Here is a 144,179-nt window from a genome sequence, read left to right as displayed (position 1 = left end):
CATGGCTGGGGAGACCTCAGGAGCTTTCAATCATGGCAGAAGGGGAAGGGGAAGGGGAAGCAAGCATATATTCACATGGCCAGCAGGAGAGAGAGAGAGAGAAGGGAGAAGGGCTATACACTTTCAACCAACCAGATCTCATGAGAATTCACTCACTGTCATTGGAACAGCAAAGGGGAAATCCGCCCCTATGATCCAGTCACCTCCCTTGAGGCCCCACCTCCAACACTCAGGATCACAATTCAGGTGAGACACAGAGCCAAACCATATCAGGGATAATGATGGTGTGAAGTCACTGAGAACAGGGATGAAATGAGATTCAAAGCACTTTTGGGGGGTATAGCTAGCCATAAAGTAGTATGACAGATCTTTCTCTGAGATTAGAGGAAAGAAAAAATGGAAAAAAAAATTGTAAGTATAAATACAATTATATTGGTCATCTGGAAAGGAAGTGAAGAAAATTTCTGCCTATTTCATTCTCTCTTTTTTCTATGAGGTCATACTAAAAAGTGTGAGTCAGGAGAAGAATGGTGAAAATTTGAGAATTCTCCTATGGAGAATAAAGAGAATTATTAATAGAAAAGGCATTGCTAGTTGAATAGGTGAATAACGCCAGGCTCATTTCAAGGTGCAAAACATGAATTGGTAGTGGTTTAGTGATATTCTCCAACAGTGCTCAGCAATCTATACAAAAGAAGAAAGGTATAAATATATGATTTTATAGGTATTAAACAGCAAGAGGTAAACTCTTGCAGGAATCTCACCTTATTATGAAAAGAGCAGAAACCCTAAGTCACATAACTCTGCTGCTGCTGCTAATAACTTTAAATATCACTTATAGTACTGAGAAACATTTCCACAGCTGAGATATGAAAGTTCCTGCCAACCTCAGTACCCAAAGTTGTTTCAAAAATGCATGATATGTATCTTTTTTATTCCCATTGCAGGCTTTTTCCACCACCACAACAGCATGTGGTCTGACAGAAGTGGCTTCATAGAGGAACCTAATTCCCACCTTTTTCAGGAAACTGCACTGTCCTCAACATCCAGCCTCTACTCCTTGGTCCTCCAAATCCCTGAGCTCAGCAGGAGGAAGGCAGCATCGTACATGGGAAAGAAGACCAGACTCAGAGATTTGGAATCCACATCCCAATGCTGCCACAAACTGCATGCACAGAGGAAGACCTTAGGCACATCATTTCATTTCTTTGTACACTGGTTTCTCTACTATGTGTATATTAAAATATATAATATAGACATTAGTAAACTGAACAAAGCCTTAGTTTTCTCTCAAGTTTTACATTGCCATGAGCAGTTAGGGGACTTTAGGATCAAGTTTAGGGGACAAGTTTGTTTCTAATACTTTCAAAGGGCCCAAGCTAAGAGAGGGAGGACATCTCACTTTCTGGCTTTAAAAGCATGGTGCATCCCACAGCATGATTCCCTCTGTGCCTCTGTTCATCCCATGTTCCTAACTAAATTCCAGAAAATCTTCCACAACAACAGAGACCTATCTTTCTTCTTGAGGCCTCTTTTGAAGAGACCAGCATGGAAGCTCCCCCTTAAATCCAGTTTATTTCTCTTCCCAAAACTTAGTATCTTTATAGAAAAAGAGATAAGAAGGATTCAGAGTCTCTCTTCCTAGCCAGTCATTGGGGGTTGGGGGGAATGCTATTTCTGCTGGCAGAAAACAGTACAAATAATTTTTTTAAATCACGGTATGTTTTTGAAGTTAATTAACAGCTGTAGTTTGCTTTGGAAGTTAATTGTTTTGTCAATAAACAGGGCTTGAGCACATACAGCGCTCTCTTAGGCAGTATGTGGTTTCAGAGCATCTTGGACACATTTCTCCCCTGAAAAAATGTTGGTATTAATAGAATGGGAGAGGTAAGATACATGCATTTCCAGAAGTATGTTATTTGGCTGCCAAATAAAGTATGAGAAAAAAAAAAAAAAAGACAAGAAGAGAGGGATTTGAGGGCATTTGAGGGAAACCATAATCAAAAGTTTAAAGAAAAAAATTATACCAGACATGATAAACAGGAGTTGATTTTTGTTCTGATGCTATTGCCAGTGTTGGGGGAGAGGGTGCAAACTAAGTCTGACGTCTAGTGAGGCAGAGACAAAGGGCTGAGGAGTTTGTAAGAGCTAGGGTGGAAAGAATTTTAAACCATCTGTGTTTACTAATTGGCCTTACCAAAAGAAAAAAATGAACTTTCTCCTATTTTATGATAAAAGATCGTTTTACAATTTGGACCCCTACCCCCACCCCCAACCCCCCAACCCCAAGTTTCCTACCTTTGCCACCCATGGAAACCAGGAGACAGGAGGCACTATCTTCCTCAATGTTTACATTTCAAAGAGATGGTTCTCAGGTCCTAGAGAAAGATATTCCTGAGTTGTAAAACTGGAAAGAAGCTGGCAGAAGATTTACATCTCAAGAAACAGAGAAAGAACCTACAATAAATTTTCTAAAGCAAATATTCTTAAGGGAGGTCAAGAGCATAGAGCCAGGGAGGAACCTATTTGTTCAAGCTGAGGGGAAAGTTAGGCTATCTTGGTCACGAGAGAACAGAAAGATCTGAGAGTATTTCATTTAAAGAACTGTATTAGTCTGTTCTCACACTGCTATAAATAAATACCTGAGCCGGGCGCGGTGGCTCACGCCTGTAATCCCAGCACTTTGGGAGGCCGAGGCGGGTGGATCACGAGGTCAAGAGATCGAGACCATCCTGGTCAACATGGTGAAACCCCGTCTCTACTAAAACTGCAAAAAATTAGCTGGGCGTGGTGGCGCGTGCCTGTAATCCCAGCTACTCAGGAGGCTGAGGCAGGAGAATTGCCTGAACCCAGGAGGCGGAGGTTGCGGTGAGCCGAGATCGCGCCATTGCACTCCAGCCTGGGTAACAAGAGCGAAACTCCGTCTCAAAAAATAAATAAATAAATACCTGAGACTAGGTAATTTATACAGAAAAGAGGTTTAACTGGCTCACAGTTCTGCAGGCTGTACCAGAAGCATAGCAACATCAGCTTCTGGGGAGGCCTCAGGGAGCTTTAACTCATGGCGGAAGGCAACGTGAGAGCAGGCATCTTACATAGTGTGAGCAGGAGGAACAGAGAAAGGGGTAGGTGCTAACACTTTTAAACTACCAGATCTTGTGAGAACTCACCACTACATAGTGCCAAGGGCAGAGGATGCTAAACCATCAATGAAAACTACCCCGTAATCCAATCACCACCCACCAGGCCCGACCTCCAACAATGGGGGTTACAATTTGTCATGAGATTTGGGTGGAGACATGGATCCAAACCATGTTAAGAACCTAAGAGACTAATGGCATCCTTTAGCCCATCTCCATGAGGAAATGGGTTGAGGCTCAGAATGAGGCAATCCCCAAATTCAGTTTTGCCAGACACTATTCCTCAATATAGGAATGGATAACTGAAAGGAATCTAGGGAGTGTGTCTACCAGAGATCTCATTTTGGAAGTAGTGGCGTGTGATCAAGATAATCTCCTCTGTTCGCTAGAGGCTTCCTCAGTCTCTAGTCTCAGGCCACACAGCCAAGGAGTGACTGACGGATCTACACAGGAAATACAAGGGAGGGAGAGAGAAACAATGCATTCGTCCCTGCTGCCCTACCCTCTCCAACCCCTTCCCCTCACCAGGAAGATTCTGAAGAATTCAGATGGTGAGTCAGAATCTTTTGCAGAAAGTTCTATTATTAGCCTTGAGAACAAAAGCTTCCCTTGCTCCCATGCTGCCTTAGCTCTCTCTAGAATCTGCCTGGGCTCCACCTTCTCCCGTTGGCTACCAGGGAGGATGAGGCTCCTCTGCCAGCCTCCCCAGCCACAAACTGCCCTGAAGTGAAGGGCAGATGGAGAGATGGGACGAGGGAGTCCAAGCTCCAAGGGAACTGGCTGGTTGCGGCTGGACAACTGCTAATTATTTCTAGGCTGCTCTGTAGTTCCCTCCTCTCTCCCATATGAGTGACAAGCTGGGTGGATGGCAGAGCTGCTACATCGTTTAGGAAAAATGGGTGAGACACATGACAATTCAGTGGCTTCTTAAGTGGAGGGCAGCACTGCAGTCTTAAGGTTGTAGGCTTGTTTACAAGCTGTAAACCAAATTGTTACACTGTGAACTTAGCAGGGCAGGGGCTAATATTTCCATTCCCAATGGGGTAAACTGAGGCTGGAAGTTACAGACTATCACAATTCAAAAGGACTGGCCCAGTTGTCTGGTTGTAAAGCTACAAAAAAAGGCCCAGAGAGAGCAAAGGAATGTAACTAAGATCGCAGGCTGGCATCCACCGCTAGAGCTCTGGTCTTACGGCCGTGAGCAGAGTGATTTTTTTTTTTTCTATTATATGCATTCTCAGTGTTGTCCAAGCCTTTCCTCCAATTCTCCACTGTCTCCTTTAAGCGATGATTTATCTCTGCCGTGACTTCTCCCCTACACACACTCCCATTTCTATCCTGCATTATCTGAAAGCCCTTTAGAAGGAAGAGATGCCAATCTGGGAGATAGGCTGCCCTCAGAAAACAGGCTGGAGCTCATAAGTGCGGCCCAAAAAACAAAACGTGACAAGCGCATGTATACAAACTGGAGTTCTAAGTGAGCTCTAACAGGAGGCCAGGGAAAGCCAAGGTCATTACAGGGAACTGGTTCCAAGGAAAGTGACATGGGTGGAGCAGGCTTTTGGAGACGGCTTTCCTGAGCTACAGAAAGGTCTGTGAAGCTACTGGGTGGGGACTGCTGGGATGGAAAATGAGGGAGTGGAGGCATTCATCTGGCTTGGAGAGGGTATAGACTGTTAAATTTTAAAAGTAGAAGGCTGTTAGCCTGAGGCTGTGTCTGTACTTTGAGTTGCTTTCTAACAAACTGCAACCTAATTAAAAAGCACAGGACTATCTCATCTGAATATTCAGATATTGCATATTCAGTTCCAGACCACTGCAATAAAGCAAATATCGAAGTAAAGTGAGTCATATAAATTTTTTGTTTCCCAGTGGATATAAAAGTTATGTTTACACTATGCTGCCACCTAGAAAGTGTGCGATGGCATTATGTCTTAAAAAAAAGTATACATCCTAATATTGAAATAGTATATTACTAAAAAATGCCAATGATCATTTGAACCTTCAGCGAGTTGTAACCTTCTTGCTGGTAGAGGGTCTTGCCTCCATGCTGATGGCTGATGACTGATCAGGGTGCTGCTTGCTAACGGTTGGTGTGGCTGTCGCAATTTCTTAAAATAAAACAATAAAGTTTATGCATTGATGACTCTTTCATGAAAAGATTTCTCTGTAGCTTGCAATGCTGTTTGATAGTATTTTACCCACAGCAGAACTTCTTTCAAAATTTGAGTTAATTCTCTCAACCCCCACTCCACTTTATCAACCAAGTTTATGTAATAGTCTAAATCTCTTGTTGTCATTTCAACAGTTTATGTCTTCACCAGGAGTACATTCCATCTCAGGAAACCAGTTTCTTTGCTCATCCATAAAAAATAACTCATTTGTTAGGCTTTTTGGTTTTGTCTTGTGTTTTGTTTCTTTTTGTTTTGAGAGGGGATTTCGTTCTTGTTACCCAGATTGGAGTGCAATGGCACAATCTGGGCTCACTGCAAGCTCCGCCTCCTGGGTTCAACCAATTCTCCTGCCTAAGCCTCCCAAATAGCTGGGATTATAGGCGTGTGCCACCACGCCCTGCTAATTTATTTTATTTCTAGCAAAAGCGGGGTTTCACCATGTTGGCCAGGCTGGTCTTAAACACCTGACCTCAGATGATTTACCCACATCAGCTTCCCAAAGTGCTGGGATTATAGGCATGATCCAGCATGTCCGGACTCATTTGTTAGTTTTATCACAGGCAGCAATTCCACGACATCTTCGGCCTCCACTTCTAATTCTAGTTCTCTTGCTATTTCCACCACATCTGCAGTTATTTCCTCCACTGACGTCTTAAACCCTTCAAAGTCATCCATGAGGATTGGATTCAACACATTCCAAACTCCTGTTAATGTTGATATTTTGACTTCACCCATGGATCACAAATGTTCTTACTGGCATCTAGAATGGTGAATTATTTCCAGAAGGTTTTTTATCTACTTTGCCCAGATCCATTCATGTTGTAAAGCCTCTGAAATGTATTTCTTAAACAATAAAACTTAAAAGTTTAAGTTGCTCCTTAATCCATGAGCTGCAGAATAAATGCTTTGTTAACAGAAATGAAAAAAAAATTTTTTTAATTGTCTTGTACATCTCCATCAGAGCTCTTGGTGGACAGGTGCATTGTCAATGAACAGTAATATTTTGAAAAATAATAGTTTTTTTCTGAGCAGTAAATTTCAGCATTAGGCTTAACATATTCAGTAAACCATGCTATAAAAAGATGCGCTGTTATCCATCCAGGCTTTGTTCCATGTATATAGCACAAGCAGAATAGTTTTAGTATAATTCTCAAGAGTGCTAGGGTTTTTGGAATGGTCAGTGAAAACTGGCTTCAACTTAAACCGGCCAACTGCATTAGACCCTAACAAGAGTCAGGCTGTCCTTCGAAGCTTTGAAGCCAAGTCTCATCTTAAGACATCATCATACTGATGTCTCATCTCTAGCTATGAAAGTTCTCGATGGGATCTTCTTTCAATAGAAGGTTGTTTCACTTGCACTGAAAATCTGTTGTTTAGTGTAGCTACCTCCATCAATTGCCCTAGCTAGATTTTCTCGATAACTGGCTGGAGCTTTACATTAGCACTTTGCTGTCTCACCTTGTACTTTTATGTTATGGATATAACATATTTCCTTAAACCTCATGAACCAATCTCTGCTAGTTTCAAACTTTTTTCCTGCAGTTTCCTCACCTCTCTCGTAGAACTAAGAGTTTTATGAAAGTTTATAGAAGAGAGTTAGAACCTTTGTCTGGATTAGGCTTTGGCTTAAGGGAATGTTGTGTCTTATGTGATCTGTCCAGATCACTGAAACTTTCTTCATATCAGCAATAAGGCTGTTTCGATTTCTTATCATTTGTGTGTGTGTTCACTAGAGTAGCAATTTTAATTTGTTTTAAGAACTATTCTTTTGCATTCACCACTTGGCTGTTCAGTGCAAGAGGTCTAGCTTTTGGACCATCTCAGTTTTTGATATGGCTTCTTCACTAAGCCTAATCGTTTTTAGCTTTTGATTTAAAATGAGAGATATGCGACACCTTCTATATACCCCTTTCCTGCCATAATTTTTCTTCATAGAATTTACCCTATTTCACATTTTATGTTTACTTATTTGATGTGTTTATTGTCTCTTTCTCCTTAGTAGAATGTAAGCTCATGAGGGAAGGTATTTTTGTCTTTTTTGTTCACTAGTGTATCCTCAAGGGCTAGAATAGTGCCTTATGCATGAGTCACTCTGTAACTACATTCATCAATGAATGAAGAGTAAAGATATTCAACTAGATGACATCAGATTTACCAATATTAATTGTTTGAATCTTTGATTTAGTCATGAAGTATTTTTCCATGCGGTTTGTTTCTACCTTGAGTTATCCTCCCCCAAATGAATTGTAATAAATACTTCCACATTAAATGAGCTTAAAAACAGCTAGAATGACTCAGGTTAGACCTAAATGCTTTCTCATACACTGAAATGAATTCTATGTTAGTTCCTACAACAGAAATATATCTCAATTTTTCCGTTTGAATAAAATTTGTTTCTCAATGCATATCACTACTAGAATGCGGGCACTGGGACCTTCTATTCATATGTATGCCCAAAGAAACAAGGAAAGCCATTTGAAAGTAGAGCCTTAGTAGCTACCCAGTGGACCAGTATGAGGGAAGCCTGGGTTCATTCTCTGTCCTCGAGGAGTCTAGTTCTTCAGAAAGAAGTGATCCTACCTAGCTGCAAAGAGATGGTTGAGATTTTTTTTTCTAAGTTTATCATTACCAAAAAATGCCTTAAAATGGATTGGACTGTGCTATAGATTTGAATTTGTCCCCTCTGAAACTCATGTTGGAATTTTATCCCCAGTGTGGTAGTGTTGGGAGGTGGGGCCTAGTGGGAGGTGTTTGGGTCATAAGGAAAGATACCTCATGAATAGATTAATGTTCTCTTGTGGGGGTAAGTTCTTGTTCTCATGGGAATAGATTAGTTCGTGGGAGAGTGGTTTGTTAAAAGGAGACTGGGTTCCTTAGTTTCTCTCTCTTGCTTCCTGTCTCACCATGTGAAACGTTTGCATGACCTGCCTTTCTACATTCCACCATGATTGGAAGCAGCATGAGACCCTCACCAGATACAGCTACCCAATCGCAAACTTTGTAGCCATCGGAATAGTGAGGTAATAAACTTCTGTTCTTTATAAATTACTCAGACTCAGGTATTCTCTTATAGCAATGCAAAAAACACCAAGAGACTATTTTAGTTTGTCCAGTGGGTGTCAGGATGACTCAGCTGAAGAAGGAGCAGACTGAGTAGGAACTGAGTCATTGCTTACATGCCTAAGCCACGTTGTTACCTGCAAAGAACAGGGAACGGATGTTCTTCTCTGCCAAAGAATGGAAGAAGAGAAAGAGCTAAGATTTCAGTATAACAAAGTTAAGACTGGACCCAAGAAAGAACTGTCAGTAGAAATAAGGAAGCAGGTGAAGATTACTGAGCAAGATGCTAAAAACTTCTGCTTTGGAAATCCTTGCAAACAAAAATTCTACACAGAATTCAAAGGGCTGTGAGTTCAGAAAACCTTTGAGAATTCATGGCAATTAAGAAATGTGGGCCAGGCATGGTGGTTCACACCTGTAGTCCCAGCACTTTGAGAGGCCGAGGAGGGTAGATCACCTGAGGTCAGGAGTTCGAGACCAGCCTGACCAACACGGCGAAACCCCGTCTCTACTAAAAATACAATAAATTAGCCGGGTGTGGCGGCAGGCGCCTGTAATCCCAGCTACTTGGGAAGCTGAGAAAGGAGAATCGTCTGATCCCAGGAGGTGGAGGTTGCAGTGAACCGAGATAGCACCGTTGCACTCCAGCCTGGGCAACAAGAGTGAAACTCCATCTCAAAAAAAAAAAAAATGTGATTAAAAATCAAATATGCATATAGAAAGGGACAAGTTTTGGGGGTGGAAAGGGGTGATTAATCCCTGATGATCAATTTTTCAGGTCCTACCCAAGACTCCACTACTTTCTTCTTAGAAGGAAAATAGTTGAAACCCCTTCATCCTCAATGTGTCTATACCCCTGTGAAAGGAAAATAAAATCTCAGGACCCTAATTCACTATGCCAAAGGGAAAAGTAAAGCTTTCAAACTGAGTCATATACAATTCTGACTTTCCTTTTGTTCCTAAACAGTTTACAGAGAGAAGGACACATATGTATCCAGGTGGCCTCCCTCACCCTGACAATGTAAATTAACTGCTTATCTTCACAGGCACAGAACAAAAGGAAAACAAAAATTGTCCCCCTGTCCACCCTGAGATGAATGCACATTTGATTTCTTCTGCTCTATGTTTACTTTACCTTAAGCAAAGTACAGATTTACTAAGTGCAAGACAAATATATAATCAGCTATTCCCCTACATTTTCCTTTTCACGCATAACACGTAAATTCAATGAGGGCTAACCCAAGCCTACTAAGAAAGTGACCATACTCTCCCATTTTTTTTTTTTCTTTCCTCCTTTCCCCTCCTGCCCACTTTTTCCACTTTAAATATTGAAGCCCTGAAAATCCTCTTTGAAAAAACTGTGGGCAACAGATCCTTCTGTGGCTTGTGTCTCTTCTTCCTAGGCACAACCTCAACCTTGACAAAAGGAACCTTTGAATTAATTGAGGCACTGGTTTTGGTTTACACATTGGCAACCGTGATGGAATTTTGAGTGAAGGTGGCCCTTGACCTGTGTGGCAAATCTCCTATCAGTGCCTGGTACCAGCTTAGGCTACTTTATTGCTCAAACTAATAGGACAACTTGCTGAGGTCTGGGAGCTTCATGCTCTCCAGTGAATCCCTGATTTCCCAAAATTGGGGTGAGATCTAAGGCTTATTTTGCTGTTACAATTCCATTCTGAAGTTCTGCTTGCTGAACTTCATCTGATTCTGTGTTGTATCAGCCAGAATTCTCCAGAGGGACATTACTAATAGGATACATGTATATATGAAAAAGAGTTTATTAGGGAGAACAGCCTCACACGATCACAAGGCAAAGTTTATTCTGAACAATGGTAGAGGGCAGTCTTTAACTTGAGCCTCCTTCCTGGATAATAGCTAAGTTGAGATTTTGTCTTAAAAATTCTTTTTAATGACTAAGTGTCAGAGGTATTCAAACCAGAGTGACTCTATCTTGAATAGAGGATGGGTAAAATTCAGCTGAGACCTTCTAGGCTACATTCTTAGTCACAGGATGAGATAGGACGTTGGCACAAGATAAAGGTCATAAAGACCCCAGTGATAAAACAGGATGCAGTAAAGAAACCAGCCCAAACCCAACAAATCCAAGATAGCAGTGAAAGTAACCTCTAGTCATCCTCACTGCTCATTATACACTAATTATAATGCATTAGCATGCTAAAAGACACTCCTAACAGCACCATGACAATTTAAAAATGCCATGGCAATGCCAGGAAGTTGCCATGTATGGTCTAAAAGTGGGAGGAACCATCCTACCCCTTTCTTGGAAAACTCATAAATAATCCACCCCTTGGTTAGCATATAATCAAGAAATAGCAATTAAAAATAGCCAAACAGCAGCCCTTAGGACTGCTCTGTCTATGGAAAACCACACTTTGATTTTTTTACTTTCTTAATTATTTGCTTTCACTCTACTCTGTGTACTCACCCCTAATTTTTCTTGCACAAGATCCAAGAACCCTCTCTTGGGGTCTAGATCAGGACCTCTTTCCAGTAACATAAGGATTGACAACCAGCTATTCTTAACTTCTCCTTACAATTAGAGCACTGAGTAATCATATAAATTGTGTGAGCCCTTTCACAGTTAAGTCATAACCTTATTAATGCTTATTGGCTTCACTGGGGAGGTTACCTTTTGTAAAGACACTCAAAAGCCAGAAATATCAGCTGTTTGCCTCACCTAAAATCTAGTAATCATGAGACAGCCAGGTGGGAAAGGATCCCTGGCAAAACTCCAGCTGGCCAGCGCACAGGGAGGAGTACACACTGGGGTGGAGCCACAGAAGTTCATGCCATTTGCAGAGCGGGGAGGAGCCTGGCCTGTCCTCTTCCTGGGTGGAACCTGGGTTTCAATCTGCAAGGCAGAAAGTACATTCTTCACTTCACCAAGAGTCTCTGTTTTTCCTTTTTTCCCCCTTTTCCCCCAATAAAACCCTGCCTTGCTCACCCTTCAAATTGTCTGTGAGCCTAAATCTGAGCAATTATCCTTCAAATCCTGCCAGGTGATGGGAATAAATAGGATGCCCATCACTCAGAGGTTTCCTTTTGGGAAATAAGACCAAGGGAGCTAAACAAAGCCGAGCACCATGCACCCAGATCATAGCAAGCATAACTATAGCTACCAGTTACCCGGGTGTGTCACAAGACTTCCTTTTCTCTCTCTTGTTGGAGGAGAACTTAGTTCCACAGTTTTACCTTAGCTTTTGGCTTATGATAAGGAGTCCATGCAAGCCCCCCTGAAAAATACTTTTGTCCCAAACTCAATTCCAAGCTTTGGGTCAAAGCCCTAGGAAGGAAAACTGGATCTGAGGGATGCAGAGGCAGATGATAACAGAAGTTAAAAGGCACAGCACAGGTGAGCGTGGCTGATTCCCGCTGATTAAGCCGAGCTTCCCATTTCATGGATAAAAGTCACGTTAGTATCTATGACATAAATGAAGTCTAGGGAATTCAAGGCTACTGACAGTAGGTGGGAAAGAGACATAAAGTCCTATTCTCTAGGCCATTTCTGCTTCATGGGTGCAAGCTACTTTTTTTTAACGAGATTCTTAAATCTAAAACTTCTCTTTATTGTCATAAGTCATACCTCCATTGCACCATTTCTTTTTTTATTTCCTTGGTTTGAGCAAATAATGATCTTTTAGGCCTAACTTCCTGCTCGGTATTTTGAGATGTAAATTATCTGATTTTACTTAAGAGTTGTTGCTTTAGAATGCAAATTTAGAGCTGTCTAGCAGACAATTGCTTAGGGCAATGAGACAGGCTGTCAAAAATTGAAAGTCTACAGCGGGGCAGAGAAATTTTGAAAACTGACAAAATAATAATTTTATAAATCTATAAGATCCATTTCTGTCTGCCTTTGTATGTCTACGTATTTTTATGTGTCAAGTGTATATAATGTTTTACTACCAAAATAAATATAAGAGCTCTAATTGGCTTAAAGAAAAACATACTTAAATCAAATATTTTATCAGAAAAATTAAAACTTTAACTCAAGTACATTTTAGTTCACATGACTTTAGCAACCTTTGGTAAAGGTAGCTTTTAAAATATTTGGTAAAATAAAATAGAAAGATCTTTAAATTAATTTAGCAGGTCAGATACTATCTCTGCTAGATGTTTTAAGATATAAATGCTTCTTTTGCCAGGTGTGGTGGCTCACGCCTGTAATCTCAGCACTTTGGGAGGCCAGGATGAGTGAATCACATGAGGTCGGGAGTTTGAGACCAACCTGGCCAACAGAGTGAAACCCCATCTCTACTAAAAATACACAAATTAGCTGGATGTGGTGGCACGCACCTGTAATCCCAGCTACTAAGGAGGCTGAGTCAGGAGAATCGCTTGAACCTGGGAGGCAGAGGTTGCAGTGAGCCAAGATCATGCCAGTGCACTCCAGCCTAAGCGACAGAACAAGATTTTGTCTCAAAAAAAAAAAAAAAAAAAGATTCTTCAGTATTTTAATACTGGCTTAACTTCTCTATAAATTTAAATGTCTTTAGATTTACGCCTTTGACCTATCTCCAGGCATTGTCTTTATCCTGGGCTATGTATCTGGTATGTAATTAAAATTGCTTACCTCCTAGATTTTTCACTAAAAATAAGTGAAGAGTTATTAAGAGTTAACATAATTAATGTCTCTAATTAAAACTACTAGATACTTACAAAGTATATAAGAAAGTAAGATGTGTTTTTGGTAAAAAGTAATAAAAAGGCTTAGGGATGGAGTTTTTATTAAAGGGAAAGTAATTTTGTCTAGAGATTTTTAAGGATTGCTTTAATGTTTTAAAAAATGATAGGACAAAAATCAAGGATTTAAGCAAGTTGTAAAAAGTTTGTGAAAGATGAAGCTTGTAAAGGAAATCCTGTACGTGAGTAAATTGGCTGCTGGAAGTGTATTATTTAGTTTTTCTGTAAATTAAACATTAAAATAAAGAGCGCACTGATACAGGGCCAAAATCTGGGCCCATGTCAAAATAGCAGGACTTTCTTGGAGCATTGACCTACTCTTTAATTGAAAATTATAAAAGGCTTAAGGAAATCTTACCTTATGGCTAAACTAATTAAAATTTTATAGGTTTGTTTGTAAGATTTCATTAAAATTAGCTTTAGCATTAATCACTAATGCAAAGGTAAAATTTGGTTTCTCTTCTGAACATGATTTTCCTGCACTATTAAAAGATAACAGAAGATTTTCATTTGCCCTTTGAGTAAGCTAGAAAGAGAAACAGATTCAGTTGGCATCATGCTGTCTTTACAGGTCTTACTGTTTGGGAATGTGAGTTCTCTCTGCCAAAGAGTAAAGGCAGTTTTCTTGTTTGAAATCTTTGAATTATCATTTCAGCTAAATGAATGACTTATTTCATGAATGAATGACTTACTATCACAGTGACCTGTGATTTTATTTTGTGTTTAAAACCTTTGATATTTGACAGTCCAAAATCAAATTCTAAATTCAGTCTTTTATATCAAATTAACTTTTTAGAAGTCTAAGAGAGATATATTCAGTGTATTTAATAGGTTAAAATCAGATGGGAAACATTGTTAAATATAAAATGTCATCTACCTTTCTTTGGGCTATATTGATATAAATGTGCTATTTAGTGTATATTCAAAAATTATATGATATTCCTATGATTCTGATATGTCTTAGTACATTTTATCAGTAATAATTATTACATTAAATTGTTGTATGCCACAGAAATAACCAAATTTCCTTGGTCAATTTTGTCTTTGATCATGGCTACCCTAAGACTTTTGTCATCCATAATTGTTGCTTTACTTTATTCTTCTCAAAGGGCAGTTGATAATTAGCCATAGGACTCTGATAGATGCTCTTGAATGCAGGTTTCTAATAACTTTGGAGAGTGTACCTTTGAAATAGAAAGAAAAACTTCTAGGGCTTTTACGGAGTCCTCTGTTTTAATTAGGGCTGCTGACCCCATCAAGTAGAATAGTTCATTGCACAGACTGAGCTAATAGAAGGCAAAAGTATTTGTCTGTGTGTTAACCGTTTATCTGAAACATTGCTGATTATTTTTATTTTGTTTTTCAGAGTCAAGAAAACATTTTTCCTTTTCAGCTTTTAATAACTGAGAAAAGTATACTCTTATGAGCAAAATTTGAGGTATGTTTCCTTCTCTACATAATTTCTCCAGAATTTAGAAACTATTTGTGAGTATTCATAGTTTAGGACAATATAGGCATTTGAGTACATTCAATAAAAATTTGTGTGTGTGTGTGTGTGTGTGTGTGTATGTGTGTGAGTGTGTAACAGGGCACAAATGGAGACATTGGTTATTTTACCAAGGCTTTAACTACAATGGCATATTTTCAGTTATGAGCAGATTATTTTGAGGAATTAAGGTTGATTTACAGAACCAATAACAGCTCTTTGAAAAAACTGACCGCATACTTTATGCAGTTCCGTTACGGTGTTCCTGATCTGTAGTAAGTAAAGAATGTCACTTTCTGACAGGTCCAGGAACCCTAGGTTATCTTGGTACCTGAAAAAGAGAGAAATTCACCCAATCCACACAAGTATCTGCAGGCATAGATAAATTTTTTGTTGGACTTGAGGCTTTTGAAAATTCTAATCTGAGATTTCTTATACAAAAAAGGTTTCAGCAAAGCCAATTAAAAAGAAAAAAGCCTATATGTAAAATAATTACTCTTGCTGTACTTTACACAAATAGGCCAAGCATAATAAGAATAAAGGTTTTTCAAATAAATTAGTCCTACTATGATTTGTTTTTGGTAGAAATGGAGGACTGGAGAGAGATAAATTATGTTTCAAATAAACTAGAACATACGTTATTGGAACCTAGACGGGTCTATTGGTTTTCAATTCTATTGTCTGCAATGTATTGTACTGAATCCTGAATTCTTAACCAGCTACAAGTCTCTAAACTAATGTTCATTATTTTTTCTTTTTCTTTAGTTTTCTTCCATTTCATTTTTCTGACTTGGAATCATTGGACATTAAAACCATGCTTTTCTTACAGCCCTGTGAACTGCAGCTAGACAACTTAAAACTTCAAGCAAAATAACAGCAACTTATTTATATAAATAAACCACTTTCATGCCTATCTACAGATATGTGGACTTCAAGGTAACATAGCCTAAATCAGTTTTCCAGGATTGCTTCCCACTTTGTTGTTACACTTCCCATTTTTCCATTAGATTTCTGTCGTCCTCCCCTATTTTTCTCCATGAAACATGAGACTTCACAACCTGGTAAGAATGAGCCTCCTAACAACATGAGACCTAACTGTCTAGAAATAAACCATTCTAGCAACAAGGGATCAGCCAATCCCAAAACCAGAGACTCATTTTATTCTTCAATGAAAGGTTTTGAAGAAGCGAGCGGAATGTAAATGGAAATACAATTCCAGGACCTCAAACTCACTATGCCTAAGGAAAAAGTTAAGCTTGGAAACTGAGTCACATAAAATACTGCCTTATAGGAAACAGCTTTTCTTTACTGCCAAAGAATGAGAGGAGAGAAAGAGCTAGGATTTCACTATAACAGAGTTAAGACCAGACCTAAGGGAGAACTAATTGTCAGTAATAATCAGAAAACATCATGACAATGATCACAGGGCAAGATACTAAAAATTTCTGCTTTCGAAATTCTTGCAAATAAAAACAGATTTGTCCATAGAAGTCAAAGAGCTGCGAGTTTAGAAAACCTTTAAGAAGACTGTGGTGTCCTCAACTTTGGCAAAATAAGCCTCTAAATTTAGATACTTTTTAAAATTTACATCCCCATTAGAGTGCCTATAAAGGAGCTGGAATGTTGGAGAGGGTTTTAACTGATGAATGAGAAAAGCATGCATTGTCTAAATGTTAAACGGGCAAGTTCAAGGGCCATGGGTCTTCTGTTGAGACATGAACTGTATATTAGTAAGTGCTGGTGAATGCTATGGTTTGAATATATCCCCAAAAAGCATGTGTTGAAAACCAAATTCCCAGTGTAATACAGTTAAGTGGTGGGGCCTAATGGGAAATGTTTAAGTCATGAAGGCTCCACCCTAATTGTAAAAGGGCATGAGGCCGTGAGTTTAATCTCTTGCTCTCTTTGCCTTTATGCCTTGAGATGACACATCAAGAAGGCCCTCACCAGATATGGACCCCCTTGACCGTGGACTTCCCAGCCTCCAGAACTGTAAAAAATAAGTCTCTGTTCTTTATAAATTACCCTGTCTCAGGAATTCTGTTATAGCGGCACAAAACAGACTAAGACAGTGATTAAAGGGGAAGATAATTGCAGTTTGGAAAGAGAAAGCTCACCTGGGTTCTCTCTGAACCCATGTTCAGGCCCCTATAGTCAGGCCTACATTTGTCCCAAACCTGAAAACATGAATGATTATTCTATTTACTGCTAATTTTACTGTTGTTACATATAAAAATAATTATGATTACTAATACAATACTCACTATGATTACTAATACAAAAACATGTTTAAGACAAATGCACCTATCATGTTCCAGTTACTATTCTATATACTGGATAGCAGTTTTCTAAATGCCTCGTGTTTCCTCAGCATTGTACTAGTAGGAATGCATTTAACTGTACATGCAGGAAAAAAATCTCAGACTCTTCAAAATAATAATGAAGATTTGTTGTCTCATGTGCTTGGAAAGGCCAGAGGTAGATCCATTTTCAGGTGAGGTTTCAGCTTATAGCTCAAATGATTGGGTCAAATCAACTTTTTCTTGCTATTACTTGCACCTGCTCCTTTGATGATAATTCTATTTTCAGTGGGTTTTCCCTTTCACAGTCTGAAAATGTCTGCCATTTAATTCTGGGCTATGTACCTCCTCAATGACACATAACATGAAGAGTGAATCTCTTCAATCTATCCCCATACAAAATTGTTTTAAGCTAGGCCATTTGCCTCTAGTCCACCCCTCCATCCCTGAACATTCCTGAACTGTGGTATGAGATACACCAGTCTGTTTAGGTTTCATCTGCATGCTCCTCCCCTGAAGGCCTAAGGAAATTCTGCTTCCCTAGAAGCACAAGGAGATATTTGAGGAATAGCTCTTGAGATTATACATAATCTTCAACTAAAGGCAGTAATAAGGTAATAATTATGCCTAACATAATACAGCTCTCCTTCATACAACCAGAAGCACACTAATCCTTAACCTAAATGCTATTATATAAAGTTAACAATACTTAAATGTTGATATGAAGTCAATAAATCTGTCACATGATAAAGGAAGTAAAATAAATATACTTTTTTAGTACAAGTGTGAACATGCACAAGCATGTTCTTAACAAAATAAGGAGGAAATATAATTACAGTCCTCATTTCTGCAACTGGTCACATGATTAGAACTGGTATTGATGACTGCCTTCTTTACTATCCATTCTGTCTTCCCTTTACCTTCAGTAAGCACCTCAGCAGGCCATGGTATTTTACCTGGTAGAGTGAACCAAACCTTTGTTCCTGAAGTGTCTGGGCCATTTGCAGTCCTGCCTGGATTGGGTTGTTGTAGTTTCCTAATGACCTTAATCACGGGACATAGCAATACTAAGAGATGTTTAATGGATCTCCTGTATTCCATGCATACTATTCCTTATCTTCATTGTGGAGTAGTAGACTGATTTTATCTTGTTAATCTGGGTCAATCACCCCAGCCAACACTGTAACTCCCTTCTTGGCCTGTTGACTTAGAGGTAGGAGGAGCCCAAAGTGGCTAGTTGGCAATCTCAACTTCCAGTTTAATGGAATCACTGTTGTGTCTCCTGGTGGCAGCGTTACTCTCTCTGGAACTAAGACATCTATGCCAGTAGAATGTAATGTTGTGGGAACAGGAAGCGAAAATGTTGCTAGTGGATCACTAGGGGTGATGGTGAGTGGTTCCACTTTCACTTCCACCTCTTGATTCCTGGACCCATGAATCCTGGCTATGGGAGAAACAGTACCATATTCTGGATGCTGATTCAGAGCACACACAGCCTTCTGGAGATCTTTGCCCCAGCCCTGCGAAGTATTGCCGCCTAGTTGGTTTTGTGATTGTGACTTTAAAAGGCCATTCCACCATTCTATCAAATCCAGATGCTTCAGGATGGCAGTAACAGTGAATTCCATGAGCATGAGCCCACTGCTGCACTTCTTTAGCTGTAAAGTGAGTTCCTTGGTCAGAGGCAATGCTGTGTGGAATACCATGATGGTGGATAAGGCATTCCATGAATTCATTGGTGGTAGTCTTGGCAGAAGCATTATGTGCAGGATAGGCAAACCCATATCTGGAGCATCTATTTCAGTGAGGAGGTAGAAGGTCTCTGAATTTTAGTTGGATTTATTTTCTATCCTCTGGCATGCAAATCTCACCAATAAGTTTGCTACTTCTTGCTCACTGGATCCAATCAGCATAATATCATCAATGTAATGGACAAGTGTGGTATCTTACAGAAGTGAAAAGCAGTCACGTTCTCTCTAAATAAGATTATGACACAAAGCCAGAGAGTTGATATAGCCCTGAGGTAGGACACTGAAGGTGTATTGCTAGCCTTGTCAGCTGAAAGCAAGTTGATTTTGGTGGGCTTTATGGACAGGAATGGCAAAAAAGGCATTTGCCAAGTCAATGGCTGCATACCAGATAAGAGGAGATGTGTTATTTTTCTCAATGAAACCATAGCTCATACAGCAGCTACAATGGAGTCATCACTTGGTTAAACTTATGATAATCCACTGTCATTCTCCAAGATTCATCTCTCTTCTGCACAGACCAAACAGGAGAGTTGAATGGGAATGTGGTGGAAATTACCACCCCTGCATCTTTCAGTTCTTTGCTGGTGACACTAATCTTTGCAGTTCCTCCAGGGAATTGCAGTTACTAATCCACTCTTGCATCCCAGTCTCCCTAAGCCTTTGGGTCCCTTCTTCTACATTCAACCAAGGGAGATCAGACATTTCCAGCCCAGTAACAATGGGCAATCTTGTGCTCCATATTTCAGCTCCCAAGCAAATAAATTATTAGAACCCTTTTTAACTCCCTGAGCTGCACCATTAAAGGCAGCATCCCTGTTTTGTGGGCCCAAATCAATAAAGTCAGCCTGATCCAACTTTATGTTCTTTCCACCATTATCCCACACCCTTAATATCCATTCCCATGCCTGTGTTCCAGATTTCTGCTTATATACATTTAAAAGAAAAACAAACTCAAGTGGGGGGTGGGGAGTTGGGGAGAGATAGCATGGGGAGAAATGCCAAATATGGGTGATAGGGAGGAAGGCAGCAAATCACGCTGCCACGTGTGTACCTATGCAACAATCTTGCATGTCCTTCACATGTACCCCAAAACCTAAAATGCAATAAAATAAATTAAAAAAAAAAACTCAAGCAGTTCTTTTGGGGTATAATGCACTTCCTCATGGGTCACACTCTGAACCTCACCTCGAGGAGTCTGCCAGGACTTGAGTCCAATTACTGGTCTAGAAGCAAACAGGGGTGCTGACAGTGAGTTCTGAGAAGATTCAGCATCATATTTCCCGGCAGCTGCCTTAAGGGAGACCGTCAGTGTTGCTGCAGGCAGTGCCTGGTTAATCTCCTCAGAAAAAGGTGGAAAAGCAGATGGAAGTATGAGTGGAGGGGGGGATGTTGCCACCACCAGGGGTGGAAAGGTTGTTTCCTCTGGCAAAAAAAAAAAAAAAAGGATTCTCAAAATTTACAAACTCAATGTCTCCAGCTTCATCAGGGTCCTCCCACCCATCTCCATTCCAAGTTGCAGGGTCCCATTCTTTTCCAATCAATGCCCTCACTTTAACAGTAGATACCTGGCGATACTGAGTGTGCACCTTTCATTGCAGTTCAGTCTTTTGTCTACAAGACATAAGACTCTCATTCGGGATAATCTTGGAAGGCTTAAAGCTCAGTAAGAACTTCTGAAGCTGGGAGTTAGAATTTCTGAGCTAACCCTTTTCTTTCATCACTTTGCTCAGAGATCTTCCACCATTATTTATGCCCTTAATATTCATTCATTATTTTGCTTGATTCTCCACATATGGTTAGAGATATTATCAATAGAGTCACTAAACTCCTTGCTTCTCACCAGCGTTGAATCAGGAGTATCAAATACACTTATTTTGCATAACTCTCTAAACAGCTCATGCCAAGGAGTATCAGTGTTCTCCATACTATTAGAAGTAGAGTCCTTAGCATTTTGGGGTCTAATCATATTAAGCAGCCAATTCCAGAAACTCCAAAACCAACTAAAGAAATCCCTCTTTAAAATTCTGTTCCTCTAGACCACTTCTGTTATCAAAACCAGAATTAGTCTGTTTTCATACTGCTAATAAAGACATACCTGAGACTGGGTAATTTATAAAGGAAAGAGGTTTAATTGACTCACAATTCAGCAGGGGTGGGAAGGCCTCAGGAAACTTACAACCATGGTGAAAGGGGCAGCAAACACATCCTTCTTCATGTGGAGGCAGCAAGAAATGCATGAGTAAAAGGGGGAAAAGCCCATTATAAAACCATCAGATCTCATAAAAATTCAGTCACTATCACAAGAACAGCCTGAGAGTAACTTCCCCCATGATTTAATCACCTCCCAAGGGTACCCCCCACACACAACATGTGGGGATTGTGGGAACTACAATTCAAGATGAGATTTGGGTGGGGACATAGCCAAACAATATCAGATGTACACACATCTTAGTTGAGTATATATCTTGTATTAGAATTTCTGAGTCATAGAGTTTGTGTGTTTTCCACTTTAAGTAGATATTACACAATTGTGTCCTCATTTCAAAGTGTTTGTGCCCATTAACAGTTGAATGAGCAGTATATGAAAGTTTTAGTTGCTACACATTCTTGTCAACTATTTTGTTTTCAGTTTTTTCCATTTTAGCCACTTTGGTTAGTATAAAGCTGTATGTAATTATAACCATAATTTGTATTTTCCAGTGTGTTGGTGGAGCTAAGACACTTAATATATTTACATTAATATATTTATCTTAAGGGTTTCTATTGAAATATATGTATGTTCCATATTGCTTTGTAGAACTGATGTGAACACATATGCAAACACACAGAGGCAAGCTGCATCCGAGCCCTTCATCAATTATATGTTGCAAATATTTTCCTCCCTTGTGTAGTTACCTTTTAATTTTCTTAATGGTGTCTAATAATAAATAGTTTGTATTAGTCTGTTCTCACACTGTTATGAGAAATTTCCAAGACTAGATAATTTATAAAGAAAAGAAGTTTAATTGACTCACAGTTCCACATGGCTGGGGAGGCTTCAGAAAACTAGCAGTCATGGAGGAAAGCACCTCTTCACAGGGCAGGCAGAGAGAGTGAGTACAGCAGGGTAAATGCCATTTGCTTATAATCAGATCTTGTGAAATTTACTATCATGAGAACAGCATGGGGAAAGCCGCTCCCATTATCTGATCTGTCCTGCCCTTGACATGTGGAGTTTATGGTGATTATAATTCAAGATGAGATTTTGGGTGAGGACACATGCAAATCATATCATGGTTCTTTCATTTTAATGCACTCTACATTGCTGATCTTTTCCTTTATAGTTAACCTTTTGATGTCATTTGAAAATCTTTTTATACTCCAAGATTACGAAGCGTTTCTTTTCTTCTTTGAAGGTTTATTGTCTACAAGAGGTTTTATTTTCCAGTTTTCACATTTACATTCCACCCAAAATTGATTGATGGTAATAGCATGAGGTAGGAGATTCTTTCCTTTTGTCTATATGCATATCCAATTAATGCACTGTTATTTACTGAAAAGGCCATCCTTTTGTCACTGCTTTTCATTTCCACCTTTGTCATAAATCAATGACTTTTAAATGTGGATCTCCTCAATGATTTTCTATTCTGTTCCAAACCAATGACTCTTTTTAATTAAATGTAGATATCACATAGAATAAGTCTTCCCATTTCTTTCTTCTCCAAGAATAATTTTTTTATTTCACTCACACATACAAATCTACACACACACACCTCCCTCCCAGGGATTAATTAAGATTTCATGCAATAATTACGTCAATTTTGAAACATGTTTGAACAATACAAACTTTTCCAATGCCTTAAAATGCTATAATTTTTTGTGACATTTACTTTATAGAATCTATCAATCTGGTAAACTTATTTAACTCTTACAGTTTCTTAAATATTATTTTGAATTTTCTACATCAATCCCCTAATCTGAAACTAACTAACAAGTTTATTTCTTCTTTTCTGTTCAATATAGTTTTACTTCTTTTTCTTGCTTTATTGTGTTAAAGAATTTCTAGTATGATGTAACCTAAGAGTGATAACAGGAGTTTTTATATTGGTTGATGTTCGCTTCATAATGTTAGATATATTGTATCAGATTTATGTATATTTCCTTCTATTTGTAGTGCACAGAGTTTTATTTATCATTAAACCAAGTATTTCAAATGCTTTTCAACCTGAATCGAGATAATCATGGTTTTTTTACCTTGTTAATGTGAATAAAGTGAGTTACAATGATTAATTTATGAACATTAAACCAAACTTGTGTAGTTACATTTAGCTTGATCTGTATTACCATTTTTATAAATTGCTGAATTGTAATTTCTATTATCTCATATTTTTATGTATAATAATTAATTCATGTTTATGAGTAAATTTGTAATTTTTCTTCATTGTAATGCCATATTACATTAAAATGATATATGCTGAATTTAAAAGTGGATTAAGAAATGTTTCCCTTTTATCTAAAAGAGTTTGTGTAAGACTGTTGATATTTTTAGAATTTTTGATTAGAGATAAAGTCATCTGAGCCTGCATTTTCTTTGTAGGAAGGATTTTAATAATTTATTCAGTTTTATTAATTTTCTTAGAAAAACTTAAGTTTTCCAATTTCTTCTTCTATTAGTTTTAGTAAATTGTGTTTTTCTGAAATCTTTCCATTTCTTCTAATTGTTAAATACGTTGGCCTAAAATTGTTCTTAATAGCCTATCATTATCTTTTAACTAATTGTATAAACTGCAGTGTGCCCCTTTTCATCCCTAAATTAATGGTTTATCTAACTTTTTAAAAACCAATTCAATAAAATTTTATTCTTAGTCATTTTAAAAACTAACCTTTTTAGTTATTGATTATCTCTATTTACTATTTTATACATTTCTGTTTCTGGGTGTATGACATACATTCTTTGGGTTTATTTTTAAATGGGTTACCTTTCTACTTTCTTGATATTAGGTGCCCATTTGCTTAATGGTCGGGACTTTTTTCTGTTCTAGGATGTGCACCTAAGGGTAAAATAATCACTCCAACTGCCTTCCTCTGCTGCTCCAGCTAACAGCACCTGCTTTCTTCTGTGTCAACCTGGCAGCACAGGTGCCCTGCCCCACCTGAGCACTTGGCTGTGGCCGGATATTCTGAGAGCCAAGTCCCCAGCGGCCACTGATATGCCCTTTGGCTCCTCCTGCAGCAGTCACTGCTGCTACACACCGCACTCCTCACACAGCCTGTCTCCATTGCTCCCTGCTAAAAGGATTAGCCTTCTTTGGCATCACAGCAAACCAAAATGTACAGCTGTGTATACATAAAATTTTACTGTTTTTAATAACTGTGTATGTGTGCCTAGAAAGTAGATACTTTTTTTTTTTTTTTAACGACCTAGGTTATTTCTTTGAATATCTCTGGTCTTCAATAGGGGACTTTTTCTTTTTTGGGCCTATGGTAGTATGTATATTTGCCAATGAGGCAACTCAAATTCAATGTGGGTGTCCTGGACACCCTAGAGTTATTTGCAAGTCTTTTGGGCAAAGTCCAAAAAAATAATTCATGCATAAATATGTATTATTTGCATTAAATTCATGTTTTGGGAAGAGATATATTTCCAGGTGTCACAGCATTCAAGTGTTTTTTGCATACATATTTTAGCTTGAGAAAAACAAACACTTTATATCAGTCAAATATTTTTCCTTTAGTGAGGCTATTGTTACAGAAGTTATTTGATTTCCTTATAAAATTCAATAACTTGAGAACCTTGCAAAACTTCCTGAACCCCTAGGCATTTATCATACATTTAAGTATAAATATAACCAGCTGGATTAAGGTTAGAGGAATATTATCAACACCAAAAAAAAGTCATTAGCCAAGTACAGAAAATTGATTATTTCACAGGACAAACAATTCAATATATCTGAAAAAAAACAATGGTCTAGAAATTGGAGGGAAAGTTTGCTATAGAGTCAGAAAACTTTAAGTGTCAAAACGAACAAAGGTAATATGTGGATTGATAATGATAGTTTCAAACAAACTGTGGATATTTGATTCTATTAATACTATGTATCAGGTAATCTGAGGAATTGTTTAATTTTGTAATATGACAAAGGCATGGAATAAGGCATGGTATATATTTATATATTAATCATTTATATATACAATTATATATAAATCATTTATATAAAAATATATTTATATATAATTACTGTCATCATAACATAAATATATAATTTATATATACAATATATAAATTACATATGTATATTATATATACATAATATATAATTTATATATACAATATATAAATTACATATGTATATTATATATACATAATATATTATATAATGTGCATTTTATATAATATATAACACATTTATATATTATTATATACCTCATAATATATAATATGAAATCATATATAAATATATATTTATATGATCAAATCATATATTGATCATATAAATATATGACCATATATATTTGCATATGATCCCATATTATATATTATCAGATATATTATATATATGGGTTATATTTATATCCCATAACTTTATATATACAAAATAACCTTACCACTTCAACATGCAGACTGAAGAATTTATTACTGGATTGATAGGTTTAAAATAATAAAATTTAAGGCCAAATGCGGTGCCTCACACCTATAATCATAATACTTTGGGAGGCTGAAGTAGAAAGATCACTTGAGCACAAGAGTTGGAGATTAGCCTGGGCAAAGTGGCAAAACCAGCGTCTCTACAAAAAATACAGACATTAGCCAGGCTTGGTGGTCTGGTGCACTTGTAGTCCCAGCTACCTGGGGAGCTAAGGTGGGGGGATCACTTGAGCCTGGGAGGATCGCTCGAGCCCAGGAAGTTGAGGCTGCAGTGAGCAGCGTTCAAGCCACTACACTCCAGCCTAGACAACAGAGTGAGACCCTGTCTCAAAAAAAAAAAAAAAAAATTAAATACATCAATTTAAATCAATTAACTAACTTCCAAAAAGACAAATTTTTTTTCAAGACAATTTTTTTGTTCAAGATAACTTTTTTTTTGCTCTGTCTCGTAGGCTGGAGTGCAGTGACATAAAAATGGTGACTGCAGCATTGACCTCAGGCTCAAGGGATCCTCCCACCTCAGCTGGGACTACAGATGTGCACCACCTCATCTGGCTAATTTTCTTTATTTTTTATTTTTGTAGAGACAGAGCGTCACCATGTTACCAAGGCCGGTCTTGAACTCCTGGGCTCAAGCAATCCTCTTGCCTCAGCCTCCTAAAGTGCTGGAATTACAGCATAAGCTATCGTACCTGTCAACCTGTCCAATAATTTTTAAAATATTAGTAAGTTTTAAAATGTGTTGAAGGTGTATAATATATGTATGTAGATTTACTAAACTATGCTAAATTCTTTTATACATGCTTTGATATTTCCTTAACAAAAAATTTTAATGGGAACTGCAGGTTTCCAGTTCAGCCTGAAAGGAGACATTAATGAACTGGATATAATTGACATTGATTACTTCATGCAAAAACAGCAGAATACACATTCTTTTTAAGCTCACATGGAACAGTCACCAAGACAAACTACATTCTGAGCAATGGAACATACCCAAACAAATTGAAAATAATAGAAATCATGCAACATCTGTTCTTATTCTATAATATAATTGAACTAAAAACAAGTCACACTGTTACAGATGCCTACTCTTGAGTTAGGTTTTCAATCTTGTCTACCTATTAAATTAAGTTGCAGTTTATCCACAAGGACTCAAATATAAATGTATAGAGTCCTTCTCAGGCCATATTTAGTTTGTTTTAACAATATTCATCTACTAAATAGTCTCCTGTTGTCATGAAGACTAGTTTAAGATTTACACACACATGTGCGTGCACACACATACACACACAATCACCTCTTCCTGATGAGCGATTAGGCCACTTAACCAGAGAAATTTAGCTATGCAAGATAGCAATAGTTGCATTTTGTATTTCCTTTTCCCAGGGCACAGTTTTCATAACTGAAGTAAAGTAAATCATCCAAGATAGGCCCGTAGTTATGCCTTATATTTTCTTTTTAATGATTTTTCAATTTTTTACTATACAGTTGTTCCTCAGTATCCATCAGGGATTGGTTCCAGGACCCCCATGGATACCAAAATCTATGGATGCTCAAGACTTACAGTAGCCCTGTGGCACCTGTGAATACAAAAAGTCAGCCCTATGTATTTATGGGTTTCACATCCCATAAGTACTGTATTTTCCATCCATGCTTGGTTGAATCTATGAATATGGTACCTGTAAATCAGGATGGCTGACTATATTTGCATATAACCTATGCACAACCTCCCATATACTTTAACTCTTCTCTAGATTGTTTATATACCTAATACAATGTAAATTCTATGTAAATTGTTGTTAACTTCATGATCTCAAAAAAGTTTCGACATGTTCAGTACAAATCATCCATTTTTTATCCCTCAAATATTCTTAATCCATGTTGGTTGAATACGCAGATGCAGAACCCATGAATATGGAGGGCTGACAGTATTATAAATAATTCTGTACCATAACAATAAGACTTCAACTTCAATGAGGGGATTTCTGGTTAACATTAGTAGGAACATCTAAACCAATGGGCTTGGAATTATGGACATAAACAATGTAGGCAATTTGTAGCAGAATTTGAAAAAGTGACATACACACATGGACGCATTAATTATACATATAGTAGTGGTGTTTCTTCCAATGACTGGTAGTGATGTGTGAGAGTTAGATGGGCATGAGATTGTATTATCTTCAGTTCAGTGACTTAGGAGTGTCTCAAATTCAGCTTTCCCCAAATTATACTTTTTATATTCCCTCCAATATATTGTGAACCCAAAATATCTGAGACATGTCTCAGTCAATTTAGAAAGCTTATTTTGACAAGGTTAGGGCACGCCTGTGACACAGCCTCAGGAGGTTCTGATGACATGTGTCTAAGGTGGTTGGGGACAGCTTGCTTTTATACATTTAGGGAGGCATGAGACATCTATCAATATGTATAAGATGTACATTGGCTCAGTCTGGTAAGGTGGGACAACTTGAAGTGAGGGCTTCCAGTTTAGAAGCAGATAAGAGACAAAAGGTTGCGTTCTTTTGAATCCTTGATCAGCCTTCCACTGAGTACATAATTTATCCTGGCTCAGTGAATCTGCATTTTTACATAAACTATAGGGCAGAGGAAGCAATCAGATATGCATTTGTCTCAGGCGAGCCTCAGAGGGATGACTTTGAGTTTTTTTCTGTCCTTTGTCCATAAGGAATTACCTTCCTGGCAAATTGTGAGGTAGGTATGTAGCTTTTTATCTTTGTAGCTATCTTATTTAGGAATAAAATGGGAGGTAGGTTTGTCTGACATAGTTACCAGCTTGACTTTTCCCTTGGCTTAGTGATTTGAGGGTCCTAAGATTTATTTCCCTTTCAAAATATATTGCTCTTTCTTTATTCTGTAATCTTAATTTAGGTACTGATATGGTTTGGCTGATGATCTCTTTTGTTCTGTTTATCGTAATGATTAACAAAAGAAGGATTTACAATTAATTACATAATTACATAATGTGTTAAAAGGCAGGAATAACAGGAACTATAGATTTTAAGAAAGAGTAATGAAAGGGGATAATTTAGAAGATATTGAAGAGAAGGGAATCTGGAGGATAAGATAAGATAACTTCATCTTGGAAAAGAGGAACATTCTAACTTATATGGAACAGGCTGTAAGAAGCTAAAAGTTTGAATTCAAATAATTTTTGATAGAAAATCTCAGAAAAATATCTGAAGGTTAGCTAAGAAATGAGAGTCTGCTTTAGATAATTCTTTGGTTTAGACATCTTGGCTTCACATTCCATTTAAATGCCTAAGGTGCTGTGAGGTCAATGTCTTTGCCATTAGGCCTCAGGCTATGTTGTTTGTTTTAGTTTTATTGTCCTTGTTTCAAATCATTATACCTTAATATGAAAAGCAGGTCCTATTAGATCATGCCTGATATAAAAGAATATCTTATTTAGTGTATTACCTACTTGAGTCTTCCATATTTCACAAATTTGCTTTTCTGTTTACCTTCCTGGTTCTTCTTGTGATGATGGGTGTGTCCAGCCTCATAGTTTCCAGTGGTAAGTCTATGGGAATAGAGATTGAGGAACTCTTTAGAAGCTAGTTAAGAGCAGCTTCACCCTCGATCTAAAGATACTTCATTCACTGCGGATGATAGAAGTGAAAATACAAGTTTTGATACTGAGAAATCTTATTCTTTCTTATCAACCACTATATGCCCAGGGAAAGAAGACTGCCACATCAGTAAAAATTTATTTTTTAGTAGAATTGAAGTTTTATCTTAAAAACAATTATTATTATTATTATTATTATTATGCTTTTTAGGAATACTTTTACATTACTCTTGTTCCTTTTATCTATCATTAGCTTATGTAATTTGAATCTAACTGAGTTTGTAAGGAATTAGCTGGTTAACCATCTAGTAGGGGTATCAGTAATTTCTTGATTTACCTTATTTGTTTTCCAGAGGACATGACCATCATTTCTTCTGAGGACACAACTATAATTAGTAAGTTTCCGAGCTTATGCTTTGTAACCGCACTTTCACAGGAGGTTTCGTTGTAGTAATATTCTTTACATAGTGTCAGTATATTCCTGAGGCCTATGAGTTGCCATGGAGACACTGGGGAGTTGAAAGAGGCTGACAGGGATATATGATAAGAATACTTTTAAATTACTACACATTCATTCTATTTCAATACTGTTATCTCAATGGTAGAGTATTTTAAAAAAGCAAATATAGGTTACTTAAATTATGCATTTTATTTAGACATCTGGAAGGACATTGCAAAATTAATGCTTCCTTGGTTATTCGGCTATAAAGAACAAAGTTGCTATTTTTACCTTAGATATCAGATCAAGGAAAATATCAGCAGATAAAGCTGAAAATGTCTGTATCATAGTTTTGACACAAATAAACCAACAAACTGGAGTACGACATATCATGCCCAGGGCAAGAAAAAGAGTTGCATTTGTACTAAAAATAAATTTTGTATTGCCTTCAATAAACTTGATGATTTCCTCCCTAATTCTTAGGTGAAGAGAGTACTCACTGGAGAATGCCAGAAGACGTCATAACCATTCACTTCTTTCAGGGTCTTAGTTATAAATGAGAAGAAAAGGATATATAAGAGCCTAATGACAAAAGTTATTTTGGATGTGTAGGAGATTGATGCATGGCTATTGGGGACTGCTGTCTGTTTTGGGATTATGGAAGAAGTCACGCTCCATTTGCCACGGAGAAAATATAAACCATGAATTAGTTATCATGTTTTCCAGTGTCAAAATAACAGTGATAACCAATTTTTCTTCATTCTGGCTTTTATTCTTTGTCTCAAAAAGGAGAAAAATTTTACTTCATTGCCTAGGAGAAAAGAGAACTGAGATTGTTTACCATATTATGCAGATAGGTGAGGTAAGAATAAGAAACCAAGCCAGGCTGTTTACTCCTATAATGTCCCTTGTTTGAATCCATTTCTCCACGATGAGGGTGCTAGGAAAGAATATATACTCATTTTTCATGCTTCATATAGCCTTTCATTTTATTTTGTTACATTCATATATGTTGTTATTTATTCAATGGCTCTGATTCCAAATGAATACTGTTCAGCATTTGGAAGAGAAAGAATGTATCGTCTTATTCATTACCAACACAGTCCTGTCACATAGAAAGAATGTACTAAATACTTAAAGAAACAACATAAATACATAGCCAGAATAACCAGGACTTAGTATTGGAACTTTTCAGAATCTCTCTTTCCACTAGGATGCTTGCAGTTTGGGGATCATAGGGATATATTAGGTTGGTGCAAGTTATTGCAGGTTTTGCCATTAAAAATAATGCCAACTTTTACAGCAACCTAATAGATGAAGCATGGCATTTCAGTTCTCAACCAAGATTTAAGATTGCAGGTGTCTCATCTCAACACCTTTCTCTTTCCTTTTAGCCACAGGACAGCAACCCACTGCTGTCACTTCACCAGGTTGGTGAACATCAATACAAAACATTCAAGTGGAAAGAAGCCAAGCAGTATCTTCCTACGATCAAAGGGAGGCTGGACAGCTTAGGTGAATCACATAGAGATAAATCTTCAATGCTACTCACGTTCAGTGACAACGTGATGGGCTGTCACTTCACCCAGAGCCCCTCACATTGTATTTCTTAATACATAAAAATTAATACACCATTATTGTGTGGGAGTCTAAGTCTCTTTGTAAGTCATTAATAACTTGCCTTATGTATCTGGGTGCTCCTGTATTGGGTGCGTACATATTTAGGATCGTTAGCCCTTCTTGTTGCATTGATCCTTTTACCATTATGTAATGTCCTTCTTTGTCTCTTTTGATCTTTGTTGCTTTAAAGTCTATTTTATCAGAGACNCCTCTTTTGATCTTTGTTGCTTTAAAGTTTATTTTATCAGAGATGAGAATTGCAACTCCTGCTTTTTTTTGCTCTCCATTTGCTTGGTAAATCTTCCTCCATCCCTTTATTTTGAGCCGTTGTGTATCCTTGCATGTGAGATGGGTTTCCTGGATACAGCACACTGATGGGTTTTGGCTTTTTATCCAATTTGCCAGTCTATGTCTTTTGATTGGGGCATTTAGTCCATTTACATTTAGGAATAATATTGTTATGTGTGAATTCGATACTGCCATTTTGATGCTAGCTGGCTCTTTTGTTCGTTAGTTGATGCAGATTCTTGATTGTGTTGATGCTCTTTACCATTTGGTATGTTTTTGGAGTAGCTGGTACTGGTTGTTCCTTTATAAGTGTAGAGTCTCTTTCAGGAGCTCTTGTAAAGCAGGTCTGGTGGTGATGAAATCTCTGAGTATTTGCTTGTTCGTAAAGGATTTTATTTTTCCTTCACTTATGAAGCTTAGTTTGGCTGGATAGGAGATTCTGGGTTGAAAGTTCTTTTCTTTAAGGATGTTTAATATTGGCCCCCACTCTCTTCTGGCTTGTAGGGTTTCTGCTGAGAGATCTGCTGTGAGTCTGATGGGCTTCCCTTTGTGGGTAACCCGACCTTTCTCTCTGGCTGCATTTAGGATTTTCTCCTTCATTTCAACCCTGGTGAATCTGATGATTATGTGCCTTGGGGCTGCTCTTCTTGAGGAATATCTTTGTGGTGTTCTCTGTATTTCCTGGACTTGAATATTGGCCTGTCTTGCTAGGTTGGGGAAGTTTTCCTGGATAATATCCTGAAGAGTATTTTCCAGCTTGGATTCATTCTCTTTGTCACATTCAGGTACACCTATCAAACACTCATAGGCGGGTGTTGAACAATTAGAACACATGGACACAGGGAGGGGAGCACTACAAATTGGGGTCTGTTGGAGGGAAATAGGGGAGGGACAGCATGGGGTGGGGAGTTGAGGGGGGATGGCATGGGGAGAAATGCCAGATATAGGTGAGGAGGGGGAAGGCAGCAAATCACACTGCCACGTGTGTACCTATGCAACAATCTTGCATGTTCTTCACATGTACCCCAAAACCTAAAATGCAATAAGAAATAAAAATAAAAGAAAAAGAAAAAAAAAAAGATTCAGGCTACACTTTGGAGCTAAAACATTGAAAGACATGATGGGTAAGGAGAAGTCAGAGATGACTGAATAATTATTTCTTCATATTTACCATTACTATAAGTATAATATTTTCATTTGATTATAAATTGCTGATTTTATTCTCCTGATTACTGCAGAGATTAAACATGTTTTTATGTTTATTGGTCATACACTTACATGTTACTTGCCTATTTTTCTATTTTGTTTGTGTGTGTGTTTTTCCTGTAGAATGGTAGGAATTGTTTATACATTCTGGATACTAAACCTTTGTTGGTTATATGCATGACAAAAAAATAATTAATACACCAAATCTTAATACACACACATATATACATATGTGTATATATGTATATATGTGTGTGTATTAAGATTTGGTGTATTAATTTATATATATATATATAATTGGACTTTAGGTTCTGGGGTACATGTGCAGAACATGCAGGATTGTTTCATGGTTACCTATGTGGCAATGTGGTTTGCTGCCTCCATCCCTCTGTCACCTATATCTGGCATTTCTCCCCATGTTATCCCTTCCCAACCTCCCTACTCCCCACTGCCCCTCCCCTATTCCCCACCAACAGACCCCAGTGTGAGATGCTCCCCTCCCTGTGTCCATGTGTTCTCATTGTTCAATACCTGCCTATGAGTGAGAACATGCAGTGTTTGATTTTCTGTTCTTGTGTCAGTTTGCTCAGAATGATGGTTTCCAGATTCATCCATGCCCCTGCGAAAGACACAAATTCATCATTTTTTGTGACTGCATAGTATTCCATGAATACACCATAGATTTCTTAAGATGCAAAGAAGTGCCAACAATAAAGAAAAAAAGACTAAATCGAACTAAAGTAAAATCAAGAACTTCTCCTCATGAAAAAATACCAGTGTTAGTGAAAATACAAGTGACAAATATAGAAGATATTTATGCTCCATACTGTATGTCTGACAAAGAACTAACATTCAGACCATATAAGTAACTTCTACAGCTCCACAAACAATGGAGACAACCCAGTAGAAAAGTTGGCAGAATATATGAGCAAGCACATCACGAAATAGGATATGCAAAGGGACAGTAAACATATGAAAGGGCATTCAACTTCAACCGTCACAAAGAACATGCAGATTAAAACTACAATGTGAATACCATTACATACTCTGTGGCTAAAAGGATAAAGACACAAATACCATGTGTCAGCAAGAATGTGGAAAAAGAACTTACTATACCTCTGTTGAGAGTGTAAATCAGTAAAAAATATTTGATGTTATCCAAATATTTATTGATGTCATCTAAAACTGGACTTATGTATATGTGATGACCTAGCAGTGTAACTTCTAGGTTATGCATAGTGGCAAAAGAGGGATAATGTGTTTTCTGCCCATCATAAGCATTACAGCTGACACCCCTACAACAAAGGACAGATTAACAAGAGAAAAACAACAAATTTATTTGATCATAGCTCCACATGAGACAGAAGCCTTCAGAATGAAGACCCAAACATACAGGGAAAACTAATGAATTTTGTGCTTAAGTTCAATGAAGAATAGACAGCAAAAAGGGTACGATCTAATAGGAATCGACTGAGTAAGGAAACCCAGCAAGGCCTGTTGTTTAGATTCTTCTTGGCCTCTCTGTGCAGCACTCCTTCCTCCCAGGTATGGCGCAGGACCTTTTCTGGAATGAGGGTCTTATGACCTACAATCAAACAAGACAGGTCAGAGAATTTCTTTATGGCTAGTTCTTATATAGAAAGGTAGGGGGAAATTACATAATATTGTCAGGTGCTATGGCTGGCTTTGGGGAAAAGGTGTTCTGGTTTCTATGACCCACCTCAGGGAAGAGGGATTCTAGGTTCCACAGCTAGCCTTGGGGAAGAATGAGGGATGAGAGACAGGAGAGAGGAAAAAGGTCAGAGAGAAACTTTGCATCTGAGGCTGCTTCTGAGGCCTTCCTTTCTGGGTATTATTTTCTGAGCTTCAACATATACACAATAAAATATATACAAATGTTTATCCAAGTGTAATAAAATGCATACTTATGTTAACCAGAAAACATTTTCAAGAGTGTTCACAGCAACTATTTGAAAGAGCTAAAAAACCGTAAACAACCAAAATACCCAACAGCAATACCCAGCAGCAGGAGAATGATAAATAGTGGTATATTTATTCAGGATAATACTATTCAGTTGGGAAATTGTAAACATTACAACTGTACACCAACACCACAGATGAATGACAGAAACATTATCTTGAATGAAAGAAAATAAACACAAAACAACACTTACTGAATGATCTCATTTCTGTAAAGTCGATTTGATTGCTGGTTTCAAAGTTGTATTTAATTTGTGTTTATGCATCAAGCTGCATGCATATAATCTGTGAACATTTTCCTATGATATCATACCTCATTCAACTTTTACATTAAAAATATGTAAACCCAAGGATTATTGATTTCAAAATTTTAAAATAAATTAAAGAATCCACTGATATCTCCTAATTAACTGAAAAAGAGATATAAAACTTTTCAACCTTGAAAGGAATTCAGAATATATTTTAAACGAAATTGCTTCTGGGAAAATACAGGATTAAGAAATTTAACAAATACTTCAGTTGTCAAAGTGTAGCTGATTTTTTTAAAGACTTTATTTTTTAGAGCAGTTTTGGTTTCACAGCAAAATTGAGTAAAAGGCACAGAGACTTTCCATATGACCCTGTCACCACACATGCACAGCCTCCCCCATTATCAATGTTTCCCACTAGAGTGGTATGTTTGTTACAGTTGATGAACCTACATTGGAAGATTATTATCACCTGAAGTCTTTATTTACTTTACATTTGGGTTCTCTGTTGGTGTATATTCTATGGGCTTAGAATAAATAATAAAATGCCATGTATTCACCATTACAATATCATGCAGATACAATTACTGCCCTAAAATTCTCTGTGCTCTACCTATTCATTCCTCCTCTCTTCAGGCCTGGCAGCCACTGATCTTTTTACTGTCTCTATAGTTTTGCCTCTTCCAGAATGTCATATAGTTGAAATCATACAATATGTAGCCTTTTCAGATAGACTTCTTTAGCTTAATAATATGAATTTAAGTGTTTCCATGTCTTTTCATGGTTTGATAACCCATTTATTTTTAGCAATGAATAATATTCCATTGCCTGAATGTACCACAGTTTATTTTTCCATTCACCTGTTGAAGAACATCTTGGTTGCTTCAAGTTTTGACAATTTTGAATAAAGCTGCTATAAACATGTCTTTGCAGGTTTTTATGTGGATATAAGCTTTCAATTCATTTGGGTAAATATCAAAGAGCATAACTGCAAGAACATATGGTATGAGTATGATCAGTTTTATAAGAAATGGCCAAAGTGTCTTTCGAAGTGGCTATACCATTTTGCATTCCCACCAGCAATGACTGAGCATTTCTGTTACTCCACACCATCACCAGCATTAGGTGCTGTCAGGGTTCTGAATTTTGTCCATTCTAATAGGTGTGTAGTGGTATCTCATTGCTGTTTTAACTTACATTTCCCTGATCGCATATAATGTAGAGTATCTTTTCTTATGCTTATTTGCATCTGTACATCTTCTTTGGTGAGGTGTTTGTTAAGGTCTTTAGCTTAAGTTTAGCAAATTGCCTTGATGAAAAATGTCCTATAATATGAACTCCTGAAAATCACATCTTGTTTTTTGATGCTATGAAAAACCAAGAATAGCATAAAAAATAAAATGACACACACAAACCAATTTATAATCTAGCTGCATGAAAGTGAAATAACGGAAAATGAATGTGAGCTCTGTATTAAAATAATGCTGCATAAAATCACAACATGATCTATGAGGGCAAGGATAGTTCAACATCAATAATACAATCAAAATAATCCATAAATTCAATTAGATAAATGTAATTATCTTTGCTGATACAGAAAAACACTTTAAAGAAACATTTTAGAATACTCGAAAACAGGCTTGAAAGTATAAAAACATTTATGCATATTCATATGTATGCATGTTTCTTCACTTATTTAAGAGACAACGGCCTAGAGAAATAGATGAACGGTGAAAGACAAATGGTAAAGCCTATTCACATTTCCCCAATTATTTTCTGTTTGGGTGCAGAAGAAAGAACTGACTTATCTATAACAGCATAGCAAAGTGTGTGTAGGCCTATGTGTCTATGTGTGTGTGGGTACACACACATTGGAGGTGGAGTATATTTGTTTTTGCTTATTTTCATTTGTTAAATTCATCTGTTTTTAAATAAGGATTTAGGATTTTTTTCTGAGCTCATTAGGATCACTTGGATATGTGAATTTGCTGGTTAGTTGATCCATATTTAGATATCAGGCCCAGACAACCCAAAGTTATTTTGGAGGCTTTTGAATGTTGTTCAGGAGAGAGCATAAATGGATAATCAATGAACTATTAACATGCAGTTTAAAGAGGTTTGAACAGACTGTCACAACCTAAGTTAATAAATGGCCAGAGTAACCAAGAATTAGAATTAGGAACTTGCCTGAGATGGAGGAGCCATGTATCTGAAGCAATTCTGTATTCATGAGGCTGCCCTCAGCCTTTGGGTTCATGTGAATATATAAAAAAAAAAAATCTACTTTTCTATTACTGAAGGAGAACCAGAATTTTATATGTTCCTTCCAATGTCTCTCTTTCATCTTAGCTACAGAACAGGAGCCCACTCTTGACCCAGAAGCCAATGCTTCTGACAGTCACTACATATAAGTTGCACCAACATTTATTTATTTTGATTCTAGTTCTCCTGAATTGTCCAGCTTCCTCCTGAGTATACAGAAACATCTCTGGTCCTCTCTTTTCTGTGTAGTGTTAGTGATATAAATTAGGAGGCATATAAGGGGTTTTAGTGGGAAGGAAATAGACAATGTGTCTGATGGGAATGGGGCATACTTTACTTATTGCTCTTAGCTCTGGATCTAAGTAGAGCCTCTGGAACATTTCTTCCCAGAAGGAAAAAAAAAGCCACGTGGGTATGTTCAAAACACAAGTGGATCCCTAAGTATTTTAGAAAGACAGGAAATTGTAGAGGGATTGCATACTCAATTATGGGGGAACATGGTAATTTGTAGATTTGGCCAATAACTAAGATCAGGGTTTCACACAACTGCAATTGTTCTACTGCCTCGAAAGGATATAAAGCCTTGGCATAGACCTAGTCAGAAAAGTGGATAACGTGTAAAATTACTAGTACCCTGTATGAAGAAAGTTTCTGCCATGTTTGCACCTGCCCTGGTCTAGCAAATTTCAGAGAAAATGAATTGTTATTCCTATTCAGAAAAGGAAACTTGGGACAAAGAAGGATTTAACTACAGCTTGTGAGATTGGGATTACAGTACTCCCCGTTATGTGCCGGGAATCCCTTCCAAAACCTCCTGTGGATTCCCGAAACTACAGGTAGTACCGAACCCTATAGATATGACATTATTTCCTATACATACCTATGATAAAGTTTAATTTATGAATTAGGCACAAGAAGAGATTAACAAGAATAGTAAAATAGAACAATAATAACAATATACTGTAACGTTATGTGAATGATGTATAATATTTCTCTCCCTCCCAAAATGTATTATTGCGCTGTAGATCTTAGCAACTTCAACATATAATTTATTTTCTTTTCTTATTAAGTCACCAACTTCTACCTTAAAAGAAGCACTTTATTGCTCTTTTTCACATATCTGAATTTCCAGTATCACTAGTCTTACGGTTTGGGGCTATTACTAGCAAAATAAGGTTTACATGAATACAAGCACTGCAATACAGTGACAGTCAATCAAATTATCCAGATGGCTATGAAGTGACGAACAGATAGGTAGTGTATACAGCATGGCTATGCTAGACAAAGGAATGACTCATATCTAGGGCTGGATGGAGAAGGATGGTGCAAAATGTAATCACACTACTCAGAATAGTGCACAATTTAAATTGTATATTTCTGGAATTTCCTATATAATATTTTTGGACTGAGGCTGACTACAGGTAACTGAAACCTTGGAAAGCAAAACCATGGATAAAAGGGAAATGCTGTATGTATTAACAAGAACATCCTAATGACCATGCATGAGGCCCAGTGACATACATAATGTTACTGTTATGGAACATCATTTAAAGAAGAAAAGAGACTTATTACTTCATTTTATTACAATATATAATATACACATAGGATTAAGATGTTAAGATGCTTCCATATTACTTGAAGGATATGGCAATTTTACATCCCTGTGATTTTCAGACAGGAAAATCATAGCTACCCCACAGGGTTGTAAAATTGTACAGGTGAGATAAATTTGTTTTCAAATCATCAGCTTCATACCTGCCTATGATAATGTGATTGGTATGCTCTTGTATGTAGGGCATGAGTATGTCTTTCTTAGCGAAGCTGAGGTTTCCTTTTAAAGAGTGGTTTAAAAGGAATCCTTTTAGAGATAGAATCATGGCTAAGTTGATTTTGAGTGTGTGTGTACGTGTGTGTGCGTGCATGTATGTGTGTGTAGAAAGCAGGTTAGGTAGTTATCTCCACTCCAGTCTCCAACTTTTCCAAAAATTCCAATTCTCCTTCACAGGATATTTGGCTGCTGCTCAATGCCTCTCCCCTCCGGAATCAGAACTCAGTTCCTTCATCCACTTGTTTAAGTCCACTGACGCCTGCTCTCACACCTGCCCTAATCCTTAATTTTATCCATTAACTCTGTACCCACTGTTGTGCAGTTGACAACTTCCATTATATCTTGTAGCTGCCTACTTCATCTTTAAAAGAGCAAATTAGGAACACTTCACATGAACTGATAATCTTCAAAGTTCCTCTGTCTTCTTTAACTCACAGTTCCTAGACAGTGCAAACTTCACCTATAAATTTATACTTCAAAGACTTCAGAAAAATAGCACCAGCAGTTACATTTCAGATTACATTTGTGTTTGTGTGTGTGTGTGTCTTCTTTTTGTGCCTTAAAAAACCCAGAAGCATGTGCATGATTCACTACTTCACACTACATCTTCTCATTTAATAATTCACATTACAAAGCAAATCCCACAGTCTTTATTTCAAATTAAATATTTTTTAAAGACTGCAATTGATTGACTCAAGATCTTTCTAATGCATTACCATTTTTTTTTTGCTTATTATCCTTATTAATTTTCTGGCAAATTCTTCATACAATCCTTCATATTTTGTTCCTCTTGCCCTTAAGTATTAAATGTGTTTGGAAGGGATATTATTTTTTCATTTCTCTTTTCACTCCTTATTTTCTCCCAGTCTGTCTGTCTTTCTTCCCTTCTGTCTGTCTTTCCTTTCTTCTTTTCCTCCTTCATTTTGTTTCTAGCTTTCATTCTGTTCAGACTGTTTATTTCATTTGTTTCAACAAATATTGATGACATCTGTATACTAAGAAGTCATACAGGTACAAGAGATTTTTTAAAGTAGCCAAAGGACAACAGAAATAAAATGTCTCTCCTACTTTATGAAGCTAATGAGCGAGGTAGGTTCCAGAACCCAAAGTCTTACAAAGATAAAGACAAAATTTACAGATGCATCAGAAAATATTTGTTCTCTGTAAGGAAGACAAGAATGCAGACTTTTAGGGACAGTGTAGGGTGTTTCATGCCCTCACAACTACCTGGGCACAAAATTTTCTAAGACCAAGGAGAACTTGAGAATTATGCACACATACACCCTGAGAACTCACATTGCCATTTCTTAACTTTTATGGAACTTTGAAGATAGCTGAATGTGATGGTATAGGTCCAAAAAGAGTACAAGACGTCTGAATCTGATTTTTGTTTCCATGACAACTTGTGTCTTTCTCTCTGATTCTTTCAAGTTTCATAAATAATCAAAAGATTTCCCAAATATATTTAAATCTAAAGTAAAAATAATATAACAGGATAAGTAGTTGGATGACAAACAAGTTTTGATTTCTAATACCTGTTGTGATCTTGCCAAGACGTAACTTTATTTAGAGTCATAGTGCTCTTTCTATAAAATAAAATGATAATACTTGTAAACCATACAGTCTTTGAGAAAAACAATGAGATAACCTATGAAAAGGATTTAGCATATGTCTATGATGTTATAAAATGTTACGATTGTTAACATTATTAACAATTTAAGAATTGCCCTCAATATCTCCTCTTTTATGTTTAAATCCCTTTAAATAATGTAATGATTTGTTTGTCCCACTCTATTCACTTTCAATGTCATTGGCACACTTTTAACAAACAGCATATGAGAAAGCAGAGTGAAGGGACACACATTTACAGATGGCCAGAACTCATACAATTTGAAATCTAATGAGGGCCAAGGTGTGTATTTCCAAGTAAATAATTATACATTTATATTAACATTCCAAATGTAACACATGGTTTCTGCATAATAAAATCAAATTATTTACTTACAGTCATACAACAAAAGCTAAAATACAGGCTTTTCCATTTATTTTGTAAAATTTATTTAAAGATTAAACTCCTAGTTCCTCAGTTGTTAAATGGGAATATTAATACAATATCAAATTTTAAATAATCTATTTAAGTTAGGGTCAATCCTCATTATTCATGGATTGCATATTTGCAAATTTATCTACTTGCTAAAGTTTATTTCTAAGCCCAAAATCAATACTCTGTATACTTTCATGGTCATTTATGGACATGCAGAGCTGGTGAAAAAATTGTCACTGATGTGCTTGTGTCTAGCTGAACAAGGTAATCCTCTGCCTTGTTTCAGTTTTCATACTGTAAAGTTTTGCTGTGTGTGATCTACTCTGTGTCTTGTTTTCACATTTTTGTCACTTTTCTTGGTGATTTCACTGTTTAAAATGTATTGCAAACATAGTACTGAAGTGCTGTCCAGTGTTTCAAAGTACAAAAACACTGTGATGGGCCATAGGGAAAAATAGGTGTGTCAGATAAGCGTCATTGAGACTTGAGTTATAACGCTGTTGAACATGAGTTTAATGTTAATAAATCAGAATATATATTAAATAGACTATCTTTAAAACAGAAACACACATTATTGTAATAACATTTGGCATTGATCAGTTGACAAAAATGTTGGGCCAGAGGCTTGCAGGAATATAAACCTTTACTATGCTAAGAACAATGGTTCATTATGCACTAAGAGTTTGTGGTTCCTTTATAAAACATAACTCCTGCAAATATTTCTAATTGACTACATATATAAAAATAACCTAAAAGTTTTCTGGATCTCAATAACTAACTACTAGATGTCATCATCTTCTTAACCATCATTAATGTCACTAAATAAATTTGAGAGTTTGGCCTAAGGTTAGAAAGACTGACTTAGAGATAAATGGAACATATACTAAACTAGCACATAGTCAAGTTTTCCTTTCCTAAAAAGGAAAACTATTTAGCTTGAGTCTAAGGGAATCATCAAAGGATGAGTCACAGGACAATTGGGCCACCACCTGTTTTTATAAAGAAAGCTTCATTGGAACATAGTCACACCCATTTGTTTACCTATTGTCTACAGCTGCACTACAATAGCATTGTTGAGTAGTTGTGACAATATATTCCCCCATAAAGCCTGTCTGCCATTTAAAGTTTGCTGACTCCTGGTGTATAGGGAAAAAAAATTCTTTCTATACAAGGCAGAGCTTCAGAATTTAAAAAATCCTCAGCACTCCTTTAGATGCCAAACTGTAGACAGAATATCTGCTGTTTTCCTCCCGTACTGGGATAAAAAGTCCAGAAACCAAGCACATCTATCTCAGGATGTGTGTATATATGTTTGTATGTGTATGTATCTTTCCCACAGACTATCATGTCCATAACAGAGATGGGAGAAAGGGAATAAAGGAAATAGCATACTTTGAAAATGTAGGATACATACAGTATAACTTGATTATTTTCTATTGTCCTTCATACGCAAATGACTGGTTACTTTTTGGCTCATAATGGAAATTAAGACACTGTTTAATTTCCTGAGCATCCTGATGTTAAGTGGCATACTGGATCAAACTTCATATGAGCACTCTTCTGTTCAAAGATCTATCCTGCTGCTTTCAGAAGTTTCTGTATCAGTGTTGCAGTATTCACCAAACTGTGAGACACAAATCCTCTGATTCAAATCAACTCCATTAGGTTATTGGGACAGAAATTGTAAGGAATATGAACTGACATTCACTCTCACTTTACCCATCAGATAATAAAACTTCCAAGACTTCTTCAATCCTCTTTATAATTGTTGACTGAATATTGTCAAGTTAGCACATCCACATTCCTTCACTGCTGAGAAAGGTTTATTATAACCATAAAAAGAATAAATGATTTGGTAGATAGAGAAGGCGAAATTTACAGACAGTAATTATTTTAAGAATGGAAAGATATGAGAATACTTATATGAGTGAAAGGTGCAAGCTTTTTAAAGGGGTTAAAGGGCTTAATTAGTATATCAAGCTTACTAAAGACATGAGGAGAAAGAACTCAATGGAAAAAATATTGGGAGATTAATCTCATGTAATTTCTCCACTAGAAGTCATATCCTCATAAAAAGATTTAATATGACTGCGGTCACACAAATATTTTAGTTGAAGGAGACACAGCTTGGTAGTGACTAGCCAACAGAGTTGAAAACTGCCCAGCAGGTGGCAAAATGTAGGGCTCACTACAATCCAAACACCGGTGTTCTAGCCTTCCGCTCTCAGGTCAAGTTGTTCAAATAGTTGTTTCTCTGAAAACAATTCTTTTTGGGCTGAACCATCCTATTACACAAGAGAGCTGAAGTTTCTTCCTACTACCTGTATTTCTCTGCTGTTAACAAATCTGTGAGCTGGGCCTGAAACCCAGTTTCTATCCTCTTCCTCAGCAGTGGAGCTGTCCTGCCACACACAATCATGAAGCTCTTGCCATTTCTGATATCAATGGGCATGACAAATCTCCTAGTAAATAGTCATAAATCCAAATAATACCCCAAAAATAGAATTTTAATTTTCTAAATCAAACATATTTGAAGGAGAGCTAATTAATTGAAGGAGGGTGGATTGATGTTAATTATGTTTTCCAGTTACAGGTCTCATTATTCTCTCTAACCACATACTTCGGGTTGTGCTCACCCTCAAGTTAAAGATAGCTTTACAATTTAGATCCACGTTTAGCCTTTTATATTGAATCTAAATGGAGAAAGATTGTTAGCCATCCAAATAATGTTCCTCTGTGAGAACTGAATTTAACTGGTTATTTGAATTCTTCCTGATGGTACAGGAAGGAAAGTGTAGGTCAGACACTTGTCTACACAGCTAGAGCAGATTAGATTGAGATAAATAAAGTCTATACATCAGTCAGTGTCTGATGTTAAGTCCTTTCTTTATCCATATGACTGTGTGCACTGGGTAGCACAGATTCCATTGTACTCAATCTCAACATACCTTGTAAGCAAGAGAAGTAGTCATTATTTACTTGATGTAAGTAAAACATCTGTAATATTAAACATTTTAGGAACCAAAGTTTGGTTTCAGGTAAACCTGCTCTTGCTCCACAACTATTGATGCAAGTTATTTTTCAGTGAGGAACTATTCACTGGGTAACAGGCTATACACTCCTAATTTTTCCCTCACTGTTTCCCAGATATGCTACACTGTAAAACTATAAATTTATTCTTTTCTTCTTTAGAGGACCATCCTATTATCACCTCCAAGAAAGACACAAATGTGTTAAGTCTTTGAATCTTTCCAACTTGAAAGATTTTAGAAATTCCTAGCCAGAACAATCAGCAAATGAAAGAAATATAAGGCATCTACATAGGAAGAGAGGCAGTCAAACTATCTCTCTTTGCAGATGGTATGATTCTATACGTGGAAAATCCAAGAGTCTCTTCCCAAAGGTTCCTACACCTGATCAACAACTCTAGCAAGATTTCAGGATGCAAAATCAATTTTTAAAAACCAGTAACATTTCTATGCACTAACAACATTCAAGCTGAGAACCAAATCAAGAACACAATTCCATTCATCATAGCCACAAAAAGGAATGTTGAACAAAAATACCCAGGAACACAGGTAGCCAGGGAAGTAAAGATCTCCACAATGAGAATTACAAAACAATGCTGAAAGAAAACAGAGATAACACAAACAAATAGAAAAACATTTAGTACTCATCAATAGAAAGAATCAACATTGGCAAAATGGCCATACTACCCAAATCAATTTACAGATTCAATGCTATTTCTATTGAACTAATGACATTTTTCATAGAATTAGAAAAAAAACTTTTCTAAAATTAATATGAAAACCAAAAAAGAGCCCAATCAGCCAAAGCAATTATAAGCAAAAAGAACAAAGCTGGATGCATCATGGTACCTGACTTCAAACTACACTACAAGGCTACAGTAACTAAATCCCATTGTGCTAATACAAAAAGAGACACATAGACTTATGGAACAGGGCAGAGAACCCAGAAATAATGCCACAGACCTCCAACCAGCTGTTCTTTGATGAAGCCAACAAAACAAGCAATGGAGATTTCCTATTCAATAAATTGTGCTGAGATAACAGGCTAGCCATATGCAGAAAATTGAAACTGGACCCTTTCTTTCACTGTATACAAAAATCAACTCAGGATGAATTAAAAACTTAAATGTAAAACCTAAAACTATAAAAACCCCAGAAGAAAACCTCTGGACATCAGCCCTGGCAAAGATTTCATATTGAAGTTTCAAAAAGCAATTACAACAAAAACAAAAAATTGACAAGTGAGACCTAATTAAACAAAAGAGCATCTTCACAGCAAAAGAAACTATCAACTGAGTAAACAGACAACCTACAGAATGGGAGAAGATATTTGCAAACTATGCATCTGATAGAGGTCTGACAGCCAAAATCTCTAAGGAACTTGAACAAATCAACAAGCAGAAATCAAACAACCCCATTAAAAAAAAAAGACAAAGAACATGAATGGACATTTCTTAGGATACATATGCACAGTCAACAAGCATGTGAAAACATGCTCAGTATCACTAATTATTAGAGAAATGCAAATTAAAACCACACCAGTCAAAATGGCTATTACTAAAAAGTCAAAAAATAACAGATACTGGTAAGGTTGCAGAGAAAAGAGAACACTTCTACATTGTTGGCAGGAGTGTAAATTAATTCAGCCACTGTGCAAAGCAGTTTGGCAATTTCTCAAAGAACTTAAAACAGAACTGCCATTCAACCCAGCCATCTCATTACTGTGTATATACCCAAATGAATGTAAACTGTTCTGCCATAAAGACAAATGTATGTTTACGTTCATCTCAGCACTATTAACAATAGCAAAGAATGGAATCAACCATTTCCTCAACTTACCACTAAAATTATAGACAGTTTGAAATGGGGACTTAGGCTATAGTCAATCCCTTACTTTTTAGGAAGGTCTCCTTGACTTCTTGTATGATCTCAAAAACCTTAATAGGAGTATTATGCCTGGATCAAACCTGGAGACAGAACTAAAGGGCCTAGTAAGTTTTTGTTGTTGTTGTTCTTTCTGCTTTTCTCTACCATAAAAGCTCCACTATACAATACCTCAGTGGAATATTTTTGACCTGACAAATGCCTAACTAAGTCTTTCTACACCTATGGAAAGGTATTCCATGGCTTGAGCTTCATCCACCAACTTTAATACACCATACGGAATTCTCCAGATTCCTTTAGCTCTGAGAGACACTAGCACAATGAGTTCAGTGTTCCCACATACCACATCCACTGTGTTGCCTACACCTCAAAAATGGCCAAAAGATATGTTTTTTAAATGCTTGACATCACTACTCATTAAGGAATTGTAAATCAAAATCACATGATACTATCTCACTCCAACTACAGCGGCTAGTATCAAGAAAACAAGTGTTGGCAAAGATGTGAAGAAAAGGGAACACTGGAACACTGTTGGTGAGATTGTAAATTAGTACAGCCACTGTGGAAAACAGTGTGAAGTTGCCTCAAAAAGTTAAAAAAAGAACTATCATATAATCTAGCAATCTCACTGCCAAATATATAGCCAAAAGAAATGAAGTCACTATGTCAGAGAAATACCTGCACTTCCATATTTATTGTAGCAGTATTCACAATAGCCAAGATAGGGAATCAACTTAAGTGTCCAACAACAGACAAATGGATTTTAAAATTTGTGGTATATATACACAATGGAATACTATTTATCCATGAAAAAGAATGAAATCCTATCATCTGCAACCACATGGATGAACATGGATAGCATTACGTTAAGTGAAATAAGCCAGACAAAAAAAGACAAATATCACACAAGCTCAGTCATCTGTGGAGCCTAATTTTGTTTAAGTTGATATCATAGAAGAAGTTACTAGAACAGTGTTACCAGACACTGAGGAGAGGAGGGAAAAGTTGAGGAGAGGTAAAAGGTTGGTAAATGACGACAAAGTTGCAGTTAGATAAGAACAAGTCTGGTGTTCTATTGCTCAGAAGCGTAACTATGGTTAACAGTTAGGTATTGTATATTGCAAAATAGCAGGAAGAAAGGCTTTTAAATTTTATCACCTGGGAGAAAAAACAAAGGCATGAGGTGATGAATGCACTAATTGCCCTGATTTGATAATTACACAACATGTATGTATTAAAACATCAAATCATGCTCCATAAAGATATATTACAATGCATCAAGAAATAAAACAGCAATTTCTTCAGGTCCAACCTAATATAATCCTTGTGGAGTGTAATTTGACAACACATATGATAGTTTAAAATCTATCTATACTTTACCAATTCTATTCCTAGAAATTTATCCTACATTCCTTTCTATATATATATATATATACACACACACATATATATACCTTTATTTATTTATATACATTAAATATATCCTATATTTGCTCATGTGTAAAATCACTCTTGTAGAGGAATATTCATCACATCATTGTTTATAATGGGAAATATTGGAAACTATTTACATATATACACAGAAAAACTTTAAATTGTAATATATTTCAAGTCTAAAAAAGAAATTATTGATGAATATGTATTACCTAACTTAGCCTAGCTCTTAGGTTGCGAGTTACTTACGTTTTGAAACTCTTTTTAGGCAGACATTCCGTAATGCCAAATAAAACTAGCCATCATTCACAAATTAGTACCTGTTAAATTATTTTTACAACACATACATGTTAGGCACACATTACAAAAGCAAAAACCTAAAAAGCTTAGTACATGGGATTTTTTTCTTACTACTGTGCTTGATATATTAAGTAATAGGTATCAAGTACCGTTGGCCCTGGAACAACACAGGTTTGAACTGTGCAGGTCCACTTACACACAGAATTTTTCAACCAAAGTCAGATGGAAAATACAGTATTCATAGGCAGTGAGTGGATGGGAGGTGTCTTGGAGCCAATCCCTTGCACACACCAAGAGATAATCGTAATTCATTTTTACTGCATCTTTGCTTGTACATTTGTCCTTAGGTTGAATTTGTGTTATAACCTTAGACATCCAGTATATATATTAGTTTGACTAGTAAGCTCAAGAAGAATAGAAATGTGTGCTCATATACTTAATGCTTATCAATCAGAAAATGTAGCTGTTTTTATTTAACCAACAATATTAATCTAATCTTATTTACCAAAATGCACCTAAGTCACATGAACTTGAAAGACATTTGGGTTAGTTCTTATATATCTGAGAGTTTGGGGAACATTTAATATATATAAGCCCTGACTAATCTCTAAGCCAATTTGAATATGAGTTAAGAGCATTTGTAAATTAATTTGCTAATCTAATAATAGAAAAATATCACATATACATAACATACATACATAAATATGTACAAACATGCATGCTCACTGATGCAAACAGATATTTTATAGCTTTCATTTTAAAGATTAGCTGTGAGTGAATAATATAAAACACTGCTTTGTATACAACAGTTGAATCTCATCTTTATACCACTTTACATGTTTATCCTAATTGTGTTTCTAGCAAAAAATGGGACATGGTAAATTATCCCGTTCAATATGAGGGCTAAAGTTCTTACCACTATTTGTTGAAAACACCTTTAAGATCTTCGTTGCGCTGATGGATAACTTAATGGAGGCTGGGACTGCATTCTAGTCCAGCGACTAAGGAGACATCAAGCACCTGTTTGGATAGCTTCAAAACCCATCTAAATGGATAATAAAGTATCCAGTATATTTCCAACTAGTCTTTTATCTATTAAGCCTCAGGTAGTTGCTATTGGGAGAAGGTGAGTCCCTTAAGAGCTTCCAGTGAGAGCAGAAGGCTTAGAGTTCAAGTGATTATGAGGAGCTAAGGAGTTGAAGTGTAAAGGAAAAGTCCAGCAGGGGCAAACAGAGGAGAAATGGTAGAGTTTTTAAGGGAGACATATCAAAGGATTCAAAGGTGCTGAAGGGAAGATTCAAGGTGGTAAGAAGAAGGAAGAGAGGAACTGATGGAAAAGGGGAAGCCTTTGGGGAGATTGTAAGTTTCCTAAAGAGGTCAATGAAGTTCCAAATTATCCTCAGCAAAATCATGCCAACTGAAGGAGGTAGACAGATTTGGGGAAGCATAAAGTCTGCAGGAGTTCCATTAGGGGATTTTAGACAACTAAAAAATTTCCATGAGAAAGACAGAATCAAATAGGGAAAACAAAGAGACCTTACAAAGGACCAGGGGGAAAAAATGTTCAGCCCAGGAGTCATGGAGTACATTCTCACTGAAAACAAATGAGCTAAGAATTTTCCAGCCTATGGCCAGGGCCAGAGCCAGGAGTCAGGAAAAGAATCATCTTTACTCCAAACAAAGAAGCAGTAAGAAAAACCTCCAGCACCACAGGTGTTTGAAACAATGAAACCTGAGCCTCTAACACAACTTCTGCTTTCCTGGGACTCTAGCTTTTTACAAACAGAAAACATAGAATCCTAATGCAGTCTCCATCTGCGACTCTAACCCAGTTTCTAGAATACACACAGAATCTCAATAACAATCTGTCCTTACTGATCATCAACATCATCCAGAGTAATGCTTCAAGAATCTGATCCACCAATGGATCCCTAATCAATCAGTCAGGAGTGAAGACAAAGCCTTCAAAGTATACAATTAGACTCCTAAGTGAGAGGTCCAGGGTTCCAGTGATGAACCTGATCATAACCAAGTCAGTAAAAAAATATATGTATATACCATGTCTTATTCTATATTATACTCCTCCCAATTATGCGTTCAGGTGTCAAAGTTTTCTAGCCAATGACCACCAGGAGCACATCTGGATTGAAAAAGTTGGATTTCTTACTTGATTCGGTGGTATACAGCACACACCATGGGGAACTGAGAGGGCTGCCTGATTGTCAGGGTGTTAGAAAAGAGTATTTCAGGATTTGAGCTTGAGTCAGGAGATTTGCAGGAGGGGTCAGGGAAGTGAGGATAACCTCTGGATTGGATGCTGTCAGCAAACATGCACAATGCTGAGATTAGGTGTCTTGATAAACATTATCTAAAAGGAGGGCAGACTACAGTGAAGCTTAATCTGTAATTCACAGTGAAGCAGCCACCACTGAATGAGAGAAAGGAATGTTTTTTTGCACACTAACTGTGCAAAACCATAGAATACAATTTTGTCTGTGCTTTAAAACATATGCACTGGTTTTGCCTTTTACTCTCAATTCATCACAGTCACTGAATGACCTTGTCTGATGCTGGTGTTTTGTGAGATTGTGTTCAACATGAAAACACCATTGCCTAACTGTGAGCATCCAGTCACCCTCTAACGACTCTGAAGCTTGGCTGTGTCAAAACGGCACCTGGATGTCCGAAGTTGCTTTCCTCTTTCTTACTACACATGCCAAGTCATTACAGATAAGAAAAAAAATTCTGTCCATTGATAGGAGAGTTTGACAAAATCAAAGTGAACATTTGTGCCTAGTAAGTGTTGATTAGTCTACCCATGTTAGAGAAACCCCTTTAGTATTATGCCCAAAACTAGTGTCTTATTTGAAAAAAAAAAAAAAAAAAACTGAAGTAAGTAGGAAGTTGTGCTATTAGTATGAGCACACGGAAGTACTAGGTAAAATCTGAAGTGTCTGTCATTTGGATTGTCTAAACATTGGACAACCACCCCACAACCCCTAAGAAATACCATTTTTATGTTGCTCATAGTTATTTTTTATTTGAAAGAAAATAAACTGGTTAGAGATAAAGGAGATACAGTAGGCAAGGTAAGTAATTGGATGAAATCACTTGAAATGCAAACAGCTGTGACCAGTTATGGAGGACTCAGGCTGATTCCATCTCAGCCTAACAGTTTACCATTCAGGATATCCTGAAGCCATTTGGGTAAATCTGCAAGAGAAACAAAATATTGTCAGGAGGCTTCACAAAGGATGAAGAATGTGGCTTTATTCTTTGGAATCTGAAAGAACTAACAAGTGTCAAATGTCAACTAAACTCAGTAGACTGAAAGGAACATGAGATTTTAATTCCAGGAAGATAAACAACCAATTCCTGTCCTTAAAGATTTTGGAAATATAGCCCTAGATGGAAGCCCAAGTAGGTTAGAACTTTAGACAGAACTAGAAAAAAGTCAGTACATATGAGTTTTCCTATAATATGGCACAAAGAGATCCAGCCTTCTAATAAGAGAAAAAAGCCATTTTCTCACTCATAGTCCTACTTTACAGATTATTGACAGAGTGCCAAGCACTGACCCAGACATGAAAAAGTATAAAGCAATATTTGAAGAAGATTTCTTAAGGACTTTGATTATATGAGTGTAATTTTAGTCCTTTTTCTTTCTGCTCATGTGCTCAATGGAAAGTTTCTCATTGTAACTTTCCATATGTTTGAGTGCAATTTCAATCCTTTTTCTTTCTGCCTGTGTGCACAAAGGGGAGTTTCCCATTGCTACTCTTCCATTTCCTCATTTTTAAGATGTTTATTTCATAGAATGACTGTGATATTTAAATTATGATATATACATAAATTTTATGACACAGTTCCTGGCATATGTTCAGATTGAACAAATGTTGTAATCAATGCCACATGAAAGTTAAGGTCAAGAAAAAGTGAACCCAGAATAGGAAGAAAGTACACTGAGCCTTGATGAATGTCCAAAATCCCAGAAAGAGCCTGAATAGCATTCAAAATAATCTGCCTCAAGAAAGATTGTAAAATCACTCATTGTTAAACTATTTTCTATTTCAGGAAAATTCTCTAAAGGAAACAGAGATTTTACCTGATTACCTGATTTTAAATTGCCTGATTTAAACACATACACACACACACACACACACACTACCTGATTTTTAAAAATAAAAAAACAAAAATAAACAGTTACCTAGTTTCATGGAGACACTTATTTTGGTCTTTCCAAAAATGTTTCTACTAAGAAGAGTTTTCCTTAATAAATGCCAATATTTCAATATTTACCATTCAGGTAAAATTTGCAGCCTAGGAGTCAGGTAACCTCCTGACTCTTCTGATATTTATCTGTTGACTTGACTTAGAAAACTACAAGGAATTAGAGAACAATGTAAAGAAGAGGTCTCCCTGACACCAAAAATAGAGTCTCCGTGAGAATAGAGAACCCAAGGAATCAAGGAGCCACATAAAAGCAGCACATAGATGGAGGAGTCTTACCACCAGGAAAGCCTCTACGAGCAGTGGTAGAAGCAGCGGTGGGAGCAGTGGTTGCAGCAGTGGTGGTTGCAGTGGTTGCAGCCGCGGTGGTTGCAGTGGTTGCAGCCGCGGTGGTTGCAGTGGTGGCAGCAGCAGTGGTGGCAGCAGCAGTGGTTGTAACATCTTCAGAATCAGTGTCATCAGGGCCAGCTGAAATGAGGAAAAGCTCTAGGTGAGACTGACTCCTGAAACAAAATTTATCCCAGCCAGGGGTGGACAGACATTCCTCATCCTGAATTCATCTCTGCAAATCTGTCATCATCTCTGTCCTACCTTTAGCTTTCCTGTCCACTTTCCTCATGCCTCATTGTTCCCTGTGCCGTCCATGCTGGGACAGAAGGAATTTGGGATTTCCCTCCAAGGGCAATGACACTGATTAAAGAAACAGGAAAGTACTTTGTCCCAGGCATGAGCACAGAAGACCAATGCCACAGGTGTTCCTATTCACAGAGACAGCTGCTCAGAAGCAATTTCCTTATTGCTTAAGCAATTTCCTTGTAGACTGGTATTCTGATGCCTTCCCACAGAATAACCTAAGACAGCATACATTCCAATGCAGCATGAATGAGCCTGAGTGAAGGGATGAACTCTAGAGGGAAAGAGGAGGAAGATTAAGAAGATGTATCTCATCTTAGAGTCATATCTCCTGTCTCAGAGTGCAGTAAGATATCTTCCATCAGGTTCTAGAATGAAAAGAGCCATATTTGTCTCACCCTTTATGACACTTGGACTCCATTTATTAGAGAAGTAATTGTGAGAGCCACATTCGATATAACAGGAGAAATTAGTACACTTATGACAGTAACAAAAATGCCCCATCAATTATTACATGTACAAAGGGACTGGTAAAGAGTTATGAAAATTATTTCTCTCTCTAGACTTTACACCATAGCTATTGATAAGGATCAACAGTCAGACCCCACATTGGTGAGTTAAACCCACCTCAGCAAATAAGTAGCTCTATCTCCAAACCCACACTCTAGCCATGCTGTCTCAGGCCTTATTTAAGAGAGAGAATATTTTTTTAATGGGGCCTCACATGGCAGGAAAAATATATGTGAGGACTGACGAGAGCTAAAGCCCTTGTGACCAATGGATGTAAATTCCCACCATGTGAAGGATAAAGACAGACCTCCTTAGCTGGTGCATGGGCACAACACACACACAGTATAGAATGTGAAGAATACTTTGGGAGAAGCCCAAGAATGACTTAAGACTTTGGTCCATGACCTTCATTTTCAGGTTGGAGAAGGGAAACAAGCATCAGCCTGGGAATAAGGAATATACACCATTGCAAAGAGTAAAGCATAGACCTCTTCTTCTACCTGACCCCAGCACTTCACATCCCACACACCATCCTCACTTGTGATCCAAATGGCCTCATATTATATAACTTTCAAAATTACAGTATCTTCCTTCATTCTGAGACCCACTGGATTCTTTTTGACACTGGCTATATATTCAGTCCTTCCGTTTATTAAAGGCGTCTCTCAAAAATTCTCAGTCCATAAATCAGACCTCATGCTCCTGTGCCTTCTGCTGGAAAACAACAAATAATAAGCCCACATTTGTATAAATCTATGGCCTAGATTTCATGTGTTCTAAGAATGTATAAGAGATAAGCAGATTCACTATGTTCATGGTGAATTTTAAAATCAGGAATATAACTTCCTCAGGCTTTTGCTTAGGATTCCTTATAACTGAGAATATCCACATGGAAACTGGCTGTTTGACATGAGGCCAGAAATGGAAAACAGTCATTGAAGGAAAAAGATGAGATTCAAGTGCAGACTCACCAGCTGGACCCGTTTCTTCTTGAACTGGTGTTGTTGCAGTCTCTGAAAGAGAAGAAAGAAAAGTAAGATGTTAGCTGAATGCCAGTTAAGAGAATGGAGGTAAGAGAGATTATGGACAACACTCCAGACTTGACAGTGGAAGGACCTCAGGCCTTGGTGTACCAGTTGAGGAAGAACAAGTGCACAGATAATGTAAAACCCATGAAAACCAATAAAAACCCTGATATGTGGTCATTTTTCCTTTCCTGAAATAAACCTCTGATTATCTTCTTAAACATATTGTACTAACAGTAACAATAAGGTTGGGTTCCAAGGTTATTACTGAATTAGAATCTGAGTGAATTAACAAGAGCCTAAGGACAGTCAACTCCATCTTGAATGGTCAGTCAAAATGGTGATAGAACAAGTTAGAAGAGGAGACATCAAAAAGCGCGTTCTAAGCAATCATAAGCCCACATCTTTAGAGCACGTATTTTATGTATATTCCCACAAAACTTATGTTCGGGTAAGAATCTTTACTTACGAGCAGAGACTAGCAAGGTGGATACACCCAAGAGTACCAGGACTGCTAAGAACTTCATGGTGATGACCTGAAGATCAGGGAGCACAGACAAAGATGCTTCAAAGCCTAGGAGAAGGCAAGGCGCTGACTTCAGGATTCCACATCCTGACGATATATATGCAGGGAGCACCAATCAGGAGCAGCCGACCAGAATCCAGGTTAGGTAATTCCAGGAAAGCCGCTGGAGAATCAACAGCACAGCCAGGGGCCCTTTGGAAAGGTTGTGAGTTCAGATCATTGGCTCTGACTAAACAGGTTTCAATATGAGTCTCTCATATTAAATATGCTCCAGGCAACTTCTCTTTCGGGCTTCCTCGTACATGTAGGGTATAGTGTCTCCATAATTACCAGCTCCTCTGCCAGGTTAGAGATGCCCTGAAACCAGCCTTCCTGAAATCTACAGTGCTCTTTTCATAGATTCTAGGAGTTATACACTTACAGAATGCTTAGCCCTCTGTCTCCTCAAACGGGAATAATCAAGGTAGAGCAGCCTGATGCATCCTGTGTAACTCACGCTGTGCATTCTTCAAGTCATGGCCTCCCTCCTGAACATGTAATTAGGTTGTCTGACACTGGTGCAGAGTGAGTCCAACACTAAATGATCTAAAGAACCAAATATGACCTCACTGCATTTAGCAACTACTGTGTAAAAATTCAAAACCAAAAAGTAAGTATACAGAATACTAAACTAACATTTGTTAATTCATGCATCCATTTAGTCAACTTTTTCATTCAAAAACACTCACTGAGCATTATTATGTGCCAGACACAATGCTAGATGTTAGAAAACTAGCAGCGAACAAAGCAAAAATGTTATTTCACATGTGCTTTTGCAGGAATTCATACATTAAAAAGTAAAAGGGAAAACACAATGTATTAGGTGTGAGGTGATAAGGCCCAATAAAAAAAAGAATGCAGGAAAGAAGAAAGGAGAGTAAGTTTAGAGATGGAAAGTGGAGAGCAATTTTGGGTAAGGTGACCAAAAAAGGCATCACTGAATAGGTGATCTTTGAACAGAGTCTTAAGGACTTGAGGAATCAACATGGTATGTTTGGATAATGCAAAGGAAACAAAATGGTCACTCTAAAGGAAAGGAATGATGAGTGCATGTGGAATATGGTCATCCAGACCTCTCTGCAGTTGTCGACTAGGGCCCAGCACTGCACCAAGTTACATCAAACTACTTGTCCTTTGTTGTAATGGACCCAAGCTGCTAAGTAAAGACAGCAAGGGAGGAAAACAATCCACATTTGCAGCACAGCCAAGTGTTGGACTCAACCGAGGCCTCAAAGAGGGGTGATGAACATTTGTAACACCCAGAATCATAGGGAATTCTCTACATTTTAAAGATTTCCCTTGCCTTAAAGTTATTCTTGTTCACACAAAGTATGCCTTTTTGTGTCATATCCTCATGGGAAGGATCTCTGCAATCTGGAACAGCACTGAACATCTATTTCTCCTTTTATTGGAGAGTCTATCTGACAACAGCAACCAATCTACTTGCCAAAACACGCTAAAGGGGTCCCCATCATGTGAATGAAGAAAGGCAGAGGAAATTCCCGAGAGGTTAATTCTTTAACCTCAGAAAGGCGAGTCAGTGTCCTTGTCCTGGGTAAACTCATATCTGTCATGAGGCACAGAGTTGTCATAATATGGCAAGAGGTTCGCATAAAACGATGCTAAGAAAAAACACATATTCTGAAGGAAAAGTGAAAGAGAAATATTTAAAAGAGACAAGGAAGGAAGACTTAAAAGACAGGTACTATCTGATTACACCCAGTAAGGAATAAACCCTACAGTTACCCTCAAAAGGCCTCCCAACAAAACTGACACAAATGGAAGGGTCTTCTAGGAGCTAGTTACTCACTGAGAGCCTGCTGTGTCCCTCCACAGAGGCAGAGACCCACCAGACAGACTTAAGACAAAGACTGACTTGCTAAGGAAAAAAGATTAAACATATGTATCAGTTAGGGTCCACTCAAGAGATCAAAACCACACACTGGATTAAACAGGAAAAATGTGATATAAATAATTTCTCAAGTTTGATAAATGAGTAGATAGGAAGAAGTTCTATGAAATCCCAGGGTTGAGGGAGAATATCCAAGGAAGAACAACCATGGAAAGGGGCCTCTTCCCTAAAGCTGGTATTCAGAACTCATTGGAGAAGCAGCCGTCTGGGTGGCAGAGAAGTGTGCTGGTTTGCCCAAGCTGAAAGCTGGTCTGCTGTTGCCGGGGAAGCAGGCAGTCTGCAACCAGTGGTCTGATGTGTGGAGGACATGAAGGCTCAGGGTGTAAGGGAGCCCCGTGAGGCCTACAATAGTTTCAAGGCTTTATTTTTCTGAAGTTATTGGATTTTGATAATATTATAATGCTTCAAATTGTATGTTCTTAATAAAATCACTTTAAGAGGAATCTAAAATTCAAGTATAAAGTATCATGTGAGTATATAAAATATACTCAGATCTAACACTAGATTTTTTTCATTAAAATGAACAGCATTATATATAGGGCATGTTATATTAAAATTAAACTGAGATTGTTCTAATATCTATAAATCATTCTACTTTGTAACATCCATCAAATATTATGCAATATATTCTATGTAAAATCATATGTTGTGTGTATAACCAAACCTTATCTCTCTCCATAGATATACATATATTACATACCAGTATATATATAATTTTAAAAGTGAAATTTATTAGATTACATATCTCCAAAACTTTTTACTACTGCCCTTTCCCATTACAAGATTATTTTTGCATTTTTTGTAAAAATTAAAATAGTCATATACGTAAGAAAGCAAAAGTCTCTAGATGGACAAATGCAGAGATAACCACCATTTTTACTTGACAATTATATATTCCTGAAGATTTTATGCATATATGAATTCATATGTAGTTATTTAGTCCTACTCCTTTATGTCAAATATTCCATACATTGCTGTTGTCCCTACCAAAAGGCAAATGTTAAATAAATTTTCCCAAGTTCCTATTATAATAGGCAAATATATGTAATGCAAATGACCATATATTTGTGTTTGTACACAAATTATTTTAAAGTGCTGTACCAAATGGCCTTAAATCATAAAACATTCTTTCTTCTTTGTGCAAAGTGGCATTAAATTATAAAACATCCTTTTAAAAAGCTGTACAAAATGGTGTTAAATTATAAACCATTCTTCTTTGTGCATTCAACACTACTTCTTAGAACTCTAACTCAATTCCCGTATATCTGTATTATTCCTTTCAATAGCTTCGTTATATCATAATTTAGCATTACCTGCTTACAGGAATTCAGGTCATTTGTATTCTTTTGCTATTATCAAATAGCAGAAGAAGCCATTGATATTCTTTTCAATGTACCCTTATGTACAAAGTCTCTATGCAGTAAATGTCCACAGGTTTTTGAATCACAATAGACGAATATACTTAATTTGACCTGTATTATCAACAGCCTTCTCAAAGAGCTCTAAAAATTAAAATAACAAAAACAAATATCAGGGCATATTTTTATGACCATTTCTGCCAATAGTAAAGGTTATCTCAGTTGAATTTTGCCAGTCTGTTATGCCAGAAGCAATATTTGTTAGGTTAACTTGCATTTCCCTGAGTGCAGTATATTTGAGCTTACTGACAACTTGTATTTCCTCTTCCATGATTTACATGTTCTAATCTTTTTATCTGTTGTATTTCCTGTATTTATTCCTTTCAGGATTCTGAGTATATAAGAAATATTAACATATTATCTTTTATAAAAATTAAAGTTTTCCAATCTAATACATTTTAATTTTATTCGCAATATATGATTAGAGCAAAATTAAGTGGAACTATCATTTTCCTTATAATTTCTACATTAAACAATTTGAAAAACACACAACTGGGTCATCTTATAACAGTGATAACTTAATAATACCTCCATACAATTCATATCTATTATTAATCCCCAGATTTACTCCAGGATCACAAACCTGCCCCTAGTCATTACTGCACACTCTAATTTAGAGCATATCACAAAGGGAGATAGGCTCTTAGAGAAAGCAGCACAGAAACCCCAACCTGAAGAGAGGTCTTCAAGAAGCATCAGGGACTTGGTTCAAAACCAGACCCCTCACTCCTCACCAAACACCACAGAGAAGTTGTAGGAACCTGCAGCAACCCTAGCCTGAGATCAGCAAGGACATATAGCTGAGTTTCAACAAAACAAGAATTAACTAAGTATAGATTAACAATGGGTTCAGATACTGAGTTTATTAAAAAAAAAAAAAAAAAGAATTGAGGTGAAAGGAAGCTCCAGGATGTTGGGAGGTAAAATAGGATTTGCTGTTAGGACCAAAGGTAAGATCTCATTCTGTGCTCACATCAAGGTAGCTGAGGCATACACAGGGCAGTGCAGTGACTGTCTAGCATTAGAAATCTGAATGTGTGCCCCAAGCATGATTATGTAGACACAGCACGTTTCTTCTATGCATGACCTGTTACTTCTGTCATACATTATTACCATTCAATCTCAAATTAAGTACATTTTCAGGCAAGCTTCCATGGCTTCCAAACTAAAGTAATCCCTAAAGTTACCATTACATGATTCGATTCTGTTCGTATCATAATACCCATCATTGCCTGATATTTGCTTGTCTCTTTCTTTCTTTGCTCTTTGCATTTTGTTTATGGAGTTTCACTGTTGTCACTCAGGCTGTAGTGCAATGGCACAATTTCGGCTCACTACAACCTTCACCTCCCGGGTTCAAGTGATTCTCCAGCCTCAGCCTCCCCAGTAGCTGGGATTACAGACATGTGCCACCACAACCAGCTAATTTTGCATTTTTAGTAGAGATGAGGTTTCACCGTGTTGGTCAGGCCGGTTTTGAACTACTAACCTCAGGTGATCCACCTGCCTTAGCCTCCCAAAGTGTTGGGATTACAGGCGTTGAGGCACCGTGCCCGGTCTTTCTTTGCTCTTTGCTTGTCGGCTTTCTGCCTCAAGTAAATAAGCTCTGAAAGAGAGAGAAAAAGAGATTGCTTTGCTTAACACTATTTCACAATACTTAGAGGAGTGCCAAGCACTTGATAAGTTCTTGACACATGAGAGTTAACTAGAGGAAAAGAAAAAAGAAAGGAAGTAGAAGGAAGGAAAGCAGACAGGCTGAAAGAAGCAAGACAAATTCATATGTATGATAAGCATAAGATTAAAAGGGATGGCTTTTCATAAAATATTGGGGAAGGAGCACAGGCCTATGAAAAATAAGGACTAAGCAGGATGCGGATAACATCTTGGAAAGTAGAACCTCAGGCTGTGAAAGGGTAGGCAAGTAGGAAAACCATAAACAGAATTAACTAAATAAAACTCAAAGAGTATTTAGGTACAGGAAGGTTTTATTGCCTGGAAACTCGTACAGTCCCAGAAATCTGGAAATACACTATTACACAGGAAAAACAGCATGCACCTAAAGCTGAAAGTACAAGTTCCTCACACAAGTGAGCATAGTCATTATTCAGTCATCCTAACAAACCTCACAAGGACTTCCTATGATAAAAACCAAGGGATGTTCTTTCCAGAGTTCTGTGAGTCCTGATTCATTATTCTACCACCAGGAAAGACCTCTCCTATATACAAATTCTCTCCACCACTGGTTCTTTGTAATTAAGTAAAAGAACATCCAACCTTTCTCCTATTTCTCATTCTTTCCCCAGTCTTGACTCATCCCACTCACTGCTATATACTCATTTTCCATCATTGCCCTGTCTTGCTCCCACTAATGTTGAAAGGCTGCCCCAAGCTGGAAATCCCCGAACAAACCACAAAATACTCTCTCATGAAGTGAAACAATCAGAAGAGTAATATTTCCAACTATTAGTGAAACTGGAGAGTTCCCTGATCCCTTTTGCAGGACATGTGACAGGGGTATGCCTTGCTCCTTCAGTTGCCCTGCCACTCAAACCCCTAGGAGGAACATGCAGACTGGCAGGCGCAGGCCATGTGGAGCTGTTTTGGGATCTGGCCCCATGGCAGCATCTAGAGGTGGGTGTCTGTGACTCTCGAAGCTCAGCTGGGCATGTGTTACAGTGTGCTTTTTCAGCTTTGCCATCTGCAGATGGCTTGTGTTAACCAGCTCAATGGACCCTCTGCCTCTGGCAAGCAGAAAGCCAGTGTGACCATTTTCTGTATCCCAAGCTCTCACTCAGTGTGCCAGAAAAATTGGATCACATATGAGCTCAAAGGATGAGTGCAAGGTTTCACTGAATGGTGAAGGTGGCTCCCAGGGACATGGATGGTGAGCTGAAGGGGAGGATGGAGTGGGAAGGTAGTCTTCCCTGGAGTCAGGCCACCCAGCGGCCAGACTCTTCTCTGCCTGCCCCACCCCCATAATTCCCCTCAGCATTCAGATGTCCTTCTGTCTTTCTCTGCTGTGGTTCCACTGTCACTGCTCTGCTGGTCTACTGGTGTGTGCTGGTGTCTATTGGTCTGTTCCTCTGCTCCTCTCAACATTCAATTGCTTTTGTCTGTGCCCATTAAGGTCTCAGGCTGATATGGGCACAAGATGAGGGATGTGATGGGCCAGAGTGGACCCGGAAAATGAAACATTTGGGGGTGAAACCAGAAGTGCCTATTCTCACTTAGGTCAATGGGCACAGCCCCAAGGGTGGAGCCCTCGCCAGGGACCCTGCTGTTCTCCATCCAGCACTTCCCTGATCCCCTCCTGTATCATTATCCCTTCACTTTTCTTCTCTCTTTCAGAGGACTATCACACTGTTTCTTCCTCGATTATTTGTTGCATTCTTTTCCTTTTTCTGAATTTGCGGCTCTTCCCCTTTCTCTCTAAATGTCTCTCTGTCTCTCTGAATGTCTTTCTCATACTCGGTCTACCTATCAGTCAGATCATCCTTTACCCCATCTCAAGCTTTGCTAACATGTTGCCTTTGTTTTATTTAAATAAATTTGTAGACTGTGCAACATTCGCAGGCTTCCACAATTCTCTATATGGAAATCTGAAGATAATTACAGTCTGCGAATCTTCTCCCTAACACCTTGGAGAAATATCCTTTCAAATGCAATGTCAGCCTCACCTTAAAACACTTAAGAGAGCCTCCTTCTTTCTCCCCCTTACTCCTCTCTACCGTCACACTTACCCTGTCAGTCTTTGATCATCACTTTACCCTTCTGGGCATTGACAACACTTGCAAGTCTCCTTCCTGACACTTTGCAGCACTACCATTCAAACAGGGTGCCAGACTGACCTTGATAGACTGAAGAGAGACTCTTCCTCCAGCTAACCTCCATCTCCCCTAACACTTGCCTTGTCAGTCTTCGACCATCACACTTGCTGGATGTTTACTTTGCACACTATGAAATATTTATTCAGAAACTTAGTCAAGTTTCTTGATCATTCTGCTGGTTTCTGCCTGGCACTGTTGTTGATTTATTCAGCACTCTTGCCAAAGAAAGGATTATAGTCTTGGATAAAATAAACAGACTCTGGGGTGGTAAGAATTCATACCAAAACCTCAAGAACAGATCCTTTCCACAGCTATTACACAATACCCCTTATGTAGTGCTCTGGGTAGGAACGCGTAACCTAAATCAAATTGTGAGAAATCACCCAACAAATGAGGAATATTTTATTTATTTAAAAATGGGGGGTGAAAATGTATTCCTCAATTTACCAATGTCATAAAACATAAAAAGAGCTACAAAATTTTTTGCAAAATAAAGGAAACAAAAGAGACAAGGCAATTAAATGCAGTATATGATCTTGAGCCTGTTTGTGTACTGGAAAAAAACAATTTTATAAGGAACCTCACCGGATCAAAAATAACATCAGAAACATGTTTAGCGGAGAAAAAAAAAGGATTGCACCAATACTTTTTAACCAATATACTCTAGGTATGTAAGAGAATTTTGGCTAAAGCATACACTAAATATTTAGCAGTACAGAAATTATAACAGCAGAACTAGTCCTGTCTGGTTCACTTTGTTGGTAACAAGATGTAACCAAATGATAAGTTATTTTTTAGTGTCATGACCTTCAAGTTGCAGGTCACATAACATGAACAAGCCCAGATGAACCAAGTGTACCCTACTGGTAACCCCAAAGCCAACTGGAACAAAAAAGTCAACCACAAGCAGAATCTAAGTACTTGGTTTGAGGAATGGGGACCAAATTATTAAGTGAAAGCTGCCTTGTTTTGTTGCAATACAGACTTAAGAGACAGGAACCAATCCGATCATACCTTGTTGTATTTTCCTGTCTGTCTCATTGTTATTCACTGCCTATAAAACCTGTCTCAAGACCACAGCTCAGGGAGACAAATTTGAGTGTTACCTCCTGTCTCCTTGCCAGTCAACTCACTGTAAAAGCTCCTCCTTTTCTCAAAAGCTAGTGCTAGTGCTTTTGAGAAAATGAGCCCATTATATGCAATGGGCTTCTATATGCATTGGGCAGAGAGCTCATTGCTCAGTAACTAAGTATACCCAATGCAAGTATCTGACTAAGAAGATGAACCATCTCCATTGTGTTACTACCTTGAGGCCATTATACTGAGGGAGTTCAAGCAAAGAAAGGCCATGTGTAGGCATCCTGGCTGACAGTCCCAGCTGAACTCAACCTTAATGTCATCAGAGACTGAGTACAAGAAATACGACTAAAGGATCCTCCAAATGATTTCTACCTCCAGCCATTTAAATAGTCCCAAGTGTTCCCAATACATAGTCAAGAAGAGATAAGACATTCTTTCAGTGCCCTACCCAGATTCTTCACCCACAATGTCTGTAGGTCTATTAAAATAGGTTTTGTAGAGTGTCATGATATTTTGCAGTGGTTTTTTTATGCAGAAATAAATGATCAAAGTGAAATTTGGTGCCAAAATTGGGATGCTGTAATAACTAAAACATGTAGCTTTGGCTTTGGACAAAGGGAAGACAGAAGATGTAAAGACATGAGGAGAAAATTGTCCAACACCTGACAAGACTAAAGCTTTTTGTTGAGGGCTTAAAGAAAATTGAATAAGATGTTATTAAAGGCTAGGAGAAACTAGCAACACTTTTGCCTAAAGAAAGGTAAGATATAAAAACATACCCAGTGAACTGTTAGATCTAACAAGGAGATTTCCTGACAAAATGTCAAAAGTGTCATCAGTTTTTCTTTTAGGTGCACATCACAAGTAGAAAGAGATGAGATTTATAAAGGTGTTGTGCCAAGATCTCAGAAATTCAGTGTCACATAGTAGCTTTCATCTAGATCCTTAGGCTGTCTTAGGATATTGTGAATGTGTGTCATGGGTCATCCCTGTTAAATGTGAAGTCTTCTAGGAATCATAAGGGCATTATTCCTCAAGAACCTCTTAGGGCATCAAAAACATCTGTCTAGCAGACACCTTAATTTGCATCGCCATATATCTATCAAATAAATTAAATTCATAATACATTATCCCCCAATAAAAAATAAATCTGAGGCCCCAGGTAGCGTCCTCAAGACTTTCTACCTAAAATTTGAAAAGGAAAAAACATTCATCTTATCTAAATTCTTCCCAAATGTTGAAAAATAAGATGAAAGACTTCGAATATTATTTTATGACACCAGTATATTCTTGATCCCAAAGGCTCAAAAAGATATCATAAGAAAGAAAAATTATGAACCATTCATCACCATGACCATAAAAGCAAAATTTATAAACAATAAATTACCAAATCTGGTGATAAATAAAAAGGTTAAGACAAACATTATCTAATTCAATTTATTTCAAGAATCCAAGATAGGATCAATATTTGAAAATCAATGAATATCAGTGTATTAGTTTCCTATTTCTGCATAACAAATTACCACCAACTTAGTGCCTTCAAATGACACAGATGTATTATCTTACACTTCTGGAGTTCAGAAATCTGAAATGGGTCTCACTAGGCCAAAGTCAAGGTATCAACAGGGTTGCATTCTTTCTGAAGGCCCTACAGAAGAATCCATTTTATTTCCCTCTACAGTTTCTTGAGGCTGCTCACATTACTTGCCTTGTGGGCCCTTTCTAAGCTCAGAGGCAGCAATGGTTGTTTGAGTTTTTCTCATTCTGTATGACCCCAACACTGACTTTCCTCTCTCGCTCTTCTACATTTAAAGGACCTTTGCAATTACACTGTGCCTACCTGAATAATCCAGGATAATTCCCTCATGATATGTTCAGCTAATTAACAACTTTAACTTCATCTACAACCTTAATCACACCTTTTCATACCACCTAACATAAGTGCAGGATTCAGGCATTAAAATGTGGGTCATCTTTGGGGCTCCAATATTCTGTCTATTAAAGTTAGTCATCTAATTCACAAAATCCTTAAAATCATAGGATTATCTTAATTGATGCAGAAAAGCATTTGATAAAATTTAATATCCATTCATTATTTTAAAGCTCTTACAAAAATATAAATAGAAAAGTATTGTCTTAATTAATAGCAAACATCGTACTAAAGACTGACGCTTCAAAAGCATTCTCCTGGGACAACAATGGTTACCATTTACAGCCCTGCATCACTTAATGATGGGAATACATCCTGAGAAAGACATCACTAGGTGATTAGGTGATTTCATCATTGCACAAACATCTCAGACTGTACTTACACAAACCTAGATATTATAACCTAGTGCACACCTACGCTATATAGTATAGCTTATTTCTCTTAAGCTGCAAACCTGTACAGCATGTTTCTACACTGAATACCATAGGTTATTGTGACACAATGAGAGTATCTGTGTATCTAACTGTACCTAAACATAGAAAAGATACAGTAAAAACATTGTATTATAATCTTATGGGACCACCATCGTATATATAACCTGTTATTGATCAAAGCATTGTTATATGTTTCATGACTGTATATTGATAATGTGCTAGAGATTCAAATAGGGCAATCAGGCAGGAAGTAGAAAAAGAGAAAAGATGAATAGAAAGAAAATTACGAAAAGGCAATTACTTACAGATAAAGCAGTTGTGTTAACAGAACATCTAAAATAATCTACAGAAAAACAATGAGAATTTAAAATCAACTGTAAGATGTTGGTCAAAGGATACAAAGTTTCAGTTAGACAGGAAGAATAAGTTCAAGGATCTACAAAAATGTACGAAATGGTGACTCTAAGAATGTATTATATACCTGAAAATTGATGAGAGTAAATTTTAAGGTTCTCATTACAAAACATGATAAATATGTGATGCAATGCATATGCTAATTAACTTATTTAGCAATCCCCCAGTACACATTTCAAAACGTTTTATACACAATAAACATAAACAATTTTTGTCAATTAAAAGTAAATAAATTTTAAAAATAAAAATGACTGTAGCCATTTCCTATATTCAAGGTCAGTATAAAAAACTAAATTGTATTTATACATATTATATATACAGCAAACAACTAGAATTTTTAATGATACAATTTACACTAACAGTAATGTAGCCAAGTAAATAGTAATAAATACAGATATGCAAAGCTTCTCTGCAGGAGCTATGCAAAATAAGCGGATGAATAAACTATAAATGAACAGGAAAACTCAATATTATAAGGATGTTGTTCTCTCCAAATTAATTTATAGATTCAAGGCAACTGCAATAAATTGTAGGGAATGTGTTTTTGGAAACCAATTAGTTGATCCTTTTCTACATTGAAATTCAAAGCCACATATAGTCAAGATAATCTTGAAGAAAAATTGTAGAAATTGCTCTAATCTTTGTGTGGACTAATTAAAGCCTGTAACTGTAAAACTCCAAGAAGAAAACATAAGAGAAAACCTCCTGGATGTTGATAATGGTGATAATTTTTTGAATATGATACCAAAAGCACAGACAACAGAAACAAAAATAAGTGGGACTATATCAAACCAAAAAGCTTCTGCACGACAAAGGAAACAATCAACAACATGAAAGGAAACCTAAGGATTTATAAATCACATATCTGACAAAGGGTTAATATTCAAAATTGACAGCTAACAATACTAATAGCAATCTAATTAAAAAGTAGGCAAAGGACGTGAGTAGACATTTTTTCAAAGAACACATACACTTAGCCAATAAGGATACAAAAAGGTGTTCAACATCATTCATTATCAGAAAAATGCAAATCAAACCACAACGTGATATTACCTCCTACCTAGTGGAATGGCTATTATTGAAAAGACAAAGTACAGCAGAGTTGCCGAGGATGTGCAGGAAAAGGAACATTTGTATACTGTGTGTAGGAATATAAATTGGTACAGCCATTAAGGAAAGCTGTCTGGCGGTGTCTCAAAAAATTAAAAATATAACTACCTATGACCCAGCAATACATCTATGTATAAACCCAAAGGAAATCAGCATCTTACAGAGGTATCTGTGCTCCTTCATGTGCTGATTGCAGTATCATTCTACAACAGCTAAGATATGAAAAACAATCTAAGTGTCGGTTAATAATGAATAAAGAAATTCTTAGACAGATAGATAACACTCTTTGTATGTATAGCTAACTTACTATGTACGTATACAATACATATAATATATACATAGTAAGTTATCTATACATTTATATATTATATATGTACGTATATAATACACACATAGTAAGTATGTATTATAAAGTACATATAGTAAGTATGTATTATACAAATGTATAGATAACTATCCTGGAACCTTGCTAGTTGCTACTAGTGGAAGACTGCAGGTGTGAGGCCTGCTTTGCCAAATACGTGGGAGCTGGGTGGGGTTTACTGCCACCTGCTACTCCCCACTCCCCATGTGGATTCTTTTGTGTGGCAGAGGCAGCTGTGCTCCTCCCTGGAATATTATGCCAGTGGCCAAGGAACTGCCCTCCAACACCCACTGGGGCCACTGCATACACCCACGTATGGATAGCCAGAGTGTGGGACTTGTCTGACCCAGCCATAACCTGGCTTTGTCCCTCCACCGGCCCTGCTAGTTTAACACAAAGAACAGAGACTTGTGGAAACTTTATGACCCCACTCATTGCCTGAGACACCTGAGTACTTCCCTTGGGTCATATAAGGAAAGCACCAATCCCACTGCTACCACCATAGCTGGTGCTCTTTTGCAAGTGCCACCGCCTGGCTAGAGGCCAACAGACAGGGTCCATTACAGCATCTGCAGGTAGAATAATACAGCATTCTGGAAGGAAACTTATTCATATCATCAGCTATCACCATTGTCTGTATCACTCTGGCTAAGCCAGAGATCCTGAGTCTGTCCACATGACCAGTTTATTACTACTACAGCTGGTATTTGAGAAAGCCAACACACTAAAGCTATTTATAGCCAAGGAATTTCACAGACTCTACATCACCCCTCTGCCACTGCCATCAGAACTTGTCCTGGTACCTGCTCCTTGGAGACTTGAGGACATATCACATCACTGGATCCCTTGCAGACATTCCGTACCACCAGCCTGGGGTGTGGCAGCCCCACTGGGCAGCTAGACCCAGAGGAGCAGTTGCATTCACAGTAGTTTGACACTCAAGGACTCTTACTTCTAGGGGAAGGGGGAATTTACCACATCGAGGGAGTACCGGGTAGGACAAAATAGTCCAGATGGCAGGCCTTGAGTCTCAGAGCTTTCTGATTGTGGGAAGTGACTCTAAGCAAAGGCGCAGGTGCAGTGCAGGGCTTACAAAAGAAAGTCTGCAGCTCTACCACAACAGTCAGACAGCCCTGGTGCTCAGGGAGTGTTTGCCCACCACTGCTGATATAACTGGAGCTTCTCCCATGGTAGCTAGGCATGGGTGCACCTGTACACAGTCTTTCTGGGACACTTCAGGGTGACTACATCCCCACACAAGGAGCACCCTCCAGGTTCAGGCTGATGTTCTCTACATGGAACATCAGCATTCCTGAAAATGAAAAATGGTATCTGTCTGATCTAAATAGCTGAAACACTGGTCACGAGTGTGAGTGGGAGGCAAATCATTTTCCTGTGACTTGACAGGAGGATGAGATGGCTCCCTCCCTACCCCCATGAAAAGAGTTCAGTGCATTTCACTGAGACCTCCCCTAGCTGCCTCTGTCAAGGCTGGGATCTCTGTCCACAATTGGGTATTGCATTTAGCCACTTGCTGTGGTCACAGCCAGCTGCTACCCATGGACACCTCCCACACTAGCCAGAAACCTGAACTGTCCAATCCAGTAAATAAAACACTGGGGGGGAAATTAATAAATAAGTGCATACCACTGGAGAATGAGATAAGCTTCAAGACACCTCCACCATTCCAATCCCACCTGCTCATACACCAAGCTTATTGCTATTACAACCAGCAACTGAGTAAGCCATTATACAAAGACTCTATAACCAAGGAATTCCTACAGAGTCTTCATCTCTGAAGGCATGCAGAGACAAATTAAGTTACAATAAACTTTAATGATAAGGTCACATCCTCAAGGGAAAATATTTTAAGAAAACCCAGTAAAATTAAAAATAAATTTTAAAATAATTAGAAGAAATAGCCTACCCAAGTGAGAAGGAACCAGAAAAATAATTCTGGCAATATCCCAAATCAGGGTTCTGCAATCCATCCAGTAGATTGAATTACCTCTCCAGCAATGAATCCAGCCCAATTTGAAATCTTTGAGATGCCAGATAAAGAATTCAAAAGGTTGATTATGAAGTTGCTCAAGGAGATACAAGAGAAAGGTGAAACCCAATATAAATAACTTTAAAAAACAATTCAGGATAATAATGAAAATTTTGCTAAAGAGTTAGATATTTTAAAGAAAACAAAATCAGAACTTCTGGAAATGAAAGATACATTTAGGGGATTACAAAATGCAATGGTAGGTTTTAACAATAGGCTAGACCAACTAGAAGAAAGAATTTTGGAATTCAAAGACAAGACTTTTGAATTAACTCAATCAGAAAAAACAATAAAGGAAAAACAATATAAAGAAATGAACAACAGCTCCAAGAAATATGGTATTATGTAAAACAGCCAAACCTAAGGATCGCTTGTGCTCCTGAGGGAGAAGAAAAAGCAAAAAGTTCCAAAAACTTATTTGAGATAGTACTTGAAGAAAGCTTCCCTGGCCTTGTGAGCAATTTAGTCATACAAATATAAGAAGCTCAAAGAACACCTGGGGGCTTCATGGCAAAAAAGACATCACCAAGACATGAAGTCACCAGGCCATCTAATGTCAATGTGAAGAAAGAAATTCTAAGAGCAGTGAGACAAAAGCATCAGATAACCTATAAAGGAAAACATACCAAACTAACAGCAGAATTCTCAGCAAAGACCCTGCAAACCAGAAAGAATTAGGATCCTATCTCTAGCCTCCTTAAATGATATAACTGTCAGCAAAGTATTGTGTATCAAGCAAAACTATAAATGAAGGAAAAATTGTCTTTTTCAGACAAGCAAATGCTGAGGGATTTTGTCACTACCAGACCAGTCCCGCAAGAAATGCTGAAAGGAGTTCCCAATCTTGAAACAAAAGATGGATATGCACCAGAATAGAATCTCTTGAAAGCATAAAACTCACATAGCCTATAAAACAATAATGCAATGATGATAACAAAGTATGGATGTAGTAATCAACATGATGACTGAAACTACTACCTCATGTCTCAATATTAAGAAAGTATATGAATGTAATTGAATGTAAATGGTCTAAATGCTCCACTTAAAAGATACAATTTGGCAGAATGTATTTAAAAATCACAAATCAAATATCTCCTGTCTTCAAGAGACTCACCTAACATATAAGGATTCTTACAGATGTGAGGTAAAGGGGTGGAAAAAGATATTCCACACAAATGGAAACCAAAAGCAAGGGGTCGCTATTTTTATATCAGATGAAACAGACTTTAAAGCAACAATAGTAAAAAAAATTTAAAAGACCAAAAAAAGTCATTACATAATGATAAAAGGATCAATCCAACAAGAAAATATTACAGCCCTCAATATATTGCACCTAACTCTGGAGATCCTAGATTCATAAAACGGCGACTACTAAACCTAAGAAAAGAAATAGACACGCTGGGTGAGGTGGCTCACACCTATAATCCCAGTACTTTGGGAGGCTGAGGCAGGCAGATCATGAGGTCAGGAGTTTGAGACCAGCCTGACCAACATGGTGAAACCCAAAATGAACCCTCAAGACTATACAAATACATGGAAATTAAATAATCTGCTCCTCAATGATTTTGGGGTTAACAATGAAATCAAGATAAAAAATTGAAAAATTCTTCAAAATGAATGATAATAGTTGCACAAGTTACAAAACCTCTGGCATATAGCAAAAGCAGTGCTAAGAGGAACATTTACAATGCTATATGCCTATGTTAAAAAGTTCAAAAGATTACAAACTGACAACCTAACATCACACTGCAAGAAACTAGAGACACAGGAAAAAACAAACCCAAAACTAGCAGAAGAAAAGAAAGAAAAAAGATCAGAGCAGAACTAAATGAAATTGAAACAAATAAATATGAAAAGATCAATGAAACAAAAAGTTGGTTCTTTGAAAAGATAAACAAAATTGAAAAACTATTAGCTAGAATAACCAAGAAAAGAGAGAAGATTCAAATAAGCTCAATTAGACATGAAAATTTAGACATTACAACCAACAACACAGTAATACAAAAGATAATTTAAGATTATTATGAATACCTCTATGCACACAAATTAGAAAATCTAGAAGAAATGGATAAATTTCTAGAAACACACAATCCTCCTAACTTAAATCAGGAGGAAATAGAAATTCTGAACAAACTAATAACAAACAAGCAATTAGACTGAATTAGTACTTTAAAAGTTGCCAAAAACAACTACAAAAAAGCCTATGGCCAGACAGCTTCACGGCCAAATTGTACCAGACCTTCAAAGAAGAATTGATACCAGTCTTACTGAAACTATTCCAAAAGGTTGAGAAAGAAGCAATCCTCCCTAACTTATTCTATGAAACCAGTATCAAAGCATCAACAGGACATAACCAAAAAAAAAAAAAAGAAAGAAGAAGAAGAAAAGAAAACTATAGACCAATGTCCTGGTGAACACAAATGCAAAAATTCTCAACAAAATACTAGCAACCTGAATCCAACAGCACATTAAAAAGATAATTCATCATCATCAAGCAGGTTTCATCCCAGGGATGCAGGGATGGTTTCACATATCCAAGTTAATAAATGTGGCAGAATTTATAAATAGGCAGAATTTAAAACATGATTATCTGTGATCATCTGTGAAAAACTGGAGGTATCACATTACCTAGATTACCAATGGACACAGTAAAAGCATTCAATAAAATCCATTACCCCTTTATGATAACAACCCTCAACAAATTAGGCATAGAAGGAACATACTTCAAAATAATAAAAGCTATATATGACATCCACAACCAGCATTATACTGCATGGGGAAAAGTTGAAAGCATTCCTTCTATGATCTGGAACAAGACAAGGATGCCCACTTTCACCACTTCTGTTCAACAAAGCACTGGAAGTCCAAGTCAGAGCAATCAGGCAAAAGGACATCCACAATGGAAAAGAGGAAGTCAAACTGTCTCTGTTTGCCAATGATATGACTATCTACTTAGAAACCCCTAAAGACTCTTCCAAAAGACTAACAGATTTGATAAATGAATTCAACAGTCTCAGGTTACAAAACCAGTGTATGCAAATCAGTAGCACTGCTATACGCCTACAATGACCAAGCTGAGGATAAAACCAAGAGCTCAATCCCTTTTACAATAGCTGCAAAAAAACAAAATACCTAGGAATATACTTAACCAAGGTAAAAGAGCTCTACAAAGGGAACTGCAAAACGTTTCTGAAAGATATCATAGATAACACAAATAAATGGAAATAAATCACATGTTCATGGATGGGAAGAATCAATGTCATGAAAATGATCATACTTCCCAAAGCATCCTACAGACTCAGTGCAAGTTCTGTCAAGATACAACATTATTTTTCATAGTATTAGAAAATACTATTTTTAAATTCATATGAAATCAAAAAAGATCCCAAATAGCCAAAGCAATCTTAAGCAAAAAGAACAAAACTGGAGGCATCACATTACCCAACTTCAAATTATACTACAAAGCTATAGGAACCAAATCAGCGTGGTACTGGTACAAAAACAGACATGTAGACCAATGGAACAAGTTAGAGAACTCAGAAATAAAACTTCACACCTACAACCATTTGATCTTTGAAAAAACTGACAATAACGAGCAATAGGGAAAGGACTCCTCATTCAATAAATGGTGCTGGGAGAACTGGATAGGCATATGTAGAGGAATGGAACTGGATCTCTATCTCTTATCATATGTAAAAATTAACTGAAGATGGATTAAAAGCTTAAATTTAAGACCTGAAACCATAAAAATTCTAGAAGAAAACAAATGAAAAAACTCTTTTGGACACTGGCTTAGACAACAAATTTATGATTTAGACCCCCCAAAGCAAATGTAACAAAAACAAACATTAATCAATGGGACCTAATTAAACTAAAAAGGTTCCACACAGCAAAAGAAATAGTCATCAGCATAAACAGACAGCCCACAGAATGGGAGAAAATATTTGCAAACTATACATTTGACAAAGGGCTAATATCCAGAACATATAAGAAACTCAAACAAATCCGCAAGTTAAAAACAAATAATCCCATCAAAAAGTGGGCACATGACACAAATAGACACTCCTCAAAAGAAGATATACAAATGGCTAACAAATATATGAAAAAATGCTCAACATTGTTAATCATCAGGGAAATGCAAATTAAAACTAAAATGAGACACCACATTACCCCAGCCAAAATGGCCATTATTAAAAAGTCAAAAAACAATAGATGTTGGTGTGGAGGTGATGAAGAAAGAATGCTTATATACTGCTGATGGAATGTAAATTAGTACAACCTCTATGGAAAACAATACAGAGAGTTCTCAAAGATCAAAAAAGTAGATCTACTATTTGCTCCCACAATCTCACTACTGGCTATCTATCCAAAGGAAAAGAAGTCATTATATAAAAAAAAAGAAAAAGAAAAAGAAAACACCTGTGTGTATATGTTTATTGCAGCAGAATTCACCATTGCAAAGATATGGAATCAACCTAAGTGTCCATCAATGAATAAGGGAATAAAGAAAATGTGGTATATATACACCATGGAATACTACTCAGCCATAAAAGAGGATACAGCAACTAGCAACTTGGATGGGGCTAGAAGCCATTATTCTAAGGGAAATAACTCAAGAATGAAAAATAAAATACTGTATGTTTTCACTTCTAACTGGAAGCTAAACTATCCGTATGCAAAGGCATACAAAGTGGCATAATGGACATTGGAAAATGAGAATTGGAGGAGAGAGGAAGGAAGGTGAGGGACAAAAACCTACATATTGGGTACAATGTACACTGCTCAGGTGACAGGTTCACTAAAATCTCAGACTTTACCATTCTACAATTCATCCATGAAACCAAAAACCACTTTTACCCCCAAAATTATTGAAATAAAATATTTATTTCTTTATTTATTTTTAAGTATACAAAATTTCAATCATGTAGAATGAATAAATTCTAGAGATATACAGCTAGGTCACTATAGTTAATGATACTGTATTGTACACTTGAAATTCGCTAAGAGAGTAGATTTTAAGTGTTCTCACCACAAAAAAAGGTAATTATGCAAAGAGAATGATATGCTAATTAGTTTGATTGTGGTAATAACTTCGCTGTGTATATCAAAACATTACAATGTTCATTTTAAATATACAAAACTTTAAAGATGAATTTGAAAAACAAAATACAATAAAATTACACCAATGAAACAGTGTGGCTTGCGATGAGGATTTACAATTATATTATGAAAAAAAACAGAGAGACCAGAAGCAAATTCACAAATACATAGTGACTGAATTTTAAAATAAAGTGAAGAAAAGATAGATTGTTTAAAAACACTCATAGGTAAATTTGAGATTCATACAGAAGACAATAAATACTAACCCCCACTTCACTCAATACACTAAAATAAATTCCAAATAAATAATTTATTATTCAGATAATTATCTAAATAATAAATGTAACAATAAAACTTCTAAAAGGGAATATAGAAAAATAAGTTCATGGAGTTTATGCAAATATTTCTTATATGGAACAAAATCAAAGTACTAACCCTGAAGAAATAGATTGATGAGTTAAATTACAATAAATATAAAAGCGCTTATATCCAAAGCACTATTCAAGCCACACATTTAGAGAATATAGCTATAACGCATGTAATTAACAATGAACTGTTGAGCAGACTATTTATTTTTAATTCCTTAGAAAAAGATAATCCAATATAACCATTGGAAAAAAGTTTTGAATAAGATTTCAGAAAAGAGGATATCTTTATGACCAACAAATTCATGAAAATATGCTCTAATTTGTTAGACATAAGAAAAAAAATTATCATGAGCGAACTCCTATTCACAATTGCCATGAAGAGAATAAAATACCTAGGAATACAACTAACAAAGGATGTGAAGGACCTCTTCAAGGAAAAATACAAACCACTGCTCAAGGAAATAAGAGAGGACACAAACAGATGGAAAAACATTCCATGCTTATGGTTAAGAAGAATCAGTATCGTGAAAATGGCCATACTGCCCAAAGTAATTTATAGATTTGAGGCTATCCCCATCAAGCTACCATCGACCTTCTTCACAGAACTGGAAAAAAACACCTTAAACTTCATATGGAACCCAAAAAGAACCCACATAGCCAAGACATTCCTAAGCAAAAGAGGGCAGAATGCTACCTGACTTCAAACTATACTACAAGGCTACAGTAATCAAAACAGCATGGTGCTGGTACCAAAACAGAGATATAGACCAATGGAACAGAACAGAGGCCTCGGAAGTAATGCCACACATCTGCAACTATCTGATCTTTGACAAACATGACAAAAACAAGCAATGGGGAAAGGATTCCCTGTTTAATAAATGGTGTTGGGAAAACTGGCTAGCCATGTGAGGAAAACTGAAAACTGGACTCTTCCTTACACCTTATACAAAAATTAACTCCAGATGGATTAAAGATTTAGACATAAAACCTAACACCATAAAAACCCTAGAAGAAACCCTAGGCAATGCCATTCAGGACATAGGCATAAGCAAGGACTTCATGACTAAAACACCAAAAGCAATGGCAACAAAAGCCAAAATGGAAAAATGGGATCTAATTAAACTTAAGAGCTTCTGCATAGTTAAAGAAACAAGCATTAGAGTGAACTGACAATGAACAGAATGGGGAAAAGATTTTGCAATCTACCCATCTGACAAAGGGCTAATAACCGGAATCTACAAAGAACTAAAATTTACAAGAAAAAAACCAAACAACCCCATCAAAAAGTGGATGAAGGATATGAACAGACACTTTGCAAAAGAAGACATTTATGCAGCCAACAAACATATGAAAAAATGCTCATCATTGGTCATTAGAGAAATGCAAATCAAAGCCACATTGAGATACCATCTCATGCCAGTTAGAATGGTGATCATTAAAAAATCTGGAGACAACAGATGCTGGAGAGGATGTGGAGAAATAGGAATGTTTTTACACTGTTGGTGAGGGTGTAAATTAGTTTAACCATCGTGGAAGACAGTGTGGTGATTTCTCAAGGATCTAGAAATAGAAATACCATTTGACCCAGCAATCGCATTACTGGGTATATACCCAAAGGATTATAAATCAATCTATTATAAAGACACATGCACGTGTATGTTCATTGTGGCACTGTTCACAACAGAAAAGACCTGCAACCAACCCAAATGCCCATCAATGATAGACTGGATAAAGAAAACGTGGCACATATACATCATGGAATACTATGCAGCCATAAAAAAAGGATGAGTTCATGTCCTTTGCAGGGACATGGATGAATCTGGAAACCATTATTCTCAGCAAACTGACAGACCAGAAAACCAAACACCACATGTTCTCACTCATAGGTGGGTATTGAACAGTGAGAACACATGGACACAGGAAGGGGAACATCACACACTGGCGTCTGTTGGGAGGTGGGAGGGTAGGGAAGGGATAGCAGGGGGTGGGGAGATTGGGGAGGGATAACATTGGGAGAAATACCTAACGTAGGTGACAGGGGGATGGAGGCAGCAAACCACCATGGCCTGTATACACCTATGTAACAATCCTGCAAGATCTGCACATGTACCACAGAACTTACAAAGTATAATAAAAATATATTTTAAAAAAAGAAAATAAACAATTAGCGCTATGCATTATCAGATGGGTTGAAATATTATGGACTGAAAATACCAAGTATTGGAAACATATGTAGAACTGCAAAGATATGTGAATCTCATCTATACAAAAAAGCTAGAAAATATTACTGAAAGTAAATAAAAGGAAAAATTAATGAAGAAATACAACACTTGCATAGATTAGAAAATTCCAAGTCTCCTTATATAAGTCTATATATTCCATGCAAAACTCATCAAAATTTCAAAAGGTTGGATGTGTGTGTAGGTGAATATGAATACACCCACAAAAGAATATGCTTTATTAAAGCATACATAAAAAGCCAAGGAAAAAGGACCAGAATGGCCAGGATCGCTCTAAGGAAAGTCAAATGAGCAGTTCTTACTCTTCTAGATATCAAAAATTAATATAAAGTTACAGTAACCAATATAATGCTATATTGGTACAGGAATTTAAAAAGACAAACATAATATGAATCCAGGTTAAAGCTCTGATGATAGTTCACTTAATAAAAAAAAAAAACTTGCTTATCTTGTGATATACAAAGTTGAAAATCATAACTGGAATTATAACTGATCACTTTATACCAAGACATACTAAATTTCTAGAACTTTTATATGATTTCTTGAAAATAGCATTTTACCCATACAAATGTAACCTAGGGAAGGTTAAGCATCACTTATTTGACACATTTTCATTCAACGTAACATATCAAATAAACTAAATTATTTTTACCAGTTTCCTTCACAAAATGAAAAAAAATCCACATCTTGGATATTTTTCAGGGATCGTCCGTAATATCTCAGTCAGTGATATTTTTCAGTGTCGTCTGTGATAGCTCTAACAATCCTCATAAGTAATCTGATTGTTAGAGATTGTCATGTCAAAAGGTTTAAATACACGAATAAGTAGGATCACAAGCCTTTTCCACAAGCCTTCTGCAACTTCCTGTATCCTTAAGTTTTTGCTCTATATTTTTCTTCTTCCTCACTCTGGAACAACTAGTCATCTAACTTTAGGATAAAATTACTCTTTTTCCCTTAACGAAAACACATCCTTCATACCTCATATCTTTCCTTATCAAAGATATATCCTATTTTCCCTGAAAACTTCTGATGCAGAATTGTTTTCCTAATTATTGTCACATATTAATTGTAATTTTTAACCATTAGTAAGCTTTCTTTTATAGAGAAAATTAGGTAGATAATTGTGAATTGTCTGTTACATAGCAGCATTCTGTAGCAAGCTTGCAAATGTGATGAATATACCATTTCACAATTTTTAGACACATATGCTTCCTCATAGTATAATTTTTCAATGTGGCAAAAATTAACAGACTCAAATATATTTAGTCTCTTTATACAGTATAAAAGCAAGATGCCAAAAATATATAAACTTAAACTTGTGCTCAGTAATTGTTTCAGTATGTTATCTTATTTGGAAATATCTAGATATTCCATAAATATGCATCATTTAACTTAGTATAACTTAAGGTTTCAAGTTACCAAAAAGAAACTATTTTCAGGTAGACTTATTGCAACATTAAGCAAAGTTAGTCATTATCTCAGGTTAATTCTCCCTCAATTATTTTAACCTTATATGACAATTAAACCCATGTAGAATATAAATGTGTTTCTATTATACTTAATGTTGATAACCCAGAACACATAGCTGTTTTTACTAAATTAACAATATTAAACTAATCTTATTTACTAAAGACTTACCCAAGTCATATGAACTTGAAAGACATTTGAATTAGTTTCTAAATTTCCCTGAGTTTTAGGGATATTTAATTTATATAAGCACTCATTTACCTCTAAGTCAATTTGCATAGAACCCCTCTAAGAAATTCCATAAATTAATTTGATAATACCATTTGGGGGGGTAGAAAAATATCACATAAACATAACATACATACAGAAATATACAGACTGTAGAGATTTTAGTGCTTTCACTTTAAAAGTCTAGCCATGAGTTAGTAATACAAAACTCTCTGTTTTATATAAAGTAATTGCTTCTCATCCTCCTCTACTTTATGTTTCTATCCAAATTGTGTTTCTGGAAAATAGGACAATTTAAGGATATCTGTTCACCAATATTTGTAGCAGAAATTTTTAAGACTTTCTTTGTTGTCTTAGGGAAATTGTGGGCTAAAATTTAAGTAAGTTATTAGGAAGCTGTCTGTATGTATCCAACACCCACCTGAGTGGACAAAACATCCAGTTTGTTTCCAAATAGTTATTGTTTTTGTTTTCAGCCTCTAATCATTGCTTTTGGGGATCCCTCAATCTCTTAAGGAGAGCCCCCAATGGAGGCCTAGGGGTCTAAAGTTCAAGTGTCTGTTGGGAGCTGAGGGGTTGACATGCGAAATGAAAAGCCTGGCAGAATGAACAGAGCAATGAAGGTGGGAGAGTTAAAAGGGGGACATATCAAAGGATTCAAGGGAGCTGAAGGGAAGATCAAAAGCGGTTAAAGAACAAAGGAAAAATGGGAAGGAAGAGGCCTTACAGAAGCCAGTGTGGGGAGATCACAAGTTTCCCAAAGAGGACAATGAAGTTTCAAATTATTCTCTGCAAATTTATGCCAACATGAAGGAGGTGGACAGATTGGTAGAGCATATAGTCAGTAGGAGTTCAAGAAGAGAGTTTCAGCCAACTGAGAATTTTCCATGAGAGAGACAGGATAAAATAGAGAGAACGGGGAGGCCTCTCAAAGAGCCAAGAAAAATTTCCCACTCAAGACTGAGAGCCAGGAAGAAAAACTACCAACCCAGGAAGTCAGGGATCAATCCTCACTCAAGACAGAGAGAAAGAGCCAGGAAGAGAGACTTCTAGCCCAGCAGGTACCTTTCAAACAAAGAAGCCTAGGGCTCTAACCCACCTTCTTTTACCTGGGACTAACATAGTTTCTTGTAAATATCTGCTTATAGCCCAACTTCTTGCAAACAAAGAAACTTGGGCCTCTCATTCAGCTTCTGTTGCCCTGAGACTCTAATCCAGCTTTTGTAGTATACTCAGAATCTAAAGAATCAAAATCTGTCCTTAGCGTCAGTGAACTGTCATCCAGAGCAATGGTTCAGGGATCTGACTCACCAACGGATTCTTGATCAGTCAAGATCAAGGATTGAAGTCAAAGGATTCAAAGGTACACATGTAAGGTCCTGGATGAGAGGTCAGGGTACAATGATGATGACTCTGATTCTGAGTCACAGGAACCATGGCTATTTAAAGAAGAAAATACTTATGGCATTTGTTAAAGTAGACTTTATTTCAAGGGGGAATATCATGACAAATGTAGGTTTCATGGCAATGGGATTTTACAACACATAAAAAAGAAAGTACTTCCAATTCCAGCACATAACTGCTAGGGGGAAAAAAAACCAAGAAGATATACAATTACCAAATAAGACTTATTCCAGAAAACAAGGTTTCTTCAACACATAAAAAAGTCAATCAATGTAATGCACCATGTTAAAGGAATAAAGGACAAAAACCTCATGATCATCCCAATAACCACAGAAAAAGCATTTGACAAAACCTGTGCCCTTTATTGATTGAAACACACACACACACACACACACAGGATAAGATAGACACAGATGGAAATTTCCTCAATCTGATAGAAAGACACCCTACAAAAAAACCTACAACTAACGCCATAATGGTGACAGCTGGATGCTTTTCCCTTAATATCAGGAAAAAAAACAAGAATGTCTCTTTTCACTCCTTCTATTTATTGCTTTGGAAGTCTAGTGAGGGCAATTACACAAGAAAAAAATAAAAGGTATCAAGATTGGAAAGAAATTAGTAAAACTATCTTTACTTGCAGATATGACCTTGTATATATAAAATACTGAGGAGTCTACTAAAAAAAAAAATAAAAAGTATTAGAACTAAGGAACTAGCCAGGCGTGGTGGCTCACACCTGTAATCCCAACACTTTGGGAGGCTGAGGCAGGCAGATCACTTGAGGCCAGGAACTTAAGACCAAGCTGGCCAACATGGTAAAACCCTATCTTTACTAAAAAATATATAAATTAGTCAGGTGTGATGGCACACACCTGTAACCCCAGCTACTGGGGAGGCTGAGGCAGGAGAATTGCTTGAACTCAGGAGGTGGAGGTTGCAGTGAGCCAAGATTGTGCCACTGCACTCCAGTCTGGGCAACAGAATGAAACCCTATCTCAAAAATGACAACAACAAAAAAGAACAAACTAGTTCAGCAATGTTTGAGGATAATAGAATAAATATTAATAAATCAATTGCATTTGTAAACATCAGCAATGTACAATTCAAATGTGAAATTAAGAAAATAATTTCATTTATAATAGCATCAAAAGGAAAGAAATACCTAAATTTAACCAAAAAAGTATGTGATGCTTAATTTTAGGGGTCAACTTGAATGGATTAAGGAATACCCAAATAGCTGGCAAAGCACTATTTCTGGATGTGTTATGAGGATGTTTCCAGAGGAGATTAGTGTGTAAGTCAGTGGATTCAGTGGGGAAGATCCATCCTCAATGTGGGTAAGCACCACCCAACTGGCTGGGGGACCTGACAGAACTAAAAAGAAGAAAGACGGTCAATCCATTTTCTCTCCCATTCTCTCTCCCATTCTCTCTCTCTCTCTTTCTCTCACTCACTCACTACTGGATCTGAGATATCTTTCTTCTCCTGCCCTTGGACATTACAACTCCATCCTCTCCAGCTTTTGGACTCTATAACTTAGACTACCAGCCCTCTAGTTTCTTCTTTGGCCATGAACTGAAAATTATACCCTTGGCTTCCCTGATTCCAAGGCTTTTGGACTTGGACTGAGCCATGCTACCAGCATCCCAGCATGTCCAGCTTGCAGAGAGCTATCATAGGTCTTCTCAGCCTCCATAGCTGCATAAGCCATTTCTCCTAATAAATCCCTTCTCATATCTACATATCTAATAGAGATAGATATAGCTATAGATGTAGATATAAGAGGTTCTCCAGAGTGATTCATTCTCTCTGGAGAACTCTAATAGAATGTCCAAAACTTGTACATTAAAAACTAAACAACATAATTAAAAGAAATTTTAAAAGATCCAAATAAGTGAAAGGACATCCCTGATTGATGGATCAAAAGACTTCATATTGTTAAGATGGCAATACTTAACTAACATTTGTTAGTTCACAATCATTTAGTTCACTCCCTCAACAAATATTTATGAAGCATTATCATGTACCAGTTGTGGTGCTAGGCCATAGAAAAACAATAATGAAAGAAAACACAGAAAAATTCCTGCCCTCAAAAAATGTAGATACTATTCCGGGAAATGCCATAAACAACATACATAGTGCATAGTAGATTCAGTGGCAATAAGGAATAAGGAGAAAAATAATATAGAAAAAAAGAAATAGGAAGAATGAATGATTAGAGCGGCTAAAGCAAGCCTTACTGATCAGGTGACATTTGAACAAAGACTTGAAGAAGCTGGAATTTACCATGCAGTGTCTAGAGGAACTGCATCCCAGGAAGAGGAAAAATAACATTAAAAACTCCTTCCAGTGTTTCTAGTCTCTCTTCAATAGCTAAGATCGAGCCTTGCACCATAATATAAGTAACATGTCCTTCACTGGAAGAGGAGAGGAAGAATCATTTAAGTTGCTACAACACACCAGGATGGCCAACTATGAGATGGCATGTCCATATCATAACCATAAACAGCCCTCAAGGTAAAATATCTTCTATATTGTGCTTGACAGAGAAACGGCTGCCCTACATTTCCTGAGACACCTAAACAGGTAGAGAATTTTTTACCTGTTACAAAAAAGCATTGTCTGCAACTGGATGACTCTGGTAGCTTAAAGTTTCTTCTTTTTCAGAAAAAAAAGAAGGAAAAACTCACTTTATAATGCCCACTCGCTGGGTGGTATGTGCCCTTTGAAGCAACACTGAACAAGTCTCTTCTTTTTTTCACAGGAGAATTCATCAGGCAACTGCAGACACTGGAATTATCAAGAGGTGGTAGCAGGTCTCCATCAGATAAATTGAGCAAGGCACATGGATATCCTGAGAGAATGATCTGTAAACTCTAGAATACAGGTTGGCCATCACATCTTAGGTAACCTTACCTCTGCATGAGAGACAGAGCTACCATCAGAATGTAAGAGGCAGCAAGGAGTTAGAACTGACAGAAGAGATTATATATTTCTTTTTAAACTAATGTATATCAGGGCATAATACAGTGCTCAATAAACACATTCTGAGGACAAACGAAAAAGATGGACAGATTAACAGATGGTATAGAAGTTTGCAGTTCAGACAATACGATGTACAATTGTTCTCTACTCCTCCCTGCTAAATACAACTGTAACCCCTAGATATAATAGAAGAGGCACCAAAAGACAATTAACTCTGAAATGGGAAAAAAGGGAAAGTTAAACAGGTTAGAGACCACATTACTGGAGAAGCAATATAGTGTCAAGGCATCTTAGGACATTCACCTGTCACCCAACAGAAAAAGGTGACCCAGGCCTAAAGATTCCCAGTCTCAAACCTAGCAACAGATGGTGTCCCAAAAATACCAGTTGGGTCTGGCAATAAAAATCTGTTGGAATCCCCACTGATAATCAGTAGCCAGGAAAAGTGCTCTCCTTTCCTTTTGGACCTGAGAATCCATGTAACCAAGAGACACTTGACATCCAGAGAACAGCAGCAAGAAATACTCCACCACAATCAGCATCACAGCTTAGAAAAAATCTCTTTGTACCTCATAGTGAAGAGGGAAGAGACAATCCTTCTACACAGTCACCTGGCTCACCTGTGCTTTTGTTTCTGTTAGCCCTTAGACTCTCTTCTGCTATTAAGAGACCATGTATTTGGGAGACAACATCAAGGGGAATCTTTCTACAACAAGTGGCCTAGAAGCTTCTTTGTCCCCACAGACCAGAGTCCCTCTTCCCCCAACTTACAGGTACCAGGCAGACTGGTCTGAGAAAGTGCCAGCAGGACCCAGAGGGAGCCACAGCAGTACCAAATAACCCAAGAAGACCAAAACAGCTCTTCAACAGCTTTGGAAATTCAATGTAATTAGAACTACAACTCACAAAAATAAAACAGAATCTGTGTACAACACCTAAACAGAGTGACCATCTGCTAAAATAAAAGATTTAAACAGGATCCAGAGTCTCCTAACATAATAGTAAAACTATCTAGCGTGCAATTAAAAATCATCATGATACCAAGAACCAGAACAATCATATCATGAATGAGAAAAAACAATTCATTGATGCCAATACTGAGAGGAATCAGATGTTGGAATTATCTGACAAGGATATTAAAGAAGCCATCATAAAAATGTTTCAAAAAATAAAAATTTTTCTAACACAAATGAAGAAAAATAAATATTAGCAAAAAATGAGGTTATAAAAAATTGAATTTAAATTATGGAACTAGAAAATACAACAACACATGAAAAATTCAGTGTATGGGCTCAATAGTAGAGTGGAGATGACAGAGCATGAAATCAGGGAACTTCAGGGCAGATCGATAGAATTTATCCAATCTGAACAACAGACAGAAAATAGACTGAAAGAAAAGAACTAAGACTTGTGAGAATAGGGCAATAACTAAAGATCCAGTATTCACATCACTGGTGTTCAAGAAGGAGAGGAGAAAGAAAGTGGATCTTAAAGCATATTCAAACAAATAAAAACAAAACTTCCTAAAATTGGGTAAAGACATAAACCTAGCAATTAAGGAAGCTGAGTGAACCCCAAATAGGATAAATCTTTTTAAAAATCCATGTCAAGGTACATTTTAATTAAAATTTTGGAAACAAAGCAAAATTTGACAAATAAAACTTTAAAAGCAGCTGGGGAGAAATGACATATTATCTATAAGGGAAAAAGACACATACTAAATAATTTTTCACCTGAAACTAAACTATGAAGGCTAGGACAGAAAGAGGAACATTTTTCAAGTGCTAAAAAAAAGAAAAAAGAACCATCAACTATAAACTCTATAGCCAGCAAAACAGTTCTTCAGGAATAAAGGAGAAAGAAGACATTCTCAGATAAAGAAAAAAAAGTTACTAGCAGACTTACCTATCCTTAAGGAGGTTTCTTCAAACAAAAAGCTATTGATAAAAGAAGAAAATCTTGGAGCATCAAGAAGGAAGAACAATGGAAAGAGTAGAAATATGGGTACATAAAATCGACCATCCTTCTCTGCATAAATATTATAAATCATACTAGATGACCAAGAATATATATATAACACCATCTGATACTCAAGAAAAGTAGTAAAGAGACCTGAATGGAAATAAGATTTCTGCACTTTACTCAAAGTGGTAAAATGCTGATACTATTAAACTATGGTAAGTCATATATGCATACTGTAATACCCAAAGCAACCACTAAGAAAACTCCAAAGAGATATACTGGAAACTACAATAAATAAATCAAGATGAAATTCTAAAATATATTCAAGTAATCTACAGAAAAGAAAAAGGAGATAAAGGAACAAGAAACAGAGAAAACAAATAGAAAATAAATAATAAAATGGCAGATGTAATTGTAATTACCATAAATGTAAATAGCCCAAATATGCCAATTAAAAGACAGACATTGTAAGGGAGGTTTAAAAGTATATATACATATACACATATAAAATACAATAAAATAGAAAATAAATAAAAGGATAATAAGAGAATATACTATGAAAAACCTTATGCTCATAAATTTGACAGCTTAGAAAAATTAGACCAATTCCTTAAAAACACAAACTACCCAAACTTAAGATTAAACAAGTAATCTGAATAAGGCCATAACAATTAAATAAAATGAATTCATAATTTAAAATATCCTTTAAAGATATCTCCATGTCCAAATGGTTTCACTGGAGAATTCTGCCAAACATTTAAAGATATTATCAACAATTTTACATAATCTCTTCCAGAATATAAAAAGTGTGGAAACACTTCTCAACTCATTTTGTGAAGTCAGTATTACTGTGATGCTAAATCCAGGCAAAGGCAGTGTAATAAAAACTAAAGTAAAAAATAAAGATTAATATTTCTCATGATGCAAAAATTATCAACAAAGTATTAGCAAATCAAATCCAAACCATATAAAGAGGATCATATACCATACTGAAGCAGCATCGTTTGTCTGGGGTAAATACCCGAGGTTTGTCATCTCATGCCAAGGAAATTGAGTACACAGATGCCCAAGAAGTGGGTTTAGGAGTGGAGGTTTAATAGGAAAAAGAAAAAAAAAAGATTAGCTCTCTCTCTCCTGCCAGAGAGAGGAGCGCCCAGTGGGACCTCCAGCCCACAGTGGAGTGCACAGGATTTTATAGACAGGCTTGAGGAGGTGGTGTCTGATTTACGTAAGGCCCAAAGATTGGTTGGACAAGGTGTGATGTTTACATAGCACAAGGAGAAGCTGGCCATCCCACCCCGATATTATGCAAATGGTGTCTTTGCCTGGTCAGCACCATGTTGTTTGCTCCTGACAGCACACATGTTTGGCAAGGAAAAGGGGAGATGGAACCATCATTTTGGACATGCCTAGCCCCCAGGTAGCCCCTTTCCTATTGACACAACTGCCGTCATTCACCCATGCATGCTTCCAGCTTACTTGTCCAGGTCTGTAGCTCAATTTTACTGGCTGCTCTTTGTTAGAAAAGAAAGTGATTTGGGGGCTGCTTTTCATTCAAAGTAAAGCCTTACCAAGGACTTCCTTACCCTCACTATTGGCCTAAATAATTTCTTTTTAATTCCCATATCAATACCAAGTGGTGCTTATACCAGGTATGCAAGGCTGGCGCAGCATTTGAAATTCAATTAATGTAATCCCCCACATCAACAGGCTAAATGATAAAAATCATGTGATCACATCAATTGATGCAGCAAAATCATCTGACAAAATTCAATATCTAATCATGATCGAAATTCTCAGAAAACTAAGAATATAGGTGTTGTCCTAGTTCATTTAATGTTGCTATAACAGAATGCCACAGACTGAATAATTTATAATGAATAGAAATTTATCTGACTTGTGGTTCTAGAGGCTGGGAAGTCCAAGAGCATAGCACTAGCATCTGGTAAGGACCTTCATGCTGCATCCTCCCAGGAACAATGACAGAGAGAAAAAGAGGGAGCAAGTGATAGAGCAAAAAGGAGCTGAACTCGCTTTTATGACCATTCACTCTTGCAGTGACAAACCCATTCCCATGACAATGACATTAATCTGTTCATGAAGGCAGAGCCCCCTTGGCCTAACAACCCTCTTAACAGTCTCACTTTGCAGTACTATCCCAAAAGCAATTAAATTTCAACATAAGTTTTGGAGGGGACATTCAAACCATAGCACACCACCCCTGGTTCCCCAAAACTCATGTTCTTTTCACATACAAAATACATCCAGGAGTTGGGGGAAGATGAAGTGCCAGCAGGATGCAGCCTGAGGATCCCAGAGGTGGAATAGGGGAAGCCCTGGACCCAGGCCAGGGCAGGCCCAAGGAGGTGCCCCAGCCAGAGCAGACCACCCACTGGCCTCAAGCTCATCAGTTAACCCTCCCCTCCCTGTGTCCACTCCCCTACAGGGCCAGAGAAGCTGCCACCACAGCCCAGTGGGAGTCGAGGCAAAGGGAAGCCAAGAAGCGGGTCCTGGGGAAGAGTTCACACTGCTCTTCAGGGAACTGGCAATAAGATGGCAGCTCCAATGGGGAGACAGAGGCCAAGTCACTCAGCTCATCATGGAAAGCTAGGATGCTGCCCTTCTAATGCAACTGTCCTGCTCTCAGCCCTCACCATCATGGCAACTCTCACAACTTTGGTCCTGCTGTTCACACAGACTGTAGTGTCCAAGGCAACATGATTCTGGAAGTTCCCATGGTCTGTCTTCTTGGAAAGAGAGGGCCAGATCACAGGGGCACCTGATAGATATGCCTGCGGGGGGACAGGATTCGGTGGCAGGCACTTATCCCAGCAGTTTCAGGTTTTCAGTTGTTGTTTCTACACCTGTGACAAATGACAGGGTCAGACACACTATAATGTCTGAAGAAACCTCTGTAGAGGAGCAGGATGCAGCAGACATGATGTGGCCCAGACAGCAGCTGTCTAGCAGATAGAGCCCGCGTCCACCCAATTTGTCCAAAGAAGCCCCATATTCTCTGTGAAAAACATTTCCAGAAGCTGTTGTCAATAACAAAGTCTTAAAAAAAAGAATCACAAAACCACCAATTCTAAAGATCATTCTTGAGTCTGATTTGAAAATCAGGGCCAAATTCAAGGGTCAAGATACCACCCTAACAGCCAGATCTATAGATCCTACCCGTCATGCCAGGAAAAACGATCTATTCATCATTCCTTAGCTTCTGGTTCTGTTCTGAGTTCTCTCTATATCGGAGCAATCTTAAAGCTAGAGGGGCCTTTACCCACTTACTCTTATACACAGATCTTCATATAGAGGTCAAGAGGGGAAAGCAACATGTCCTAAGTGAGAGCAGAGTTGAAAAGAAAACATGACAATGACTGGGCCTCTAGTGTATGCTGGGCATTGGCTAGCCTTTGGGAACATGGAGATGAAGAAAACATGATCCCTTCATCAAAGAGCTCAATCTAGCAAGATAGACAGACTCTTTGTAGGCAAAAGCAGGCTTCCCTGCAGCAGAAGGAAATGTGAAATCAGGATAGAGCCTCACCAGGACCAGGTCACCACGCTGCACCAAGAGAATTGGACATGAACCTGGATCAATGGCATAGCCCTTCTTTGACCCTCTATCTGTGCTGTAGATTGGGGTGGAGCCTGGAGTAGCCTGAGCTAGGGGTTGCTATGAGCTCTTTCCACTCCCTCAAGGCATTGCATAAGTAATGCCACTTTCTATTTACTTAGCAAAATCAAGGACATCGTTTTCTAGAACATGAGGTGCCTCTCCTCCCCCCTGCCCAATGGACAGTCTACCCTACTCAGTGGGTCCTTGTTTGTGTTAGAGATAGAACACTCCACAGGGTTCTGAGTGGTCAGTTGTGGCCCACAGGCCACTGGCAAGTGGAGGCAGAGCTGTGAAACCCTCAGGAGCCATGGCTGGCCTGCTGCCCACCATGAAATGCCTACTTAACTGCTGCTGGCTCACCTGTGGGCAGCAGTACTAGTGATATACAGCATCCTGGGACTAGTGCCAGTTACCCTTTAGGTACCCTGGGTGATCCAGGCATGCACTGCTGTGGTGGCCTTTATGGGCAAAAGACAACATACAGTGAGAAGAAAGGAAGAGCTGGACAGAAGGGGTTCAGCCCAGGGTAAGGTTCACGGAAAGGCCAGGGCCAAGATGGAGCCAGCATCCCAGACCGGTGGTGGCCTCACATCCACCATGCCGAGGCCAGTCCCTGATTGCTCCAAACCCTCTGCTTGAGGTTTCTGAATGAAATGAACAGGTCTTCCCTTCAGGACCTAGGTGAGCTTCTGAAAAAAGCACAAAAAAGCAAGCCTCCTGAACTTCCCCAAGTGACTGATGCAAAACAAGTGTCGCACACTTCACAGCACAGTGGAGATCTTCTGGGGCAAACCAGGGATAATTTGAATGATGGCAATGACTGTTGGCAACCTGCAGAGTCGCCTGACCAAGAAATTGCAAGATGGAAGCAATGCTTGCAGGTAAAGAGGGAGAAGAAGAGAAGGCTGAAGCAGACCAAGGCAGAAATGAAACAGTCCACAAATATTGGAGTGAGGCAACTGACCTCTCCGGCCCACAACCTGCAGAGCATCCTGTATCTGCTGGAAGGTGGGAGAGACCATATTAAGAACGGGGACTTGGCAAAGAAGGGGAACAAGTAAGCAAGACATGGTGGTCTTCCAGCATCCTGGCCACAAGTCCCTCTGAAGAATGTGGATGACAATGGTGCCTTAGGTGTGTCCTTCAAATGTCCTGAGGGGGAGACTGGAGAAGCAAATGTGCAATTGTAGGAAGAAATCCAAAGAAAGTAAAGAATTCACAGCACGAGCCCAAAGTCTGCTCAGCGAGCAGGCCTCTCTGCAGGGTGCAAGGGCACAGCTGGAGAGGGAGCTTTTCAAGATGCAGCTGACACTTCCCACTTTGCCTGAACAGCACCAAGAACACACGATGGGGAGGAGGACACTTACTACCTGGACCTCGAACAGAGACTTCACACGGTGCGAGAAAACTTGAACCATACTTTTCAGACCCACGACCACTACAACAGGATGGCCCAAGACCTGTCCCAGGAGCTGAAGAAAGACATTTCCAATTTTCAGAGGAAGATCCTATGAGAAAACATCCCAGGAAGGGTAGACGTCCGTTGCATCCACTGAGACAGCACTCCAGGTGCTCCAGAAAGAAAATGACCCCACAGGCAGAAGCCAGCTGACTGCGAGGCCAAGTTTCAGCTTTTCCTGAGTGGCCCTCTGGCTCTTGGGGCTCTGCCCACAACTCACAGGGCCTGGAAGTGCCAGGGGAACTATGGGCTACCAGGGACCCCAGAAGAAAGGTGGGTTACGATGTGAGGGCTTGGATCCAGAGCACCTGCTGTTTTAATTCTGTTTTCCCTATAGCCAGGTCCGGAATTCCCAGAGACTCAGCAGAACATCCACTGATGCTACTCCGTTTAAAGCACTTTTGATTGATCTCTCGTTTAGCTACTGTTCATTAATTGATGCTGAAATTGCTCTTACTGAAGTTTGATAAGGTAGTGTTAGAATTATATGGTGCTATTTTTCAAGTAAAAAGTACATTTATTTCATCCCAGTAAAACAAAAGTCTTAACTTGTTCCATCAGCAACTCAAAGGTCCAGAGTTTCATCTAAATGAGTTATGGGTGAGACTCAAGGCACAATTTAGCATGACTCACACCTGGAATCCCAACACTTTGGGAGGCCTAGGCAGGAGACTTGCTTGAGCCCAAGAGTTCAAGACCAGCCTGAGCAACAAAGTAAAACCCTGTCTCTGCAAAGAATTAAAAGATTAGCTGGGTGTGGTGGCATGTTCCTGTGGTCCCAGCTATACTGGAGGATGAGGCAGGAGGATCACTTGAGCCCAAGAGATCAAGGCTGCAGTGGGCCATGTTCAGGCCACTTCACTCCAGCCTGGGTGACAGAATGAGACCCTGTCTCAAAGGAAAGAAAAAAGGCACAATTTATCCCTAGGCAAATTCCCTTCCAGCTATGAGCTATGAAACTAACAAGTCACATGTTTCCAAAATACAATGGTGGAACAGGCAGAGGATTGACATTCCCATTCCAAAAGGGAGGAATAGGCAAGAAGAAAGAGGTCCCAAGGAAGTCCAAAACCCAACAGAAAGAAAACAGTATTAAGTCCTAAAGCTCCAAAATAGTCTCGTTTGACTCCATGTCCCACATCCTGATAAACTGGGGTGGGAGTTGGGCCCCCAAGGCCTTAGGCAGCCATGCCCCTATCTTTGCTTAGGCTCAGTCCACCCAGCAGCTCTCAAGGGTTGGAGTCTCATTCCTGCAGCTCTCCCAGGCTGATGTTGCAAGCTGTTGGTTCTACAGCTCTGAGATCTCAGTAGTCACATTCCCACAGCTCCACTAAGCATTGCCCTAGTGGAGACTCTCTATAGTGGCTATGACCCCACATTTCCACTCAACATTAGCCTAGTAAGGGCTCTCTATGATGGCTCCATCCCTGCGACAAGTCTCTGCTCAAGACTCCAGGCTGTCCACTACATCCTTTGAAGTGCAAGAGGAGGAAGCTATACCCTCACAGCTCTTGCATTCTGCATGCCTTCAAAATTTGCAGCACATGAACACCACCAAGATTTACAGTTTATACTTTCCCAAGTGGCAGGTTGAGCTGAACCTGGGCCTGCTTGAGCCATTGCTAGGGTGGCTGAGGAGCACTGCACAGGAATGTGGGAAGCGGGGAACAGAGACCTGAGATGGCTCTGGGCAGCAAACCATGGAGAGCATCCTGGACCTATTCCTCAAAACCATCTGCCCCCTTAGTTCTCTGGGTCTGTGATAGAAGTGGCAACCTGGAGGATCTCTGAAATGCCTGTAGGGTCATTCTTCCATTGTCTTGATCATTTATTTTATCTGCACTAATTTCCTTAATAAACTGTCACTTGGTTACACCCTTGATTTTTTCTTCTGAACATGCTTTTTTATTCTTCATGTGGCCAGCCTGAAACTGTTCTTCTTTTTTAATTATAAATTCTGTCTTTAAGTAATTTTTTACCTTGTATCTTATTGGATGTGGTTAAAGGTAGCCACATGGCTCTTTCAATATTTTGCTTAGAAATTTTTTTCTGCCAGGTATGCTTCTTTACCACTCTTAAATTCTGCCTTCCATAGAGTCCTAGAGCATGGACTCAATTTAGCCAGGTTATTTGCCACTTCATAAAAAGAATGGCCTTTACTCCAGTTTCCAATAAGAGAGTCCTCTTTCCTGTCTGAGACTTCTTCAAAATGGACTTTACTGAGCGTATTTCTACCAACATTCTGACCATGACCACTTAAGTAATCTCTGTTTCATACTTTCCCTACAGCTCTCCTCTTATTCTGAGCCCTCTCCAGAATTCCCCTAAATACTCCATTTATGGCAAGCTAGGCTTTCTAGCCTGCTCCTCCAAATTCTTCCAGCCTCTACCCATTACCCAGTTCCAAAGCCACTTCCACATTTCCAGATATTTGTTAGAGCAATAACCCCACTCTCAGCACCAATGTTCTGTCTTATTCCATTTTATGTTTTAGCAGAAGACCACAGACTGGGTAATTTATAATAAACAGACGTTTACTTCACTCATAGTTCTGGAGGCTGAGAAATCCAAGAGCATGGTACTGGCATCTGGAAACGGCCTTTGTGCTACATTAACCCACGGCAGAAGATGGAAGAGCAAGAGAGCAAGAGAGGGCTGAAATCACTTTCATAACAACCCACCATCATAACAAACCCAATCCTGTAATAATAGCATTACTTCATTCACGAGAGTGATGCCTTTATGATCATTGCAGGTACATAGTAAGGAATTTCACCTTGCCCAAAGACAGATTTGGCCTTTGTCTTTAACTTCTTGGAGGTAACATTAAACCCTTGGAATTTCCCAGGTGGATAGAAGTGTCCTTGTTATTCATGTGACCCCCCAGCCACTCCCAGTCCTATTAAGCGGAGGCTGGTCATGCCAGAAAGAGCAACCGTATGATTTACCATGGAGGCTTTGTCAGGTTAACTTAGAGACTGAATTCAACCACATGGCCAATAAATCAATCTGTCATGCCTACGTAATGAAGCCTTAGTAAAAACTTTTTGAAGTTTTTACTTCAAAAATAAGACAACTCATGTGGGTCTCCCTGGTTGACAATACTCTACAGATATTGTCACACATCAACATCAAGGAGAGTAATACATCCTGAAGATAATGCAAGTTGTACATTTGGAACACTCCCAGACTCTGCCCTGTGTGTCCCTTCCCTTGGCTTTGTGTAACATGTCCTTTCCTTATAATAAATGTGACCATGAATACATGTTTTGGTGAGTTCCTTCCATCATTCTAATGAATTATAAAAACTGACGGTTGTTTTAGAAATACCCTAAGTTTGCAGGTGCTATCAGAAGTAAGGGTGGTCTTGTGTGGATTCTTTCTTCTAACTTTGCAGTTGAACCCTAGCTCCTTGCAATTGGGGTAAGAAGTCTTGAGCAGACTTACCAGTCTGGATGTCTGTGTCCTTAACCTCATTTTGGCTAACTCTGGGTATAAGAGGAACTTCTTCAACTTGATAAAGATCATTGAAAAACGTACATTAACATCATAATTAATGGTGAAAAACTGAGTTATTTCCCCCTGCGATCAGAAACAAGGCAAAGATGTCCTCTTTTACCACTCTCATTCAACATGGTAATAGAAATTCTACCCACTGTAATAAACCAAGAAAAATGAATAAAAAGTCTAAATTGGAAAGAAGATAATAAAACTCACCCAATTTACAGATGGCATAATCTTACATATGGAAAATCCCAATAAACCCACCACAAAACCTTCTAGAACTAATAAATGAGTTCAGCAAGGTCACAGGATACAAGATTAATATACAAAGATAAATTACGTTATCTATGTACTAACAACAAACCTGTGAAAACAAAAATAAAAAACACATCATTTATAATCATTACCCCCAAAAATCAAATATTTAGGTATGTTTATACCTAAATTCTACTTAATAAAACATGTAACTATATGCTGAAAATTATAAGATGTTAAAACAAATCAAAGAAGACCTAAATATAGAGAAACATGTCATGTTCATGGATTGGGAAACTCAACATAGTAAACATATCAGTTTTCCCCCAAAGTGATATCCAAGTTTAATACAACTCCTATCAAAATTCCAGTAAAGATTCTGTGGTCATAGATTAGCTTATTATACATTTATATGGAGAAGCATAGGACATGGAATAGCTAAAACAATCTTAAAAAGAGGAATAAAGTAGAAGTAATAATTCTACTGAATATTAAGGCTTACTATATAGCTATGTTAAGACACCGTGGTATTGGAATAAGAATAAAGACATAGATTGATGGACCAGAACAGGAAACCCAAAAATAGACCCCTCAAAAAAATATGCACAATTGCTTTTTGACAGAAGTGCAAAAGCATTTCAATGTAGAAGAGACAGCCTTTTCAAAAAACGGTGCCGGAGAAGTTGGACATGCTTAGGCAAAAAAACAAACATCAATCTAAACCTCATACCTTATTTTTAAAATAACTCAGAATGGATCACAGACTTATGTATGACTCATTAAACTATAAAACTTTTTAAAGTATGTAGAGAGGAAGAGAATAATGTTTCTGTATCAGTAGAGTTAACCTCGCCTCCAAGTCCATACAGGCCTCTCAAGCAAAATGGCCAGCAAAATTTATCAGTGATCAAAGGTATAACTGTGAACTTGGGCCTACTAAGTGCCCTCCACCATGTTAGGCATAGAGGTACCGAAATTCACAGAGGTAAGGGGCTATTTTTTGCCTCAGACTCCTCATATCTAAACTTACGGCATTAACAAAAACAAGAGTTTCCTAACTAAGCTGCAGAAACTACTGGTAATCCTTAGAAATCCTTGAAGATTCTCGGGTGTGAGAAGAAACATTTAAGGGAGTAGGATGTATTAGGCAGGGTTCACCAAAGAAACAGAACCAATAGAATATATACATATATATAGGTGGATATCTATTACAGAAATTGGCTAATGAGATTACGGAGACCAAGAAGTCCTACAGTATGCAGCCTGCATGCAGGTGAACCAGGAAAGCCAGTTATGTAACTCAGTCTGAGCCCAAAGACCTGCGACCCAAGGAAGCCAATGGTGCTAGCTACCTGTCTGAGGCCAAAGGCCTCAGACCCTGACAACCCAAGTGCGAGAGCGCCAGCCTCCAAGTGAAAGAGAGGATGAATGTCCCAACTCAAGAAGGAGAAAGAGAATAAGACTTTCCTCCACCTTTTTGTTCTATTTGAGTTCCAAAGGACTGGATGAAACTCACATTTGTAGTAGTGGATATTCTCTACTCAGTCTACTGATACAAGTGCTAATCTCCTCCAGAAAGGCCCTAGCAGACACTACCAGAAATAACATTTTACCAGCTATCTAGACATTCCTTTCCCAGTCAGGCTGACACATAAAATTAACCATCACACAGAGCTTCAGGTTCTCCCACAAATACTCAGAGCAGCTCAACTTTCACTTTCTGATGTCATCGGATTTCAAAATACGACATAAACCAAGTGTCTATAGACATTGTTTCCTGTATGTATGCATTGGAATTTTTATGATCTCCAAATACTGTTATTAGCAATAGCCTTTCATTGAAGTATAAGCATTTCATCTTGTATAATGCATTACATACAAATAAAGTGCAGTCAGAGAACAGAGAGAGGACAATTTTTGTTAAAATTGCTAGACATGTTTACTAGAGGTAAGATAACAAAACTAGGCTAAGAACTTGCCAATATCTTTTCAATTCTCACATTTTGTGGCATCTGTCATTTTTTGTAACGTTTTATGTAGAATCAAATATAACCAATATACTGCATGAACAATTTTGCCAGTTTATATGTATAATTTCTGATATAGAAGGAAAGAAATATTTGGTTGTAATGAATATTTTGTCTTAAAGATTTTTAAAATAACTGTTCCTCTTTATGGAAACATTATTCCAATATCAAAAATATCTATCCCTGTTATTATATCAAAGCTGCCCAAAAATAGTCTTACTAAGAGTTACAATAGTAGGCTTCTAGCTCGTTAACCCTCAAATTTCAATTCTTCAGGTCTGATGCTTTGATTCTTTTTATCAATTAAAATAGCTGTACTTTTCTAATTCTATGCATAACATATTATCACTATAAAATTCAAATGGAAAAATATGAAAGAAAATTAAAATCACCAGAAATTTTGCATGAAGACCACCATTATTATTATACAAACGATTTCAATATTCTTTTGTATACTTGCACACACATATAAAATTCTATTTAAATCAAACTGTATTACAGATGACATTTTCATTTTGGACAACTTTCTTTTACTTTTTTTACTTTTTAGAAGTGGGATTGGTGAAATTATATCCCTTTTCCTCTATTTCTAACCATTACCACAAAAAAGAAAAAGTTATGAGCTAATGTCCATTGCTTCATAATTTTTTCTGATTTCAAATCATCATAGGCAAATGAGTATGTTACATATGTGTGTGTACAAGAAGTTTTATAAAGATGATATATTATATTATAATCTCTGCTTTTTTCATGCTCTCAGCACTTCATCTCAGAAATATGGCTCAGTGCTACAGATCTAGAACACTCATATGGCTATCTTATATCTCATAGGTATGGGTATGTCATGCTTTATTCAGTAATTCTCCTGCTGAAATGAATTTAGAATATTTCCAAAATCTTGTCATTACAAACTATGAATTAATTGGCATGCTTTTTAATCTACTATCAGTTACTAAAGGTTTTCTTTTTAATGCCTTGCCAAAAGGGAGTATAATGAATTAGACTATCATTTTTTATCAGATTGCCTTAATAAAGGACTATTTTAAAAACTTACACCAGCAACACATGGCACCATATCTCTCCATCTATCTCTTCCAGCAGTAAATATTATTTTAACATTTTCCAAACTATACAAGTATTATTCATTACCCTATTGTGTATTTCTTCAAAAACTAGGTTAGTGCTTGGATAACTAAGTAGTTTGCATAGATTTATTGACCACTTGGATTTCCTATTCCATTATTGGCTAATCTAAATATTCTTTTCTCATTTACCTATTGTGTTTTCTAGTTTTGATCACTGTAACAACTTCTAGTGAATCATAGCTTTCAATTCAAAAATATTGCTACCTTTCCTATTACAACTTCTATATTTTTTAAGAAAAAATATATGACTAAGACTACTTACTTAATAGATACATCTACTCCCAATACCCAATTTTACCCAAAGGTTTCAAACATTGGTCATTGACACACACACTAATTTAGAACAGATTTGTTTGTTTTCCCAATTTGAATGTGAGACAAAGGAGGCCTGAAAGAAAGTTCAAACTGAAGCCCAGAGAAAAAAGAATCCATGGAGAGTGGCACTGAGACCTCAAGTCCAAAACCAGACCATATCAAACCATGTGGACACAGAAGCTGGCCTTGTAGAAGCCAGGACTTGGATGGAGCATGGAAATTTATACGCTCAGAGAAAAGTCCATTAGAAACTTTGGGTTTACATTACCTCCCAGTTTTAATCTCTCCTAGCCATGTCCATGTGACATATGAGAAAAGGTAATGAAATATTACATCAGCAACTTCAATTGTTTCAGTAAACTTTATTTCCTCCAAACTTTTTTGTCCCCTTTAGTTACTGAATCTTGTGTGCCAGGTAAGACCAATGCCCCATAGTCAACAAAAAGACATCTTTATCGTGGGCATGTTTCCTCTTCCTCCTTTCCACTGTGACCTGCTATTACATTTGTCTCTTTTACATGCTCCCAGACCCCAACCCCTCGACCCGCACAACAGATATACACACTCATTCAAGAAACTGTCCTTAGGGAGGTTGAAGTGAGCTGAGATTTTGCCACTGCCCTCCAGCCTGGGAGACACAGTGAAACTCTCTCTCAAAATAAAAGAGGGCCAGGTGTGGTGACTCACACCTGTAATCTCNAAAAAAAAAAAAAAAAAAAGAAAGAAAAAAAGAAACTGTCCTTTTTTTCCAACATCCAGTTTGGATTTTCATCCAACTCCCCAAAACAGAAAGCAACCCAAATGTCACTCAACAATAGTATCAGTAAATGACTTGTAATATACTCGAGTAATAAAATACTATGCAGGGTGAAAATAAGTTAACTACAGCTACACATAAAAATGTAAATAAAACTAATAAATTAATGTTGACTGAAAGAAGTCAGACATAAAAACATGTATTAAATATAATATTCAACTCCAAGAACATTAAAAACTGACCAAAATAAACCATATTGTTTGAACTCAGGGCAGTTTTTTACCTCTGGAGCTGTGAGGAAAGGCAGTGATGAAAATGTCAGTGGCACTCAGGGGGAGTGAAGACGGTGGACTAGAGGCAGCTCATGTGTGCCACTCTCACAAACAAGGGGGAAAAAGGGGCAGGGGGACTAGTAAACATTGATGCTAGAAGAAGATCACCTAAGAAACCATGTCAGGATCCATCAAGGCAGCAGGCAGACACAGAATGCAGACAGAAGCAAAGCTGGGCAGTAGCCTATCCGGGATCAGTGAGGAGCCAGGAGCCCCCGAGGGATTCACACTCTCCACAGGGACCTGTGCAAGACTAGGAACGGGAGAATCTCCCTGCCGGCGCGTGCACACACACACACACATTTCCCCTCACTGCGCTTCTAAACTAAGCCAGAGAGCTACCAAAACATTTTATGGAGGCAACTCTCAAGTCCAAGGGGACTTCTACAAGCCTTGGAATTCAGAGCAAACAGACTACCAGCTCCACAGCCTCAGTAGAGGATATAGTCACGGTACCCAGGAAAAGTAAGATTATTCTATCCCCCTCACCAGACAAGGCCCAGCACCAGCTTCTGGCCCAACAATCCCACCTGTATCTCAACTTGGCTGGCAGCTGCTGTCCCCTGTTGTCCCAGGAAACATCTGGACAGCAGGGTGGGCAACTCTACCCACCTGCATCACTGGAACCCAGCAAGCAATGCCTGCTAGAGCTTCCAGCCCAGTGGTCCCACTTTTGTCTGAACTCAACCAGTGGGCACAGCCCCTTGTTGTCCCAGGGATCACCCAAACAGCAGGGTGAGCAACTCCACCCAGGCTCACCACTGGTACCCAGGCGGGCAATGCTTGATAGAGCTTCCAGTTCAGACAGAAGCTAGGTCTCACTTCTGTCTGAACTCAGCTAGCAGGTGCAGCCTCCTGTTGTCCTGGGAAGCACCCAGACCACAGGGAGGGTGAAATACCCACATCCACCACCAATAGCCAAGTGGGCAATGCCTACTAGAGCCCAGCAGTCCCACTTCCATCTTGTATTAGTCCATTCTCATGCTGCTAATAAAGACATATCTCAGACTGGGTAATTTATAAAGGAAAGAGGTTTAATTGACTCACAGTTCAGCATGGCTGAGGAGGTCTCAGAAAACTTACAATCATGGTGGAAGGGGAAGCAAACATGTCCTTTTTCACATGGTGGCGGCAAGGAGAAGTGTCAAGCAAAAGGAGGAAAAGCCCCTTATAAAACCATCAGATTTCATGAGAACTGCATGAGGGTAACTGCCCCCATGGCTCAATTACTTCCACAGGGTCCCTCCCACAACATAGGGATTACAGAAACTACAATTCAAGATGTGATTTAGGTGGGGACACAGCCAAACCATATCACATCTGAACTCAGCTGGAAGCCACACCCTCCTGTTGTCTAAGGAAACACACAGATGGTAGGGGTAGGCAACTCTACCCACCCCTACCACTATGGCTTCTGACTGAAACCTATGCTCAGGCTCAACCCTGTGTTCCCTTAGGAAACACCTGGGCAGCAGATTAGGTGATCCCACTACTCCTGCAGCTCCCAGCCAAGCAGGACTTGCTGGCTTGGGCAGAACTCAAGCAGCAAGAGCCCTCAGTCTGGAATCACTGAGATAGGTGAAATGCCCAGGCTGATGGAGGACTGGGGTGTGCCTCCCTCTGCAAAGCTGATCTGGCAAAGATACAACCTGTCTGCCAACCCCAGTCCCTGCCTGCGGGAGCCCAGTGAACCGGAACAAGCAATAAAAGAAATACAGGCATGGAGCCAGTGACTGGAGAGGGCTCCTCCAAGACTCAGGAGCAGACTATGTGAGGGAGATCATCTCTCTCCCCTGCCACCACAGAGCACTACTGCCTATCTGCCAAAACACTAAAGATTCATGCAGCAGAGTTAGAGCTTACCTGCTAGCTAACATTCTTAAGCAACGCCTACTAGATTGCAGCCCAAAATATAACACAAAAATATTTTGCCAGTATACAGCAACTGTGAAAACTAAGGCAAAGGCTCTCAACAGCACCCCACCCCAGCCAATAAATGTGAACCCCCACCACATCATTGAGGCTGCTGACACTCATGAGCAAGAACAGCTCCTGCTGCCACTGCCCTATTGAAGTGTTTTGGCCAGCACCTCTCATTGTAGTGTTGAGGCCAGTAAACCAGGAACACCTCAGTCCTTCCAGTGCAGCAGGTTTCTAACCCTGAGGGGCCAGGGAACAAAGCCAGGGACCTGGTTTCAGATCCCAGATTTAGAGTGTGCAGCCCAGGAGCGCTGAGCTGAGGCTTGGCCACCTGAAATCACCCAGAATCAAAGTCAGCTGACTGAGCTTACCTTATACCACAATAAAACCCCCAACGACATAAAAGAAGACGTCATTGGGGGTTTTATAAAAGAAAACACCTTATCCAAAGGAAAACAACTTCAAAGAGTAAAGGGACATCAGCACACAGAGATGATAAAGAACCAGTGCAAGAACTCTAGTAACTCAGGAAGCTAGACTGTCTTTTTACCTCCAAATGGCTACCCTAGTTCCCCATCAATGGTTCTTAACCACGCTGAAATAACTGAAATTATAGACATAGAATTCAGAACACAAATAGGAAGAGAGATCATCAAGATTCAAGAGAAAGTTGAAACCTAAATCACGGCATCTAAAGAACTTGATAAAATGAGATGGGAGTTAGAAGATGAAATGGCCATTTTAAGAAAGAACCAAGCTGATAAGAGTTGAAAAACTCACTACAAGAATTTCATAATATAATCACAAGTATTAACAGCAGAATCAACCCAGCTGAGGAAAAAAAACCTCAGAGCTCAAAGACTGCTTCTCCAAATTAACTCAGCCAGACAAAAATAAGGAAAAAATCCTTGTAAAAATCACTCAAAATACAATTACATGAAAATTAAACAATCTGTTCCTGAATGATTTTTGGGTAAACAATGAAATTAAGGCAGAAATTAAGAAATACTTTGAAACTAATGACAACAATGATACAACACCAGAATATGTAGGACACGGCTAAGGCAGTGTTAAGAGAGAAGTTAATAGCACTGAATGCCCACATCAAAAAGTTAGAAAGACGTCAATTTAACCGTCTAACATCACAACTAGAAGAACTACAGAGGCAAGAGAAAACCAACTCCAAAGCTAGGAGAAGACAAGTAATAATGAAAATCAGAGCTGAACTGAATGAAATTTAGACATGAAAAACCATACAAAAGATCCACAAACCCATAAGTTCGTTCTCTGAAAAAAATAATTAATAAGATATTTATTAATTAATGTACCCTTTGTCATTACCCTTCAGAGACTACTGGGAACACTTCTATGCACATGAACTAGAAAATTTAGAAGAAATTGATACATTCCTGAACACTTAAAATCTCACAATACTGAACCAGGAAGAAACTGAATTCCCAAACAGACCAATAGTGAGTTCTAAAATTGGATCAGTAATAAAAACCTTACCAACCAACAAAAGCTCAAGGCAAAATGGATTTGCAGCCAAATTCTACCAGATGCACAAAAAAGAGCTGGTGCCATTTCTACTGAAACTATTCCAAAAAATTAAGGAGAAAGGATTCTTCCCTATGTACCATCCTGACAACAAAATCTGGCAGAGACAAAACAAAAAATGAAGACCTCAGGTCAATATATTTGATAAACATAGTTGCAAAAATCCTCAACAAAATACCTGCAAACTGAATCTAGCAACACATCGAAAAGCAAATCCACAACGATCAAGTAGGCTTTATCCATGGGATGAAAGGTTGGTTCAGGATACACAAATCAATAAATATGACTCATCACATAAACGGAACAAAAAAAACCCATGATGATCTCAACAGATGTAAAAAAGACTTAAGATAAAATTTAACATCCCTTCATGTTAAAAACCTTCAATAAACTAGACATTGAAGGAAAATACTTCAAAACAAAGAGAGCCATCAGTGACAAACCCACAACCAACATCATACTGAATGGGTAAAAGCTGGAAACATTTCCCTAGAAAACTGGATTAAAGGATGTCCGCTTTGACCACTCACATTAAACATAGTATTGGAAGTCCTGGCAAGAATAATCAGGCAAGAGAAAGAAAGAAAAGGCATCCAAATAGGAAGATAGTCAAACTAGCCCTTTTTGCAAATGACATGATTTTTTATCTGGAAAATCCCATAGTTTCTGCCCAAAAGCTCCTTGATCTGATAAACAACTTCAGCACAGTTTCAGGATACAAAATCAATGTATAAAAATCAGTAGCATTCCTATACATCAGCAACATCTAAGCTAACAGCCAAATTAGGAATGCAATCCCATTTGTAATTGCCACAAAAAGAATATGATACCTAAGAATACAGCTAACCAGGAGGGTGAAAGATCTCTGCAATGAGAATTGCAAAATGCTGCTCAGAGAAATCAGAGATGACACAAACAAATAAAAAAACATTTCATGCTCACGGATGGGAAGAATCAGTATCATTAAAGTGGCCATACTACCCAAAGCAATTTACAGATTCAATACCAAGGACATTCTTCACAGAACTAGAAACTACTACTTTAAAATTCATATGAAACAAAAAAAGGAGTCCAAATAGCCAAAGCAATCCTAAGCAAAAACAACAAAGCAGGAGGCATCACGCTACCAGACTTCAAGTGATACTACAGGGCTACAGTAACCAGAGCAGCATAGTATTGGCACAAAAACAGACACATAGACCGATGCAACAGAATAAATAATCAGATGGTTATATACCTACAACCATCTGATCTTTGACAAAGCTGACAAAAACAAGCAATGGATAAAGGACTGCTCATTCAATAAATTGTGCTGGGAGAACTGGATAGCCATATGCAGAAGATCGAAACTGATCCCCTACCTTACATCACATACAAAAAGCAACTCAAGATCGATTAAAGACTTACATATACAACCTAAAACTATAAAAACCTTGGAAGACAATCTAGGAAATACCACTGTGGATACCAGCTCTGGCAAAGGTTTCACAACATAGACACCAAAAACAATTGCAACAAAAACAAAAACTGACAAGTTGGATCTAATTAAATCTAAGACCTTCTGCACAGCAAAAGAAGCTATCAACTGAGTAAACAAACAACCTACAGAATGGGAGAAAATATGTTCAAACTAAGCAATCAACAAAGGTCCAATATCCAGAACTTATAAGGAACTTAAACTTACAAGCAAAAAACAATCCCATTTAAAAATGGGCAAATGACATAAACAAACACTTTTTAAAAGAAGACGTACATGTGACTAATAAGCATGTGAAAACATGCTCAACTAGAGTAAGCATCCAATCAATGCTGTCAAGCTAATAGTAGTATTATCAAAAGCAAACTGATGTTTTCAATTTCCTAAACATAATAAACAGCTAGCAGAGGCAAAAAAAAAAAAAGAAAAAAAGAAAACATGCTCAACATCACTAATCATCAGAGAAATGCAAATCAAAACTACAATGAAATACTATATCACACAAGTAAAAATGGCTAATATTAAAAAGTCTAAATATAACAGATACTGGTGAGGTTGCAGAAAAAGGGAACACTTATACAGTGCTGGTGTTTTCAACCACTGTGGAAAACAGTGTGGTAATCCCTCAAAGAACTTAAAACAGAATTACCATTTGACCCAGCAATCCTATTATTGGGCATATACCCAAAGGAATATAAATTGTTCTGCCATAAAAACATATGCACGTGTATATTTATCACAACATTATTCACAATAGCAAAGACATGGAATCAATCTAAATGCCCATCAGTGGTAGAGTGGATAAAGAAAATGTGGTACATATATACCAGGGAATAATATGCAGCCATAAAAAAGAATGAGATCATGTCCTTTGCCAGACCATGGATGGAGCTGGAGGGAATTATCCTAAGCAAACTAACACAGGAACAAAAAACCAAATACCACGTTTTCTCATTTATAAGTGGGAACTAAACGTTGAGTACACATGGACACAAAGAAGGGAACAATAGACACTGGGGCCTACTTGAGGGTGGAGGGTTGGAGGAGGGTGAGGATTGAAAAGCTACCTATTGAGTATTATGCTCATTACCTGGGTGATGAAATAATCTGTACATCAAACCCTCATGATATGTAATTTACCTATATAACAAACCTGAACATGGACCCTTCCTCCACATCTTATCATGGCTTAACAGATCATTTCTTTTTGTAGCACTGAATAGAGTTCTACTGCTTAGATGTACCACAGTTTATCTACTTACTAAAGAATATCTTGGTTGTGTCCAAGTTTTGGCAATTATGAAAAAAACTGCTATTAATATAAATATCCATGTACAAAAATAAAAAAAAAATGTCTGATGTGTTTGGTATGCTGGTACTCTTCCATTTAATGATCAGTTTGAACACCACAGATACACTGAGCTATAAATTTATACTCTACACTTTTCTTTATGTGAGACACATTTCACAGTAACAGAAAGATTTCTAAAAATGAGAATACGTAAAAAACAAAACACAAATTCAAGACAGAAAATTAATTGAAAAACATCAATATCAGTTATTCTGTATACTATCATTGAATCTATATGGAAATAATCATCACAATAGGTGGCCTGTGCAGCATTATAGTTTGAGAATGTTTTAAATGACTACTCATTTAAAAAGTTTTCTGTCTTCTTGGTTCATTAACTTACTGCTTTTCCCCTCTATACCCATCATGGTAGGGATGAGGTAGTTTGATATATTATTAATGTTTTGAGCTTATCCCATGAATGAATATACATATATGTTCTAATACAGATTAGAAAAAGGAAATGTATCCTTAGATGTTCCACTCTGAATAATAGAAATGTACAATCGGTAGCCACCATGGAGCCCCATTGCCTCTGAGCAGAAGATTCCTGTGCCACCCACATATGCCAATCTTGGCAAATCTGCCAAGGATGTCTTCACCATTTATGGATTTGGCTTAATAAAGCTTGATTTGAAAACGAAATCTGAGAATGGATTGGAATTTACAAGCTTGGGCGCAGCCCACACTGAGATCACCAAAGTGAGGGGCAGTCTGGAAACCAAGTACAGATGAACTGAGCACAGCCTGACGTGTAGGGAGAAATGGAACACCGACAATACGCTAGGCACAGAGATTGCCGTGGAAGATCAGCTTGCACATGGGCTGAAGCTGGCCTTCGATTCACCCGTCTCACCTAACACTGGGGGAAAAAGTGCTAAAATCAAGACAGGGCACAAGCAGGAGCACATTAACCTGAGCTGTGACATGGATTTCAACATTGCTGGGCCTTCCATCCAGAGTGCTCTGGTGCCTGAGGGCTGACTGACCAGCTACCAGATGAATTTTGAGACTGCAAAGTTCCAAGTAACCCAGAGCAACTTTGCAGTTGGCTACAAGACTGATGAATTCAAGCTTCACCCTAATGTGAATGACGGGACAGATTTGGTGGCTCCGTTTACCAGAAGGTGAACAAGAAGTTGGAGACCACTGTCAATCTCACCTGGACAGCAGTAAACAGTAACACATGCTTCGGAATAGCAGCCAAGTATCCAATTGACCCTGAAGCCTGCTTCTCAGCTAAAGTGAACAACTCCAGCCTGATAGGTTTAGGATACACTCAGACCCTAAAGCCAGGTATCAAAATGACACTGTCGGCTCTTCTGGATGGCAAGAACATCAATGCTTGTGGCCATAAGCTTGGTCTAGGACTCGAATTTCAAGCATAAATGAAAACTGTACAATTGTTTAATCTTAAACTATTTTGCAGCATAGCTACCTTTAGAATTTAGTATATCTTTTAATGTCATATGTCCGGGATGCAAGTTTTGCTACATATCTTAGACCTCCAGTTAAAATGTGATTCAGCTTTAAGACATTACCCTTTCAGAGGTACAGAAGAAACCCATTTCCAAAAAAGGTCCTTTCAGTGGTAGCCTTGGGGGAAATTTGGTGGCTCCTTTCTTTGATGCCAGGTTTCTTTTTTATCTAGAAATGGCTGCAAGTGGAAGCTGATAGTATGTAGACACTTTGTAAATTCATATTGAGTAAATGAATGAAATTGTGATTTTCTGAGAATCAAACATTGGTTTCCTAACCCTAATTAATGAGAGGCTCACTGCTTGATGGTATATAAAAACTCACCTGAATGGGACCTTTTTAGAAACCCCAGTTCATTGTCACCTCTTTTACACCAAAAGGTCTGCAGGGTGTGGTCAATGTTTCTTTTGTGCCATTTTGGGGTGGAGAGGGTAGATGTGATGAAGCCAATAATTCAGGGCTTATACCTTCTTGTGTTGTGGTTTTTTTTGCCCTTGTACCAGAGTATGAAATAGCTTCCAGGAGCTCCAGTCACAAACTTGGTAGAGTCTGTGTGATTGTAATCACATGGTGACAACACTCAGAATCTGAATTGGACTTCTGTTGTATTCTCACCACTCAATTTGTTTTTTAGCAGTTTAATGGGTACATTTTAGATCTTCCATTTTGTGTGGAATTAGATCCTCCCCTTCGAATGCTGTAATTAACATCACTTTTTTAAAAATTCAATAAAATATGGAAGCCATTAAAAAAAGAAATATCCACAATCACCACCCCAGGGGAGAGCCAGAAGTGAGTGAAGCCAAACCACAGAAACAAAGACTCAGTAAGTCATGTCAGAATAAAAATGAAGAGCTGAACCGATGACCATAGCTTTGTCTGAAAAGACGGGGTAAAGGATGGACACAGGGATCTTGACAAAAAGCAAAAGGTGAAAAAAGAAATGAGGGAAAGAGACTACAAAAAATCAATTTCCAGAAGTTATCTGATTTTGACTGTGAACTTAAAAGTGACATATGAGAGGAACAAATAAACACTGAATAACAGCCTCAGGTGCCCAAATGAGTTTGTTATCAGACACGGGAAAATAGATTCTCTCTAAATGAGTGAAAAAATCTCCCAGACACTGCATGGCATAATGAATGAATGAAAAATTTTGTTGAATTGAATGACTGATTAATTTTATTATTAAATCTTATTTAATTTTTTGTTTCATCTTACCAAGAAATAGAGTGATTTTCCAAGTTTAGATGTAATTACAAAATTAATATTTTATAGAACTTACAGTATTTCAGGAGAGTAAGCCATGTGAGCCTTCAGAGAGGCAGCAAATCAAAACCTCTATTGCTGTAAAAAGAAGATTACATAAAAGCCTGATGAAATGCAGTGAAAGCTGAACAGAGCACTGAAGCAACCCAGAGCAATGAGGATAGTCAAGGAACCCTTTTAGCAGAGACAAAAATGGACCTCATAGGAGATTTCCAGGCTGTTTTCCTTTGCTAATCTGACCATGTGTCTCAACCGACATTTTTGCCAACATTACGCGGCTCTGGGTATGTTTCTTACAGGCTGCTAAGTGTTGCCAGGCACCTATGCCAATGCAAAATTCCTCTGACATCACTGCTGCCCTGTTTGTTGGCTCCAACAATGAAGGAAGGGGAGTGAGAGAGTATGAAAGCAGGCATAAATTCTGCGGACAAGATGGCTCCCCAAGGTACCCAAGGCCTTAGTCCCAAGGTCCCACTGCTCTGAGCTGGAAGCATTCAATTTCATATCGGGAACATTAAGAAACAGAAGAACAAGAAAATGACATGGTGACCCTCCTTTCAGTTAAGCCCCTGTGGAGCATTTTCAAGTCCAGAGAACCCTCACTACATGGCCCATGGAGTCAAACCCCTTCAAGCTATTTCTTAAATTTGTCAGTATCTTTGCTGCTCCTTGGGATTCAAACTATGGAATATTTTATGATCAATTAAGATAATTTTTAAACCGTAAAAGACAGATCATGAATTAGCAAGAGAATACACAAAGTAGCCTGTGCATTTACAACTATATAAAATATATATAATAAAGAAGAAAATAGTAAAGAGCTTCTAATGAAAAGAAGCCTCATCTAAGAATAGTTTATAAAGAAAAGTGATTTAAAGAAAAGCAGACTATAAGGAAGCTCACAAAGTCCTTGGGGTTCTGGAGAAACAGATCAAGCCTACACTTTCAGCAACAATGCCAACTCTGACAGGATGGGTCTGATGAGAAAACAACCACAACATCTACTGGTGCTGCCAAGCACTAAGTTCCAAGATTTTATAAATAATAGTGAATGATGTTAGCAAAATGCACTTCTGAATCAGAATTCAATCTTGCAACCACTATAGCCTTGAAAGTTGGCTGCTTTTGAAACCAGTATATGTCCAGGAAACGGAAGCTCGCTGTAAAGCCTGTTATCACATGCTGTTCACATCCAAAATGAAATCCTGGGGAGATTGGCCAGATTGGCAGAGTTTAGTATACAAGCCTAAGCCTTGGCTGCCAGGATAGTTGGGAAACTATATTCCAACCTTTTTTAGGGTTGGATTTATGTTTGTCCCAAATATAGAAAAGCTATTCAGAAGATGACAAGCAGTCTCAGATTTCACAATTTTATACCATTGATAGTATTAGGGTTGTGCAATTGTTTGTTTTAAGACAAATTTTGAAATGCTTCCTTTAATTTCATTATTTTTCCAATACAGTGAAAATTGCTGAAAATTACATGGTAATATTTTTATTAAAAGATGTATTTTTCAATTTAACCATTTCTTATAAAGTTTTGCATACATTCACTGTATAACCCATCAATTCCACTTCCAGTTATTCATCTGAGAGAAATGAAAACTTACGTTCACACAAAAACCTGTACACAAATTTTCATAGCAGCTTTATTTGTGATCGTTAAAAGCTGGAAATAACCCCAGTATCCTCCAGTGGGTGATGGATAAACAAACTGTGTATGTCCATGTGATGGAATATTACTCAGCAGTACAAAAGAACTATTGATACACTCAACAACTTGGATGAATCTCAAAGATGTTATGTTGAGTGAAAGAAGCCAGTCTCAAAGATTACATACTGTATGATTCCATTGATTTGACATTCTCAAAAAAAAAAAAAAAAACCCACAGGGATAAGAAAGACATCAGTGGTTTCCAGGAATAATGGGTGGGGTAAGGCTGTGACTACAAGAGGACACACAAAGGAGTTTTGGGGTTGACAGAACTGTTCTATGTCCTCATTATTGTGATGGTTACATAATCTATGCAAAAATCTACCCCAAAATGTGACCAAATACTAACAGAAAAGTAAAATTTACTCTATGTATTTTGTAATGTAAAATTTAAACATGGTATGGATTTTTGTGGTAAAAATATAAAGACTGCAAGAATTCAGAAAGAAGAGACCGGCATGGACAAGAACTGAGGAGGAAAAGCAGTAGAAAGGCTCCCTCGTCACATACAGAGAGACACTGTGTCAAAGACAAAGAACAAATGTTAAGTCATCCAAGCACTGGGAGGACCACAGAGTGAGCAACGGAATTGTACATTTTTTATTAAAGGCTCTAGATAGAAAAAAAAGTGGAAGAAACAATTTTGAAACACTTAGCAGAATGGCTCATAACCCAGATTTACAAAAGCTGGGACAAGAGGAGTCCAGCCCCTACTTAAAGACCTATGTGTGATTTTTCAGGCCTGATCACAGGCAATTACAATGGTTTCACCTGACAGATTTCATGGGAGAAAACTGCCGTCCCCACACCAAACTTGGTTCACGACCAGCGCTCTATGGTCCCTGAAGAGGGGTGCAGGCTGGCCATGCTCTGTCACATATTTACAGTTTTGACTAATGCCCAAATTTTTAAGTCTCTTTATCTGAGACTCTGGGCAGAGGTCCTCTTCCGGCACTTCTGCTAAGACCTCCTTATAGGGAGAGAAGGGGAAAATCTTAACAAACTTTTCCCCACTCTAACTCTGTTCCCATTATTTTTCCATTCTAAGCTTCATTCCCCCCTTTCTCTACCCCTCCCACCTCAGAAGCCATAAAACTGTAGGAGCCTTTTGAGCTACAGTGAGACAGTCCCGATGTCTGGGCTGATCCATCTGACCCTTGACTAGTGTGCCATTCAGTGGGGGGGAATTTGGAACAGGTGGACTGCGCCTTTTCTCCAGTGTTAGCCTCTTTCTTATACCATTGCAGTAAATGAGTGAAGGCTTAACTCTCATTTTTGGCTTCTTGCTTTAACCAGCTACCTGAAAGCTCAACTCTGTCTCACCTAGGACCAAACAGGACACAGAAAATAGGAGAAGCTTGTCAGCGCCCAGAAGGATACAATTACCCAAATGTGTGCCAGGGCCTCAAGAATCAGCAGAATCCCAATGCTGGGCAAAATAAACAAACAGCAGCCATGGCTGAAGCCAAGGACATGCTGCTCCTTTCTGACAATGCACAGTGTGTCTGTACCCACAGGTCTTATGAGTGGGAAGCACCCTGGGTGCCAGGGCAGATTCTGCAGCAAATAATGCAGCCAGTGAGAATCAGAAATAATAGTAATATGAAAAATTATATTAGGGAGTCATTATAAGCATACATATTAGTGTAACACTTTATTTTTATATCAAGTATACACACAGCACCTTATTTAATTCTCACAAAAATCATTCAATATTATTCTTACCTAGAGTTTTAAAATGTGGAATTTGCGGCATCAGAGTGATAACAGGATATGAGGACTTGCTCAAGGTATTAAACCTCCTGATCGCTGAAGCTCAAATCCAAATGAGGTCTTAAATTTTTTCCAATTTAGCATAGCTTTGCCTCTCTTAGGTTAAAATTGAAGCCTCACTTAGGATATCAGGGGTCTCCAGGTCAGGAATATACTTGCCTATTTTCCATCTTCACTCACCTTTAAAGGTCATAAAAGTGAGGTTCTTTACTTCTAGGCACCCTGTAACGTAGGAGACAGAAAATGCTTTCCCTTCCCTTCTATATTTAATTTTTTATTGTGTACTAATTATTACAATTTGTAACATATTAATGTTTGAATTTTTGCTGATTATTTTATAATGTTATTTCTGTTGAATGCTAAATTGTTAGCACTTGAATATTTATAAACTAATGAAATAAAAATTTATGTTTTTGCATTTTTTGTTGTAGAGAAATGTGGTAGGATAATGCAAATATTTCCCAAGTTCAGATACTGAAAAGCCTCTCTAAACCCCACAGAGAATACTAAGACATTCAAAGGCAAAGGATATGGTACAGCAAGAGAAAGAGTGTATAAACGAGCATTGGAGTCTGAAAGACAACCGTGCAGAAGTTCTCAGGGTTCTCATTCACACGCAGAGGTACTCTGTTTCCAGATGAACCGCCAAGATCTGTGTAAGAAGTCCTAGCTTCAGGAAAGCATAACACGGAAGTTCCCAGTGAGGTTGTTATGCCCCACTGGGCACATATTTGAGCCAGTTTATGACACTTATAAATCATCAACAAACAAACTGGCCTGATGAGTTTCTGACAGCATAAATCCGACTGCCCTTACCTTGACCAAGAGCCAAAGGCAGACATCCAGGAGCCTCCAGAGACAAAGTTAGAGTTTTTTCTATTCAGCTACAAGTCAACTAAACTCCTACAGTTCACCCTCTGACTCTTGGGCAAGGCTTTTTAATAAAAATTGCTCCTCATCACTCCTCCTTCTGCATCTTTGGCAACATTTAGAAGACCAAAAAAAAGTAAAGGAATAACTGTCAAAACTTTAATTATTTGTATCATCAGATAAGGTTTAAGCAAATCAGTCAAATTAATTTTACTAGTAACATGAGTATTACACCAAATAGTTGCATTGTAAGTTGAACTAAGATTACTATAATATAAATCAGTAATCTTACCAATGACACCAATATTACACCAAAGAGTAGTTATATTATGAGTTAAACTAAGATCATTATAAAATAAATCAGCTAAAATTGCAACAGTATTTTCTCAGCCTTCCCTACAAAGTGGCCCTTGTCCATATAACAAATGCTATCATGGATTGGTGTATGAATCAAGGGCTAAGTTCAAGGTAATTTTGGATTACAAGTTTCTTGTGGGCCTCATCATATACCCTGTTTCATTCAGTCTTTCCAAGATCACGTCATATTGGTAATAATCACCTCCAATTACATTTTAGTTTGAGTGTGCCAAAGAACTTCCCATAGGCATGCTTAGCAGGGGTTATGGTTATCCATTGTGTGTGAATGACCCCAGTGTAACCTCTAAACTGTCTGTCTTAGTCATCTCAGGATGCCATAACAAAATATCATAGACTGGGTCATTTAAACAACAGAAATTATTTTCTCATCATTCTGGAGGCTGGAAGTTCAATATTGGGATGCCAGCATGGTGGAGTCTAGTGGACTGCCATGTTTTTCCTGTGTCTTCACATGATGGAGAGAGAAAGCAAGCTCTATGCTGTCTCTTTACAAGGGTCCTAATCCCATCACAAGGATCCCATACTAGGACCTCATACTAGGACCTCATCTAGACCTAATTACCTCCCAATCGTCCTATTTCTAAACACCATTACGTTGAATGACAGGACTTCAACAATGAATTTTGAGGAGACACAACTAAGCCTGTAGCATTGGAACTAGTTTCTGTTTTCTGATTATTGCTTTTCATTCGCAAAAATATGGTTTATAGGCTCATGATACTATGACAAGTTAGTCACAGCAAATATTTTATCTGGGAAACTTTTTCAACTAGGCTAATAGTTACATAGTGATCTGTGACTCTGTTGTTAAAGTCCTTTGTGCACATCCATGAGACAAATTTCCCACAGGCTAACTCTCAAAAGGAATCCTCTATTATAGATATAACCCACAAAACAGGAGCCAGAAGACAAAGTTACATTACATTTATTGCAGGTGTTCACTCACAAGATGTTGTTAATGTCATCAAGACACATCATGGAGATGAATCCAGATTGAATGCTTTTATTTTCACTGGCACCTATCCTGGACCTTCTCCTTCAAACTAAGAAGAGAGTTTCTACAGAAAAATATATCCACCTTTATATTCTATAAATATAGCTAAAAGATAATAATCTCTTGCTCCCAACCTCTCACAAGGCACCAAGGTATTTTAATTTTTCTTTTGCATTATATATTTATTGGATTCCTTTTCATCAACAGCCATTTTTCTTTCTTTCCATTTGACATTAATTTTCACCCAGACCCACTTCTCAGGATAGGACCATAGAGCTAGGAACAGTATGAGTCTGACCAATCCCTCCCCTTTGTCCATTCTCAGTCAAATGGAATAGGACTGAATTAGTACAAGCTTAAAAGATTATCTTGTGACCCCAAATAGCCAAAACAATATCAAAAAAGAACAAAGTTGAAGGACTTATGCTACCTGATCTCAAAACTTATTAGTGTAATCAAAACAGTGTAGTACTGGCATGAAGTCAGACATATAAACCAGTGGGATAGAATAGACAGCTCAGAAATCAACTCTTCTGTATAAGGTCAAATGATTTTCAATAAAGGTGCCAACTCAGTAGGGAAAGAACAGTTTCTTTAACAAATAGTGCTTGGAAAATGATATCCACATACAAAGGAATAAAGCTGAACTCCTATCCTACACCATATGCAAAGTTTAACTCAAAATGGATCAAAGACTTAAATGTAAGAGGTAAAACTATAAAACTTTTAAAAGAACATATGTAAAAACTTCATGGCATGAGATTTGGCAATGATTTCTCGGATATAACACCAAAATGTGGGTAACAAAAGAAAATATAGATAAACTGAACTTTATCAAAATCAAAAGCTTTCATGCATCAAAGGACACTATAAACATAGTGAAAAGGTACCCAACAGAATGCAAGAAAATATTTTTAAATCATATATCTGATAAGAGGTTAATATCCAGAATATACAAGGAAATTCCTAAAAATCAACCACAATAAGACAACCCAATTGAAAAATGATCAAAGTCTTGAATAAATAACTTCTTCAAAGATATAGAAATGGCCAATAAGCAAATGAAAAGATACTAAACATCGCTAATCTTTGAGAAATAAAAATCAAAACCACAATGAGACACCACTTTGTGCCTATTAGGATAGCTTTTTAAGAAAAACAGAAAATAACAAGTGTTAGAGATGAGGTGGAGATATTGGAACTCCATGAACAATTGGTGGTAATATAAAAAAAATGATTCAGTTGCTACAGAAAAGAGTGTGGTGGTTTCTCAAAACATTAAAAAATAACTACTATATAATTCAGTGATTTTATTTATATATAATACCCAAAATAATTACAAATAGGGTCTCAAAGAGATATTTATACACCCATATTCATGGCAGCATTATTCACAATAACCAAAAGGTGAAAACAACCCAAGTACCATTCAGCAAATGAATCCATAAACAAAATGTTGTATCTACATACAATGCAATGAAGAATGAAAATTGAAACAAGAATGAAATTCTGAAATGCTACAACATGGATGAACCTTAAAGGTATTATGCTAAGCAAAATAAGATAGATGTAAATATCGTATGACTCCATTTATATGAGTTCCCTATAGTAGTCAAATTCATAAAGAGAAAGCAAGAGGGGCTTTAAGATGACTGACTACAGGCACCCAGCACTCACCTGCTCCATAAAAAAGGACTAAAAACAGGCCAGGTGTGGTGGCTCACGCCTGTAATTCAAGCACTTTGGAGGCCAAGGAGGGCAGATCACCTGAGGTTGGGAGTTCATGACCAGCCTGACCAACATGGTGAAACCCTATCTTTAAAAAAAAAAAAAAAGACTAAAAACAGTGAGTAGATATGCACATATCTAATAAAACATCAGAGACAACACCAGCATTCAGGAGGGAAGTGACAGGGAACTTCTGAGACATAGAAGGAGAGGAAAACAAAACAGTCATTCCATCCAGGATTGCCTCAAAGCCAGGAGGAACTTCCCATTGTGAGGAAAAGGTAAGCGAGAGATCCCGGTGGTCCACATTTCCACTTAGAGGCTACTGCAATCCTAGCCATAGGAGAACCCCTCGGCCCTCATGGGCACTGAACCAACATACAGAGCTATCTGGAGTCCATATGACAGCACTGTTCCAGAATGTTAGGTTGCACACCTCCCAAAATCCAAGCAGCTACAGCACAGTGCCATTTTGAGAGCCCAACCCCTGCCAGACTACATCGTGCCCTGGGCCCCAATAGCCTTTGAATCTCCACATCCCTGAAGCCCCATTGACCTTCCCCATGTCCACACAGAGGACTATAGCATCATTATGCTAGCTAGACTCGGCAGTTTCAGCTGAATCTCCAGCAATCTAGCTCATGCAGTGTCCTGCACTCCAGGGAACATGTGGTGCAGCACATCAGGGAAGCTGTCCCTGGAATAAAGGGAGCCTGAGTGTATACTTCCCAGAGCCTGAGAGCTACCAGCTGGGGCTGCTGCCACTGACAGCAACCCTGACCCCTCCAGCACTAGGGTACCACTTACCTGCATGTGCCTTTAGGGGGACTGAAAATAGGCCTGCATCCCCCACAACTGCCAGTACCCATGTGTGCCACCCAGGGCCAGAGAATAGGCCTAACATGGCCTCCACCAACACACACTCATGTGTGCCTCATGGGGGCCTAAGTTTTGGCCCCCCACCACTACTGCCACTGCCAACACCATGTTCACTATCCAGGAGCTTGAGGACCCACACATGGTCTGCTACTGTCACCACCAACACTCAAGCATGTCACCTGGAGGCCTGAGAACCAGTCCACCCAAACCTGCCACCACCGATACCTGTGTATGACACCTAGAGGACTGAGGACTGACACTCCCAGCCCATTGCTGCCACAACTGGGCCTGAGGACTGGCCCCCCGGTGTCTCCGTCTCTACAAAATCCTCACTACAGCCTCCACTAACAATTGCACTCTAAGCCACTGAGGAGCTCACAGATACCACTGACAGTAATTACAACTGAAGAAATTATATGGACACTACATTACTGTGCCCACCCAGAATCAAAGCCAAAGCACCCTACTAAATCAACACTACAGATATATCTACAGGAAAAATGTATTCCCTATGAATAAATTGGAAGAAGCAACTGTTGTATCATATGAGCAGATATCAACACAAGAACAAAAGAGACATGAAAAAATAAAGAGCATGATACCTACAAAGAACATAATAATTACACACTAACAAGTCCCAAAAGAAAGGAAATCCGTGAAACACTTTTAAAAGTTCAAAATAATAATATTAAATTCAGTCAGACACAAGAGAACAAAGATAAACAATACAAGCAAATCAGAAAAACAATCTATGATCTGAACGAAAAATTCCACAGAGATAGATAAGATTTTTTTAAAAGAACCAAGCAGAAATTCTGGAACTGAATAATTTGGTGAATGAAATAAAAACTACAATAATATATTCAAGAATAGACCAGATCAAGAAGAATTTCTAAACTTGAAAACAGGTATTTTGAAGTAATCCAGTCAGATTAAAAAAAAAAAATTAAGAATGAAGAAAGCCCATATGACACATGGGGCACCACAAAGTGGCCAAATATTCAAATTTTGAGAGATCCAGAAAGAAAAGAGATAAGCAAAGGCATAGAAAACCTATTTAACAAAATAATAGCTGAAAACTTCCCAAGCCTTTTAAGAGATGTAGACATACATCCAAATATAGGAAGCTCAAAATCTCCAAATAGATTCAACCCACGAAGGTTTTCTCCAAGGAACAATAAAGTCAAATTGTCAAAAGTCAAAGACAAAGAGATAAATCTACAAACGGCAAAAGAAGAGCATCTAGTCACATGTAAGGGAATCCCCATCAGACTAACAGCCTGTTTCTCAGCAGAAACTTTAGCCAGAAGAGAATGGGATGATATATCCAAAGTGCTGAAGGAAAAAAATTGCCATTCACTGGAAGGCTAAGCAAAAAACAAAATGAAACAAAACTGTCAGCCAAGAATAACATACCCAGCAAAGCTACCCTTCAAAAATAGAGGAAAAGTAACATCTTTCCTATACAATCAAAAACAAAAGGAATTCATTACCTCTAGATTAGACCTATTAAAAAATGCTTAAAGGAGTCCTACATCTGGAAGCAAAAGGACAATATCTACCATCATAGAAATATCAGAAAATACAAAACTCACTGATAGAACAGATACCCAAATGAGAAAGAGAAAGGAGTCAAATGTTATCACTACCAAAAACCACCAATTAGTGAAGATGAGCAAAAAAGAGGAAGAAAGAGAATAAACCAAATAGTCATAAAACAACAAAATGACAGGATTAAGTCCTCACCAATCAATAATAACCTTGAAATTCCCCAATTAAAAAATATAAACTGGATGAACAAATGTTTTTTAAATACTCAATTATTTGCTGCCTACAAGAAATGCATTTTTCCATAAAGACACACATAGACAGAAAGTAAAAGAATGGGGGAACTTATTCTAGACAAAGAGAAGCCAAAAGTGTGCCCGAGTAGCTGTACTTACATAAGACAAAATGGACTTGAGTGAAAACAAACAAAAAAAATAAATAAAAAGAGACAGGCAAGTCATTAAATAATGATAAAGGGATCAAGTTAGCAAGAGCCTATAACAATTCTAAATATATTTCCCCTCAACGTTGGAGAACCCTTATACATCAAACAATATTATTAGAGCTAAAGAGAGAGATAGATCAATTACAATAATAGTTGGGGACTTCAGCAGCCTACTTCCGGCATTGGACAGATCATCAAAGCAGAAAATCAAGAAAGAAACATTAGACTTAATCTGTAGTATAGATCAAACAGACCTAATAGAAATTTATAGAACATTTCATTCAACAGCTACAGAATACACATTCCCCTCATCAGTACACAGAACAGTCCCCAAGATAGACCATAGGTTAAGACACAAAACAGGTGTCTTTTTAAAAATCAAAATCAGGCCAAGTGTGGTAGATCACACCTATAATCCCAGCACTTTAGGAGGCCAAGAAGGGCAGATTGCTTGAGTTCAGGGGTTCAAGGCAAGCCTGGGCAGCATGGCAAAACTCCATCTATACAAAAAATATTTAAAAATTAGCTGGGGGTTGTGTTGGCATGCACCTGTAGTCCCAGCTACTCAAAAGACTGAGGTGGGAGGCCAAAGCTGCAGTGAGTCATGATTGTACCACTGCACTCCAGCCTGGGCAAAAAAGTGAGATTCTGTCTCAAAAAAAAAAAAAAAATTTAGATTATATCAAGTATCCCCTCAGACTTCAGTGGAATAAAACCAGTAAGCAATAACAAGTATGCTCCTTGACCCCTTTGGAGTTCCATTCCTGACAATAGCAAAGGCACATATTTCAATTCTCAGAATACTGAATGCTAGGCTTTTTTTTTTTTAAGCCAAGAGCAGAATTTTCATGTCCCTGATAGATTCCAGACAGCTGGTTTAATGGGTAGACATAATAGTCTCCTCAAACAACTCTTTTTCAAATTTCAGACCATGAAATGGACCCTGGAACGGGTCTTTATATTGACCCAGGCCTTAATCTCCCTCAAGTCAAGGACCCTTCAGTGACTCACATCTCACACCAATTTTTTTTAGTCATTTTTTATTTTTGTTTTATTATACTTTAAGTTCTGGGATACATGTGCAGAACATGCAAGTTTGTTACATAGGTATACACGTGCCATGGTGGTTTGCTGCACCCATCAACCCATCATCTACATTAGGTGTTTCTCCTAATGCTATCCCTCCCCTAACCCTCTACTCCCTGACAGGCCCCAGTGTGTGATGTTCCCCTCACTGTGACCATATGTTCTCATTGTTCAACTCCCACTTATGAGTGAGAACATGCGGCTCACACAAATTTTTTAAAAAACTTTCCCATTGCCTTTTCCTACATTTAAAAGGGGAATATATCTCCCCTTCCCATAACATATATAAAGACTCATTATATGTGAGACTCTTAAATATATCTTCCTCGTACTTATAAATGTTTAATCTTGCCCCAATCCTATAAGGGCTGCAGGCCAATTCAAGGGTGCATATTCTTCCCAGGAACTATTTGAGCCTAAATTCTCACCACCACCAAAAAAAAAAAACTGTCAAGTGCAGCTGTACACCATTTTGTTAACTGTGGGTATCACAGCTATTGGTCTGAGTGCTTTCATTGATCTGCAGTCCAGACCCTCCAAGTAATTGCTCAATCAATCATGGGAAATGCTGAGGCCCACTTGCCATCAAGCTTAGTTAATACACGCTCTCCAACCCAAACTTTGCAAGATTGTTCATCACCAACCAAACCAACAATTGAGGCAAAGGGCCTATAGTAATTTAACAAATTAGAGGTCTGCCCATAGGCTAATGTTGGAGCTCCAATCTCAGCCATAGATATTTTAATTGGCAAACAACCTGACATCCTATTAATAATTTACACCTAAACCAAGCCATATGATTTAAAAATTATTTGCAACAGAACCCTTCTTATTACCCAACTGCACAAAACCATTATTTGCTGGAAACTGTGAGATTCAACCACTCTGAACTGGGGCTTTAACTGTGCTAATTAAGTTACAAAACATCAGCTTTGCTAGCTGTGCACCTACAAGGCCCTACATGTAAGAAACATTTACAAGTCAAAACTCCAGGCCCAATATTGTCTTCAAATTATGCAAACAGCTCAGACTTGTTATAATACCATAAAAGACACAAACACAAGACCCACATCAACCTGAGTAGATATCTACTTGGAATGTATACCCCAGTACCACATTCCAGATGGCATCACATCAGCCAGGAACTCACTTCTGTGACACTATTTCAGACCACATCATCCTAGTGCAAGACTTCATCTTTGGAATATACTTTGCTCCTTGTGCTAGAGATGTATTTACTCCAGATATTAAAACCTCTGTTCCAGTAATGTCCATGGACTGCTTCTCCTAAGGTGCTAAAAAATTGTACATAGAACACTTATTGCTCCTCTTCCTTTGATATTAGGGATTCTATTTGTTTTCTGAGCTCACTGTCTGTTTAGCATATGATGCTGGTAAACTCCTTGCTCTCTACCAAAACCTACACTCCTACATAAAGGCATCAGTAGAATTTTCATGTCCCTGATAGATTGCATTCTACATGATATATTGTAGAATTTTCATGTCCCTGATAGATAGATGCACAGAGGGAAATCTTGGTGAAGTTACTACTATCTGTATCATTCTAAAATATCAATGGATATGATTGCGTTTTCCAGGAGGCAACTACCTCATATAAGTAAGTCCCCCTGAAGAAAAAATTTCCATTATTCCCCACTTCTAGCATTCTATCAGGGCCTCTATATGATGTCAAAACAACATAGGGGCCATTGTATTAACCATGTTCTTTATTTTCTGTTACTTTGATATTTGATACTTTGATTTCTGGGACTTTGCTGATACTTCGCTGATACAAAAGTATTTTCTGATACTTTGATTTCTACGACTTTGCTGACTTTGAAGGGACTGCCCCTCCTAGACTAGCCAGTTTCTAGAAATAGTGAACTACTTGGCTGAGAGTACACCTTTCAAATCTAAACCAACCATTCCAGAACTCACACAGTCTTAACTACCACCTTCACCAGCCCCTCCTGCTCTGAACCACTATCCACTTGCCCTACTTAACCTAGGGCCAACTACTAGATGATTAGCGATTGCCCCTAGGCTCCAGAGTGTGCTGAAATTATTCAAACTAGCCAATCCTAGCCTGATTACCCTGCCTTGATCATTCCTTCCTTCCACAAAAACTACAAAAAGGCCCTTGCCCAGTTTCCTCCTCTCCCTCTCTGCCTCCTGACCAACCTGTGATTCTCCATGTTGCCCCTCATGGTGTTGCATACCCCCTTCTCTTGGGAACTATGAATGACAAATTGCCCTTTCAATGACAATCGTCTCCTGATCTATTGGTCTGACTATAACTCAAATTTTCTATTAATGCACCATAGTTTAGAACACCTTCTGAATTCAGAAGGGTATTCGCTAAATGAGGAAATAACATATCCAATTTTGATTTTTCCTCTTCAAATCTGTAAAGTTTTCTATAACATAGTACCCCACACTTAGATTTCATTTTGTAATAAAAGAAGACCCATTTTCCAAGCTATATTACCAGTCCATTGGCTACTACCCAAAAATCGAAAACAAAATCCATACCATATAATTATTGTCATCTAGTTCCTCTGATGCCATGAGGATGCTCTTCTTAATTCTGTCTGAGTACATTTGTCTCTTCCCTCCTCAATTAAAATGAAACCATCAAGTAGTCACAGTGCTGGTGCTTTCCAAATTGAGTTTTACCCTTCTGTCCTCAAGCTACCACCTGTAAATCATGTCACTTGTTTGGCATTCTCTGATAATTGGTCAGGGAGAATAGGGTATGCATTTAGCTATGGGATTAGGTAACTTATCAGGGAATCTAATACAGGGAGCAAAGACAGAGACACCACCTGTTCATGTATACAATCAGTAGCCCCTGTGGTACCCAGTGTTATATGTTCTTGAATATGCTGTTTCCAGTTAATGAGGGAGTGCCTCTGTGCCTCATCCCTATTGGGATGATACCCCATAATATGATGTATATTTTCACTCTCAAAATAATTTTACATCCATCAGTTTGGACACAAATTTGATTGAAGCATATTCAACCAGAGCCCAATAATAGGCTAGTAATTACCTTTCAAATGGCGTGTACCTTGAAGCTGATAGTCCAAAGTTTCTAGTCTAAAATAGCAGTAATTGCCAATGGGTAGCAATAATAGGCATTTGCTAAAGGCTCCAGCTGAGTGACAGTGAGTGCTAAAAACTTCCAAAATCATTTCTGCGTAAGGGTCATACGATCTTAAAGATATAGATATTACTAGAACTCACTGAAGCCAGGTGCAGCGGCACATGCCGGTAGTTCTTGCTACTTGGGAGGCTGAGGCAAGATCACTTGAGCCCAGGAGTTCAAGGATGCAGTAACCTATGACCATACCACTGCACTCCAACTTAGGTGTCAGAGAAAGAGCCTATCTCTAAAATAAATAAATAAGTAAATATACTATTTTGAGACTATACAGCTTAATATTTAATTGTTCATTCAACAAATAATTTTTGAGGCAACCAAAGCAAAAACAGACAAATAGGATTACATTAAGTTAAAGAGTTTCTGCATAGAAAGGAAACAATTCAGCAAAGTAAAGAGAGAACACACAGAATGTAAGAAAACATTTGCAAACTACCTGTCTGACAAGAGATTAATAATCAGAATTTATGAGGAGCTCAAACAACTCTATAGGAAAAAAATCTAATAATTCAATTTGAAAATGGGCAAAAAGATATGAACAGATAACATACAAATAACAAACAGGTGTATGAAAAAGGGCTTAACATTATTGATCAGAGAAATGCAAATCAAAACTACAATGAAATATCATCTCACCCCAGTTAAAATGGCTTATATCCAAAAGACAGGCGATAAGAAATGTTGGCGAGGATGTGAAGAAATCGGAACTTTCATACTCTGTTGGTGGAATGTAAATTAGTACAACCACTATGGAGAACAGTTTGGAGTTTCTCCAGAAAACCAAAAACAGAGCTAACATACAGTCCAGCAATCTTACTCCTAGGTATATACCCAAAAGAAAGAAAATCAGTATATCCAAGTGATATCTGCACTTCCATGTTTATTAGAGCACTATTCATAATAGCCAAGATTTGGAAGCAACTTAAGTGTCCATCAACAGACAAATTGATAAAGCAAATGTGGTACATATACACAATGGAGTACTAGTCAGCCATAAAAAAAAATGAGATCCTGTCATTTGAAACAACATGGACGGAACTGGAGTCACCTTGTTAGTGAAATAAGCCAGGCACAGAAAGGCAAACATCATGTTTTCACTTATCTGTGGAGTCTAAACATAAAGACAATTGAATTCATGGAGGTAGACAGTAGAAGGCTGGTTACTGGAGGCTGGGAAGGGTAGTGGGGGTTGGTGGGGAGGTTGGGATGGTTAATGGGTAAGAAAAAGTAGTTAAAATGAATAAGACCTACAATTTGATGGCACAACAGGGTGATTGTAGTCAATAACTTAATTGTACGTTTAAAAATAAGAGCATAGGGCCGGGCGCGGTGGCTCAAGCCTGTAATCCCAGCACTTTGGGAGGCCGAGGCGGGTGGATCACAAGGTCAAGAGATCGAGACCATCCTGGTCAACATGGTGAAACCCCGTCTCTACTAAAAAACTACAAAAAATTAGCTGGGCATGGTGGCGCATGTCTGTAGTCCCAGCTACTCAGGAGGCTGAGGCAGGAGAATTGCCTGAACCCAGGAGGCGGAGGTTGCGGTGAGCCAAGATCGCGCCATTGCACTCCAGCTTGGGTAACAAGAGCCAAACTCCGTCTCAAAAAAAAAAATAAAAATAAAAAAAAATAAAAAAATAAAAATAAGAGCATAATTGGATTGTTTGAAACACAAAGGGCAAATGCTTGAGGTGATGGATACTCTATTTACCCTGATGTGATTATGACATTTTTATCAAAATAGCTCATGTAACCCATAAATATATACACTTACTATGTACTCACAAAAACTAAAAAAAAAAAAAAAATTAAAGACTAATAATGAAGCTACAGCACAGTCAAACAATGGAACATTATATAGCACTAGAAATAAAGAAGTTATCAAGCCATGAATAAACACAGATGATCTTTAAATGCATATTACCAAGTGAAAAAGCCAATTTGAAAAGGCTATGTGCTATATGATTCCAACTATATGACATTCTGGAAAAGGCCAAACTATGGACACAGTCAAAAGAGAAATGCCAGGGGATGGAGGAATGAATAGTCAGAGCACAGACGATTCTGAATGCAGTGAAACTACTCTGTGTGATCCTATAATGATGGATACATGTTATTATAAATTTGTCAAAACCCATAGAATGTACAAGATCAAGAGTTGACCTTAATGTAAACCACAGACAGTGGGTGATAACGATGTGTCAATGTGGATTCATCAATTTTAACAAATGCACCACTCTAGTGGAGCATGCATGTGAGGAGGTAGATGATATTTGAAAAATCTTTGTACCTTCCACTCAATTTTCCTGTGAATTTAAAACAACCCTTAAAAATAAAGTTTATTTCTCCTAATGTTATCCCTCTCCAATCTCCCCACCTCCTTCTAATCTTCCCATAGCCTCCCACCTCTCAACAGACCCCAGTGTGTGATGTTCCCCTCCCTCTGCCCATGTGTTCTCATTGTTCAACACCCACTTACAAGTGAGAACGTGCAGTGTTTGGTTTTCTGTTCTGTGTCAGCTTGCTGAGAATGATGGTTTCCAGATTCATCCATATCCCTGCAAAGGGCATGAACTCATCCTTTTTCATGGCCGCATAGTATTCCATGGTGTATATGTGCCACATTTTCTTTATCCAGTCTATCCTTGATGGGCATTTGAATTGGTTCCAAGTCTTTGCTATTGTAAATGGTGCCACAATGAACATACAGATGCATGTGTCTTTATAATAGAACAATTTATAATCCTTTGGCTATATACCCAGCAATGGGATTGCTGGGTCAAATGGTATTTCTATTTCTAGATCATTGAGGAATCGCCACACGGTCTTCCACAATGGTGGCACTAATTTACACTCCCACCAACAATGTAAAAGCGTTCCTATTTCTCCACATCCTTTCCAGCATCTGCTATCTCCAGATTTAACTAATGTAGGTGATGGGGGGTTGGAGGCAGCAAACCACCATGGCATGTGTATACCTATGTAACAATCCTGCAAGATCTGCCCATGTACCCCAGAACTTAAAGTATAATTTTTTTAAAAAAAAAGACTCTGAATCTGGGGGCTGGCCACTAGAGAAGTGTTCTCTGAGTAAAGATATTTCGTCAGCAAATAAATAAATAATAAATAAATAAAGTAAGTTTAATTTTTAAAGCCATAAAATGGGGAAAATATTTGCTGCTAACATTACAAAAAGGGGCTTTCATATAAAACATGCAAATAATTCCTACAAATCAATAAGAAAATAATACGAACAGCCAGAATAGAAAAAAATGTTAAGAGGTTTAAACAGGCATGCGCGCCGCGCCCCCCCCCCCCACACACACACACACACTATCCAAATGGCCTACAAATATTTGCAAAGGTGTTTAACCTCATTCGTAATCAGGAAAATTACCTTCCCAGAATAATGACACAAGTGAGTGGACCCACCCTTAAAAACAAGAATTCACCCAGCTTTAACCAGAAAGACTCATGTAGTATGAATACCAGGGTCCTGGGAATAAGGCAAGAGCAAAAATGAAGGAGGAAAGCAGAAGCAGAAAGAATCAACTTCTGGACCTCCATGTGAAACGCATTTCATATAAACCTAAAGATGACTCAATAGGAAAAAGAAATGCTTTGCAAATCAATTTCTTCCAGAAATGGACAACATTGCCTTAGATATTCCCTGACGTCGTAAGTAGATGAAAATTGCGTAAAATTAAAGCCTTTAGCTTATTACTCTATCTTATAATGTACTTCAAATTTGTTATTTTGTCTTCCCTATAATAGAAAAGTTATTTTAAAGAATGAAGATATAAAATAATAAGAATATAAAGATGAAGAAAAAACCAGTAGTCATCAGGAGTCAGGGGTGGTAAGAGAAGGGGAGTGATGTGACCACAGAGGGGTAGAGCGAAATCTTTGTGATTACAAACACCGTCTGAATCTTTATTGTGATGGTGGTTACATGAATCCATATGTGTGATAAAATGTCATAGAACTGGCCAGGTGTGGAGCCTCACACCTGCAATACTGGCACTTTGGGAGACTGAGGCAGGTGGATTACCTGAGGTTGGGAGTTTGAGAGCAACCTGGCCAACATGATGAAACCCCGTCTCTACTGCAAATAGAAAAAATTAGTCAGGCATGGTGGCACACACCTGTAGTCCCAGCTACTCAGGAAGCTGAGGCAGGAGAATCACTTGAAACTGGGAGATGGAGGTTGCAGTGAGCCAAGACTGTGCCACTGCACTCCAGCCTGGCGACAGAGCAAGACTCCATCTCGAAGAAAAGAAAAAAAGAAAAAGAAAAATTTTTTTCTACAACAACAGGGTGGTGTGCTGTAGTCCCAGCGACTAGGGAGGCTGGGGTGGGATAGTTGCTTGAACCTGGGAGGCGGAGGTTGCAGTGAGCCAAGATCAGGTCACTGCACTCCAGGCTGAGTGACAGAGTAAGACTCCATCTCAAAAAGAAAAAAAAAAAAAAGTCATAGAACTACACCCATTACATCGATGTTAATTTCCTAAATTTGATATTGTCCTATAATTCTTTAAGATGTAACCACTGGGAAAAACTAGATGAAGGGTAGATGGGATCTCTCTGTACTATCTTTGCAACTTCGTGTGAATCTATATAAATTTCAAAAAAGTTTTAAAATATTTTGAAAAATGAAAATGTAAATTATATGATATGCCACTGGACTCCAGTAATGGTAAGTCTAGCATGAGCCTCCAGAAAGGCAGGAAGTTAGAGCACCTATTGTGTCACAAACCCAGAAAGCCCAAAGAAATGCAGTCAAACCTGAAAAGAGCCCTGAGGGCACACAGAGTAACAGGGACAATTATTACTCTTCTCTCCCTCCCTTCCTCAACCTGACCTTGTGCTTCAGTTGCCACGTGTCCCCACTTCAGTTGGCCTGATATGCACTTCATAAGCTGTCAAGAGTATGCCAAAACCCAGCGGTATTTTCTCTTTCAAGGCGGATACCCAGCTTTAGCAGGGGTGGGGAGCAATGAGATTCCAGTCTCAGCTCTCTTGGGCAGGATAATTCCTGTTGTCAAAGAAGCCCTGGGTATTATGGTAGCTTCCTTGGCCACTGCCCACTACATACCAGTAGCACTACCCCACCACCAAGTTACAACAATAAGAAATGTTTCCAGATATTGCCAGATGTTCCTGGGAAAGCACGATTCCACTCAGTTGAGAACCACTGTTTATAGAACATCAGAAGACTCATCTTTGTGATGCCCAAATGAAAAAGTTGACGAAGGTAGTAGCATTGTATATATGTTCATATTAACGCAATTGCTTGTAGATTTGCAACTATACTGTGTATCTTAATTTGTATCCAATTTTACTGGACCAATAAAAGATAAACCAGTTGTTATAAAAAATGAAATAAAAGTTTCCAAAATCATACTCTTCAAAAATAATTTCCTTTTGGCTGGGTGCAATGGCTTATGCCTGTAATCCCAGTGCTTTCAGAGGCCAAGGAGGGAGGATCACTTGAGGTCTCAAGTTCAAGACCAGCCTGAGCAACACAGAAAGACCTGTCTCTACAGAAATTTAAAAAATTAAAACATGAGCTAGGCATGATGGCATGTGCCTATAGACCTAGCTACATGAAAGGCTAAGGAAGAAGGATTGCTTGAGCCCAGATGTTTGAGGCTGCAGTGAGCTATGATCAAACCACTGTTGAGATTCACTCGGGGTGGTCGGCAAAATATTACAGAAAATATTAAAGATTTATTAAGTAAAGTTATAGATTAGTCTCAAACCTTTTGGAAGGCCAAAACGTTTTATTGGGGCAGGCTGAAGGTGGCCAGCTGGTCCATTAAGTTAGGGAGACAATAGGGATGAGGCTTTCCCACTTAAGTCTGTTTACCCCACATCCCTTCATCTCCACTGTTTACACACGTAAATTTTGTGCTGGATGGCTCTCTCAGTGGGAGATCAAAGGGGAATTACCTGTTAATAGTGTTTACTCTGGGCCCAGAACCTAAAACTTTTATCATTCATATAACCACTCTTTTAATTATGCTAATTATCCATAAGCGTGTTGACTTGGAATCTCTGTTATAAATAAATGTGTGGATGGACAGAGGGTCTTGGTCAATTGGTTGCATTTCACCCTCTGAAAGCAGCCAACGGCCAGCCCTAGCCCACTTGAAACACTGTAATGGTGTGAGAGTGCATTCATTCATCCATCATTGAGTCAGCAAGTCAAACTTACGCAGGTGGTGACCGATATTTCAAACCACTGCATTCCAGCCTAGCTGATAGAGTATGACCCTGTCTCTTTAAAATATATATATATATTATATATATAATATATATCCCTTTTTGATATATATACACATATATATTATATATATATATATATATATATATATATATCCCTTTTTGAAATTTATTATATTTCTATCAGGAACTCCTAATGCATCATTTTTATAAGTTTATGAATCTTGTTCCCTCTTCAAACTGTAAATATTCACCCATGCCCCAACTAGGTCATATTCCTTCATACATATTTAAATAAATACAGGGGAGGAAGAAAGAGAAATTGAAGCTAAAATAAGACAGAAAAGAGAGAGGGAGACAAGCAGGAAGAAAGAAGGCAAAAAGACTTATTAGTTCATTCAAGTACTGCAATTTCAGATAAGCAACTGATATCTACAAGAAATGCCATGTGATTAATTCCTTATCTCATTAGGCCTACATGCACACACACACACACACACACTTCAGAGAATTACAATCTCTCCCACAAATACTGCCATTTCCATTCCTAAAACACAGTCAGAGCCCTGACTTTATATGAAAAAAAGTGTTGCTAAAATTGATTTATTTTATTGCATATCCATTTTGAATTCTATAGTCAAATATTCTATAAATTAGCTATGCAATTTCTACCTATCAAAACTGACCATGATTTTGAACTGCACACAAACATAAATGCTCATATCTGTAAAGATATGGCCAAGAATACTCACACTAATGCATATAAACAGATAGTGCAAATTCCATGCTTGCTTTTCTGATTGGTCACAAGAGGCCAAATTAGTGGTGGAAGGGTAAGGATAGATAAATATACATCTCCCACCAAAAAAAAATAGGATAGGAAAGGTACAGAATATATTCTTAAGGTAATTAGACTTTTTAAGTCTAAAAGACAAAATTTATACCAATTTTTTTTAGATCAGAGATTATGATATAACTTTTCATTAATAAGAAACAAAAACAAATAAACTGTTATTTAAATACAAGATTCTATTAACACATCTTTCAAATGACAGTTCACTCAGAGAAATGATATTATGAGAAACTACAGAGGTAAGGTGTAGGATTTCACACTGTTAACTAGGTTGAAGTATCTGAACTCTCTGTCATCAGCCCTCTAAAACCTTAAAAGCAGAGGCATGAAACTTTAAAGGACACCCTACAGAGTACTCATTGTTCTGCTTAGAAGCAAAATTAAAATTAGGTCCTCTATTTTGGTAAAGCAAAGGAGGATGAGATTAAAGCAAAATTAAAATCATGTGAGGATGAATGCGGCAAAGAATCTTGATTTAGTAAGTCTATTCTATAGTCAGATAATGGTACAAGACTGAAATGACAAATTTCATCCAAAAGTCTATTCATCTCTTAGCTTTTCAAGAGCAGGAACCATGCCTTATTTCCCTTTGTGGTTACAGTGTTTAGCACAGTATAGTTTTGAAAATATTTGATGAATGGAAAAGCAAATTAGGTAAATGAAGGAATAAACAAATGAGTAAGTGAGTGAAATCCTCATTTAGCTCAGACAGAAACTCACTTAACGTTACACAGGACTCATTCTGACAATGGAAGGATGTCCCTGTAAAGTGCCGAGTGGGATGAATAGTATCACAGTGTGTAACAGGTAAATCGTAAAAGTAAGATTATCCATCTGACTAGGATTATCTTGATACATTTGAAGATAAACTCCACAGAAACATCAAAATGGAAACTGCATCTAAATGACTCATCTATTTAGCAGGACTTTCATTACACAGTTATCTGAAATTATCCCCTTTGTTTCTCGTTTCATGGAAGGTAAATTCCATGAGAGTAAGAACTTGTCTTGCTCACAGCGATAGCCCCATAGCTTAGAAGAGTGTCCAGAATCTAGCAGGTGTTTAGTGTAAATTAAAGGCATTAGAAATAGAGTATTGGCATCATGGAGTTCTCATGTCGTCTCTCCTACCAACAGGGTAAAAACTGGGCACATCATGAAAAAAATCTGAAGCTGTTTTATCAACTGAAAGAATTCAATGAAAGCTGCCCTGTCAGACACAGAATTTTTTCTCATAAACAAGCAAGGCAATGGGTATAAAATTCTCTGAAAACATGTTACATCCCAGGGCTTCAAAAGTTATATTGAGAAAGGTGAGGCAATATTTTGGAAACCAACACAGCAGTAGGTAAAAATGCACACCACGGGAATTATCCTAAGAATGGATTCAAAGAAGCGAGAAAAGTTGAATGCATAAAAAGGATTATTGCTACCTTGGTTAAAATAGCCATAACCTGGAAATAACCTAAATGTCCTACAACAAAATGGATCTAACACAATGTTCAATTATCTTATAATCCCTAAAATAAAAAAAAACAATGAAAAGCAAATAATGTAGAAAGAATACTTATGATAAACTTAATTGGCAAGAAATATAAATTCTATTTTGTCTACACACAACTAATACAACCTTGCAAAATAAGCATGCATGATAAAGATGTTTTAAAGTGAAAGTAACTGTGTATCAGCCAAGGTAGTTATTGCAAACTATCTGAGTCTAAGGCTAATTTAAACAGAAAAGTAATTTAATAAGGACTTCAGTTAGTTCCTGAAATTATTAGAAAGGCTGGAGAAACAGATGTTCAAGCTTTTGGTAACAATGCCAACAACTTTGCCACAGGACTGGTTTGATGAGAGACCCTCAGCCTGGCCATGGGTGCTGCCAAGTACTAAATGCCAAGAATCTGATTAAAGCAACAGTAAAACGTACTTCCGTATCAGAAATCAGTTCTGCAATCATTGCTGTCCTTTCAACCTGTACGTTTTGGCAGGCAACATATGCCAGCAAAAAGAAGGCCGTTTTTACACACTGCTCATCTCCAGGCTAAGGTCTTGTGAAAGTTCCTAAAATTAGAAGAGCTAGTTCACAAGCCTGCATTCTGGTTGCAAAAGAAGCTGAGAGACTGCAGAATAATTTCAATGTTGTAGAACTATACACAGTATTTTATTTAATTCTCATAAACAGAGTAGACATTATTGTTATCTATATTTCATAAATGAAGATATTTAAGTATATCAATTTTGATAAATTATAGGTTATTTTGATTTTTGATTTTATATAGATAATCGGGCCAACTCCAAATAATATTTTTTCTTTTTTCCTTTCCAGCTATTTGACCCTTTATTTCCTTTTCTTATTTTAATAATCAGGCTAGAAACACTAGTATAATGAGAATAAAAGCAGTACTAGCAGCATTCTCTGAATTTTTTCTAATATTAAGATAAGTACATTCAGCAATTTATAAATGAATGTAATGTTTCCTGTTGATCACTTGTAAATAAGCTTAATTTTTCATGTTAAGGAAGTTTCCTCTTATTCCTTGTTTCCTAAGACTTTTAAGAATGAATGAATGTTGAATGCTACTAATGCTAATTCTACATTTAATTAGATAATCATATGCTTTCTTTTAATACCTAAATATGATAAGCAACAAAAATAGGCTTCTCTTTAAAAATTTCTTTTCAGAAAGAAATCCAGTTTTCTTGATGTAATGTCTTATCTTTAAAGATAGTTTCACTTTGCTGCTAATTTGATTATATTTTTGCATCTTTTCATAAACAAAATTAGCCTGTGATACATTATTCTTATATTTTCCTTAAAATATTTTAGTATCAAAGTATGTCACAAAAATGGTACAGCAGAAACAAACTGACTTTGCTCTCCCCAGTGGAAAATCAAGAACAAATATCCAGCATCAAGATTATCACCAGGTACCAGTCGCAGTGGCTCACCCCTGTAATCCTAGAACTTTCAGAGGCTGAGGCGGCCAGATTGCTTGAGTCCAGGTGTGCGAGACCAGCCTGGGCAATGTGGCAAAACCCTGCCTCCACAAAAGCACAAAAAATTAGTGAGGTATGGTGATGCACACCTGTAGTCCCAGCTACTTGGGAGACTGAGGTGGGAGGATAACTTGAGCCCGGGAAGTTAGGGCTGCAGTGAGCCATATTTGAGCCACTCCACTCCACTGCACTCCAGCAATCCCTAGAGCTACAGAAAAGTGAGAAACTCTGAGCATATGGTAAGAGAAAGAAACTCGTCCATCTTTGATACCTCCTTCCTTGATCTGCCAGGCACCTTTTGTGGAAAATTCTCCCCTGGACTCATGGTTTCTAGACTGGAAATAGTGAGATTGAGGTAGACAGCCAGCTTCTTCACCATCATGGATTCCCTTGTAGGGAAACCATTCCCATGCAACCCATGGGAAACAACATGAGTACCTGCAGGAAGGAAAACCTCTGAGGGCAGCTAGAGACAACGAGGGAAAGTGAGACTAGAAACCCCAGCCTGTGAAATGCTGGTCTCCAAGGCAAAGGATATGCCAAATCCAAGTGGCTGTTTGGCAGCACCACATTGTATGAGGCACATTCCACAAGCCTTCTAAGCAAAAATCCCTAGCCAGGTTTCCCTCACGGGTACAGTAACTTCTTTGGGACTTCCTCTCTCCCCTCAGTCAAGAATGGGCTACACTCTGAACATTTGCAAGAAGCCCAAAGCAAACCTGGGCTTAAGGCACCATCTATTGTTGAAAAGGAGGCAGCAATCCAGGATAAGGAGACCCACAGACAGCTAAAAAATTACCTCATAGCAAACATACCCTAGGAAGACCAAAACAAGCCAGACAGCAAAAACTGGAATAAATAAGTAATCCTCCAATGCAAAGCCATAGATATGTATCCATAAGAAACCACAGCAAACAAGGAACCCTGACGTCCACAAATGAACAAAGCAATGAGCTAGTGACTGAACCTAATGAGACAACTATATATAAGCTCTGTTAAAGAATTCAAAGCAGCAGTTCAAAGGAAATTCAGTGAACTCCAAGATAACACAGAAAAGCAATTCAGAAATTTATTAGCAGTATTTAACAAAGGTATTCAAATAATTTAAAAATTTAAACAGAAATCTTGGAACTGAGAAACACACTTGCTAAACTGAAAAATGTCTTATAGGCTCTCAACAGCATAATGGATCAAGCAAGGGGAAAAAATCAGTAAGTTCAAAGATAGGCTATTGGAAAACACACAGTCAATGGAGAAGAAAGAAAAAAAGAATGAAAAGAAATGTAGAACACCTGTAAAATATAGAGAATATCTTTAAGAGAGCAAATCTAAGTGTCATTGCTATTCAAGAGGAAACTGAGAAACAGAAAGTGTTAGGAAGCTTATTTAAACAAATAATGACAGAAAAGTTTCCAAACCTAGAGAAAGATATAATCTACCTACAGGAAGGCTAGAGATCACCAAATGGATTCAATCAAAATAAGACCACCCCAAGGCATATAACACTTTAAGAGTTTACTCTCAAAGGTAAAGGACAAAGAAAGGATCACAAAAACAGCAACAGAAAAGAAGCAAATAACATATAAAAGGGCTCTGATTCATCTGGCAATAGACTTCTCAGCAGAAAACATAAAGGCCAAAAGTAAGTGGAATGACATATTCAAAGTGCTAAAGGAGAAAAAAAAAACTTCCAACCAAAAATACTATACCCAGAAAAAAAGTTTTCCTTCAAACATAAAGGAGAGATAAAGCCTTTCCCAAACAAACAAAAGCTGACAGAAGAAATTCATCACCACTAGATCCTTCTTACAAAAAAATGCTAAAAGAATTTGAAAGAAATCGATGCTATCTGAAAGAAAATAATGCTATCATGCAAAAGCAAAACATTTGAATATATGAAACTCACTGGGCATAGTGGCTCATGCCTGTAGGAAGGTCAGAGTGAGAGGATCACCTTAGGTCAGGGATTCAAGACCAGCCTGGCCAACATGGAGAAACTCCATCTCTGCTAATAATACAAAAATTATCTGGGTGTAGTGGTGGGTACCTGTAATCCCAGCTACTTTGGAAGATGAGGCAGGAGAATCACTTGAATCCGGGAGGCAGAGGAGGCAGTGAGCCAAGATCACATCACTGCACTCCAGATTGGGTAACAGAGTGAGACTGTCTCAAAAAAAAAAGAAAAAAAAAAGAAAGAAAGAAACTCACTGGTAAAAGTAAGTACACAGACAAATTAACAATACTCTAATACTGTCATTGTGTTGTGTAATCTACTCATAAATCTAGAATAAAGACCAAAAGAAAAATCTATAAAACATAACTACTGCAACCTTTTAAGAGATAGGCAATATAAAAACATGTAAATTGAGAAAACCAAAAGTCAAAATGGGGGGGTAGAATTAAAGTATAGAGGAGTTTTTTATTTTTTCCTTTCTTTCTGTTCTATTCTGTGATAAACGTTAAGTTGTCATCCATTTAAAATAACTTATTAAATTTATAAGATAACTTTATAAGCCTCATGATAACCACAAAGCAAAAACCTATATTAAATATACCAAAAATGAACCTCAGTGAATTAAAATATATTACCAGGAAAAAAAATTACTGAACCATAAAGGAAGACACTAGGGAAGAAAGGAAGAGAGGAGTTATAAAACAACCAGAAAACAAGTAACAAAGTGACAGTAAGTCCTTACCTATCAATTATAATACTAAATGTGAATGGACTAAATATTCCAATTAAAATACATTAATGGGCTGGGCATAGTGGCTCACCCCATATTTCCAGCACTTTGGGAGGCCAAGACAGTGCAGGGGTTGGGGGGGATCAGAAACTCCATCTCTACTGAAAATACAAAAATTAGCCAGTGGCAGGCACCTGTAGTCCCAGCTACTCAGGAGGCTGAAGTAGGAGAATCACTTCAACCCAGGAGGCAGAGGTTATAGTGAGCCAAGATTCTGCCACTGGGCAACAGAGTGAAACTCCATCTCAAAATTAATTAATTAATTAATTCAAAAAACAAGATACATGAATGAGTCAATTTTTAAAAAGGGTTCAAATATATGCTGCCTAAAGAAACTCACTTCACCTATAAAGACACATATAGTCTGAAATGAAGGGATGAGAAAAGATATTCCATATAAATGGACACCAAAATCTTCAAGTCAAAGATTATAAAAAGAGAAAAGAATGCCACCATATAATAATAAAAGGGCCAATTCAGCAAGAGGTTATAACAATTGTAAATATATATGCACTCAACACTAGAGCCCCCAATTATGTAAAGCAAATATTAATAGATATAAAGTCAGATAGACTGCAATACAATAATGTTAGGGGATTTCAACACCCTTCTCTGAGTAATGGACAGATTACCCAGATAGAAATCAATTTTTTTAAAACGAGGTTAAACTTCACACTAGACTCAATGGACCTAACAAATATTTATAGATCATTTCATCCAAGTGATGCAGAATACCCATTGTCCTCATCATCACATAGAACATTTTCTAGGATAGATATTTTAGACCACAAAACAAGTCTCAAGAAATTTTAAAAAAAGTCAAAATTATATCAAATATGTTTCCTGACCGCAATGGAATAGAACTAGAAATTAACAAGAGGAACTATGGAAACTATGCAAACACATGGAAATTAAACATGTTCTCGAATGATCAGTGGGTTCATGAAGAAATTAAGAAGGAAGTTTTAAAATATTTTGAAACAAAAGAAATGGAAATACAGTAATAAAATCTATGTGTTATGGTGTAAGTGGTATTAAGAGAGATGTTTATAGCAATAAGTGTTGTTTCAAAAAATAGAAATATTTCAAATAAACAACCTAAAGGTGTACCTCAATGAACTAAAAAAGCAAGAGCAAATGAAACCCAAAACTAATAGAAGGAAAGTAACAATAAAGATGAGAGCCAAAGGAAATGAATAGAGACTTAAAAATACAAAATATAGACAAAACAAAGGTTGGTTTTTGAAAAGATGAAATGGACAAAACTTTAGTGAGAATAATTAAGGAAAAAAATAGAGAAAATGCAAATAAAGTGAAATGTGAAAAAGTAAACATAGCAGCTGATACCACAGAAATACAAAGGACCATTAGAGATTGTTATGAACAACTACATGCCAACAAAATGGAAAGCTAGGAATAAATAAATTCCCAGACATATACAATCTACCCAAATTGAATTGAAAAGAAATAGAAAGCCTGAACATACCAATAACAAATTGAAGCAGTAACATGTCTCCCATCAAAGAAAAGCCCAGGGCCAGACAGCTTTACTGCTGAATTTTACCAAACATTTAAAGAAAAACTAATGCCAATTCTACTCAAATTATTCTAAAAAATGGAAGAAGAGGAACTATTTCCAATCTTATTATATGAGTCCAGTATTACCCTGATGTCAAAACCAGACAAGGATACATCAAAATAAAAAAACTACAGGCCAATATGCCTGATGAACGTAGACAAAAATCCTCAAATAAACACTAGCAAACTGAATCTATCAACAAATTTAAAAGATTATTCACCATGATCAAATGGGATTCCTACCAGCAATACAAGAATGATTCAACATACATGAATCAATGAATGTAATAAATCATATCAACAGAATCTAAGACAAAATCCATATGATAATTTCAAAAGATGCTGAAAAAGCATTTGACAAAATTTAACATTCCTTTACGATAAAAACTCTCTATAAACTGTGCTAGAAGGAACATACCTCAAAACAATAAAGGTCACATATAACAAACTGACAGCTAACATCATACTGAACTTACAGCAATTAAAAGGTTTTTCTCTAAAATCTAGAACAAGAAAAGAATGCTCACTTTCACAACTTGTATTTAACACAGTGCTGGAAGTCCCAACAAGAGCAATTAGGCAGAAGAAAGAAATAAAGGGAATCCAAATTGGTAAGAAAGAAGTCAAATTAGCCTTGTTCACAGATAACATAGTATATTTAGAAAAACCTAAAGACTACCGAAATCTGTTAAAAATAATAAACAAATTTAGAAAAGTTGCAAGATACAAAATCAACATTAAAAATTAATAGCATTTATGTATGCCAACAGTGAAAATCTGAAAAAGAAATGAAGAAAACAATCCCATTTAGAAAGCTAAACAAAATATAAAATACCTAGGAATAAATTTAACGAAAGAAGTCAAAATTTCTACAATGAAAACTATTTAAAAATTGATGACACAAAAATGAAAAGATTTCCCATGTTCATTGGTTGGAAGAATTAATACTGTTAAAATGTCAATATTACCCAAAACAACCTACAAATTCAATCCAGTCTCTATCAAAATATTGATGACATTCTTCACAGAAATAGAAAAATAATTCTAAAATTCATATGAATCACAAAAGACCACAAATAGACTAAACAATCCTGAGCAAAAAGAATAAAGCTGAGTGTATCACTACCTGACTTCAAAACATATTACAAAGCCATAGTAATCAAAACAGCCTGGCACTATCATAAAAACAGACAGATAGACTTGTGGAGCAAAATAGAGAACCCAGAAATTAGTATCTGCTTTTATAGCAAATTTATTTTCAACGTAAGTACCAAGAATATTCTTTAAGGAAAGGACAGTTCCTTCAATAAGTAGTGCTGGGAAAACTGGATAACTATATGCAGAAAAATGAAGCTAGATACTTATTACTCACCATACACAAAAAAAAATCAAATCAAAATAAAGACTTCAGTTTAAGGTCTAAAACTGAAAATACTAGAAAAAAAGAAAACAACTTTGGGGAAATGCTTCAGGACATTGGTCTGGGCAAAGACTTTCTGAGTAACAGCTCAAAAGCATAGACAGCAAAAGCAAAACTAGACAAATGGGACTGCATCAAGCTAAAAAAAAAAGTGTCTGTACTGCAAAAGGAACAATTAACAAAGTGAAGAGACAACCTACAGAATAGGAGAAAATATTCGCAAACTATCCATTTGACAATGGATAAATTACCAAAATATATAAAGAACTCAATAGCACAAATGCAAATAACCCAATTTAAAAATGGGCAAAAGATCTGAATAAACATTTCTCGAAAGAAGACATACAAATGGCTAACATGTATTTGAAAGAATGTTCAACATCACTAATCATCAGGGAAATGCAAATTAAAACCACAGTGAGATGTCATCTCACCCCAGTTGAAGTGGGTTTTAACAAAAAGACAAAAAAAAATAACAAATGCTGGTGAGGATGCAGAGAAATGGAAACACTTACACACTATGGCTGGGAATGGAAATTAGCATAGCCACTATGGAAAACAGTATGGCGATTCCCCAGAAAGCTAAAAATGGAACTACTGTGTGATCCAGCAATCCCACTACAGGGTGCATGTCCAAAGGAGAGTAAATCAGTGTATCAAGGAGAGAGCTATACTCCCATGTTTATTGTAGCACCGTTCATGATAGCCAAGATATAGAATCAAGCTAAGTGTCCACCAACAGACAAATGGATAAAGAAAATGTGGTACATATAGACAATAGAATATCATTCAGTCATTTAAAAAAGAATGAAACTCTGTCATTTGCAGTAAAATAATGGTAACTGGAGGTCATTATAGTCAGTGAAAAAGTCAGGCACAGAAAGACAAATACTTCATGTTGTCACTTGTACATGGGAGATAAAAAAGTTGATCTCATGGGGGTAGAGAGCTGATTGCTGGTTACCAGAGGCTAGGAAGGAAGGATGAGAAGAGGTTGGCTAATGGATACAAAAATACAGTTAAAAGAAACAAGAGGCACTGTTTCAGAGGACAGCACAGTGACTATAATATACTGTACAGTTCAAAACAGCTAGGAGAGAAGAGTTGGAATGTTCCCAACACAGAAAAGAGATAAATGCTTAAAGTGATGGATATCTCAATTACCCTGATTTGATCATTACACATTGCATGCATATATCAAAACATTACATGTACTCCAAAAACTGTATGACTATTACATACCAGTAAAAAAAAAATTAAAATTAAAAAAAAAGGTTTTAGTGTCAAAGTCATGCTGTTTTTATAAAGTAAGTAGAGTAGTATTTCCTCTTTTATGTTGCCGAAATAAGTTGTTTATGTTTGGAATTATTGATTCTTGAAATTATTGATATGTGAAAAACCTCCTGCTGTTATCTGTTTGCTTGTTTGCTTGTTTTTTATGAAAAGATGTTTGATTACAGATTCCATTTATCTGTTGTAGCACCATTGAGCTTTTCTATTCTTGAGTTGGTTTTATTAATTTACATTTTCTGAAAGGTTGCATATTTCATCTTTTCAAATTCATTACCATGAAATTATTCATGACATCCTCATTATATTTTTAGCCTCTGCAGCATCTGTGATTATCTCCCCTTCTTCCACTACTAATGTAGTTCATCTGCTTATAAGCAATGTCCATCTTTAGTCAGAAGGAATTTCACTGCTGATTCCTTCGAGTTCTAAATCCACAGCACAACAGAGAAAGCCCAGATCCAGAGAACACGCTATAATCTTTGACTTTATAAATACCAAGCAGCATTAAGTGTTCATTTATTGCTTATTAACCAAACTGCAATGAGCCACTTGGACAGTAACCCAATTTTAAAACATCCAATACAAAATATTAGAAAATTTAACAAATTAATCACCAAAAAAAATCACGAATACACAAGACAACTTCTAAGAAATCCCCCACATTCTTAGGCACAGAAACACACACACACAAAAAAAATAGAAAATAATAATATTACACTTGTTGAATTTTATAGTAGTTTCATGGCAAATGTTCATTGTGAACATGGATTAGGCATGCCACAACTCAATACAGAACATAGTATAATGTACACATTATAATGCATGTATAACCCATCATAATAGTCACTAAGCATATCTAAATGTATCTCCCATTCAAATAAAAATAATTTTCCTAAGATATCCCCCAAAAAGGAATGTATTCAACTAAAATTATATAAACATCTCCAAATTTGTTATTCACACATTCATTGATTTATACCTTAGAGTCATAGTGTCATTTGCTGGTCTCTGATTGCTGTACAAAGTCCCTCACTGTTTCTATTGACAACTGATACCTCACTTAATCTCTAGGAGTACCGCTCTGAATGGTCAAATCTCAGAACAAGTATGAAAACGTGTTTTCAGTGGGTAGAGGCAATGGGGAAATTCTCACTTTTGCTCTTCCTCCTCTAATATTTGTAGATTTAAACTGTCATCCTACTAGAGTGGTAACTTCTAATAGGATTCAATATTGAACAAGAGCAGAAGGGAGGCATTTAGGCCTGGAATCAAAGGAGACAATCTGTGGCCAGCCCAGTGATTCCTAAACATTTACTCACAAGCACCCTAAAAGGATATGGAAAAATTACATATCCTGTCATACATTTTGTAATTGACATTTAAGATTTTTAAAGAAATTATTTAAGCTTAAGTAGTTGCAAGTGATATAACTTCTCGCACATTATGATACTGACATTTTAAATAAAACTGCTACTTCACTCTTTTAAATGTATCCAGTGGAATCTAAATGCCACAGCAATTTGACACCCACCATCAAACATTTTTAAAAGACGAGGTATTTTTAAAGCTAAAAATTTCACAAAATTCCTTTTTCTCCTTGAACTTGTATTTATATTCTATCCTCCCACAGAACTGTATCCTAATATATATTTGTACTTGAAAGTATTTTATTGATTACCTTATCATATTCTTCTGCAACAAACATATGTATATTGCTTAAATTTTTTCTGTTGCCGTAAGTTTCCAAATGCTAAAAATTTACTTCTGATGCAATTTTTATTTATTCATTATTGGTCAAAATATTACATCCAACTTATAAATCTTGACAAATATCAAACATAACATTGGAAATGTATCTCATAGATGGGACTTTCTCCAATTAGTTCATGAAGCTAAGAAAGAATGTTACTTAATTACACAGGGTTCAGCATCAGAGCTACTTTTATTTCCTGTTTTTATTTGTCAGAATTGACAACATCATTTCAAATAAGACAGTTGATGAAAATGGATAAACTTTTTCAACAATGTCACTCAATTCTCTGAACCCCTTTTAAGGTATATGTTTGAAACATCACGTAGTTATCTATTATCAAAAAGTAAAAGTCTATTCGTTGACAAAAAAACAATAATTTGGAAAATTATTGGTTATTCAGTCGTTAAAGCCATTCACTTTCTTAACACTGGCACCATATTTCAAATATCCCTCTGATATCTTAGAGATTTTTTTGCATCAGCATAATACATCTACACCGTTCTGCATGGGTGAGAAAGTTGCTTTTCTTTTTCAAGTAGGAGAAGGATAATTGGAAAAGGGAAAAGGGAAAGGCACATCAGCAGGATTCCTTGGTTACAGGCTGGTTCTCAGGCAAACAAATTTTAGAAAAGAGTATCTGGAAATTTACTCCCTTTAAGCTACCAGTAGCAGTATACACCCAAGGTGTGTGTGAGGATTACTAGTATCACAGTTTACTAGATATCTCTACTTTAGAAACCACATACAAAATAATAATCAGTTCAATCAATCTAATGTAATAACTATTTGATAACTGACTACTAAGAAGCAGGTTGTAAAAGTGTAAAACAAAGAATAAGAACATGACTTGGGCCCTCCCAGAGAGAGGTAGTTGAAAATCTCTGGAAAGACCAATAGAAGTAGGGACACTAGATGATGATGATGATGATGTCAGGGCTTAAAATACAGCAGATGATGGAGCAAGTACTGAAGGCGTCCGTGTGTACCAGGGAAGTCTGAAAATGAGGAAGGGAGAAGCTGTTATAGGTTAAAAAAAAAAAAATCCTTGGTTTGAGTGTGAAATGTGGGATCAGGAGCAGTCTCCCCTCAAGAGGCTATAAAAATAGGAGCATCTACAAGAGACAGCCAGACCTCAGTCAAGGAAAGAAACTAGGGAGGTTGCACCATTACACTCCAGCCTGGGCAACAAGAGCAAAACTCCATCTCAAAAAAACAAAAAAGAAAGAAAGTAGGGAGGAAACCAGTGTTAAAAGGAGTCTGTTAACCACAAACCAAAAAACTTTGCTATTTTGCTTTTCTTGACTCCTTTGCAGATTTATCTTCCTAAGGAGTACTTGCTTAGAAGGAAAGTGGCTTGGCCAAGGCAGAATATTCTTAGAATTTTCTGGCATGAAAGCCTTCTTGGGGGGGCTATAGCAGCAGTTGTAAATGACAGGATGCTGGAAATATCCTTGAGGTCCTTCAAAGAAAGAGAGAAACAGAATGAACAGAATAGGTGAGTCAGGCTGTAGGAATGTGACACCATGGTATTGCTCATAGATAGCACCAACACGAATGCAGCATCAAGATTCCTGGAACCAGAGGAAGGGATACAAGTCAGAATTTTTAGCTTCATCTATAGACCCAAAGGGAGAACAAGGAGGCTTCCGTAAATCCCTGTGGAGGGGTAATAATATTAGTTCTTTAGATGAAATTATTTGAAAAATGAAACATTTTATTTCCATCAATAGTTGTGTGTGTTTCACTGATAAGCTTTTTTAAATCAACAAATAATAATGTATATATCTATGGAGTACAGTGTGATGTTTTAATATATGTATAGCTTATAGAAAGATTAACTCAAGTTGATTAATATATCCATCACCTTCCCTAAATAAGCTTTTGACGTAGGTGCTAAAAGTGAAAATGTAACCAGTAGAAGCTCAGGCTCTGAGGCAACTGCAGAGGAAGCCATCCAGATTCCACCCACACCCACCCTCCCCAGAAAGGATCATGTGGCTGTCATTGGAGGGGTAAAAAGAACATTTCTTAAAAGCTAACTTCTTTGTGGGATCAGGCAGCAGAATATGTAATTTAGAGACATTACTCTTGTGTGGAGACATGAAAATGGGAGGAAAACAGAATTGTTCAATAGAGGGTATTTTCTATTACTGGTATCGTATTAAATTGGGCTATACTGCCATCTGCAGGTCACTGTAAAACTGTGCAGTGACCAAAGTTAGATGCTGTATCCAAGTAAAATCAGGGAGGAGGAACAAGCAACAAAGGTAAACTCTTATTGCCCTGTGTTCAAATTAACTGATTTCAGTTCTGCGTTGACACATTAAGTAAGCTTCTGTCTAAACATCAAAGAACAGGTATGATCAATTGTTTGGTCTCAAGTGAATGCATGTGTAATGTTTTTTCACAGCATCAGCTACTTTACCATCCTTGCCATCAGAATAATGGGAGAATGCAGGCTCTAATCCAGGCTGCCTGAGTTTGAATCCCAACTTGACACAAGGACAAGTTATGAAACTTTCTCTTGGCTCCATTTTCCTCTCTAAAACATAAAGTTAATAATAATGCCTAATTCAAAGGATGAGTTTGAGAATCAAGCTAATTTATACATGTAAATTAGTATCAAGTCTGGCACATTGTAAGTGATCAATACATTTTAATTATTATTCTTCTAAGAAGCTAACCATAAGTATGTTAAATATATGGGATAACAGGAGAAAAAATACAGGTGAATAGTCCCAATGCCCCTCACCGTCACTCTTGCCCAAAAAAGAGGAATATGCTAAGTTATGATTGGTCAGATCTCAGGATGCTAATTGGATCCAGTACTTAGTACATAGAAAATTGGGATGTTAACAGGCTCTACTGGTAAGTAACACTAACTCAATTTCTTTTTTTAATTATTATTTCAATAGTTTGGGGGAACAGGTGGTGTTTCGTTACATGATTAAGTTCTTTAGTAGTGAGACTCTGATGCACCTGTCACCGGAGCAGTGTACACTGTACCCATTGTGCAGTCTTTGATCTCTCATCTCCCTCCCACCCCTCCCCCTGAGTCTCCAGAGTCCATTATATTACTCTTAGGCCTTTTCGTCCTCACAGCTTAGCTCCCACATATCAATGGGAACATACAATGTTTGGTTTTCCATTCCTGAGTTACTTCACTTAGAATAATGGTCTCCAACTCCAGCCAGCTTGCTACGAATGCCATTATTTCATTTCTTTTTATGGCTGAGTAGAATTCCATTATACATATATGTATGCCACATTTTCTTCATCCACTCATTAGGTGATGGGCATTTAGGCTGGTTCTATATTTTTGTAATTGCGAATTAACATGTGTGTGCAAGTGTCTTTTTCATAGAATGACTTCTTTTCCTCTAGGTAGACACCCAGTATTGGAATTCTGGATCAAATGGTAGTTCTGCTTTTAGTTCTTTAAGGAATCTCCACATTGTTTTCCATAGTGGTTATACTACTTTACATTCCTACCAGCAGTATAGAAGTATTCCCTTTTCACCACATCCACACCTTTTTTTCAGTTATGGCCATTCTTACAAGACTATAGCATCACATTGTGGTTTTTATTTGCATTTCCCTGATTGTTCATGATG

General features: G+C 37.5%; 2 protein-coding genes and 1 pseudogene across 6 annotated transcripts in view; 2 read left to right on the top strand and 1 right to left on the bottom strand.

Moving 5' to 3' along the window:
• Window positions 1–1,267, top strand: part of TESPA1 (thymocyte expressed, positive selection associated 1) — a 43,312-nt gene extending 42,045 nt beyond the window's left edge. For all 5 annotated transcript variants that reach the window (XM_037729009.1, XM_017501897.2, XM_017501898.2 and 2 more), the window contains one exon: window positions 948–1,267. The gene's annotated coding sequence lies outside the window, so the exon portion shown is untranslated. The remainder of the gene's footprint in view (window positions 1–947) is intronic.
• Window positions 1,268–50,406: 49,139 nt separating this feature from the next.
• Window positions 50,407–139,906, bottom strand: MUCL1 (mucin like 1). The gene is made up of 5 exons (XM_017501919.2): window positions 139,792–139,906; window positions 54,262–54,366; window positions 53,735–53,780; window positions 51,907–52,088; window positions 50,407–50,607 (listed from the first exon to the last, which is right to left on the bottom strand). Exons 2-5 carry the CDS (start codon window positions 54,317–54,319, stop codon window positions 50,558–50,560), a joined length of 336 nt encoding a protein of 111 aa, XP_017357408.1. The 5' UTR covers window positions 54,320–54,366; window positions 139,792–139,906; the 3' UTR covers window positions 50,407–50,557.
• Window positions 88,929–105,842, top strand: LOC108284928 (annotated as a pseudogene).
• Window positions 139,907–144,179: the final 4,273 nt, after the last annotated feature.

Source organism: Cebus imitator, unplaced genomic scaffold (genome assembly GCF_001604975.1).
Source record: "Cebus imitator isolate Cc_AM_T3 unplaced genomic scaffold, Cebus_imitator-1.0 Scaffold285, whole genome shotgun sequence".
Taxonomy (NCBI): domain Eukaryota; kingdom Metazoa; phylum Chordata; class Mammalia; order Primates; family Cebidae; genus Cebus; species Cebus imitator.
The sequence above is the reverse complement of the archived record's forward strand: the minus strand, read 5'-3'. Positions and strand labels throughout refer to the sequence as shown.

Coding starts and splice junctions, on each gene's coding strand:
- MUCL1 (XM_017501919.2), bottom strand. CDS start 54,319: ATGAAGTTCTTAGCAGTCCTGGTACTCTTGGGTGTATCCACCTTGCTA. Junction 53,781..54,261: donor CACCTTGCTAGTCTCTGCTC/GTAAGTAAAGAT, acceptor CTTCTCTTTCAG/AGACTGCAACAACACCAGTT. Junction 52,089..53,734: donor GAAACGGGTCCAGCTGGTGA/GTCTGCACTTGA, acceptor CATTTCAGCTGG/CCCTGATGACACTGATTCTG.